Source organism: Scardinius erythrophthalmus (assembly GCF_964197995.2).
Source record: "Scardinius erythrophthalmus genome assembly, chromosome: 12".
Classification (NCBI taxonomy): Eukaryota; Metazoa; Chordata; class Actinopteri; order Cypriniformes; family Leuciscidae; genus Scardinius; species Scardinius erythrophthalmus.
The window spans coordinates 8,075,255-8,197,150 of record NC_138232.1 but is presented as its reverse complement, the minus strand read 5'-3'; the positions used below and the strand labels follow the sequence as shown (position 1 = coordinate 8,197,150).

Here is a 121,896-nt window from a genome sequence, read left to right as displayed (position 1 = left end):
TGGAAAAGTTCCTAATAAGTTGCGTGTGTTTCCATTTTTTTTTTTTTTTTATGGGGACATGAATATGTACTGCATAGTAGGAATAATACTTATACAACATTCTTTTCTTTTTTTTCCATTTGTGATTGTTAAAAGCAAAACATTAATGAGTTGAAATATGTGTTAATTCATGCTGGTTAATGGCCAAAGCAACACTAACTTCCATCTGTGTATCAGGTGATTATCTTCATCCGAGTTGTTCCATTGTCTATACATGAGAATTTTAATGGGAATGGGAAAAAAACCTTCTCCGAATGTAGATCCTCTAATCGTTCAACGATAACATCCATCTGTGTATCAGGTGAGTATCTTCACTGGTGTCATTTCATTGACTATACATGAGAATTTTATATTTAAAAAAGTATCTAGTAGTTTTAAGTGGAGTACTTTTACTTCAGTATTACAACCCTTCCTCAAACGAATTCTCAGTTTTATGTCCTAATCTGTTATGCTATCATTTAATCAGATTTTTTTTTTTTTTTTGGAAATAGCAGAGGGCCTAACACAGATCCCTGTGGCACTCCATAATTTACTGACGTTAGGCCTATCTAGATTTTTCCCCGTTTAAAAAGACAAAATAGTAATGGTCTGATTGGTACGATCAAAACCACCTGTCCCTGTCCCTGAATACCAGTGTAAACAGAACAGTCACAGTCATCTTTTTTTCAGGAAAATACCTGTTGGAGGAAGTACTGAGCATGCCCACTGAAAACATGACAACTGAAATGAAGGAAACGAGATAAAGATTTTTTGATCAATATCTTTATATATTACAAAACCATAGAAATGCTACTGATAACAATATATGTTCACAGTTGCTGTTATGATACCACACTGAAATAATGTATATAAGTTAGACATAAAATGGCATATCTTAATAAATAAAAAAAAATAACATTAATCTAACAAGTCACAATGCTTGACGGTTAAAAGTCGCATCATGATGAGCATTAAGTTGGAGCTTTTCTGTGTACAGTTTTCATGGGTATGAGGCTGATGTGTGTGTTAATGTGCTGTCGCTGATCACCCTCACATGTCTGTAGACTTTATCGTCAAGAATAAAGTGATACTCGGAAACGGTTTCAACACAATTATCAATAATCAGCTAGGCATCAAGTAGTAACACTGACAGTGTAGTGCAAAGTAGACGGTGTGTGTGTGTGTCTGTGTGCACGTGTTTTGGAGAGCAGTTTGTGGCGCTCAGCAGGATAACAAAAAGCAGCAAAAATAAATATCAAAAGAATTTATTTTTATCAGTATATAAAAGCTCTTTTTTTTCGTTTTTTTTTTCCTTTTCATTTCACCAAGAGTCTGTGGAAAAAGGCCTCATGGAAAGTTCAAGGAACTACTTTGTTCCATTTCATTTTCTGGAAACATCACACTAAGGACTCCATGCTCTCAGCCTGGTTGGATTCATCCATTACCACTATCCCAGTATCCATGTAGCTGAAGCCAAGTCTGCAGTCCTTACTGCTAACCAGGCTGAGCATAGCCTTGTAAAGGTAGTGATAGTGCTCCTAAAAGAAGTAGACAGAAATAGAGAAAAAAAAGGACATTTTTAAATGGTTTTGGAACTCGAATCAGACTGCGTCAAACGTCTACACGAGACCCCAATGACCTCTCGAAATTTATCATCAGGCAGACTTTTGTGATGAGGTTACATTTTGTTAACTCACAATTTCAGTGAAGACACCAGGCCTCATTAGGTTAATCATTTTGGCCACTTGATAGACATCCACAGCACTCTCGTTCTCCAGCTGCTGGGAGAGTGTGGTCAGAGCACAGAACATCCCGGCAGAAACTGCCCCGAACCTGTAACACACAATCCATGAGGCTCTGCTTTTGGTTACATAAGCTGCTTTCCCACCGTCAGGCTGAACGGTAAGGAAGGGATACAGTTGTATTACCACTTGAGCTTGGTTCGGCAGGCACGGTTACAAACCGTTATCGGGCGGAATTCTAACCATGCTGGTAGAATGCGTGGTGATGTCGCCACTCGGGATTGGCCACTTCTGTGTAGGTGGCGAAGCGCGTTATAAGTTTCACTTATAACAGAGTAATATTTGACCAGAAGTCTCTATACTTTCGCACAAGTAATGGAGTTGTGTACTTTGTCCACCTCTGGCAACGACTGAGGCATTTGTATTACATTCCAGCTCGGTTTTCAGCCCCACAGTGGAAAATGAAACCGTATCCGTGCCGGCTGGGCCGGATCGGCACAGAATGGAAAGGTTAAGCATTGAGAATGGTTTGGCCTGACGGTGGAAAAGCGTCTCCACGCCACTACTCATGTTCTATGCACACACAGGACACTCACTCATCATGCACAATGGTGGGACCGTCCCTCGTCATGGCCTCTTCTTTGATGATGTTGATAAGCTCAAACGTGCTGCTGATGGATGCATCAGGATCTGGCCAATTCGGACATTGGAAATGTCGGACTTCTAGCACATAGTCGTCCTGCACAGCAAAGATAAACCTGTTATATAAGCATGTTATACTTATGCAGAAATTAATATGTCCACATTAAGTTCGTCTAATCAAGCAAACTAACTTCATGCAAATTTCCTTTTTAAGAGTCATGATTGTTTAGTGCGTGAGACACCTGTGTGGCTTCCAGGATAAAGTCGTGGATGACGAGTTGTTCCTCATTAGATAAACAGAGTCTGTCAGTATTAATGAGGGTGACAGTAAAGGCTACGCAGTTCATGGGCTCCTCTCTGCTGGGCCAGTACACAAATTCATCCTCAGTCTATAAAAAGAAGAGCAGGGCATATCATATCATATCATATAGATTTTTATAAGGCTAACAGATTCAGGTGATTTATTATTGAACTTGTTTCCACATTAAATATTTATCACAAGCAAATACAAATGATTTTATAACGAGACAGAGGGTGCTCTTTAGATGTAGTTTCTCCAAAAAGTTAACAGTATTATAGAAGGCAATAATTAAATTGGAATTGAAGTGTAAGTGCTACGATAACCCGCTGGTATGAAATGTTTTAGAGTGCATTAACAGAACTTTATGAATATGTATTAAAAGAAGTCAAGTCAAGTATATTTGTATAGCGCTTTTCACAATACAGATTGTATCAAAGCAGCTTCACAGTATTAAATTAAAATAATACAACAAGGTTTGTTATACAACAAGGTTTGTTGAACATAAGTTACATAACGCAGCAAGCATCCACTTAGAAACTCATGTTCACAAGTAGCTCTTTACGCTGTACTCACGAGGCCGAGGTTGTCTGGCAACATCACAATAACTTGAGCGTTATGATCCCAGATCATCCTCCAGAAGTCTGTGGTCGTGTGGGGAAGAGGATGCTGGGTAATGACAAACTCATTGCTCCTGTAATAGCCCTGTGAGTGGATAAACATTGATTTCATTCTACAAGAAAATCACAGCAAATGATGAGACAAGCAGATGAAGAGATAAAACACCGGTACGCAAATTATTCATGTTCCATGCATTATTAAATATAATCCAAAATGATGTATAATGTTCCAGTAAAGGCTTATTGCTGTACCATAATGTAGGAGGCGTTGATGTAGTCTGTTCCCTTTACTCCTGGGAGGGGAGCTAGTGCCACTCGCGCACGCTCCGCTGTGGGGAAAAACAACTCACTATAACCTTCACAACCAAACAAACCTTGTATTGTATCATTCATTCAATGTGTTTTAAAATATTATTGTTTGCAATTCTTAATGACCTTTCTTATGTTATATTTTATGTTAAACAATACACACCCAGACACATGCATACAACTCTAAAACCAATTTGTAGTTGTGATTAAATGATTAAAATGATTTTCTGTAACTATATATATATATATATATATATATCAAATATGAGAATCTAAATAAATTAAAGCTACACAGAAATATTTTTTTTAGAAGCAAAAACTTATAAAAATGACACATAACACATAAAACCCCTAAAACAAATTAAAATGTAAACTGAAAATGTATCTAAGAAAGCTAATTCAAAATATTAATGAATACTATAGTATATAAATAATAGTAAAATAACACTAGGCATTCGTTACTATAGTTCAAAATCCTTGGTGCATCTATTTAATGCATGAAATTAAATACTAATGTTAAATGAACATTAAATACAACTTATAAATGCACTGTAAATATATATATATATACACACACATTTTTTGGGGGTATTTTAAATAGTATTTATTGTTAAAGTAAATTGTGCTACTACACTGCGCACTACACTGTATATTGAGAATACAGCAAAGTCTATATTGCCAAGAAGCTGGGGTGTTGATTTTGATATATGGGTTTAGAAGGTTTAGCGACTCACTTGGCAAGACAGTCGAGGTGCGGTTCTTCTCTTTGTTGCAGTCCTTCTGGGCACTGAAACACTCCGTGAGGTGAGAATTGCATTGCGTCAACAACTGGAGGAACAGTAACAAGAGCGTCCACAAGGAGGAGCAGGTTAGTCGTCTAACTGAGAAAAACATCTTTACACAATTGCATAGAGACACAACAGAGTCATCCAGACCTTAAACTGTTTGTCCATGCGCGTTAGTCCCGTTGGGCTCGGGGTGAGAATGCTGTTAACATAATTATGGAGTTGCCAAGCAGGAACCTCAGTCTCTTTACTAAGCACAGCTTCCATTAGTGCATCATGGATAAAGATAAACTGCTCCTGTAGGTCACACATATAGTCATTAAGACAAACCATTTTGCATTAGGAATGTGACATCTGAACACTATATTTATGAATAAATATGGATTTATGTTCAGAATGGCATACTACAAATACATTTTTTGAGTTTGAACAGCATGTACATTTTCTGTATGTATGTAACACCCAGACAACGTACTACATGCCAAAATGTGCAGTGTGCAATCATAAAACACTGCAAACTGTATCCCACAATGCAATGCACTTCAAAGTGATTTGACTGGACAAACACAAAATGGAATTTAAAAAATGCAAAATAGCCTTTTTTATTCTTAAATATGTAACAGTGTAATTTAAGTACTAATACTTATTTATATACTATTCAATTTTGGTATTAATATTATGAATTTGCCTTTATTTCTACATGTTCAGTATTAATTTTAATTCTAGTTTAATTTCTAGTAATTTTGTTATGTGCTTTTTTAAATATTACTATTACAGATTAATTTATGTTTTCATGTTTTTTTAATTTGTTAAAAATTTATATTTCAGTTTTAATTTTTCATTATTTCCAATGAGTAATTTAAGTGCTTCAACCTAAATCAGCAGCTATAAATTAACGTTTTATAAAACAGTAAAATAGTTTTAGTTAACAGTAATCACCCTGATATGCAACATGTAAAAATAATGAGGTCATGTGATGAAATTTTGTGCATTTTAAAATGTTTGTAATTGCATACAACAGTAATTCCACACAGTGGCGTTTTCTTGCGGAGGCCAAGGGAAGCCAGGCTTCCTCGCTTTTTCAGAATATAATCGTCATTTAATAAACACTTTTGTTTTCACAGTTTACGTAATCCTTCTGTCATCCCCTCATCGTCTCTCTTCATTCATTACTGAGCGTTTTATGATGTGTAAAACAGCGCCCCTATAAAAGTGACATGGTGAATGAGCGTTGAAAACATGGTACTGCACCCTGTGTCTGTGAGGAGGCCAGGCTGAGTTGGCGTCCCTTGATAGAAAAAAAAAAGAATGATTAACCAATCAGGTGACGCTATTGTCACGACACTGCTCCCCTGTGATTGGTCAGGACAGTGTCAAGGGAAGCCATGAACTTGTTGGCATCAGGCCAATCACATCACGTTATCATCGTCAATGAATGAAATAGCGGAAGATTTGTTGATTTGTGTTGACATCTTGTTTAGCTAGTTAGCTAAAATTATTAATTGTAATTATGGAGGGTGGAGATTTGGAGTATTTGATAAAAAAATCTTTTACTAAACTGCCTCTACAGCAGCAGTGTGTGAGAGAGAGCGAGAGAGAGAGAGCGCGTCTGGTCTGAACTGCCCATTTAGCGATGTGTTATTTTTTTAATGTGATTATAGTTCTTACTGTTTCTTGCGTGCTTTGATTAAGCAGCATGTGAGTGCACTTTGTTGTTCATTGTTGTGATTGTTTGTGAATAACCGCTATTGTCCTTACATGAGCGTCACACCGATTTAAGGGTGTATTAAATGAAAAAGGTTATCTTCTTGTTGCTTACCGTTGGCGTTTCCTATCTGCGAATGTTTTAATAAAAACACCATGTTTTTTAGAGGACTGTGTGTGTGTGTGTGTGTGTGTGTGTGTGTGTGTGTGTGTGTGTGTGAGAGAGAGAGAGAGAGAGAGAGAGAGAGAGAGAGAGAGCGTCCGTGCTCAAAGTGTTGGATTGTAACAACGTAAGTCCCGGTAAGATGATGCTGGGCGCTCTAATAGTTCATCCAAATAGCAACATATAAATGGTAACGTATGATTTTCTGCCCCTACCCCTTAAAACACACAGCTTAGAGGTTGTGTCTTATTGGCTTCCTCAGAAATTTTCCCCACGCCACGCCACTGATTCCACATACAATTTTTAACAACAAGTCTGCAGTAAACAGTATATGCTGCGCAGTATGTAGTAAGAAGTACACAAATATTCCCTTCCGAAAGTGATTCAAGAGTTCATTTTGAGTCTGTGTAAATCTAGTGTATTAAATCAAACAGGTAATAACCTCAGTCTGGACCAAGTAGTTACGCTGAGCTCGGATGTGCTTGAGGTATCCCAGGACGTTGACTGTGCCTTTGTCCTTTATCTGCTGCAGCATGCTGTCTATGACTATGTATGTGCCTGTTCTGCCCACTCCAGCACTGCAGGACACAGAGAGAGTGATGGTTTGATAAAAATGACATTGCAAGCAAAGAGTCTCTCACTTCCAAACACCCTGCTGAAATGATGTAGGAATGGGAAACCCTGCACAACTAGAAAGTACATCACTGAAACCAGCAATTCACACGCTAGTGGGCGGAGCTTATACTTCCATAGCTGTATACTTCCGTACCTGCAGTGAACTAGAACGGGGCCTGTGCCCGGCGTGCGTGCCACTGTAGACCGAGAGATGAATTTGAGGACTGGAAGTGCATACTCAGGTACGCCCATGTCTGGCCACTGCGTGTAATGGTACTGGACCACCAGCCGCTCATTCTGCCTCCCCTTCTGACCCTGAGAGAGACAATTCAGAGGTCAAAATGCAGGGTCTGATACAATGCTCTGTAAATGCTCTATGAATGCTCAAATGCACCTTTTTCAGTTTAGTGTTACGTATGATGAAATGCCGGAGTGTGTAGTAAGCATGCACTTTAGTACTCTTCAGAGTGACCATTATGCTCCCATAAACCTCGCAGTTGTCTGACGGCCAATACTGATCACATTTCCTCTGTAAACACAACAAATACATCTTCTGTTTTGCATTTCAAAACACCAAAATCTGCATTAACAGAATAGTTCACCAAAAACTTGCCCTATTCAGCCATGTGGAAAATGTGGACAGAATCGCAGAACACAAGTCATAAAAATGGAATTTATAGTATAACATGAAATATCATGGGATTTGGCAAATTTTGGATTGATAAATCCAAAGTAGAATGAGTTAATCAAAACGTGATATGGAGTAGTGTCTGTGAATATTAAAGGACAAAAAAATAAGCTTGTCTAAAAAAAAAATAAAAATGAATGAAATTTGAAAATAAAAAAGGGCGCTATTCTTGACCTCCAGCATAGCGAGTGAGACCGAATCCTTTATCGAACCGTTTCAGACACTGTGAGAAAAGAGGTGATGCTGCAATGTGTATTATGAGAAAATTCAAGTGTTTTTTTTTTTACCTGTAAATTTATTATAGGAGACATATGCATAAAATAGCATAATTGGGGCACTTTAAATAAACTTTGTGGAATTAGTTACTTACCCTGCCTTTCTCCACCAAGTTAGTGATCATGACAATCACAGTGGTGTTCTGTTCCCAAATCATTCTCCAAAAGTCCTCAAATGTGGACTTCAGAGGGCCCTGAGCGGCTATATAAGCCCTGGATCTGTTATAACTCTGAGAGGGAGAATATTTCATTATAAAACACACATTAAAGCAACAAGCACACATATGCACTCGTAATAAAATGCGTACGTCTACATAGTTGGCATTGATGTAGTCACTGTGCTTGGAGTCTTTCCCAGACTGTTGCTGCAACTTCACTCTGCTGTGATCATCTGGGTATTAAAAAGCAATAAATGATGTATTATTCGAATCACTGTTTGAGCTATGTAATCTATTTAGAAATACTAGCAATGCATGCAAGTTTGAGAGATGGATATTAATAGCTTTTATCTTCATCTTGCATGCACCGCTAGCACTTCACAGATGAATTCACAGTATGTTGAAGAAGGTGAATGTTCATGTTTGCCACATAATAATCGACAACTCACAGGCGACAATGTTGATGTATCTGTTTTTGTGCTTGTTGTCTGGGTGATTTGAATGCTCTGCCGTAATCTTCATTTCAGACGTGCAGTGTTGAACCTCCTGCGGGGAAGGTATTTCAAATTAGTTATAACTTACTTACAGTCTACGCTAGATCTACAATTGAGTTATGCATGATTTCTGTGTGCATTGACTACCTGGATCTAAAGCGTGGCAAGTAAACAACCCAGCAACTCACACATTTTCATCTTCCATTTCCCATGTGACAAATTAAAATGGAAATAAGAGCAGCCATTTTAAAAAATCTCCTCGACTCAATGTTTAATTCGACTGTCAAAAGGTTATACTTTTACACCAACTTGGATTGAAATTAAAATATTTATCCCTAATATGATTAACTGGATGCCACTTGATGGTTTAAACACGAGAACAATTGTTGCTTACCATTTTTTTTTTCATTCTGATTACAGTCCTATCAGAATTTCTTTCTGTTGACCACATTACTGGTAAATTATTTAAGACTCATTTACAAAATAATTAGTTAATTATTCCAGTAATTAGCCACACTTTGATTAGAATTTACATATATTGCCCCATTTGTCCAAGTCATTTAATTATTGTCACATCAATGCAATTTGAAATAAATTTTATACTGCAGCATAATAATTAGCTCCCCAGTGAGTGAGCCGTAATGAAGCAGATATTAATCTACCGTGCAGATTTCGTTTTCCTATATCTGTAAAACAAAGCACCTCTGTAACGAATCGATACCTACCGTGTCGCAGATACTGGTAATTGTCAAAGTTTTTAAGTAAATCTTTTCTGTTTTTGAACGTGTCCATACCGGATTGTGATCTTGTAAATGTTTGCTGTGGGCATGAACCAGACTCAAGCTTTCCTGCATTCCTGCATAGATTCCTCCAGCAAGAGGAGTGATTTTAATGAGGCTCTCCTCTTTAATTAGTCCTTTTCCCACAGCCATCTGTGCCTATGTGCCACTGGGAGCACCGGTACATGTACAGAACACATACACACATTCTCACATGCTCCAACTACAAAGGCCATGCTCACATCGAACTCCTGAGAAAAGCCATGCTGGTTGTTGGAGTACAGCTCCATGATGTGTTTGATGAACTGCCTGACTGGCACAGACTCCAGGTCATCTGAAACACAAACCATACATACTATCATACCACTGCCAATGTGAACACAAACATTTTCATTGAAATTGATGACAACTGCATTAATACCTATTATATAAATATTTATGATTAAAAAAAAAAATTCTTATTAAAATGTTACTAAAATATTGTTTTATTATTTGGGGTTTTACAATAAATAAATAAAAATTAGTATTAAATTATAATATTAAATTCAATTATACCCAAATACACTATTGTATTATGTAATTATTTTTTACAAAATCTTTAAAAATATACCTGAAACATCAGATAAATAGAATTGACATACACCACAGTTAAAAAGTTTGGAGTCAGTATATTACTCCAATCTTCAGTGTCACGTGATCCTTCAGAAATCATTCTAATATGCTGATTTGCTGCTTAAGAAATATTATTATTATCATTACAGTTGTACTGATTAATATTTTTTAGGACATGAATATAAAGTTCTAAACAGCATGTATTTGTAATATAAATCTTTTGTAAAAGTATAAATGTCTTTACTGTCACTACTGATCAATTTAATGTGTCCTTGCTGAGAAAAATCTTACTTTTGAACAGTACTACATATTTTTAATAAATACACTGAAATACCATATTTCACTAAATATTTAATAATATACCTAAAAAGATCGGATTAATGGAACCGACATACATTTCGCAACACATATATTGTTTAGTGACTGCATATAATAATGTATGCTGTTTTTTCCAATAATTAGTTCAAGTATTAATTCAGATAAATTAATATTTTAATTAAAACTTATTATAAAATGTCTAAACATGTCACTTTTAAGGAACAAACCTCTCTGAAAAATAAAAGTTCAAATAAAGAAATAAAGGAAAAACCACCCTTGTTCCAAATGACAAAATACTTTGAAGCAAAATCCATACGCCCTACTTTTGTGGCCTCACTTCCTGAGTGATGATATTTGGTCACATCTGTGTCATATAAAGCTCATCAGTTATCTATCAAAGAAAGGGTCTGGACTTGATGGTCTTATTGTCACGTAGAATGGCCATACAAAGGTATGGTTCATTACTGCCCATGGAAGCACACAGCTGGGACCGTATTTAAAAAAGACCAGAATCCCCTGGAGCATTTACTGCTTCACCATTGTGAAGGATGATCACACACACATCAACTCAACCCCCATTCTGTATTCAGTGTGTATACCATTAACAGAAGAGATTCTATCGGTCTTATTAAATCACTGAGACATGCACACACAGACTTCTTCTATTTAACGGGGATTGTTGATGAGTTCTCTATTACGACAGAGACATTAAACTATCACCTCAAACGGAGTTCTCGTAAACATTAATGGCTACGTTTTACTTCTTTTGGCTTACAGTTATATAGACCTGTCAGTCAAGAGCTGGACTGCGTCGTACGAGGAGAAGGAAAGACAGGAAAGTAACTGAGAGAGAGCAAGAGAGAAAAGAATGGCAATACTGACAGCAGTTCATGCAATTTTAGAAAATCATGCACTACCCAAATTGAGCAATCAGACTTTCCATTCGTTCACTGAGAAACAGTAACACACAGAACATAAAATATGCATCCACTCATCATCCGAGAAAACGGCAAGATAGGAATTCTGATCATAAAAAGCTTGAATCAACACTGAACTGATCTCAACTGAATAATTATTGTTTACTATTGTCTTTTTAGAGCTGCTTTACAGCCGAATTGAATCGTTATTTTCCTGTTTATTACTGTAAAGCTGCTTTGAAACAATCTTGTATAAAGCGATATATAAATAACGGTGACTGACTTGACTAGTGAAATTACTCAAAGGTTTGGAGATTTGTAAATGTTTTTGAAAGAAGTCTCTTATGCTCACCAAAGCTGCTTTTATTTGAAATGACTAAATAACAATAGTAATATTGTGAAATATTATTTAAATTTAAAATAACTGTTTTAATATATTTTAAAACTGAATTTATTCCTGTGATTGCAACGCTGAATTTTCAGCATCATTACTCCAGTCTTCACTGTCACACAATCATCATAAAATGCTGATTTGGTGCACAAGATACATTTCTTTTTATTATCAATGTTGAAAGTAGAAAGTAAAAAAGCAGCATTTATATGAAAGAAATCTTTTGAAACATTATACTGTTATTTACTATCATTTTTGACCGGTAGTGAAAGTCATACAGGTTTGGACTGCAATACGTTTCATTAAAAAGCAACATTTTAAGCAAAAAGCTGTGAAAATAACGTTTTTGCCAAAGACTGCATCCAGATCGGATCGGAGTAGATCAAGCCCATCAACACCCCTAAAGTTTCACAGTCCCATAGCTCGTCCACCGTCGACATTTTATTCGGTAACATTTGGTAGTTTTGTTTAACATGCTGTTTAATGTTGATGATCACGTTATTTTACATATGCATCTGCTTACATATGCTATCGCTTGTTTCTGCTTCTTTTTTGCCTGTGTTTTGATCCGGAGATTCAGTAATCTTTCAGAAGATATCAGAAGATGCGCCCTCTACCGTATAACAGTGAAAACACAGAAAGCCGGAAATTTCCGTCAATGGCGGGGAAGCGTTGTCTCATAAATTACAGAAGTGTATGAGACAAAAATAAATAAATCATGCACATTAAACAACGTCCTGTAATAACTATTTGTCAGCTGGTCAGGTATATTTATAAAGCGTCACTTCACTCTGCTGCAATGTTTGCTTATATCTTATTGATCTATTTCAGAATATAGCTGTTACCTAGTTAGGAGCTTTGCTCCCAAAATAGACAACCAACTCCCATCCTGGCAATGCGTTCTCCACACAAGGGTACATGTGATGAAATCAAAACTAAAGAACTCTGTATTCTGACTATGCACCAAATTCTGAAGCCACTTTTTTGCTGGATAATGATGTCATGAAATAAAAGTACTTGCATTATGAAACCTCGTGTTATGTTTGTTTAGACTCACCCGCAGTAGATATGATGGGAAAACTGTCATCGCGGATTACTCTGGGGGAGTTCCTGTCGTCAATATAGAAATGTGCAGTCTGGAAGAATCTCCTATGAACAGAAACCGTCCCGGTTAGTAGAAAGCAGGTAATCGGGATGATTATTTAAAAAGCTTCTTAATTCTGAGGAAGCCTCATGTACTTTAATATCAAAGTACAATTTAGTACAATCTTGTTAGCAAAGGGTGTTTTGACCTGTGTTTCTGTTCAATACAATTTTAGTCACAACTCTGATATCAGTCCATTACTAAAAGAAGAATGAGTATACAGAGCATTCTCTCTAAATATACTGTACTTACACATGACGTAATACAACTTAATTAAAATATTCTTACACAAAAACATTTGATTATTTATATTATTATTGTTATTATAAAGTATTTATTTTCACAAAATAACTTAAAATTCACTCTAAAAATATTTGAAAACAGAAAATCCTTGTATAAGTCTGTCTGTAGATTTTAATATTTAAATATATTGTTTAAACAAAATGTACTATTTATGTTATTATTATTAATATTAATACATTTTATTTATTAAGTACTTATTTTCACAAAATGACATTAACTTAAATTTACTCAGAAACTTGAATTTGAAAACAGAAGTCGATAAACAGACTTCTGTTAATTGTCCGAGTGGTCATGGTTATGTGCTGATGCAGAGAATCACAATATAGGCCAAATATCAGATGAATCAGCTTGACCGAATTGTATTGACTCAGACCAACTCATAATGCAAAATAAAGACTATCATTGGCACATTTCCATAATTAAAATGCATTAGCCACTACACACACACAAACGTCTAGTTCTCATATAATACACTTTAAGACAAAGCGATGATACCAAATATCCAGCCAAACGCTGCACATGCAACTCTTTCTGCCTTGGGAAAATCGTAAAAAATTTTTTATTTTTTTTGCTTTCATTGCACAAAGACATGGTATAAACCCTCCCAGCCCCTTATTGAAGACTTGCTTCATGTAAATCCCAGTAAAGCATTTGTATAAGCATGCCCCTACCTGTACTTTAAGCAGAGCAATGAGCAGATGCTAGTCATCCTTGAGAGGTGAGATAAAAAGAAAGAAAAGAGGGGTTGAACGCTCGTAGAGCTCCAATGAGGGAGGGAGGGCTGGGGGGATTGAGGAGAGACGATGACTGGGGGACAGGAACCTCACACTAATGACCTTTTTATGATGGCCGATCTCTCGTGTGTTTAGAGACGTTAGACTAATGGTGTAGAAGGGTCCTTCAGAGAAGTTTTGGACCCTGCGGTCTAATCCTTGAGAATCCAAAATAGGCAAATGGTAAAAAGATAAATATAACCTCTTATCATTCCCCATCTGCGTCTTTGCGTCGAGTCTGGAATTGCTCTAACTCATAGGCGATCGCATGCGTACGTGTAGAAATGAGTGTGGCATCTTTGATCTTTAATGGGCATCTGTGAGTCTGAGGAGACTGAAAGCCTCTGAGCCATCCAGATGGAACCCTGCCTACATAAACCTCTCATTAGCCTATCGCCTTGGCAACATCATAACTTCATTTTAAGCAAATAATATCATACTTTCTGGTAACTTGCATGAACCCCAGTTATGAAAAAAGCGAGAATGGAATATCTTTTGAATGGCTTTTGTTCACTCGGTAGCTTTGTTCTTGACGTTCTTGAAATTTGACAGTCTTGACGAAGACGTTTGCCGTCACATTCTCGGGGGAGAAGTTGCGTCTTGTACTTGTCTTTCGTCCGCTCTCTTAACAGATTATCGTGCAAACTCAGTCTTTCATTCACTTTAACTGTCACTGATCAACCTCTTATAAACCCATCAAATGATCAAATCAAACGACTGTTATTTTTTCCTCTCAATCTTTTCCTGACTTGTTGGCTGACGTAATTGCTTTGCAATTGGTACAGTAACTTGCAGGCAAAAATTCTTGACATTTGTGGTGCTTGTTAAGGCCATGTAAGACCAGTGTTGTTATAGTCAACTGAAACTAAAACCATTAAAAGTTTTCGCTAAACACAATAAAGCTGAAAAACAATAAAATATGAATAGTAGATGGACTGCCTTGGCAAATAACTGAAATAAATATGATTAAATTGTAGCACTAAAACTGCTAAAACCTTTTTTTTTTACACTGAAAATACACTGAAATAAATAGGAATAATAATTATTATTATTTTTACGAAAACCAGATTTTTTTTCCGGTAATTGACATAAAGCTGAAATAAAAATAACATAGGAATATAACATGAAAAACGTAAACTTCAAAAACTTAAAATGATAAATATTGCCTTGGCAAATAACTGAAATAGGTTTAAGTGGAAGTACTAAAATAACTAAAACTAAAATGAATAAAATAAAAGCTAATTTAAAATATTAATAAATACTATAATAGTATATCAATTAAACTAAAATAACATACAAGCAGTACAATAATATAAATAAAAATCATGATATCATACATTTAAAATATAAAACGTTTTAATATTTATCTTTTGATGTAATGTTACTATTGTGTGCTCACATTTTAAATGATATGCTCAAACCAGTCAGCATCACAGATTGGAGCACAGCTGGGTCCCTCCACACAAGACTCATGGTCCCCAGGGGGCCCGCAACCTCTTAGCTCACATACAGATACAAGACTGAACAGGAGGATGGTGGTATTTGGCAGGAAGCTCCATAGGAGGATTTTAATTCGGTTACCATGGGGCTGAGACCAGTCCGGGAGAGGGCAGATGGGGCACGGACTCTCCAGGGAGCTGAGCCAGGGTTATAAAGGCCAGTAGATGGAGTAGAAATAGTTAGATGAAGTGTGGATTCAGGGGACAGAGCGACCTTACTCTGTTTACAAACCAGGCACAACCATGACCAGACAAATCTACTATACATAAAACATGTTGTCATGAATATTAATTAGGTGATGCATTCGTTCAGAAGAAAACCAAAGCTAAAAAAAATGAGATAGACAAATGGAGAAGTTAAGGAATGCAGATGAAGAGACCTGATCTTTTCCCATGCATGTATCCCATACAGTAAAGGCCCAAGATGATCTAAGACCAATGTGCTGGACAATATCTAATTCAATCTTACCTCCAGTAGACCAGGACAGCCAGCAGCATGATCAGACAGAGCAGAGTGAGGGCAGAGACCACCATCAGGGGGATGATCCACTCCACCCGGCTGGAGGATGACACCGGGTCTCGGGTGACGGTGGAGATGCTGTTCCTCTCTGCATGGTGATCAAAGGGGACCAGAGCAAAAGGCAGAGTTTTTGAAAACCCTTCAATAATAGATGGAAAGAGTCTATTCTGGTATAAATGCTTGAAAAATGTGATTCATGCGTATTTAACACGTATCATCTTCCTTTACAAAGTTTATTACAAATATCAGTTAGTATTTATTACATATATTACAATATTCCATATACCGTCTTTAGTTTGTATTTAATTTATTTTTTAAATATATATTTAATAAATATTAATTCATATTTTATATATTTTCTAATAATGTTTAACTACTGTTCAATAGTTTGTAGTCAGCAAGAATAATTTTTTTTTTAAAAAAAGTCTCTTGTGCTTAAAAAAGACAGCATTTATTTGATCAAAAATACAGTAAATAGAGTAATATTGTGAAACATTATTACTATTTGAAATAAATGTTCTATTTTAATATATTTTGAAATTGTTCATGTATTGGCAAAGCTGAATTTTCAGCATCATTACTCCAGTCTTCAATGTCACACGATCCTTCAGAAATCATTTTAATATGCTAATTTGGAGCTCAAGAAACATTTATAATGGAAAATATGATGGAAAAAGTTGTGGAGCATAATGTTTTTGTGGAAACCACAGAACATCTCTTCAGGATTCCTTTTCAAACAAAGATTTATTTGAAATATGTTTTTTGTAACAACTTTTGATCAGTTGATTGAATCATGTGTCTTTACTGAATTAAACTTTTGTTTTTAAACTTGTATCCCATATTTTTTAACAGAATTGTATCTAATATATTTTAATAAAAAAATTTTTTTTTGATACATATACATTTTATTATATTTATTTTGTGTATACATTTTAATAATGTTTAATAATACATACACATTATACAGACACATAAGATAATATCTCATGCAGATAACGTATTTTACATTTTTTACTCATTAAATATTAGTGCTGTCAAATAGAATAATCGCGATTGTTAAATATATTTATACATATTAATATACTCTTAATAATATATTTTAAGGTAATGTAAATTAAAATTTTTTGGACAAGATTTGGCAGTGGCACGACTGACTAATTTTAAAGGTACTGTCTTTTTGACCATGTGTACTTTATTGCCGTTTCATCGTTTGCACAGCGCTTTAGACTGTAAGTCTGCAGCTCACCTACCAGTGTGAATGTAGTATGGCCAGTGCGCCTTCTCCTCATTGGTGAGTTTGGTGTTCTCCGTCGAGCCTGAGGGAAGCTGCATGTCTGCAGTGTCATTATCCTCCAGCCATGTTGGTTTTGATGAACCCTCTCCAGAAGGCCCTGAAGTGGAACGGGGTCCCTGCTCTTCCCCTATTCTAGGGGCCGATGTAGAGTTCTCAGTGTTAGCATCCGCCCTCTCTCCTTCCCGCTCCCTGTGTTTTGAAGTTGGGATGGGGGCAGTTGGTTTTTGGGGCACCGTCTTGGCCTGCTTTTTGTCCTTGACTGTCACATCTTTCCCCCTTTTTTTCTTCTCCTCTTCTTCCTGTTCCTCTTCCTCCTCCTCTTCCTCTTTTTCCTCCTTCTCCTCTCTTTGACTGTCTTCTTCTTGTTTGTTATTAGCTTCAGTACTGTCCTCTGAGATGAGGACGTTGCTCTCAGACGGGGTGCTTTCAGCAGTGGGAGTGGGTGGATGCTGAGTGGGCGTGGGGCCTGAGTTTGTAGAGTGGGTTGGCCAAAAGGATCCTGGGAGGGAAGAAATCACACTGCCACTGAAGCCCAGTCCTGCCAACAGAGTGCTGGTCACCACAGATGCTACAGTGGCTTGTCCTCCGCTGGATGGGGGCCCCATTCCCGTTGCCATGGAGACGAATGAAAAGGGGAGGCCGGCGGACGTCCAGGTAGAGGAGCCTGAGCTTATAGGGGCCATGTCTGCCGAAGAGGCGGGGGACAACGTCGGCTACAACCAGGGCAGAAGAGGAAAAGAAAAATTACAACGTGTGTAGAGAAGCAAATACACAGATTTAGAAATGATTAAACCAGTTACCCACCATTCCGGTTTTCACAATCCTTGTCCCCTCAAATATCCTTGTGGTGTTTGCTTGAAGAATAAATCACACAGTGTGACAATCAATATAAGTGTTGCCATGAAATCAAAATGGGCAATTCTTGTTGTTTTTTTAAGGAATAGTGCAGTATTCATTATTAATTATTTATCTGTGCACATCATTAGGCCTTGTCCACATTAATACGTTTTCATTTGAAAAAGCATCTATTTCTCTCTGTTTTGGCTTTCCATCCACACTGAGACAGCGTTTTTGTCCTGTGAAAACTGAGCTGTTCCATCTGTACCATCTCAGTGAGCTTTTATGAGGATTTACGCATGCGCAGTAAGGGGAATTTAGCGGTTTCCGACGTTTCAATGTGGATAAGAAACCTTTGAAAAAACGCTTGAAAACCTAGTGTGGACGGAGAGCGTTTTGAAACGAAAATGCCTTTTTCAAATGTATAAGGATTTATGTAGACGTAGCCTTATTCTTTTAAAGTTCACATGCTTTCATAATCTTTAATCAAATAAATAACATCCCCTCCTCTTGCAGCGACAACTCTTCTTTTCTCTGAAGTTTACTGGCCCGAGGGCGGAGCAACCTGTCACTCACATGAGATCGACCAATAGAGCTGGTAAGTCCCGCCCCTTCCGCTAACCCCACTGGACCTCTAGGTTGAAAAATCGTCAATGCAAGTGAATGGGAGAAAATAATTATTTTCTCCCATTCACAATTATTTTCTCCCATCCGATTAAAAATCGTCAATGCAAGTGAATGGGAGAAAATAATTATTTTCTCCCATTCACTTGCATTGACGATTTTTCAACCTAGAGGTCCACTTGGGGTTTTACGGATGGGCGGGACCAGCTCTATAGCAAACCACAACTGTCTTATCTATTCCCGATGGCTGGACAAAATGAAGTCCTTCCCTACCTTTTTGTCTAGTTCGAGAAGCCGTTTCACTCAGAGATATGTCACAAAACGTTTCAACTTTAAGGCTTGGTTAGCAGCAGTAATTAGTAAGAACAGAAAGCCATATAAAATCAGACAAACCTCTGAATAAAAGTGTTTGGCTGAAGTCACTGCGCTGGTCTCTCTGACATACAGCTTGCACTCTGAAGAGATACAGGACATCTGGAGACACAAGTGAGATGACTGCCCTCTGCAGGAGACATACGACACACCATACATTTTAATAACAGTACAACTCATATAGATTATTGGATAGAAATTGGATAGCTCAGAATCTCCTTCTACTAATACAATGTTTGCAATATGTATAATGTGTGCAGATATGAATGGAATACCCAGATAAACAATACACATTTTTTTATACTTTTATGCATTAAATTGATTAAAAGTGACATTTTAAATTGTTAAAAAAAATTTGAATCTAATATATTAGTCAGCACAACTATTTGCAGCATTGGTAATAATTAGGTATTATTAAGCATCAAATCAGCATATTAGAATGATTTCTCAACGATCATGTGACACTGAAGACTGAAATGTAATTGTGAATGTTGGACACAACCAGAGTGTCCCTTCAACAACTACACACAAATCCAAAAACCTCATTACACAACACACAGTAAATACGACAAGATGTTATTTTCCACAACCGAAATGTCAAAGCAAATTAAACATTTGCCATCATTATTTGTATAAATTGACACTTATTTATTGCAATGTCCTGCTCCATCTTTCAGAGATCCACAGTCTCCCAGAAATAAACTCAGATAGATATTCATTTGAATTTCATATACCCAAAGTTGGTCTAGATTCGCTGGCACAACCTGTGCTGTGACTGGGCTCAGAATTGAAATAAAAATGTAAATGTAGAGGCAAAAAGATTGAGGGAGTCATGATGGGATGCAGAGTGAAAGAAAGTAATTGGACTTTAACCGTGGCAGTTATATCCCTTAACTAAATCCAAATCTAATTTGACCAAGGCTAAAAAAGACTGACAGCACTCATCAGAAAAAAATCCTTCAACTGGATGGACACTGTCTTGTTGTTATGCAAACTGTGTGTGTAAGGCTGCTCCAATAAGGTGACTGACAGACATGGGTGTAAGTCATTCATTAGACTTGAGGGAAGAAAGACAAAATACTGTCCAAGTCCATCAAATCGATGAGAGCAGCCCATCCATCAGAATTATGCTGGGAACCAGAAGACAAGACCCTGGCTACAGGCAGTGACATCATGCTTCAATTTTTGTATCAAGGGTGAAATTACACAAATATACATATATAATTTTTCCAATTAACTGAACTGGCACATCACGCCAATTGGGCCCCCTGCCCAGGAGCCACTGTCTGCAATAGTGTCTTAATCGGGGGAAGTTCTAGGATTTGATGTTCAGGGGGGCTTATATCCCTCAGTGAGGATGTGTAGCAAGAGACTATTGCCTAAATGGTGCCTCTGTATATTGGCACCACTATATTACTATATAGTGACTCAAACAGTACTTAAATTGGTAACAAGTCTATACAAAAACCAGTCTTTCTGCAGTACAGTTCAAATTGGTACATGTTTAGGCTACTCTTTGACTAACAGAAAATTGTCATCATATCATTATTATTAACATTAACAAGTATTACTGTTAACTAACTAAAAAAACTAAAATATGGACTCGGGACTCGACACTAAGGATTTTTTCTTCTGGCCTGGTCGGATCACAGCAAAAACGAATTCTAGCCTAACTAATATAATGTTCAAACATAAAGGGATGGTTCACCCAAAAATGAAAATTCTGTCATTAATTACTCATGTCGTTCCAAACCCGTAAGACTTTCGTTCATCTTTGGAACACAAATGAAGATCTTTTTGATGAAATCTGGGAGCTTTCTGTCCCTCTATTGACAGCTACGCAACTACCACACTGACGCTGCGAAAAGTTCATAAAGAGATTGTAAAACAAATCCAAATGAATTATACGGTTTAGTCCACATTTTCTGAAGAGACATGATCGCTTTATATGATGAACAGACTGAATTTAGGCTTTTATTCACATATGAACATTGATTTAACTGCTATAACCCTGGTTTTAATCTTATTAATCTTTTTCGTTGTAGATAACTACCGACAAGTCTGGGCACTACAACACATCTCGAGATCCCGGAGATGTAGTGACAGAGGTGTTCCATTACATCGCGTTCTGTCTAACTCATGAATCTTCAGCAGGGGGTCTGTAACCCCCTAAGGGGTCCATAATGGTACTGCAATTATTATTTAAACTTATCTGGGAAGCCAATACATGTATGAAACAACCAAAATATGACGCTTATTTCAACTAAAACTAAAGACTTCAGTCAAAGAACTCATTGTTAATCCCATATTAAAATATAGTAAATAAAATGCATCATATACTTCAAATGCATAACCATTTTAATAATAATTATCAATAATGATCATATCATTAGTCAGTATGAGTAAAAAAAAAAAAAAAAAAGTCTATGCTCACCAAGGCTGTATATATTTGATACAAAAATTATATAAATATTATTTTAAAATAACTGCTCCTATTTTAATATATTTTTAAAATGTAATTTATTCCTGTAATGGCAAAATTTTCAGCAGCTGGTCTTCAGTGTCACATGATTCTTCAGAAATCATTCTAATATACAGATTTGGTGCTCAAGAAGCATTTCTTCTTCTTATTATTATTAATGCTCAAAAGAGTTTAATTTTTTTTCCTGGAAACTATGATACAATTTTTTACAGGATTCTTTGATTATTTTCAGGATTTATTTGAAATAGAAATCTTTTGTAACATTATAAAAGTCTTTACTGTCACTACTGATCAATTAAATTGATCAATGAAAAAATATCTTACTGACCACAAACACATTAATAAGGACTATGTGCATGTTGTTAAACACACAAGTTTATATAATATTTAACAGGGGCTTCTTGAAGGTCTAGTTGTGTGTGTCACTTAACATCTTCAGTCAAATGTAACCTCAACACAGTGATTGGATAACCGGTTGAGCTAGAGTGTTTGCGGTGGTCGACACAATGATCAGTAATGATCAAACAGCTTGCCCTTTCATTGTTGGGAAGCTTACCGTGCTGTGTTCACTGCTCTGCGTGAAGGTCTTCTCAAAAGGCATTTCATCCTTTACCCAGCTGTACGAGACAAGGAAGTCCAGTATAGGCGGGTGGTAGACAGCTGACGGTCTGTCCCAGGTCAACACAAGTGCAGTTCTGTTCAGTGGATGAACCTTCATGTTGTCAGGGATGCTGCTGCAGACTGGATAGAGAGAGGAGAAGCAGAGCGATGAGATAAGGCTGGTAAAAACAAGGAGGAAGAAGGTACAGTTGTTCTCATTTGATTAGGGATGTGTGATTGGAGATAAACAGGCGGAATTACGGCTGTTCGGCAGCGGGAGCGGAGCCAGATCTCTGCCGTGCAGGTCCACGACTGCAGCCCCCAGGTGAAAATAAATCTTTTATTGCTGTCTGAGTCACCAAAGCGTTCTCACTAGAAACTGCTTCAAAGTGGAAAATAATACAAGAGTTCATCTCAATCTGCCTCCAGGCTTTTCAAACAGCCTTGCGTGGCTGTGGCCGTGTGCACTACTGTGTGTGTATGTGCTATACCCAGTGGTGGATGAAGTACATGCTAGTTAAAATATACTGATGAAATATTACTGCAGTAAAAATACACTACCTCTTAAAAGTTTGGGGTGTTTTTGAAGGAAGTCTCTTATGCTTACAATGGCAGAATTATTTGATGAAAAGTACAGTAAAAACAGATATATTGTGAAATATTATTAAAATTTAAAATAATTGTTATCTATTTTAATATAATGGGCCCTATTGTAACGATCTGAAACGCAAGTGTCAAGCGCAAAGCGCAAGTAACTTTGAGGGCAGGTCTTGGGCGCTGTTGCTATTTTCCCGGCGGGATAAATGACACTTGCGCCCGGCGCAAATCTAAAAGGGGTTGGTCTGAAGTAGCTTCATTATTCATAGGTGTGGTTTGGGCGTAACGTGAAATAAACCAATCAGAAAGTCATCTCACATTCCCTTTAAGAGCAGACGCGCTTTTTCCATAGCGGATTGCTATTGTAACGGCGGATTTGCCAGGCGCGCGCCAGGAGCAGTTCACAGCCGAGGAGAGCAACACTCTCGTCACGGCCATAAAAGAGAGAAGTTACATTGAAATGGAGAAACCCACCCAAATTAACTTCAGTTAAACAGGCGTATGATAATTTGGGTAAATGTGTAAGCTAGATGTATGCTTTTATAATAAATTGTCTATCTATCTATCTATCTATCTATCTATCTATCTATCTATCTATCTATCTATCTATCTATCTATCTATCTATCTATCTATCTATCTATCTATCTATCTATCTATCTATCTATCTATCTATCTATCTATCTATCTATCTATCTATCTATCTACCTATCTATCTATCTATTGTAATAATGTATGATTTGCAAAAATGAAAACTGCTGCTTCTGTGTAGATGAGAGAATCAAAGTGTATGTGCGTTGTGCACACGCTACATTGATTATGGCCAAGCATGCGCCCTTAAAATAGCATGCGCAACGCGCCTCTGACTTTAAGCTATTTTTTCCTGGTTAGTGGCGCAATTGTTTTCTAAACCTGCAAAATAGCATGAAGGAACGTTTGCGCCGGAACACGCCTCCTCTTTGCACTGAACCGCCCTGGGGAGCGCAAGTGTATTTCCTAGCTTACCGACGTGCTTCTGTGGAGGGAAAAGTCCGCTTTGCGCGGGTGCAAAATAGGAATGATACATGCGTCAGTGTACAAAGTCAATTGCGCTGGGTGCAAGATTTCATTCCTGTGATGCAGAGCTGAATTTTCAGCAGACAGTCTTCAATGTCACATTATCCTTCAGAAATCATTCAAATTTTCTGAACTGGTGCGCAAGAAACATGTTTTGCCGCTTAATATTTTTGTGGAAACTAACATTTTCAGGATTCTCTAATGAACAGAGAGTTCAAATAAACAGCATTTATTTGAAATAGAAATCTTTTGTAACATCATTGTTACTGTCACTTTTGATGGCATCCTTGCTGAATAAAAGTAAAAAAAAAAGAAATTTCTAACTTTTAAACGGTAGTGTATCAAATAAATCACAATTAACCACATATACACTAACAATTTTTGCAAAGAAAAGCCTTCAAATGAATATAATATACACATATTGTAGCAGACAAGTCTAATGTGTGTTTGAATTCATTTTAACATAGCAGTACTGAAAGTGACAATGGATAACACCTCAGATCTTGAAAATAAAGGAAACAAGAACATTCAAACTGTCAACACAGTGTGTATTTTTAATAATGTTAAAATGGTGTAATATTTTATTATGTACTTAGCAGTTTCATTGCGAGTGCTGTGCGCTTGCAGAGAGACTCCGCCCACACGCTCTTCTGATTGGCTGTGATTTTGATTCAGTCATGTCGCATCTGGTGTGGACAGACAAATTGCTTGTCGCTGTAATCTTATCATGTTGTGTCGGGTTTGGACGTGCTGTTAAGAGCGTTATCATGCACACAAAAACACGTCTCACTATGTTGCTATTTTTATTACAGTGACCTCATTGTTGGTGCTTTTATGATGTCAAAGCCATTATAAACATGAACTCTAGGTTTGTTTTGCAGCAAAAAAGAAAATCCTAATCAAATCTACCCTAACCATGCTTTCTAGCAGGTATTTAGCTATTCATCCTCACAAAATCTGAATCTGCTGTGTGATGTGACAATCACGACCAATCAGAAAATATTCGAAATGTTGCAGGCCAGATCTGAACCACATGAGCAGCTCAATGTCACCTGGAGTGCATGCATTAACTGCTGCATGGATTTAACTTTAGGTGTTCCTATTAAATTCATACCTTTTTAACCTGAGTAAATGTAAAAAATAAAAAATAAAAGTGTTTTCAATTATGACTACAGAGCCACTGAAAAGACGAACAGATTGCACAATTGACGTCACTTATCACACAAATCATTTGGTGGGATGTGTTCTTGTCAAGTTGGGCGGACCGCATAAGTGGCGCTTGATAAGGTCATTATGCCAAAAGCCTCTACTCTTAATGTGTGTATATCAGCATTAGCGACCTGTCAACAAGCCTGTGATAAACATGTCTGTGAAACGAGAGGCAGATCGCAAGAACACAAGAAGTGAAACGAGGACGAGGGGGTGATTAGTGAAAGGGCATCTGCTGTGGAAGTCGGCCTCGAGAGCTCTGTTAGCACGGGTGACTCAGCGAGAGCCCATTATTTTCATCAGTTCAATCATCAGCATGCTAATGACTACCGCCATTACTGTCCGGCAGAGATAACGCTGATGATTCAAATTGACTCTATTCTCATGGCGGTTTTTGGGTTATGTAGTAAACAAGCTAAGATATCAGCACTGGATGTGCTGAGGGACAATAACGCTGTGTGCTTCACAGGTACGTATAGTACATAGAACTTTCCACAATTAGGGTACATAATAGGACTTGAAATAGTTTCACTTGTTGTATTTAGATCCTGTGCTTGCCTTGTTTCCTTTCTCCAAACCATAGTTGACGATATTGTGTGCATTCATTCAATCCCACAACACACTGCAATAACGAGTGTACAACCGATGTACGCTCAACGACTAGAGAATACCCATAATGAACTGTGTATATATAATTTTCTTTTTAATTATTTATACATGTATATATGTAAAATATATATTTTAATAATATATATAAAATATATATTTATATATATATAAGATCAAAAGGATAAACAATGCAGAATTATTTTCAAAGGTGCCAATATTAGTGGTGTACCAAAGGTGCCAATATTAGTGGAGGGCACTGTAAGGAAAGCGCCACAAAGGAAAGAACAAAAAACAATGCTAAAAAGATGTATTATTGCAAAGGGTTTTCAAAATTGCTTGCTTCAAAAACACCAGAATTGCTATTTGGCCACACAGTATTCATTTGTACGGGTTTATTTTTAGAGGGAATATTAATGACGATTATTCCGCCTTTCCGCTGTGTTGCATCACTCCAGACTTCATCACAACCAATAGCAATCAATTCCCTCAGCCGGAGAGGAAAACAACGCTATCATTAACGCACACAGTACACCGTCCCCCAGTTACTGGGCTTGGCTCAGAGCGCTGCACTGCTGTAGTCACTGCATTAATAAATCCTATTTATTCAGTCTGTCTCAAGAGAAATGGATATCCTAAAAACAACTAGCTTTGCACTTTATTCATGAGATGAATGAGAAGAAACCCAAACATGACGTCTATGAAGAAAAAACTGAACTCTAGTTTTGGATAAGAGAAATAATCACAGTCCCAGTTGGAAATTTACTGATGTTACATCATAAAACTTTGCTGAAATGATCATGGACATTGTTATAAGTAAAGCGAATTCACTATTTCCTAATGACAGGATTCTCTTATCAAATAATGGTTAGAATTAACAGAAAAAAATAAAATAAAAGTGTCTTCCTCCTTGATGGGTCAGGCCGATTTTGGTAAGAAAAGCAGCATACCTCTTGAGGATTCTGAGTCTGCAGCGCTGGCCATGCTGTCTGTCATGACGTCGGGCATCCAAGCATCCATCAGAGCTGATTTGGAGATTTGACGGCTGTCGAGATCTTGAGTGGGCCGATGGTTATTCCTCAGGTAATCCACGGACTTCACATGATCCTGCTGCTCTGTGGTGAAGATGGAGTAGAACGCCTCTAGCTACAGCAAGAGAAAGGCAGAAAAGAGACAGAAAAAAATATCCAAAAGTTTAAATGTGATTTTTCCATTTCATTTATTCACTTCTATCAAGGGAATATATAAAGTCAATTTATTTTGGCCATGAAGGTGTAGAAAGGAGATAGATACGAGCATGCTGTGTATGATTTAGTGGCTTTACTCTGTGTGATGCTGAATAAAGCAGGAAGCAAAAATGGATCATTTAACCCATGTTAGCATTAAAAGCTGTGTGCATAACCAGAGAAAGTATTGGGAGTGAACCAATCAGTCATTCATCAATATAAAAATCTATAAATCTTTATACACTTTTACAATGATTTTTTTTTTAGAGCGTAGCTAAGTGGTTGCTAGGGTGTTTTGGTGGCTTGCTAGGGCCTAGATGTGTTTAAAAGTGCAGTAAGCAATTTCTGAGAAACGCTATTGGAAACGAATCAGACCGAGCACCACAAAACACTTGTAGCCAATCAGCAGTAGGGGGCGTGTCCACTCATGATGGGGGAGGAGAGAGAGTGAGCAAGAGGGAGATTTAAAGGAGAACTTGGTAACTTTTTTAACTTAATAAAACTGTCTAGAAATCATTTGGATGGTTAAACAACCTGTTCTGGTGATATTGGTGACTTTCCCCGCTCCCCCCAGCGTTCCCAGGCGGAAAACCAACCTTGCAACTTGGGGACTACCGTCCCGGTAAGATAGAAATTGGAAGTCTTGTGAGAAGCGAGAACTAGAACGAGAACGAGCGCGAAACACAAATTGCTTTACGGCAATTCGACATAAACACACGCATGTATGATGTATTACCAGATTACCCACCTCGGTAGCTCCACGCGATACAGTTGGCTTGCTCTGATCAAAACAAACGCACATGAGCAGCGGTAGAGAGGGGGAGGAGGCCGCCGCAAGTGAGTTTTTTACGACTGTGTTGTGAAATATACGCCCCCCCACAGCTGTAGGGGGAGCTCGTGGGGAAAACATGCGACAATAAAAGGGAAAATCAGCGAAAAAGTGACTAGAGTTCGCTAGAGTTGCCGAGTTCTCCTTTAAAGATAGACTGTAGAAAGAGAGATGGCTGAGAGACATTACAAAAGAGAAATGGTCAGAGGAATATCTCTGGAAAAAAGGGTTATAATCAGGCAAGAGCTTTAGGACCCGCGTTAATATTAGACAAGCCCTCCTTGCTGCACCTTTAAGAGGATTTTGTTAGTCATATTATCATTCAACAAAGTAAAAAAAACTTGTATAATTTGTATAAAACAAATAAAGAATATTATAATTCTTATTTGTAGTACAATTATTATTATTACAAACAAACAAACAAATAACACTAATATTGGCTAATGTAGATATGGTCACAGATATACTTTGCATCCCTAGAATAGAAATAGAATAGAATAGAAATCCATTTAGATTTTTTTTTTTTCATTTATACAGTGTAACATGCTTTATATCTATAACACATATATACATAGATGAATGCATTCATTTGTTTAGTAAATCTTCTGCACTGTCTCATTTCCAGAAACATTTGAACACACAGCAGATGAGACACATTGCTAGTGTAATATTGTCTATTCGTGTTTGTCTGCATATTTGCAGATGGTACAAATATGATACAGGAGAAAAAAAACACGAGCCAATTTCAAGCATAGTGCACACAGCTGGATGTGATATATGATCAAATGAATGTGATGTGCATGTATGCATGATTATGTGTGTGTGTGTGTGTGTGTTCGCCAACCTGGTGGTAGGACAGGTGAACGGGCCGACTGAAGATGATCCACTCCACGACCTTACTGCAGGGAGGTGTCGTGAGCGAGCCAGTGTAGCGGTAATAACTTCCCAAGGATGATGGCAATAGATCCTTCAGTATGAACGAACCAAGGTTTGTTTCCTTCTCTGTTTAATAAAAGACACAGAATACTCGCTCAAAGACTGGACGAGATCTCAAGAAACCTAAATTGAAGTACTATGAGGCAAAAAGATTTAGTGGATTTTTTTTATCTTATTGTTAATTCTTCAGGTATTTAGAAATAAAAACGTCTGTTCTCCTTTCTCTTTATTTCCATTGTAACTGGGAGGGCCAAGTTTCTGAACAACAGATGTGAATATGTGTTAAACTTATAGGAACTGAGAGGGAGTTTTAATAGTATTTTCAGGTACACTACCATTCAAAAGTTTGGGGTCAGTAAGATTTTGTTTACATTTTTTTCATATTTTGATTTAGTAAAGACACCGAAGGCAAAAGTAATGATGCTGAAAATTCAGCTTTGCCATCACAAGAATAAATTAAATTTTAAAATAGACAACAGCTATATTTTAAATTGTAATAAAATTTCACAATATTACTGTTTTACTGTATTTTTGAGCAAATAAATGAGCATAAGACACTTCTTTTTACAAACCGACCCCAAACTTTTGAACGGTAGTGTTTTCATAGCACACTTCTCTTGAACTTGATCCTTGATCCTGAAAAGATCATTCTAAATTTCTCATGATATGAACACCAAGAGAACCTTTTGGAATTCATGGTTCTTTTACAAAACCGTCTATGCGCTTCAAATAACCTAAAAAATATATTCACTTTTCCTCTATTAGAACTAATATGTTGTTCTGAAGAAGCTATAATGCAACAATATGACAATTTCCAAAGAGCCATACAACCAACACAAGAACTATACAGCAAAAAAAGGTTATTGATAAAAAAACATGTTTTTCGCTGAAGCTAAAGTGCTCAATTTGTATTATTTATTTATTTATTTTATTATAGGTGTGCACACTGCAAGCTGTTCATATGGTTACATTTACCGTGATGGACCACTCGTTTAAGACCTGAGATGATGGGCTCAGCTGCAATGTTGTCTTTCTTCGACACCTATGAGAAACAGACAAACGCAACATGAAATTAGCAATTATTCCGTTTCCCTCTCTATGTTCAAGAAACACCAAAAATAGACGGGAAGCATTTAAATCCTACTATTATCGAACACAAGTTTCCTGTTTTCGCTGCTTATGCAACATTAAAAACTAGAGCATGCTGACATAAGCACCTTTTATTCAGGTTGATGGAGAAGCTCATTCAGGTCAGAGATGAAATATACTCACTTGTGCTCTCTGAGGATTCATTTGGTTGAACTAGGTGGGAATAAAAGAGCCCAAGGGAACCACCAATACCGGAGCTCCACATCGATTAACTATATAAAACCCCCAGGAACGGACATGTCACACTCCATATGACACCATTCGTCTAAGCACTAATAGCGGTAAGCCATAACGCTGTCACATGTGGGCGAAGATGTTTAAGTCCATCGACGTAGGTTATTCTTTCACCGTTTGGCAATGGATAAACATAGGACACACCTGCGTTCTACTTTCAGCGTGAGGAATAGCTCTGTCACATTAGTTAAGGTGTGTGAAAACATTATGTATGAGAGCGTGCGAAGCATGTTAGTGAATGAATGTGGCGCTGCGTGGCAAAAAAGCTTATATTATTTTCACGGATCCTCACGCTGACCCGCTAAGCCTGTTTTTCTCTATATATTCATATGGCATCCCTGAATACTAAGGCTATGGCACCACAAATCTTCTTTTTTTTTGGCTTGACTCATTAGGAAAACCGTGAAATTTGTGACATTTTCACCCTTGATAAGAACATTCGTCACAGTTGAAAGAGAAGGAAAAGGAAAAATAAACCAATATAGGAGACACGGTGCTGGTAAGAGCTCTATTGTATGTTTATTTGCTCTGTGATGTCACTTCCTTCAACTCGTCCCTCAGTTTGTAAAAGCAAACAAACAACAAAAAAATAAGCTTGTATTTGTATTAAAGCACTTAAATGAATTCTTCTACACTACCGTTCAAAAGTCAGTAAGACTTTTCGTTGATAGAAATGAATCTTTTTTATTTGCGTTAAATTGATCAAAAGTGACAGTAAAGACATTTGTAATGTTACAAAAGATTTCTTTTTCAAATAAATGCTGTTATTTTCAACTTTCAATTTATCAAATAAATATGAAAAAAAAAAACTATCACGGTTTCCGTTAAAAAACAAATCGTATGCCTGGTTCAGATTACACGATTTTAGCCCGATTTTGGCACGATCCGTTTGACGTAGGGTGTCGTGGGGATTCGTAAACGACAACGGGGCGTCGAGACGCAAGATTCGATCGTTTCATCTCGTATAGTGTGTCATAGTGGCCGACAACCTACGTCGCGTCTGCGATGCTTCACGACATCACGACAAAAAGACTAGCATGTTTAATTTTTTTTCGGTCCTCCACGATGGGTTCGTCAAGAGTGAGTGAGTGTGTGTGTGTGCGCGAGTGAGTGAGTGAGTGAGCGAGTGTGTATGTGTGCGATTGAATGTGTGTGTGTGTGTGAGAGACGGCTCGCGATGGCTGGTCGGAAAGCAACGTGTAGTCTGACATGTTTTTTGTCCACGACACGACAAGATTTTTAGGAGTCAAAATCGTGTAATCTGACACAGTGACTATCGTAACAGACAAAAAAAATCGTGTAATCTGAACCAGGCATTGCAAACCCCAAAGTCTTGAATGACAGTTTAAACAAAAGCTTGATTTTCACCACATGGAGACCTTAATAAAATGTCATGCTAACAAAAAGCCTGTGCTAACCAGCCAAATATTGACCTCTTGGTTGTCATTTAATGGTTTATGAGAATTAGAAAGAGCTTTATTGCAAAGTATGTTAACAACACGCACAAGGAATTTGTCTTGGTGACAGGAGTTTCCAGTGCAGAAAAAAGTATAGACAGTGCTGACAGAATGGATGAAAGACTGCATGAACTTTTGTAAAGACAAGGTTTGTAGGCCACTCTTGTGCTAGTCGCTTACAGTCTCACAGCTACACTTCTGAAGAAGTTCAGTCCTACTTATTTGATGTATATCCTTTTGCAATGCCTTGCCCCTTAGACTGTCATTATTCTTTTAGAAACTAAAGGAAGGAGCAAGTTTATTCTATTATGAAGCTAGACTTTACTGTGAGAAAAAAAGAGAAAGATGGCTAGAGGGCAGCAGAGAATGTCTGTGCTTTCTTCTACCTGTTGCTGACGATGAAAATAGGCCCTGAGGCTACATAGGTCCAAACCAATTTTAGTCTCTTTCTCCCTTTCTTTGAGAAGGTATCATGAGCTATAAAGCTCCATTTTACAGGCTGGTAAACATTCGAAAATTGCAAAAATCAAAGAAGATCTTCACCTGAAAGAAGACAGCCATGGCGGCGATGATTCGTCTCTCCTTTATCGCAGTGCTCAGACTGTCAAAGTCATCTGAATTGTAGAAATAAATCTGCATCTATGAGGCAAAAAGAAAGAAACAGGGTTTTATAACAGAATTCTTATTTGACAAGGTATGAAACGGCTCATACTAATGTTCTGCTTTGACTTTCCTGTTTAGTAAACACAATGCATTGTGGTATCAAAATTGGTACAGTACGCTGTCAAATCCTCACAAATTGATATTCCTCTCATCTTCTCACACACACACACACACACACACACAATAATGGAATATCTGTCATATCCTACTTCTCTCATCACTCCACATTTTGACATCGGAGACAACTAAGGATTATACGCTCTCTCTCTCTGAGGACGGATTTAGGAAGAAAGCGAACCTCAGATCCAAATCCCCTCAGCGCGCCGCAATAAACAACATGTCTTTGTTGCCTTAAACATTGTCTCTGAACAAACGCACAAAGTGTCAAATAAATGCTAAATCTACTGTTACAGAAAAAACAGGGACGATCGTACAAAGAGAGAGAGGGAGAGAAATGGAAGCGGGATGAATGGCGTGTCAAAGCTTGCAGCAGCTGAGCAATCGTGAAAGAGAGCGTTGAAATGCAGGGAATAAGATTAAACCTCGCTATGACAATCACGTTCCAATTGAGCTTATTTCCTGACAGCCTCTCTATTTGCCTGTCGATGTTGTTCTTTCTACATTTTATATTGTAGACTTTGCTTTAGCACATGTCCCTGGTCATTTAATGGTGCATGTAGGAAAAAAAGCAAGCTTTCAACTAATGGGGCGGCAGTCTCTTTTGATAAGGTTGCGGACGGGAGAGGAGAAAACAACGCTAAATGCCAATAACAAAACGCAGATAGCCATTTAATAGTACATTTAGGATAGGAAAATAGATGTTGTGTCCAGTCAATATTCGCCTCTTAGAAACTAGCCAAATTAGCTATGCATGGTAAAAAAATATGCCTCAAACTGCATTAAGAACAGGTTACAGGTTTAGTATTGGCCCTGTAAAAGACGCTATAACGTTGTTATGTGGTTACTAAAACATTCTTTTTTTTTAACACATGCTGTGTGGTTGCATACTGACACTCTGGTCCCTAGATAGGATTTTTTTATCACTCGTTTTATCATCAACAAGATGAAAAACGCAAGTCTGATCACTTAAAAAGCCATAGCACATCCCTCTATAAAAAGCTGCACGATTTGAGATATGATTATCCCTACAAAGCCTACTGTATCATATTTGAAACAATTTCTAAGGCCTCTAAATTATCAACATGATCAAAACTTTGATAAAACACCTGTTGTAATCTTCTACAGGCCCTTTGATTGACAATTCTTTTTTTAGCAGGTAAAACCTTTAATGAGTAAAAGGTCTTTAAAGATTTTTATAAACTTATGAAAACCTTTTATATTGTTAGTGATATTTCAAGATGAACACTTTCTGGACTGAAGCAACTTATTTCTTTTGAAAAATCATTCTAAAATGTGAGTATTAAATATGATACATCAGGCTTTTGAGGAGCATTTATTTGTACATCTGTCAATCATCATTGTATTGCACTGCATTATATGTTTTGGCCCCCACAATTAAAACTACAGAGCTTTGATGAAGCATTTGAATATAATCTTAAGACATATTTTGGGAGATACAGAGTGACAACTGATATTTATATGCATTATTTCTCTTTAACAACATCTGCACCAAATATTTTTTTTTCTCACTTTGAGCCTCTGAATAAAATCGAGGTGTTTTTTTCCTCACTGAACAGTGAAAGTAAAAGCAGCTACTACAATACATTTTAACAAGCATAATTAGAAATTTTTGTTCTGACTCGGTCTGGAAAAAGTGGTATCAGTGCATCCCTAATATATATATTATATTATTTCATATTTCAGGCTTTACAGGGTAAACATCTGTAATGAAAACTGTGTGTGCTAAAGTTGAATTCTTAGGGTTAAGAGTTCATTCAAATACTAATGGTGATGCTTGCTTTGGCAAGCAACACTAATAAAAGTGGCAAAAAGGGCAAAAAATTACATTAACACTATTGCCGTCATAGTTTAATTTACTGTGCTAGACTTGAGCCAGAGGTCAACAGAAGTCGTCGAAAGATAATTGGATGCATCTCCAGTCTCTGGCTTCAGTGTGTTTGGGTTTTAAATCGCTAGATAATGCTTAGTGGCTATCCAGCGGCGTAGATACACATCAATTGTATTTCTGTGTAAAAATGGGATTTATGGAGGGAAGTCGATTCGTCTAATGAGAAAGTGCTGCCAGAGAGGTGGATCCAGCCCAGGTCGTCTGACTTCTGTGCCAGCTAATTTCGAACAAACTTAGACTGATGAATACAAATGATTTCGCCTTCCCATCCTCTAAATTGTTGTTGTGTAGACACTGTAATGATAGATAAGAAATACTGCTAGATCTTGGATAAAAGCCAGTAGAGTTTGGCTCAGAATTTAGTATTTGTTTCTACTTTGAACACATTCTGACCTTGTTCGAACATTGAAATAAAAAATGAAATAAAATAAAGGGCTTTTTTTGTAATGGAGAGAGGTACAATGTCCTTGGCGAAGCAACTGACATGTCGAAAGAATTGCAGGCAAAAGTAAGGCAACAGAAAACTAACCACCAAACAAAGTAATTAAGGCCAGACAATGTCAGAAGGGGTGGACAATGAATTAATTCGCTAATAAAGAGAAGAAAGAACAAAGTTAAAGTCTTTAATGAAAACCAATCAGTCTCCTTCAGGCCTCTTTTAAATCACAGACTTTAATGGTGTCCATTTATTGTGTCTTCACAGGGGGAAATATATTACTCATTAATCACTAAACCTCATTAGCCAATTAGCTTCCTCCAAGAGCCAATACAGAGTTTATGGTGACCAAGAGTAACGCACAGCACAAACACGTTTAGTTAATGTATCAAAATGGGACAGAAACCATGTGCGGGGAAAAAAGGCCAGCAAACAGCACACACTCGACTTAACGTTCCAGTGTATAATGTGTGATTGCATAACGATATTAAACTTGAATGCAGTGGTGCGTCCAGTCTCAGGCTATGCACCATTTTCACTGAAATCTCAAAAAACAAAAAAACAAAGTGTTGCTTTTTTTCGATGTGAGGAATTCAATGTGAATGAACTTCAATGTGCATGCAGTGTTTAAGGCCAAATGGACGAGGTTTACAATGAAGAGCTAATACTAATCTTGTGCAAAATAATATCTGCCAGGCAAATGAGACACTTTTTGAACAGGAAGGTTGTTTTAAAACAAGTAGCAGTACCCTGCAAGGCATGCAAAAGGAATTATACTTTATTAAACATTTATGGCATTTCATCATTGTTGACTGAGATTAGCACTTTTCTCACATCCACACAATTCATTCATTAAAAAAATAATACTACTACTACAACTAATAATAAGAATAAATAAATAAAATTTGATAATTAATTTTATTCATATTTATATACACTATATTACAATACAATTAATAATAATAATACAATGGTGGTTAAAAGTTTGGAATAATTAAGTAAAAAAAAAAAAAAAAATTTGAAAGAAGTCTCTTATGCTCACCAAGGCTGAATTTATTTGAAACGGTTAAAGAGTAATATTGTGAAATATTATTACATTCTAAAATTAGTTTTTGTTGCTTAACATTTTTGTGGAAACTTTGATACCAATTTTTCAGGATTCTTTGATGAATAGAAAGTTCAAAAACTTTTAATTGGCATTGGAAAACCAAGTGTATGAAGTAGTTATCCTGTTTCTGCAGAGTCTACCCAGCAGAAGCAATGGAAGATATTTCAATTTGTTTACCAATCCAGGAAAGTTTTTTTTTTTTTTTTACATTATAAAATGTCACTTGAATCAATTTAATGTCTCCTTGTTGAATAAAAGTTATTTTAATCAGCATATTATAATGATTTCTTAAAAATCATGTGACACTAAAGACTGGAGTAATGATGCTGAAAATTCAGCTTTGCCATCACAGGAATACATTGTATTTATTTATTTTAAATTTGAATGATATTTCACAATATTACTGTTTTTACTGTATGGTTCATCAAATAAATGCAGCCTTGGTAAACATGAGGCTTTAAAAAAAAAAAAAAAAACATTAAAAAAACGAATTATTCTAAACTTTTAACCACCAGTGTATATATTCATCTATTATGCTTTATTATTACAATAATTGTTACAAATTTAAATAAACCTGAATAGAAACATTCGGTCCATTTACGCACCAAGATCAACTGGTGAAGGAAACCAGGCAGGGGCCAGTTGCATAAACTTTGCTAGGACTTTGTCTTCAGAACTAGTTTGGCTACTAGTAGTTAACCAAGAGGTAATCAGTCTTACTTTTCTAATTCCAAATAGACCAATCTACCATTTTATGTAACTGACTTTAAAAAGTTAGGAGTAAAAAGAGCAAAAAATGTAGATGACTACTTTAAGACTAGTCTAAGCAGTTTATGCAACCGGCCACAGAACTCAAATCATTTTAAAGATGAGATTAGAAGGAAGCAGAATATCTTTGCTCTTTTGTGAAATGTATCAAGTCAATAAAACACATCGATCCCTCCCGGCTTCATTGAGAGGCTCTTCAATTAGTGCAGATTAGAGCACCACTTTCAACCTACTCAAATCAAGGTGGAATCATTTTTTAAGGAAAAACTTTAAACTTTTTTAAAGAAACACATTTAGTAAAGTTGTCCTACTCATCTAAAAATCCATTCTAATAAGATTTTTTAAATGTGAAAGTGAGTGGTTTAAGGGCTATTCACAAAGACTGTGTTTTGTAAAGAAACAATGGATTACTTAAAGAAAATTGTTCGCCAAAAGGTCTTGACTATGAGAGATTTGAGCTTTTGCTCAGGTTTCGTTATAGCTGTATTGATTTTACTACAGAACATACTGAAAGAATCCGAAATCTGGATTCTTTCAGATGGAAGTGGAAGTGGAAATGATTGTTTTTTTGAGTACAATTGTAGTTTGTAGAGCTGGGTGATGAAACGATAATGATAATTACCGCAATATAATTTTTCTTGATATAATTATATATTAGTGTTTGAAATAATGTTTGTGCATTAAATAATGCTGAGCATGCATATTGCAGACTGTCGAGCTGGTATGAGAAACATTAAACGGCAAACTCAAAAAAAAGAAAAAAAAGAAAAAAGAAGCAGAGCTGCTCGTTTGAACTGCGCGTCACCCTGAACATTCATCAGCTCGGCTCAAAACGCACCGCAACACGAGCTTAAAGCAATGCATTTTCTTGCTGACCATCTCGATCTCGCACCCACTAAACATCACTGTGAGATCCAGTAAGAAGTGTTCCATTTCATGCAGAGTTTTCCCATACAAACAACAAATCAAATGCCTTGCGATTTAAACTAGTTTAAAGCCAGACGAAACGGCGCTGACATTCTCAACAACACTTACGCAGAAAACAGGAAAAACATTTTGCCACAACGATACAGTTAGAAGGCTTTTTCCTTACCATGGATTTACTGTAGTAGCACTAACTGAAACCATTGGATTGTGGCAGAAATGTGGGATATTCATATTGAATTGTTTTATACTTTTACCTTATACATTTAATGTATGAGGAAATTTGAAATTTGTTCTAAGATGTAATGTAAACTCACAATTGCGAGAAAAATTTTGAGACAAAAAGTCGCAATTACCTTTTTTATTTTTTATTCTGTGGCGGAAACAAGCTTCCATTGGTTTCTACAACTTTCACTCAGGAGACAAAAATCTGCCTTTAAACTTGAAAGAAATAAAAATTTGACATTTATTGTGATAATTATCAATATCGACTGATATGAAACATTTTATTGTGATAATTTTTTGGCCCATATCACCTAGCCCTAGTTCATGAACTCTGTATTCTAGACATAATGTGACTTACTCACCTCTACTGGAAACTTCTTTCCATTGATACTGTGTTCAGAACCAGCCGACCCATTGGTGCTTCCCCAGTGAAACTCCACCTTCTCTGCTTTGAAGCGTCCAGGTAGGCCGGCCCCTCTCACAAAATAATCATTCCTCAGAGCTATAGACACTGTGATGAAGAAAACAAGACAAGATGAGGGAGTTAAACACTCTTAAAATAAATATTTACTTCAAATTCAATGAGCCATAGTATGTAAAACTAAGGCAACCAAGTATATGTACAGCTTTTTAAGCTGTGTCATTCAACAACAAATAATGCATTCAGATATATATACACATTGTAATACCCTGCTTTTCTTCAGACTGTAAAAATGCTCTAGGGGAATTTTGTCTTTTTTATGTTGACAAAGGACCTTTAAAACAAATAATGATGCAAAAGAAACTGAGTGTGCACTTTGAAGGCCAGAGCGGACAAATCAAAATGAGCTCCATAGGCTCTCCTGGCACACACCGTCACATTATACCGCATTAAGAGTCGACCTCTTGACCTTTTAAAGCCTGGATTGGTAAACAAATTGAAATATCTTCCATTGCTTCTGCTGGGTAGACTCTGCAGAAACAGGATAACTACTTCATACACTTGGTTTTCCAATGCCAATTAATAAACTTGGTCAAACTCGGTGACGTTTTAAAACATTCTGAACATTTGAATGAATCCATTCAACTGTAAGTAGAGACAGTAAATTGATGGAATCAAATAGGAGCACTGTCTGCAGCAAATAAACCCTATGAATTGAATCATGCAAGGTGATTTCCTATGGTTTGCACCAGTCAATTTACTGGTGTTTGCTCCATTATTTATCACCCAAACCAGACGTTAATTTGACCGGCTCTTGGTAGATTGCGTTGGTCATTATGAAATGATCCGGCTGCGTCTGTGTTCTTAAATTTGCGCGTCGTCAGTAGATCACGAGCAGAACTTTTCACCCCCATCTGCACTTTTATGGGATTGCGCTCTCACGCTAATTTGCCCTGTTAGGTAAATCTGGGCCTTAATCACATCGTACCATGTTAAACTGGACGAAAAGTTTTGCAGCTCTGCCACATACTCCATTAGAACGAGAAGCGTAATCAAAAGAAACTAGGCTGAACTGCAAGGAACTACGTGAAGACATCTCACGTCACAGAAGCTCTCGTGTGGAGATCTGTGTTTAATTCTTAAGTAAACTGAAGTGTTGGGATGTGAGTAAACAAACTGATTCAGTGGGATGTGATAAATGTTTGTGGAGAGATAGGATCTTTTGGTGAATACACAAACATCGCTGTATGCACACACTGGGCTAAAGACCCGTGGTACTCAGGAGGGTTTCCTCGCAAAGCCATTGTTAGCGGGGTGAAAGGTGGTGACGGTTCTAGGGGCCTCCAGCCTTAGGGGGGCCCCGCAATTTCATCCGAGGGTGATTGCAATAAACGTGTTTTCAACCGAGGGGGACCCCACCCCACACCCCCAACCCTCCAACGCGATTTCAATCCCGTGATGCTGGGGTTTTAAAGGATCTAATGCTGTGCTCTGTAAACAGTAGGTCTATGGTAATTATGCCACAACGAGTTGATGGTCTTGGCGAGCATTCCCAAAAACCTTCTCAAGAGTAAATATAGCGCTCTTAGAGTGTGCCATTCTCAAAATCACTACTAATTAAAACCAGCAGAATGCATTATTTGAAAAGTATGCTGTTTCATCAGCCATCCTTGTTTAGTTTTAGATTTGTAGGCCAAAGTGGGTGATTTGATTTCCCTACAAACTAGTGCAAAAATGCTAAATGTAAATGGTGGTAGATAAGTTGTGGGGGACTTAATAAGAATATTTATGGCCACTAAGAATTCTTAGGAAAATGGAGAACATTTAGAAATAATCAATATTTTGAAAATAAATATTTCAGATTTTTTTATTTATATTTTGGTCATATTAGTGATACACCACTGTTCAAACGTTTGGGGATTTGAATTTTTTTTTAAATTCATATTTTATTCAGCAAGGATGCATGATCAACTGATCAAAAGTGACAGTAAAGACGTTTACATTGTTACAAAAAATCTATTTCAAATAAATGCAATTCTTTTGAACTTTCGATTCACCAAAGAATCCTAAAAAGTGTATCACGGTTTCCACAAAAATATTAAGCAGCACAACCATGATAATAATAAGAAATCAAATCAACATATTACAATGATTTCTGAAGGATCATGTGACACTGAAAAACTGGAGTATTGATGCTGAAAATTCAGTTTTATATCAAAATATAAAACAGTTGTTTAAAATTGTAATATTAATTCAGAAAACTTGTTTTTACTGTATATTTGATCAAATAAATGCAGCCATGGTGAGCATAAGAGACTTCTTTCAAAAAACAAAAATAATCTTAGCAACCTCAAACTTTTGAATGGTAGTTCAAGTATGTAAATTGCTGTAAATAATGCTGCTCAGATTTCCACATCCACAACAGATGTACAAGCATCATAACACAATTCAGGGTGATCTTATAGGAACTTACTGAGGGTGGCGTTAGACTGTGTACAGCATTTGCTTGGTCTATGACTTTCAAACTCCCTAAAACCTGATGCAACGGAGTGTCATGATGGAAACCTTTCAACATCTACATGTTTCTTACAGTGCAATTATTTGGAAACATTTTAAAAATTTAACTGGCCTTAAGCTAAGAGTGCAATGATGGTCAACGTTCTGAAATGAGAGCAGATGAGGATTGTTAAAAGTTTAATTCGTTGACTAACCTGTTTTGCCCGTGTTCTTCATGGTAGTCCTGTTTGATGACTTGGTTTCAAAGCCATCCAAGGTAAGCTCCTGGCACTCCTGAGAGACTCGGGTGTCTTGATCTAGGATGTCCACTGGAGACTGATTCCTTTGCCCACATTCTGGATAAGCGGAGGCCCATCTCCGTGGTCCATATGTGCCTGCGAAAGGATATGGAACAATGAACAAGAAACTCTTCAGTACATTTGCATTATATTTATTCATTGGCAAATGCTTAAAAGCAACCTCAAATGCGCTCAAATTACATACCATCAGTATGCAAATTAACCTTAAGTGCATTTTTTGACCTTTTTAAATCACATTTTTCCTTCACTAGTTCATTTTAAAAGGTCCTGTGGTGTGGCAAATTAATTTTTAAAAGCACAAATATTTCATGTAGTCTCTCAGTTAGCATGAGGCTTCTCAATCAATAAAAATAGCATGCATAATGATTTAAAATAAAAAACATTTATTTTTTGTGTAAAAATGAATGTGCAAAATGCTGTTTAAAATAGTTTTAGACAGAGTGGATCATGTCATGCATCAGGACAGAATAAAATTCCTCTGTTGACTAAACATTGACTCATCTCTGTCTACCAGTTGAGGAAAAGTACACATTTGCAATGTAAATCAGAATTAGCAAAACACAAATGCAATGCAAACTTTTTCTCATAATGTTGTTGAGCTATCATTTGCTGCTCATCAGCCATCTGTGTTGGCCTAAGACAGAGAAATATGAGCATGCATGTTCTGCAAACATGCACTGCTAAACTGATGAATGGTTTCATTACCAGTGGTGGCAGACATATCAGAGTCCATGTCAAAGTGGTGTATTTAAATTGCCTCCTAATGGTTAATGCTTTGCGCTTCAAATTAAGTCTCCCACACAGTATATGAATAATAATCTGTGACATTTAGAGGGTTGTGGTAAACAGCTATATGTATGGATGGCTTTGCTCTTTAACAAAAGCAAACTATCTTAAGGAAGTAATGGGAAACTCCTAAGGAAAACTGTAATTTTAATCACAATTTTTCAGGTTCCTGCAAGGACAAATGTACACGACAGTATGTTATTATAATTTCTGAAGACCAGTGTGGAGCCTGAAGCTAATCACTCCAAATTTTGGACTGGCTTCTCCAGAGTCAGATTAAATAGACTTTGCTATGGCAACCTGAATACATAACAAAAAGGTACGAAATTTAACTAACCACTATCATTTCCTCATCAGGACTGCTCTTGCTGAGATTCTTACCAGCCTAGATAGTGGAAAGTGGGAGGAGAGGTGAAAAGCCTCACTGGATTGGTCTAAAAGGTGCATGGTTGCCACCACAACACTATCTCGTGTACACAATGACCCGTGTCAATCCATGATGATAAATCAAATGCACAGTCAAAAAATTTTAGTAACCAAAGTATTTTATGTCATAGGTTCAAAGACAGCAGCACATCAGATTTGCCCTCGGGCTTGAGGGTCTGATCGTGGTGTCAAGAATAATGTTCTCTCTAATGTTCTGTGCTAAAAGTCTGTCGACTCCCAACTGAGCTCAGTCATGCTTAATTTCCTTGTCTATATACTGTATAAAATCCCAATGATATTCTGAGGGCGCTTTCACTCTAGGATTTTGCTGTGGACACGAGTCAGTTTGACAAAGTTTGACTGGTGTGGGTTGTTGGTGCAAAGTAGAGTACGGAAATCCGCTTTCACACCAACCAAACACACCAAACGCTGTCAAATTGACTCATGTCCACAGAAAAAGCTCTAGTTGTCCACTTTACTGCTTTTCTACAAACAGAAACCATAAAAAAGAAGTTAATATCGAGTACCTTACATTTTAGATACCAATATTGCCAGTTGATGGTAATTTACACATAGCCTTTGTAAAAATATAAAGCAAATGTTAAATGTGCAAAGTCGACTAGCAGCAGCAGTATCGTTTAATCGACTAGTCGGCTAGTTTCACACATCCCTAATTCAGTGACTCACTCATTGACAGTCACTTGTTGCATTCCTGAATGAATCTGTGCTTTTGAACAAATCAAAATGGTTGACTGAATGACTCAATGATTCACTCATAAAAATTCACTTGTCAACACCTACTGGTGTATAGCTGTGACCTGTAGAAAGAGTCACTGAATTATGCCTAAATGTACAGATATGCAAATGTACCTAATGTACAGATTAATTTAATTTTATCTAATCTAATCTAATCTAATTTAATATAATGAAACACCCAATATTGCTGGATGCTACTGGACCAAGCAATCGAAGACAGAAAACTGAGATGCCCTGACCAATTTCAACCCAACACCTAGGTCTCTGAAACAGGAACACTGAGACCACGAGAGAATGGCGGAGCTCTCTTTTCCATCTGACAGATTAAGGTCAGATCACTTTCCATTGGGACAGAAGAAGTCACGGTTCTCCTCTTTAAAGGAAAGGTTACTCCTCTTACCCAATTAATGAGGGGACAAGTAGGTCATTCCAAAGTTCTTGGCCCACCGCTACAGCGCGGAACTCTCCTCGGATCTCTGCTAATTGACATAAATTTTCAAGTGACGGCAAAGCAACTGGTTTCTCAGTTGTGAATATTTTTGCATTCTGACAACACGGCTGTCCATGTCCAAAACAATGAATTGATGCTACAATTTGATGCTGTTTTTTCCCCAATGTCACAGGCCAATTAAACGCATTCTGAGGGTTATCTTGGCTTTCAATGTATCTCCTCAGGGTTCTGCGTCTATGCTTTCAGGCAGGCAGCTCAGATCACAGTCAGCCACTTGCATTTTCCACCCATTTTCTTGGTGCTAATAGGAATCTTAGATGAATGCTGGATTACCCCTTTCCACCTCCCCATTGATTTCTCCGTGGGCCAGACTCCTCTATTCTGATTTGTTAAGTGCTAGCACGGCGTGTCCCAAACCAGCTGTCGGTTTCTGTCCCAGCAGGGGTTGGATATCTACACAAAGACACTTCACCTGGAATACTCATTTTCCAGTCCAGATTCAGGCTTCTTTGACATAAGCCCCCCACAGCAATGCAGGACACCATCTTCGCTAAAATAGATTTAAAACACCTGTGCAAAGCCGAGACGAATTCCCTCCGCTCTCTGATCTCCTAATTAATTAGTCATCTGGGTTCCTTTGTGAAAAGACCAAGACGCTGTTCTCATCCTAAGCGATCGGTCTACGGTATTTCCTGCACGCCGTCCCCTTCCATCTAACTGACAGTCCACAAATCTTCATTGAACCATTTAATCTCTCTGTGTCACAGACTAAACAATTGGCTTTCTCTGCACCTTCAATTGTGTCAGTGACACTACATCCACCCTGCCAGGGTGATCGACGGATCACACTCTTTTAAAAGTCACTCAGCGTCTCCTTCGTTTCAACACTTTGTTCATCCGTAAGGACCATATACATATCTGACGTCCGGTCACCACAGACAACGTGCCTCACGAGTTGCAAGATGCAACAGCTTTCATCACATCACACTGAGAGATGTGTTGAAGGAAGGTGATAGTTGACAGTTTTGTAGTGTCTTCCTGTGTCTTGCTCTTGCAAACGCAACAAATTTTCACCGACAAAAAGACGAAACCTATCAACTCTTCTTCAAAGACTGAGAAAAAATGTCAGAGGAGATAATTAATAGGACTTACAGGGATAGATCACCTAAGAAATTGAAAATTCTGTCATCATTTACTCACCCTCATGTCTTTATAATACTTGTTATATGGACGAATACAGTTGAAAAATTCTTCAAAATATCTACTTTTGTTCTCCACAGAAGAAAGTCATACAAGTTTGGAACAACATGAGGGTGAGTGAATAATGACAGAACATTCGAATTTGGCTCGAACTATTCCTTTTAAGGAAGTATGCCATTATTTACTCTTATATTGTTGCAAACCGAGTCTCAGCCTCTGACGTAAAGCCCACAGACCGCTGGCTGAACGTCTGATGCATATGACACATTTAACTGGAAACACTTCAGGATTTTCAAAGACGTTATCTGATTGGTTGAATTCTACAGGATTTCCGGGAGACGTTCGTGTTGCGTTGTTTAACGGTCCGATACAAAGATGTCGTGATGCCAAACCCCCTCATGGAAGAAGAAAGCTGTCATGTTTACTACTGTGACAAAGAGCGCTTATCAGGATCAATTAAATGCTGGATATTCAAAAGTATGTGAAGTATGTAAAGTTTGCGCCATAGACTCTTTGAAATACGTACAAGAGTTTTACACACCGGTTTGTTATTTTAGGGACATTGATGTTACATTTTCACACCCCTAAGCATGATATGGAACAACATGTACTGTGATTGGCTGCTTTACATGTCAGTCAGACGGCCTCTGGGCAGTCCTTGGCCAATGAAAGCTGCTGAAGACCTTCTGCCGTCAGTCTGTTCCAAACCCATATAATTGAATAAAAGCGTGAATTACATTTGAGAGCTACAGAAGAGACTTTATGGTGCTTTTTCACTCACTCTCAGAGTAAATTAATGAATTATGGTCTAATGGTTTCATTGCCATTCATTGATTGTTGAGAATTTCTGTTGGAATACATTTCAAAGCATTAAGGGCATCAGTATGGATCATAAGAAGATATTATATGCCTCAAAGCCCTTTTGAATTTTTCATTGACACTCCAACATCAAGGCAGTGTGAGGCGCCATGCACTACATATGTGTATTTTCAAACAGATGCCTGAGAGATGCAATTACGCTGCAATACTTTCGCTCTGATTGGTGCTCCACCTGCTTAAGATTTGGCTGAATTTAAATGTGATTTTGCATCAAATAAGCCATGACATATACAGGTGTGGCTAGTCCATACAGTTCACCTCATGTAGAAAGTCTTTGTTGACGCCTTTTACTCTAACAAATGCATGGATTTCCTTTATAACACAATTTTATGCAGCAATATATAAATATAATAGCAGAATGAATTGACTTGGATAATTACATCTTGTACGACACATCATCCTTTCCAGATATATTACCGTTTATCAGCCATTACACTCATCATGGCCTTTCTGTATATAACAGAAATATCAATAAACCTATAACAGCCTCATCTACATGAAAGACTGCTGCAGATTCGCTGGGCGACTTGAACTACTTGAAATCATGTAGCTGTGTGCTAAATCTGACGGCTTTCCTAACTTCCTTCTTTCTTTCCGCCAAGAAATAACTCATCTTTTATGTCCTGCCAATTCATATAATTCACACTGCATTTTAATTAGTGTTCAGAACAATCTCACCAAACAATTTGAAAGCTCTAATTTATATATCAGTCTTGGAATAGCAGGCTAATTAACAGAGACACTAATTGGATTAATTCTGCGTGATCTGATTTCCAGAAAGAGACAGGAGGAGCGAGATAATGATAATGAGAACGATACAGCATTTTCTCCCTTCCATCTCAAGCCTGGCAATGCAGAGATACACAACTATATCATCATCTGAATTTTTTTCAATTAAACTTTAATGGTAAACAATGGGGGATTGAAACATGAAGTGGTTATGTGTAACTTATTTTATTGATGACAGAAGCTGGCATAAAAACACATCTATGATTATTATGCTGTTTGTGTTGCCATAAGGCCTACATTTACTGTATGAATGAATGCAGGGCATGTGGGATTGCATAGTGTAAAAATACTAATGATGCAATACAGGGCCCTAAATGCAAATTCAACATTGACAACACATTTACAAATGGAAGAAAATTTAAACCCTCTTTGGAACTGATCTGAATTTATTCATTAATATAAAATTACATCTGATCATCATCTATTTAACATAAATAATGTCTTATTTAACAAGCAACACCATTAAATAAATCACATAACTAGATTAGAAGAAAAATGCTTGACCCTGCAAAACTCACCGCCACAAAGTTGTTTGCTATAAGATTGCTAAGGTATTCTGAGCGGTTGTTAGCATGTTACTATGCGGTTGCTAGGGTGGTAAAAAAAAACACTCTATAATAGTCTGGCCTTCAGACCTTTACAATACTATTGCTTGCCTTAGCAAACGCCTCTAAATATCAAATCGCTGATGAAAAAAAGTAAGTGCATTTCTGAGATAATGGTCTCATGAAAAGATGGCAATTGGAATTCAGGTGGGTTTGATTTGACCTGCCATATTCATTTACTTTTTTATTTTTTTTTCTATTTTACATTTTGGTTAGATGCTCTTTGCTCTAGCAGAATTACGCTCAATTTCAGGAGACATTTAGCATCTTTTTTTAGGAGTGGGCTCCCTGTAAAGATGGGCTCCCTAAAAAGTGATCTAACTTTACAAAAAACATGAAGCTGAAACTGTATAAAATTAGACAAATATGTACAGGTGTGCTATATACAGCAGAGTCGAGAATTTATCGGGAATGGAATAAAAAGAAAAATAAATATAAGTGGTATTGCACATATTTATCATTGAACAGTGGGTAGAACATTTAACTGGTCATGATGTAGATTGCCTGGGGGAAGAAACTGGCTGGCTTTTCTGGTGCTCAGAGAAAGTGACTTGGATGTGAGGGATCCAGAGTGATTTTCTGAGCCCTGTTCCTCACTCTGGATGTAAACAGTTCTTGGAGGGTTGGCAGGGGAGCACCAATAATCATCTCAGCAGTCCGAACCATCCTCTATAGTCATCTGATGTCTGATTTTGTAGCTGAGAGAAACCAGAGAGTTATGGAAGTGCAGAGGAAAGATTCAGTGACTGTAGAGTAGAACTGCATCAGCAACTCCTGTGGCAGGTTGAACTTCTTCAGCTGGCAAAGTAAGTACAACCTCTGCTGGGCCTTTTTTCGCAATAGAGCAAATATGACTGTCTCACTTTAGGTCCTGAGAGATGGTGGTGCCCAGGAACCTGAATGACTCCACTGCTGCCACAGTGCTGTTCCTGATAGGGAGCCGGGGGAGTGCTGGGGTGTTTCTTCAAAAGTCCACAATCATCTCCACTGTTTTGAGCGTGTTCAGCTACAGGTTGTTATGGATGCATCAGACAACCAGCTGTTCACCTCCTGCCTATAAGTATTATTGTGTATGAGGCCGTTGATAGTAGTGCCGTCTGCCAACTTCAGAAGGTTGACAGAAGGGTCTTTGGCAGTGCAGTCGTTCGTGTACAGGGAGAAGAGCAGTGGGGAGAGCGCATTTCCCTGAGGGGCGCCAGAGCTGATGGTGCAGGTGCTGGATTTAAATTTCCTCATTATCACTAGCTGTTGCCTATGTGTCAGAAAGCTGGTGTAGGAATAGAGCTAGGAACAGAGAGCTGAGTAAACTTAGTCTGGAGGAGTGCTTACATAAGTTTCAGCCCACGACAAAGTAAAACTGTGAAAGATATTAAGACTTATTTTCAAAAAATATATCGTTCACAAAATTTTGTTAATAAACCTAGCTAAATGTAAATAGATTCCCCTAGTGAAAAACAAAAACCTATACCAAAATGTATTAAAAATACGTTTATTTCATACTAAGAATAGTACAAATCCATAAACATAATTACTGACATATCACTTGAGTATATTGTTACATCATGTATGATCTGTGTTTCCCCCTTCATTGTGTTTTTGGTTCAGTCCTGTTTCCTGGTGTTCCATGATTGTTCTAATTAGTCATGTTTATCACCGGTGCCTTGTCAATCACCTCATTAGTTATTTTGTTAGTCCCTGTGTATTTATACCTAGTGTTCTCCTTTAGTCTTGGTCTGATATCGTCAATGTAAGCGTGAGTGTTTGGTATTTCCCCTGAGAGTTTAGTTATTAAATGTTATTTCTACGTATTCCTTGTCTTCATGAGCTTTGACCTACATGCTGTTACGTGACATGTATATGTGTATATATATATATATGTGTGTGTGTGTGTGTGTGTGTGTGTGTATTAGTATATTAATTTAGTACACCAAAAGGTGCAGGGTATTTATATTAAGTATATAAATATGTAAATGTATTTGTAGTACTGTATACTTAGCAGAAAATAAATGTATTTAAAATACATGCTGGTATATATTGATTTTTCACTAAAGTCATAGTTAAAATGAGAGGAAAAAAACATTGCAGATGCCTTAATGTCTTCTGCCAATTAATTTTATATTTTATATATTGTTTACTGAAAGAGTGCCTCAACTTGCTAATGAATACCCAGATGCACTGAACAATATTCTATGTATAAATGAGACAAAAATGGAACTTTCTGGCAAAAAAGCATTACGTAACAGAAGTAGAACAAAGACTCCAAAATCAAAAGTGAGTAAAACATGCACAGGCAAGATGATGCAAATGCTTCCAAATATGCGGTGCCACATTCAGATCTCTTTTGGAGGGAAAAACCAGGAACGCCAGCCATAAAACTGTTTTATGACTCGTGTATGTATTGAGCGCCATCTGTTTGGGCTAGCTGAGTCATTTAGCTCAACAGCTACCACTCTGTCACATTCCCTTCAGTCCAACGGGCACATGTTTGTCTCAATCCACTATCTTTGTTACCAGCCGTAATCCCATTAACCTTGCAGATAAATAACCCAATCGTTGTTGCCACGGGAACGCTGACTGTGTGGAGATTGCCTTGTCATGTCTGTTTTGTCCCCCCTGAGAAAATGGGACACGTAGCGCAGACTTTGGCAGCCGTCACACTTTTTGGCACAGCTCCGCTCACCAGTCGTGTTCAATCTAACCCTCGGTGGTCCGTGGACCGCGCACGGTCGACAGGAAACAAACATGCGACGCTGATGCGATTGATAGTGACAGTGGAGCTGGTTGGGGTTTGGGCGGGAGGCCTACGGTTATTGCCACTTTTCCAGGGTCATTGATAGCTTCAAGTGATGACTAAAACAGACTAGATCAGATCTAAATCTGGATAAATATGCCTACAACTTAGTTACAAATCAATGAGATGCTAATTATGCAGATTATGATTCGTTCACCAGAACTATTGCATTATTTGTCGAAAGAGGCTTGTTGTTCGAAAGACTTACTATGAGCTTCACTGCAGGAGTGACTCGTAAATGAACGACCGAATGATTGTTACGCTTCAAAAAGAATTAAACATCTTAGTCATAGTAAATGAGGAATTCGGAGAGTGTTCTTGTGAGCAGATTATAGATATGCATATTCAAATGGATGACTAGATCTAGTATAAATATTCATGGCAAAATATGCTACATGTCCCTAATTCAAAGAGAAATGAGAAGCAATAAACAATCGGTCTTAAATGATTAGTTCACACAAAAAATTAAAATGCTATGCTACCATTATTTAGACAATCTCAGTTCAAGCATGTAAAACACAAAAAGAAAAAAATATTCTGAATATTATTAAAAGTATCAATAAAACAGGCAATACGACTCAAAAGCTATAAGTCTTTTGAAGCCATGTGATATGATTCCTTCATGAATTGGACTGATTCAATTCAGTGACTTAGCAGCTTAGCCTATTTACACAAGCTGCACAAAATGCTTTGGAAGTCTTGAAATGTAACATAAAAATGGTACTTTATGATACTTTAATGCTGCTTTTTGCATCCTTTTTTAGACTAAACTGCCTGGAAAATAGACTAATACAATTCTTCAAAACTTCTCTGTTTGTGTTCCCTGGAAGCGAGAATAAAGTGAGTAAAGTATTCCATTAATGATTCAATTAAAATGTACTGATCAATTTGATCGACTTAAAAAGTAAGATAAGTTTAGTTATTCTCAACACAATTCTGTTACACTTTATTTTAATGTGTCAGTATTACAGTGTAATTATACATTTAAGACTATATGTAATTATTATAATACTAAAATTACTATATTAACTTACTATAGGGTTAGGATGAAGGTTTGGTTTAGGGTTAATTGCATGTAATTAAGCAAAATTTATAGTTATTACTACAGTAACTAATGTAACGTGTATCAATGGCACTGTAAAATAAAGTGTTACCAACAATTCATACGGATATCATTTATCTTGCATCTTAAAAAGTTAAATTATGCTGTTAAAAGTTAATAATGCTGCTTGAATGCATTATGACAGCTTTTGCAACCAAGTCAATTTTCTTTCATTTTCTCACATTTATCTCAAAACATTTTCAATAATACCAAAAAAAAAATGGAAAATGCAAAATAATTCCTCTTTTCTTGCTGTAATTTTTTGAAAAGGCATTGTAGTTTTAACTACTCTGAGCTGTTCAGTCACAGAGAATTGTTAAAGTTTTGAATCTGTTTGGAATGAAAAACACTTTCATTTAGAGCATCACCAGCATTGAATGCAAGCAGCCAAATTACATTTCACATTAGAGGCCTATAATTAATTCAATCTTAGGGCAATAAAATGAATGAATGAAAGATACCTGAAAACCTGTGGATTATTAAGGAAAATTACTTTTCTAAGTAATCAGACTTACGATTTTCACCTAGTAAACAATGAAAGAGGGACCTGAGCCAGATCTAGAGACCAGAATATCACACGTATGACTTGGTTGAGAAAGCATCCACCAAGCAACCATCCAAAACACCCTACTAGCTGCATTGAAACATCAGCAATTTAGGCCAAACATTATCCTGGACTAGTCACATCATCAGCATCCAATATTAACCCTCTGGAGTCTGGGCTGTTTTTGGGGCCCTTGAGATGTTCTGACATGCCCTGACATTTGTGCTTTTTTCAGTTGCTTATAAACATATTAATGGCAAAGGTGTAAATTCACTCTATAAAGCACAAACAGGGCTACAATAATATGTGAGCCACGTGAATGTACATGTTTTCATTTTTGAGAGAATAATGTTTATGCATGGATATTGAAAAAACTAAAAACTAAAATTTCTGAAATAAGGCCTCAAAACACATAGTAAATATGTGTCAATAAGACTTTTGACTAATGGATGTCCTAGCCTATAATTTTTTCTTCAAAATTATGTGAAAATAGTCTTGCTTTATTGTTCACATAAAGCCATACATTGATTTAAATTGATGTAAAACAGGTTTTGCTTGGAAAGCCAATATGCGAGGGGGCGTGAACGAGGAGTGGTTTACACCTGAAATTACAATGTCCCATCCCACTCTGCATAATTAGCCATTCACACAGGTGTGAAACTGGCTGAGCCACAATGCAAGGACAAAGGATCTTTTGAAGAAGACTTATATTGACCATTTAAGATTTTGCTTACATTTATCTTGTAAATATGTTTTGCTATTTTATTAAAAAGGTTACAATTACAACAATAATTAGCCTACAATTTCAACAATATTTCAAGTGTACTCTTTCTTTGTAAAAAAAAAAAAAAAAAGATTATAGGCCTACATTTTATCTATGTATTCATTACAGCTAACATCTTAGTTGATGACTTTATTTTTGACAAAAATAGTAGGCTATTTTATATATAGAAATTGCTAAACAAAAGCTTATTTGACGAGGCAGTATATTCTACAGTAAAAACTGTACCCAAATCTACTAAACAAAATGTTGTCTTTCGTATTTCGCCTGAATGTAACGTTGTTTTCATGAAATATTAGGGCATATAAATGTTAATTTGCAGTTTACGTTGCTTATACAAATAGCCTACATTTTATTTCAACATATTTCAGTCGATTTTTACCCATCTCCGTATAGCAATACGGTTTGCTAAAAAAATCATCATTCGTTGACGATAGGCTTTTGACTCGCGATCTTTGCAGTAGGCTAGTGAACGCACCGGATAAATGCACATTTATTAGGCTATAGTTTTTTTGTTTTGGATGGTTTTGTTTAGAAACAGCTTTCTGTAAATATATTTCACATTTTTTAGACATGTGAGGCGAGTAGGCTCATGATTCATGATGATCTCCAGTTCAAGCACCTTATGTTGTGATTGCCTATAGGCCTATTTACTTTAAATCCAGGAAATTTGTTAATGAAAAAATTATTAAAATTAAGATACAATTGATACAAAACGAAATTCGTTTTAAAGAAAGGATTTGTACTTTCTGTTTTGAGGTCTCTGTGAAAGTTTTAGAGCGCTCGCATCCATAATGGAGAACTGTCAGGTAATATTGTTTTTTGCCAGCTGTGGTAAACAGCGCGCATCTATGCCGTTCATTCATTCATAAACAGAAACCCGAGAAGGAAAAACTTACTAGTATTCCTCAGCTCGTATTCCTCGTATTCCTCATTATTCCTCACAGCGCTGTGTTGTAAACAAGTAATGTTCTGAATAAACTTGTGTTTTGGTTGTCTCGAGCTGATACAGGGGGCGTTCACAGGATTGCGCGGATTACCTCAGCCATTGCGTTTGAATAGCACGGGCTCTCCGTGGGCGGAGTCACATTACATTTGAATTAGCTCTAATGAGGTCGACTGGAATCGCTCTCTTTTAATACAGATTTCACAAGATGAGAATATTTGTTTTTTATATAAATTACTTCAGTAAAAAGAAGAGAATTCAAGGTTCATGCCTGTGTGTCTGAATGCCTGTTTGACTGAGTATTCACTGAGCTACAGCTCATTTTCGGACGCGTTTTAGAATGGACTACACGGACACAGAGAAGGCAGAACTCGCTTCGTGTTTATTTTTCTTCATTTGGCAAAAAGCACAACACTTTGTTTTTATTGTGAGTATACACAAAAATAATACACATTTAACAGAATCGATTGATGTATGAAACTTGTTTTGTAAAATCAAAGTCAAAAGAGAATTTCGGGTCTCAATCAACTCATAAGGAAAAAAATCGAGCAGATCACGCCGGCGTGATCTCCGACCTCTGAGGGTTAACTTGAAGCTTCTGCATTCAAAGCCGGTTCTTTGTGACTGAATCATTTTTTGGACATTATGTAACCTTCATTAGAGTAAAAATAAATGTGTAACAGGAAAATGGGCTTTGCTACTGCTGGGTGAGATAAAACAACTCATTAATTGATACCTTTCAGACTGAATTATAACCTCTCACTGTCTCCACCCACTTCCTTTGGAATGTGTACTAGGATTAACCATATTTTGATGACGATAATGAGTCTAGAACACATACGCACACCCCAAACTACACCTTAAGTCTCCTCAAATTACTCTTAATAGCTGTTAGATAAAATAAAACATCCTCTCAAAAATAAATGCCATTAACGACACGAATTGCACTTTCAATACCATTCAATTCTATTCAAAGAATCCAGAAAAATGTGTCACGGTTTCCCAAAAAATATTTTTCAACATTGACGATAATAAGAAATGTTTCTTTGATCACCAGATCAGCATACTAGAATGATTTCTGAAGGATCAGACTGAAGACTGCAGTAATGATGCTGACAATTCAGCGTTGACTTCACAGGAATAAATTCTGTTTTAAAATAATATTTACTGTTTTACAGGATTTTTGAATATATAAATGCAGCCTCTGTGAGCATAAAAGACTTCTTTCAAAAACATTAAACCACCCCCAAACTTAGGCGTAATATATATTTATACATAATTGGTCTAAAATCTTCCTTTATATCAAGAATGACATGTTCTGGAACACTAATCTTTGACCCATTCTTCTAAAGCATCTCGGATGCGTTCCACTCGCGTGGTGAAACGGACCAAGTAAGGAAATGATAAATCAAATGTCTATTTGTGTCTAATTAGCTGGCGAGTGGCGTTCCAGACAAAACAAGGTTCGCCTCCGGTATTATCAACTTCCATCTTAAGGTACTTTGCTGCGTAAAAAAAGTCATTTCCTGTTCTGAGTAGTTATACGGAGAGTTCAAGTGAACTGGATGTTGTTCCACACCCTGTGAAACTTATATAGGAGACTGAAAAAAAGAAACTTTGGGGTTTTTGGGCCAAGATGTTTAATGGTTTGGAACATTCCGTTTTAATTTCATTTACATTTCTGTTCCGATTTTACAATTCCAAAGAGCTTAACAGTATTCTATAAATCTTGCGCAAATTTTCACGTCACATACATTTTACACAAAGCATACTTGTTTACACCAAAAAGCATAAAAAAGTATTTGGAAGTAAACAGGAGCAGTGAGTTTTCAGGGCGTCTATAATAAAATTATATTCTTGTGTGTTCTTCAGTTATTCCGGCGAGCATGAATTATGAATAGCTGAGGATATGGCTGTAGCCGCAGGCGCTGTGAGAACGTTTCACACGGAAGAAACAACAACTACAACAAGAAACTTAACTATGAATTAAAATTAAAAGGTCAATAATTATTATCTGGTATTTTCTGGTAGATAACTATCTATCATGTAGCTGCATGTTTTACAGTCCACCCACCAATGTGTTCATTTCCTCTCCTCCTGTTCAGACAGAGAGATATGATCACTTCCATTGTATGCAGAGACGATGTTATGGGTGGGGAGGAAAGCTTCACCAAACAAACCCCTCCTCAGACAAGGACACAGTTACAAAACCCTCTGTTGCCAGAAAGGGTAACCTTATATTCCTCTTAGCCTGCCAGGCTGCACGTAACTGCCTAAATTCAAATGCTAATATGAGCTTTTTTTGTTTTGAAGAGGATTTGTTTCCTGCCAAAACAAAACAAAACAGCAAATTCAGACCAGTTCCAGAAGAGATCTCAACAAATGACTCAAACTTTGCTCAGATTTGACAGAACTTCCAGACAGATATAACTGAAAGAGGTGTCCTAAGAAATCCACTTGTCCCTGTGATAGTCCCAGGTTCTGTAAATAACCAAAAACAGTCAAGGTGCTGGCCTGAACTCTTTTATTCACATTTGCTCTGATTGAATAGTGCTTGTATCTATTGCTCTGCTCTCTTAAAGCCACCTTTCAAACATCTCGCGAGTACCAAATTGACTTCTTTTTCAGGGCTTATTGCACTTAAAGGGATAGTTCACCCAAAAATGAAATTAGCCCATGATTTACTCACCCTCAAGCCATCCTAAGTGTATATGACATTCTTCTTTCAGACAAATACAATCGGAGCTTCCAAGCTTTATAATGATACAGTGTAATGATTCAATACAGTGAATGGTCTATCCTCTGCGGTTCCGCGTTCGTCATTACGTTGTGCGTCAAGGGTTACTCTTCCACCGTAAATCGATGCGTATGGCCGTCTGCCGGAAGCTAGTAATTTTAGTCGATAAAGTTTTAAATATAGATATTTTTCTTACACTAACGCATTGCTTCGCTTCAGAAAGCCTTTATTAACCCCCCAGAGCCATGTGGAGCACTTTTATCATGAATGGATGTGCTTTGATGGACTTGAGGGAATATTTTTTTAATATAACTCCTATTGTATTCGTCTGAAAGAAGAATGTCATATACACCAAGGATGACTTAAGGGTGAGTAAATCATGGGCTAATTTTCATTTTTGGGTGAACTATCCCTCGAAACGGTCAAATAAATACAAAATTATGTCAAAATGCCAGTCTTGCCGAGTATTCAGGTAAATACAGTCAGTTTTGAAATGTACTGTAAATAGTTGACAGAAAATGCATGTTGTGTAACAGTATATTGGATCCGTGCATAAGCTCTTAAAGTGACAGCAGCCTAATAAACCTGCTGCCAAAGACAGAGAAAATCACTCGCTGCTATCTATCTATCTATCTATCTATCTATCTATCTATCTATCTATCTATCTATCTATCTATCTATCTAATAAACATGAAATGGAGGAAATCTTCATTTTGCCTGTATTTGTGTGTGTGTGTGTGTGTGTGTGTGTGTGTGTGTGTGTGTGTGTGTGTGTGTGTTACATATAATATATACTTGTAGTATATAGTGGATATTTGCTAATATAGCAAGAGGAAATCCCAGACTTTAATTTCATCCATTTAATTTATTTTGTGTACATATGATACAGCATCTTCAAAATCACTGCATCAGTTCTGCGACTGCATAATTTCTCCAAACATTCATTCACTTCCCTCCACATAGCCCAGAAGACAAATCCTCTTTTGGATGCTCTATATGCTCCTTTCTCTGAGTAACCAGAGAACATGTGAGATCATTCTAAGCATCTCCTTCTGTTGCGCTATATTGCATTATGTTAAACAGATCCTATCTAATTTGAATTCTTAATAAAACTTGTTTTCCCAGCGAGGACAGGCACTTTGCCACAAAAAGATTTGAGGATGATATAGGAGCTGGATTTCTCAAACAAATTGGTTCCCGTCTTAGCGATTTATCATTGCAAATTATGAGGGCTCGTCTTGCATTACCATCTAGGTTGGCCATCTTGACCCATCAATCACAGGAGGTTGCCAGGGACACAGAAAAATTATGCTGGGGAACGTAGAGCTGACTTTTTTTTTAGCACCCAACCACAACAGGCTGTCATGGTGCTACAAACGACTAGGAATGACCACTGAAATCCTTAGCTGGCTCATAACCCTACATTAAGACTAAGAGTACATGTTTTATGAAGCATAATTTCACAAAGCTAAAGTTAGACCATTCTGTTTTTGCTTTAAATCCTGAAATTATAAAAATCAAAAACGACTGCTTATGCTACATGTGTGTAGCACCTTTGTTTGGATCATGATTAAAGTGCATTGGTTGCCTCTAATTTTAAAATGGCAACATATATATTTTATGTTTCATGCCCAGTTTGGCCAGTAAGAGCAAACAAGCAGCAAAAAATGTGATAAAAAAAAAGAAAAAAAGGCAACCGTTCTAACTTGTAAAAAAAAAGAGAAAAAAAAAAGACAATCGGATTCAGCCATGCAAAATCGTGATTGAAGCATCACTAGTTATGAACTATTATGCAGTTAAAAATGGAACTGAAATGACCCAGAATTCACTCTAAAATGTTGAACTGCTCAAGTAAACAAAATACGCAAACTGCACCTGTAATAATAGCATGCTGGGACAACAGTGAGCTGTCAAACACAAATACTCTCTTTTTAGCACAAAGTGGATATTTGCTCAGATATAGCAAGAGGAAAGAGGAGGGAAAGAGATAGACAGGGGGAGAGAGAGAGGGGGAGAGGGAACGAGAGAATACTGGCAGAAGAAAATGAAATCCTGGAAGAATATGAGAGGAAAAATATGAGTAATGATGCGTGCCCGTACCTCCTGGGGGAGACCCTGCAGTGTGGCATATTATCTGTCCCTTTTGAAAAATACATCCACACACACACGCACATTTTAAATAAACCATAATCAAATCTCACCTTGCAAGCTGTACAGTCAGTTCCTAGGCTCTTTCCCTAGCTGAATCCACACCTAGCAGTGCATACTGACTGAGTCTTTTTGGCTCATAAATAAATCTAACTACATTTAAAAACTACCTTTACATATTTATTTGAATTTATAAATGGAATGAAGAGAGTTTAATTATGAAGTAATTTACAAATGCAGCTGGAAAGGTGGGTCATATTATGTTGACAGGCAATTAGCGGTAATGTCTCAGCTATTGAACAGACCTGACAATTAGCACTTTGTTATGTCATTTATATAAAGCAACACGTGGTACTGAACCGAGTTCCAAAAAAGATCATATTGCCAGTGCCAGAATTGCAGGCGCATCAGTCACGACAATGTGACTGTCTGATGCAACTTTATTTGTTGTCACATGAGACAGAGTAGAAAATTATAACAGCATATGTCAGGCATGGACAAACTGCATCAGTAAAAGGGTGAAAGTGTTAGCAATCTCGCACATACACTCTTAGAAAAAAGGTTTAATAGGGTTCTGTATAGATGGTCTTGACTCCATTTTAAAGATGCCAAAAAGGAGAACTAAATTAAGCAAAAATATTATATCTTGATCCTACCTGCCTTCGCTGCACAACTCAACTAACTACAATACTGCACTCTTTCTGGTCGTGTCCCAAACTGTCTGATTTCTGGGGGAAAGTCTTCAGGTGTTTTTCTGTTATTTTTTCTTTTCCAATAGACCCCAACTCTTTTAACAGCATTGTTTGGTAACTCTGTAAGAATCTGTCAAATTAAACACATTACTGGCCGACATTGCAGCCTTTGCAACTTTACTGGCTAGACGAGTATTTCTTATGAAATGAAAGTGATGGAAAAGACTCGGTTCGCAATGAGACAAAAGCCAAAACTCTTTTTGAAAGTCGGGAGTATTCCTTTTCTGGAATATTTTGAGAAAACAAATACATCTTAGTTCCTCCCCCTTTATTTTTTATTTATTTCTCTTCAATGCTTTTATTGTATATATGCTTGCCTGATATTCCTTTTTTTGTTTGAATTATTGTTTTTATTGTTTATATATGTTTAGTGCTGTCAAAAGACTAAAAAATGTATATCACGATTAATCATAAACTTTAGTATGATTAATCGCACACTTATAAAATTAAGCATATACACCATTTATTTTGTTTAACACGTTCATTTAGTCATCATTTGCTATATATACACTCACCTAAAGGATTATTAGGAACACCATACTAATACTGTGTTTGACCCCCTTTCGCCTTCAGAACTGCCTTAATTCTACGTGGCATTGATTCAACAAGGTGCTGACAGCATTCTTTAGAAATGTTGGCCCATATTGATAGGATTGCAATCTTGCAGTTGATGGAGATTTGTGGGATGCACATCCAGGACACGAAGCTCCCGTTCCACCACATCCCAAAGATGCTCTATTGGGTTGAGATCTGGTGACTGTGGGGGCCATTTTAGTACCGTGAACTCATTGTCATGTTCAAGAAACCAATTTGAAATGATTCGAGCTTTGTGACATGGTGCATTATCCTACTGGAAGTAGCCATCAGAGGATGGGTACATGGTGGTCATAAAGGGATGGACATGGTCAGAAACAATGCTCAGGTAGGCCGTGGCATTTAAACGATGCCCAATTGGCACTAAGGGGCCTAAAGTGTGCCAAGAAAACATCCCCCACACCATTACACCACCACCACCAGCCTGCACAGTGGTAACAAGGCATGATGGATCCATGTTCTCATTCTGTTAACGCCAAATTCTGACTCTACCATCTGAATGTCTCAACAGAAATCGAGACTCATCAGACCAGGCAACATTTTTCCAGTCTTCAACTGTCCAATTTTGGTGAGCTCGTGCAGATTGTAGCCTCTTTTTCCTATTTGTAGTGGAGATGAGTGGTACCCGGTGGGGTCTTCTGCTGTTGTAGCCCATCCGCCTTAAGGTTGTGCGTGTTGTGGCTTCACAAATGCTTTGCTGCATACCTCGGTTGTAACGAGTGGTTATTTCAGTCAAAGTTGCTCTTCTATCAGCTTGAATCAGTCAGCCCATTCTCCTCTGACCTCTAGCATCAACAAGGCATTTTCGCCCACAGGACTGTCGCATACTGGATGTTTTTCCCTTTTCACACCATTCTTTGTAAACCCTAGAAATGGTTGTGCGTGAAAATCCCAGTAACTGAGCAGATTGTGAAATACTCAGACCGGCCTATATATATATACATATATACTATATACATATATATATATACATATATACTATATACATATATATACATATATATATATATATATATATATATATATATATATATATATATATATATATATATATATATATATATACTCCATTATATACTGGGATTCTACACGTGTTACATCAGAGTGGTTTTGTGGACACTCACAGAAGGGATGTGCTTGCATGCCTGCCTGCAGTCCAGATCGGTCCTATAGAAAATCTATGGCCTATCATGAAAACTAGAATCAGACATGGACTGTTGAGCTGTCTTGTAACTGCAAAAATGTATATCCTCAATTCCCAAAAGATTAAAAAGTGTAATTACAAGGAAAGGTGATGCAACACAGTAGTAAACATGCCTCGGTCCCAACTTTTTTGCAGTGCTTTGCAGCCATCAAAATCAAAATTGGTTTATATTTACAAAAAGCAATTAAGTTGTTCAGTAAAAACATTGAAAATCTTTTCTTTGTACTTTTGCCAGTTAAATAAAGGTTATAGAGAATTAACAAATCACAGATCCTTGATATTATTGTATTGTTACAAAATAAAAAAAAGGGTCACACTTTCATGTTTTCCTAGTAATAAAGTATGTTTACAAGCTGAATTGGATTGAGTTAAAACTAAATACATAAAATGATCCCATGACCAAAGGTTCTATATGAATGCCTGACAGAACCCTTCAAGGGTTCTACAGTATATAGAACTTGAGAGTAGATAGACTGATTAGTCGCTAAATGTAAAAAAATAAATAAAAAAATAATAATAATAATACAAATTTACCCTCATCTAAACCATAGTTTATGTTGATTTATAGAGCTTATGTGGGGAATGCACGTTTAGATTCGGCTCAAACCATCGAACAGGGAAGGAAAATGAGCACGCTTTTACCTCAATTGTTTCTTCTGGACAGCAGTGAGACTAAATAGTAAGCAAATGGAGACATTTGCATACTATTCCTGCTTTTTAGATGTTTCTCCAGTGGAAAAAAAGCCTTTATTGTGCCTTCAAAAAAGATCTTTTTCAATTTAAACAATTTTCATCAAATCATTTTATGATCTAATTATATTTGTCGTCAAAGGGATTTCAGGAGAAACATCTGAGAAAAAGCAGACACTAATATCCTCCTCCTCATCACTTCCTGCCCTTTCTATATTATCTCAGTGGCAAAAGGCCACAATGAAAGCTAAAAAAAAGTACAGTCTCAGAGAATTTTTCTGCACCTTAATGAAAAAACTCAACAAAAACTTCATATTAAAAGTTTCACAAAGCTGAAATTTATTACAGTACTGCTATATGGATACTGTCTTTATCCAAGGCCAACATAAAGACACATAACCTGTCGTAAGAGTAAATGCTAGACTCCTGAGCTAAGAGAAAAAGTATAAAATACATCTAATAAATCTGTTTCTCTCTGTCTGAACTGATTGCAGTTAAACCAAAAATGGTTGAATAAGGCTGCGTTCACACTGCAGGGCTTAATGCTCAATTCCGATTTTTTTGGAAAAATTAGATTTTTTTGCAAGGCCGTTCACATTTCCAATTAAATGCGACCTTTTGTGATCTCCTGTGTGAACGTGAAATGACCCAGAAGTGACCCGCATGCGCAGAAGAGTACTCAGCGGTCAACGACGTCACTTGTTGTTTGCGGAAGTAGCTAAACTTCAACTAACTGTGATTCACTCATCACACACACACACACACAACACATGAGCGCGCGCAGCGACCGTTACACAAGAGCCAGACAGCAGCCGCTGACCTATCTAATATCAGCACAAATAAGTTAACATAACGTTAGTCTACTCTTATTCACATTGGATATATCATGATGGTGGCCGTGGGCTTTTATTTATTTTTTTAATTAACGGGCTCGTCGAGGTCGACCCGTTCGGCAGATTTACCTTAGCTCGACGAATATGCAGTCCGTTTTCAAACCGACGACTACTTCAACGCAGAATTATGACGTTTGTCGCGTATCAACGCAGAATTATGACGTTTGTCGCGTATCAATGACGTGCGGGTCGGATACATGCGACCTGGCCGTTCAGACTGAAGTCGCATTTCAAAAGATCGGATACGTATCGGATTTGGACCACATACCCAAGTGGCCTGGGTCGCATTTGAAAAGATCGGATCTGTGTCGTTCAGACTGTCATGAAAAGATCAAATACAGGTCGCATAGGGGCAAAAAAATCGGAATTCGGTCGTTTCAGCCTGCAGTGTGAACGTAGTAGCGTCACATTATATAATTACTAGTGCTGTCAATCGATAAAAAAAAAAAAAAACTTGATTAATCACATTTTTTCTGCGATTAATCCCAATTAAAAACTCTTACGTTTTTATAGGTTAATATTTTGTTTAAATATTTTATAATGTAATAATTTCACAGTAAATCTCCAAATTAATGTAGAGACAACATAAAGACAATATATTTTAAATACTTGTTTAATGGCATCTTTTTATGAATGAAAGTCAGTATCACTGATACTAATACAGCTATTAATGTCTGGATAAAAAGGATTTTAAACATTAATTATAGCCATTCAAGATTACAGTGTAATTGAAAGCTAGATATTTTTTAACATTTATTAGGCTTAAAAAAAATATAACAACTTTAAATTTTAGGGGACTTCAAACAATCCTCACATAAACCCATAATAAATGCCATATTTACCTGTGCCCTTGCTATCTGTCTAACATATACAGAACAATATATAGAAATTGAATAAAGTTATCAAACAGTCTGCACTGCATAAATTATAGATTAAATATAGACTAATCCTTACTAAAGCTACAAAAGTTCTTTAGTCAAGAGCAGTGAGTAATTTTATCTGTTCCCTTTGTTCTTTAACTTTACAGACAGAGCATTATTGGCTGCTGTCCCTTTAAGACCAGCCGCCTCATTCTCTCACAACTCTTTACGTTCATTTAAGACTTTATTTAACTCATTTAAGACTGCTCTTATGTTATGAAGATACTCGACAAAACGGACATTTTGGCATAATTGTGTGTGTTATTGTTCGTTCAAGTGCGAAAGAGATCTGTATTCTGGTGTGCGTCTTCATGTGCGTCGTGTGTGTGTCACATAGACAGGACATTCACAGGCAGCACATTCTCTTTTGTCTTGTCACGCTTGAATGGCGTTAATGTAAAGCTAGCCATGAATAAAGGTCAGTATTACTGATACTAATACATTAATGTCTGGATAAAAATGTTTTTTTCGCCCAATTTTAAACATTAATTATAGCCATTCAACATTACAGTGTAATTGAAACACAATTACACATAGCCAAAGGATGACAAAAATTAACAGATGCTGCGTTAATTGTGTTAAATATTTTAACGCATTAAACTGGACAAAAATTAATCGCATGCGTTAATGTTGACAGCCCTAATAATTACTCCTAGACTTTGGTGCTGCTAGCGATGCTGAATAATACACACTGAATATAACATATTACATACTTAGGGCCCTATCTTGCACCCAGCGCAATTGACTTTGTACACCGACGCATGTATCATTCCTATTTTGCACCCGACGCACAGCGGACTTTTCCCTCCACAGTTGGTAAATTAGGAAATAAACTTGCGCTCCCGGGGGCGGTTCAGCGAAAAGAGGAGGCGTGTTCCGGCGCAAACGTTGCCTGGTGCTATTTTGCAGTTTCAGAAAACAGTTCTGCCACAGACCAGTAAAAACCTAGTCTAAAGTCAGTGGCGCGTTTTTAGTGGCGCGTTCAGATGCTATTTTAAGGGCGCATGCTTGGCCATAATGAAGTGTGTGCACAACGCGCCTACACTTTGCTTCTCTCATCTACACATATACGCAGCAGTTGCCATTTTTGCAAACCATACATATTTAAAAGGAAAAATATTCCACATGAGGGAAATCATTGTTGTGTCCATGAAGTGTGAAACAATAGGCATAAATCTAGCTTACACATTTACCAAAATGATTATACGTCTGTTTAATACCGAAGCTAATTTGGGTGGGTTTCTCCCATTCCCATACAATGTCACTTCTCTCTCTTTTACGGCCCTGACGAGAACGTCGGTCTCCTCGGCTGTGAACCGCTCCTGGCGTGCGCCTGGCAAATCCGTTGTTATAATAGCAATCCGCCATGGAACATCTGATTGGTTTATTTCACGTTACGCCCAAACCACACCTATGATTGGTTTATTTCACGCTCTGATTGGTTTATTGCACGTTACGCCCAAACCACACCTATGAGTAAAGTATGAGTAAAGTAGCTACTTCAGACCAACCCATTTTAGATTTGCGTCGGGCGCAAGAGTCATTTATCCCTCCGGTATAATAGCAACAGCGCCTGAGATCCGCCCACAAAGTTACTTGTGTTTCGCGTTTGATACTTGCGTTTCAGATCATTAAAATAGGGCAATTAATCTTTAAATTAAAAAAAGTAACATGCATTATGTGCATTTGAAAAAAGTGTGAAAGTACACTACCATTCAAAAGTTGGGGGTTGGTATGATTTTATGTATTTGAAAGAAGTCTCTTAAGCTCAATGTTGAAAACAGTTGTAGTACTTAATATTTTTGTGGAAAGTGTGTGAAGTGTTTTTATGATTTTTTTGTTGAATAAAAAGTAAAAAAAAAATGTATTTGAAATAGAAGTTTTTGTAACATTAGAAAAGTACTTGTCAATTTTGGTAAATTTAATGCATCCATGCTCAATAAAAGTATTAATATATTTAAAAATATATATTATTGACCCCAAACGTTTGGATGGTAGAGCTCGAAACTTTAAGTAAACTATAAGATAAAGCGATGCCAATATTGCGATTAAACTTTGCCTCATGTAAACACAATACTTAGATTAAACTAATGTGATTATGCTCATAATCATAGTAACCATAATCGCATTAAGCTATGTGACGTATGTCGATTGTACGTCGCAATAAACAGGCATGTAAACACCTTAATCGCATTATTATTACCGCTCTGACCAAAGTATGCATGTGCTCGGATGCGAAGAACATGACTGCAGCGTAGGCAACCCCAGTTACAGCAGTATTGTTATGTTCATTACAGCTCAGAATTTCTAATACGTCCATAGAAAGGTGTTTTGCATTTGACGTAAGTGGATCAAAAGAGTGGCCAGTAACACACAGTATGTGAGTTCATCATTTGTGCTGTGCATTGGGTTATGTGAAGAATGGCGGTAAAAATACCCACGAATAATGGTTTAATAGCGAATAATGTAAACATGTAAACAGGAGCAAAGTTTTGCTCGATTTTTGTTGTTGAAAAATCACATTATTGGTGCACATGTAAACGTCTCATCATGTCATATACTTTAGAGCTTTATATTGAGAATCACCTCCTGGAATGCAGTTCTGGAGCTCAAAGCGAGAAATAAACTCCTACTTTCTTCATCCCTCACAGAACTGGAGGCTTTTCTACTTTAAAGGATTGTGCAATATTTCACTCAAGATTGTTGGAAGCTGTTCTGAAGGCAAAAGTTGGGCCTGCTCTTTATTAGGTTCTTGAGATCAATATATTGTTAGGTGAAGTTCTGTTATTTTATCCACCCTCCGATAAAGTTAGCCGGATCCTTTATAGGTCATTGGCATGTACATAAACAATGCTGATTTGCACATTACATGCCTAAATTGGGAAAATTACCAACAAAGACCGACTTATCATCAGTTTCCAAACTGAATAATGTCAAGCTAGAAAATGTGAACTAGAGAATAAAATTAGGCAGACCATCCTTTTGCTAAGCAGAAAGCAATCCATAGCATGCATAATGTCTCCTACACATTTTTTAACACTTATTTTTCATACTTAAAGCATTAACTTATTTCACATAAAAGCAAATGTGTCAGTCCTCAAATAGATTTTAAATGGGCTTTTTGGGCAATCTGTAATTGTTCCAGCAGCTGCCAAGCTTTGATTTGCTTTTACTATGAAAATGGGTTTAAAAGAGGGAAAAGGTAAAGAGGTAAAGCCTGCAGAATACTTCTGGCATAGAAATTATTGTGAGAGCATGAAAGGTTCGAGTGCATTCTGGCTCGGCTCAAAAAACACGCAGACTAAAATCACTTACGATGCTTCACAAATTTTAAAAGGACATTAAAGCCTTAGCTAAGAAAAGCTACTGAACTGCTTTCATGGACACAACCTGTTAGCAGTGCTTGCTGATATTGGTGGGATTGTCCTAAAGATCACTTGAAAGTTAACAGCTCCAATTGAGGAACTGTTAAAGAAGATGACTTGTGCTTTTTACATTATCAACTTTTTTAGTGTGTAATGTTGCTGTTTGAGCATGAAAAAGGTTTGCAAAGTTAGAAACCACAAAGTCACTCCAAAGGGAGTTATTCTCTATATCAGTTTCTGAACTCCCTGAAATGCCTTTATTGTAGACTTGAGTTTTCTTCTAGGAATGAACACGTCACAATATTCCACATAAAAATTGCATACGCAAAATAAAAAGGGGGACGAGGCCTGGTTGAGTTGTGTTAGTAGTGTGTTGAAACTCGCGGTTGTTATGAGGCGCATGAAATTTATGAAACATGCTCAAAGAGTTTGACCAATCACAACTCACTGGTCCAGCCGACCAATCAGAGCACATTGCGCTTTTCGGAAGGAGGGGCTTCATAGAGAAAGGAACTAAACAGAGTTACTGACAGACAGGGAAGAGAGGTGCTGCAACAATGTAAAATATGTGAACAAATAATGTGTTTTTTTAACATTCAAGCATGAAAACCTATTCTAGTCGACTCCAAAAACAAAAACAAGACTTAAAAGGGGATAACAGGTCCTCAGAAAACATTACAAGGCACAGATTCAGGTCCAGAAGTCTGAGAGTCTGCAGTGTTTTGCTTTCTTTTCTAAATGAATACAGTTCATTTCAAATTATACTATCAGCATAAATATTTGAGTGAAAATCATGAATATGTACATGAGAATGTCTCTGTATTTTTGTCTCTTTTTGCTTTAATATTTTATATTATATTATTTATTTAATAAAACAAAAATTGTATAATCCCATAGCATTACAATTTTCAAAATCCTAAAAAAGCTAATTTTTACATTTTTATTTTGAACCCCACGTTTTCAATAGGGACTAAGGCTTTTTAATGACACTGTATGTTGATGAAATAATCAAATTTTATATTTTAGTAGTAAAATATAATGGTGTAAATAACAAATCATAATATTGAATGACACCATATTCATGAGGCATAGTATTTACATAATCCTCCAGAGTGTTTTAAAGAATGTCCAAAAAGCATGGTATTACCAAAGTACCATTCACAGCAGTACCATGGTACTTTGTACAGTGTTGTTAGTGGTTTAAGAGCTCCTCATCACGTTAAATAAACTTTTTACTGTAAAAACAACACTGGTTGCTGAAGACAGAGATCCATAAAATGAAATATTTTTATCAGTAACATCTGTAATATGATTTTTTTATATGCCTCATAAAACTCCTTTATGAAAAACTGGATGCAACCTTTTCGAAAAAAGAAAAAGCTTTGAGCCCCAGATCAGTTCCTAAATTCCACAAAACCACATCAGCTATTGTGGTGTCAAAACACCTAGTGACACTGGCATGGGTTTTACTTGACAGTGAATGCACAACACAGTGCTCTGACACGGACAAGCTGCAAAACAATGAAATTGATTCAAAAAGGGAAAAAAATGACAGTTAAAGTGTCTGGTGAGAAGATAAAACCTTTGTATGAGGGAAAAATGTGCGAAAGACAAGCAAAAATGCACAAACAAGTGCCGCAGACAGATATTGCCTGTGAATTGAATCATAAAGCCTTCATGCTGACTAGCCTCATTAATGCTTTCAGTGAAACTGCCATGGAACCACAGCTATACCTGAGAAACAACAACATCTGTTCAAAACACTCATGGAAACTTGTGCAAGGTCTACAGAAAGTCTAACACTTTAAAGTCTGCTTCACTCGTCGGAAACCAAACCTAGAGGAAAACTGTATTGCTTATAGGTTGCTCTCTCATATCTCAGGACTTATGAGTCTGAGTTCCGATTTAGTCTCAGATGTTTCTCTACAAGGAGGTCTAAAAACTGAAACAAATTAAAGAAGTGTTGACATACTAAATTTATGTGAATGGCAGAACAGATTTGAGTTCGTGTTGAGTTCTCTGACTTTTAATAAACATTAACAGATTTGTGTATCTTGCAAGGTTACCAGCCATTCCAGTCTATTAAAATCCAATTCAATCCCTGGATTTGACATAACTAAACATGAGAAAGACATGAATGTAAGAATGTAGAATTAATTAAATTAGATGATAGATAGATAGATCTCCATTCACTTTCCACACAAACCAGATTTGGAGATATCATTTGGGTTTCTTTTTTCCTACAGAGAGATATGAAAAGCAACCCACAAAAAAATCTGTATCTCAGAAAACCGTATCCTCTGAAACAGATCATTAGATCATGGAAACGACATTTGGAAAACGCTGCATCGTCTATTAGAGCGGGCACACTGAGGGGGAAAGCCTTGCAGGGCTTATCGCACGACTTCACATGGTAAATACACATATACGGCTGCCAGCAAGCGCCAAAGAAAGGAAAGAGCACCATTTAAAGATCATTCCATGCTAGAGGGCAGCTGAAACTACAGGCATAAATGTTCCTCATCTCTCTGAGCACAGACACAAGTCAGAATGCTGGCAAAGAACAAGCCGGCACTGGTCTGTCAGAGCTGATGAAGCGAACCGTTCAGACGCCCAGAGGAACGAGAGAAATCAGAAATAAAAAGATAAAAGATCAGCTGGAAATACGAGCAGAGAAAAAAGAAAGAGTTTGAAATGAGATCAGAGCAGTTTATGTTCATGCCTATTGATCGTATGTCCGCCAGAGGCCATTGATTGATTCATTTTCATAACTCTCAATAAGAGCCCTTCAAGTACGGAACAAAAACAATCCAGCAATTGCTCGCAGATTCTGCTGAGTTAGAGGAGATATAGATTATGTAAAACTTCCCTCTCTGAGACAAAGCATTTCCAATTGATTTCGCCCAGTCTTTTTCTGCTGTAAAACATGTAAAACTAATAGACCAAACCCACCTGCCGCTTTTCAAAGGGAAATATACTCATTAAATTTCCCCATAGGGTTGATTCCCCGCAGACACACAGGCTTATGCTGAGTAAACATTGTTGCTATTGCTTACCGATGCTGCGCACACATTTTCATTGTTTATTGGTCGAAGGAGAGAATGACTCACCTGAATACGCCCAATAGGGTTCCCCAGACGCCCTCCGCTCTCTTCGAGTGGCTGAGCTCCCACGATGCTCTGTTTCCACATGTGAAGCTGTCAGAGAAAAATCAGATGATGCTATAATGACTTTCCATTGACAATCAATGCATAACGTTATCAATGCTGCAATATTGTCCACCTTATAAAATGCAACTCATTATGCCTATATTTCTCTCAGATGTGTATTCAATGCAGGCTTAATCCTGAAGTAGAGGAAGAAAATCTTAACCTTCATAGCCTGCTTCACTAGAACTTCTTACACGCTGTGTCTCTTGACAAAGTAATCAAAAGTAATAATACCACTAATAAATACTCAGCGGGGCCTCCAAACCTGTGAAAAACCTGGCACTTCGCTCCTCTTATTAGAAACACTCACATCAGCTAAAGTTCTGGTCGACATAATTACTAAAGAACGGCATGATTTGTAATTCTGAATAAGTAGTAGTAGGAGGAGGTAATGCTTAACAAACAGACTGTTTATTTTTGATTATCAGGCTTCTTTTACTCTCACTTGTCGAGTGAAAGTTCATGAATTGAATGACTAAGAAATGGAACCAACAGAATGTGAGTTATAATTGGCATGCATTTGTGCTTATACCCTGCAGTCCTTTGGAAAAGTATAATTCGTTTTTTTTTTACTGAAATTGTGTTCTACAGTGGTCTGAAAAATGACCTGGACACTTAATTCACACTTAAAATCGCTATGTAACATTTGGCAAGCAGAAAGTGTTCAAATACGTTTGGTCTTACTTTTTAACAGCATATACTTCCGATCAAAAGTTTGGGGTCAGTAATTTTAATTAATACTAAATGAATGCATTTATTCATCAAGGGTGCATTGTTAAAAAAATGAAAATTTTTATTTTAAATATGCTTTTCTTCAGAACATACCAATCAAATAATCCTGAAGAATTCCACCAAAATATATATAGTATAAATAAAAAATAAAAAATATATATGTATATATATAGAAAACTTTTTTAGATTGTAATAATATTTCACAATATTACTGTTGGCCTTTCAAAATTATTAAAAAAAAATATTACCAACCCCAAACATTTGATTTAGATTTTTTGTGTTTTAAAAAAAATGCTTTTGTGAAATGATTTGCTTGAAAAATATGCTTACATTATTTCTTTAAAAGTTAATTGACACTTTTAGATGTTTATATTTTTGCTATAAAATGCAATTAGATTAAACTTAATTGTTACACACATTATTTATGCGTTCATAAATAAATACTAAATATGGGCTGCTGTACAGGATATGAGATTTTTTAATATTTGAAAGCACTGAAGTTTAAAAATGTAAAAAGCACTCCATTTTATAACGTTTGGTCACTGTTGTTATTAAGAATATTTCTGCAATTACATATATCCATTTATGCAGGGTTTTCATCCAAAACTAAGCTGTTAGGTCATAATGACCAATATTTGCAAAGCCAATCTATAAGCATTCATTATCAGCATTCTAATTTTCATCATCAATGACAGCTTTTCATCTTTTGGGGCAAATATATGCAAGTTACACATCTTGCTCCAGGTTGTTATTCAGATTTCAATGCTTTCAAAATAGTTTATTCATATTTATTAATTTACTTATTAATAACCCTAATACTGGATATCACTATACTGCTTAAAGATGAATGATTTTAGAGCAAACTTGAACAACTTTCCTTGCAGTATTTTGAACCAACCATTCATCCATCTGTGCCAACATCCCAATAAAGGCCATGCTCTACAGAGCTCTTTATATGGTTGACTAGTGCACCTTTATTCTGTTCCCAGCTCCTGAGCTCTGTGGCTGCTTCAAAGTGATTATTGGGCTCTTTGTGGCTTCTTTCATAAGTCTCCATCTGCATGCAGGGTTTTGAGGGACAGTCTTTTCACCGCAGCAGTAGCTGACTTTCTGATAACTGAACAAAACGTGCTCTCTGGGGCATCTAATCCACATGGAGATTGATGGAGATTTTCTTTTCTCATATATGCCTTTGTTTATCTGGAACTTTTCCTCAATAGTCTTTCGTCTTCATTTTCACAGCTGTCTTACAAATTCACACCCTGAGTAATGATTGCTTAACTGTGGGTGTCTGTCTAAAGCACAGTCATTTTAATGATGCACAGGTTGTTGGGACTATTCTGTTTCAAGTAAAATCAGCTATAACAAAAGAACAAAATAATTGTACACACACACACACACACACACACACACATATATATATATATATATATATATATATACACACACACACACACACACACACACACACATATATATATATATATATATATATATATATATATATATATATATATATATATATACACACACACACACACACACACACACACACATATATATATATATATATATGAACAATCAGATACTGTCTTTGGTGACACATGATACTTTAGAAATTATTCTAAAATGCAAGATGTGTAACTTGCATATATTTGCCCCAAAAGATGAAAAGCTGTCATTGATGATGAAAATTAGAATGCTGATAATGAATGCTTATAGATTGTCTTTGCAAATATTGGTCATTATGACCTAACAGCTTAGTTTTGGATGAAAGCCCTGCATAAATGAATATATGTAATTGCAGAAATATTCAGACAACAGTGACCAAACGTTATAAAAATGCAGTGCTTTTTACATTTTTAAACTTCAGTGCTTTCAAATATTAACAGCAGCCCATATTTAGTATTTATTTATGAATGCATAAATAATGTGTGCAACAATTAAGTGTAATCTAATTGCATTTTATAACAAAAATATAAACATATAAAAGTGTCAATTAACTTTTAAAGAAACAATATAAGCATATTTTTCAAGCAAATCATTTCACAAAATAATTTTTTTAAAGCACCGCTTTTCAAAAGTTTGGGGTTGGTAATATGTTTTTAATAATTTTTGAAAGGCCAACAGTAATATTGTGAAATATTATTACAATCTAAAAAATAGGGCTGTCAAAAGATTAATCACGATTAATCGCATCCAAAATTAAAGTTTGTGTTTACATAATATATGTGTGTGTACTCTGTATAATTATTTTGTATATATAAATACACACACATGCATGTATATATTTAAGAAATATTTGCATACACATACTGTATATATTTATATATAATTTATATTATATATAAATATAATTTTTTTAAATATAAATTACACATTTTTCTTAAATATATACAAGCATGTGTGTGTATTTATATATACAAATTTAATTATACAGAGTACACACACATATATTATTTAAAAACAAACTTTTATTTTGGATGCGATTAATCGCGATTAATCTTTTAACAGTCCTACTAAAAAAAGTTTTCTATATGAATATATTATAATAAATAAATAAATAAATATTTATTTATTTATATATACTGTATATATTTTGGTGGAAGCCTTCAGGATTATTTGATTAGTATGTTCTGAAGAAAAGCATATTTAAAATAGAATTTTAATTTTTTTTTTACGATGTAAAAGTCTGTCACTTTTGATCAATTTATGCTGAACAAATGCATTCATTTAGTATTAATTAAAATTAGAATACATTTAATTAATTAAATTAAAATTAGAATACGTTAGAATACAATTAAAATATTACATTCTTATTACTGTCAATGTTTAAAACAGTTGTGCTGCTAAATATTTTTGTGGAAAAAGTGATACACTGCTATTAAAAATTTCGGTGTAATTAAGATCATGTAATTAAGGATCATGTGACACTGAAAACTGGAGTAATGGGTGAGAGAGAGAGAAAATGCCTTTAACAGTGCACTATGGGCCTTGTCCATGGAATCCTGCAGAGATCAGATTCCAATAGATTAATTCGATTAGATTATGGAAATAAGGACAATGAACTGTACCTTACTGTAAAGAATGAAATGAAATATATACGCATTTCCACTTCTTATGATGAAACATGTTGGAGAGGTGGGCAGAGTTCACTGTACCAGGAACTGCTGAGGATGATGGGATGGAATCAGAAGTATTGAAGTGTACACCTCCTGGTGTGCATCAGAAAGATAGATTCTGAGGCTTACAGGATAGGACTTCTTCTAGACATTAATATTTCAAGCAGCAGTACCCTAAAAGTACACGTTTCTGTTTCTGGTATACCCCACTATCCTCCCTTTGGCTTTGCAAAGACATTGCTTATCTTGCTCTGTGTGTTTCAAATGCCTCCTGGTGAGAGACCCCTATGTCTCTTCAAGACAATTAAAGAAACTCTGAACCATAAAGAGCTTCTTTTCCTGCTTTATTCAACCATATGGCAGATCATATGTCAGGAAGTGACTATATTAGTGCATTTATAAGTGCATCTAGTAATGGTCTCTGAAGAAAAATAAATAAATATGAACCTAAAAATGCATTATAAATTTACAGTTACTGTCTTAAGGAGCTATTTATACCTCACTTGATTAAAAAAATATTTTAGTTTATGCAATCTATAATGTAGTCAAATTTATCATTTTTGACTTGAATAAAACAAGTTAATTTAGATTTATAAAATGAAGCTTAGTGATTGTTCTTAAAGCAACAACATGGAACTTTTCCTCTGCGGTCGCCCTACAGGTTGGAAGCGGAATTGTCCATTACCGCTGTCGTAAAATGATTTACGGTTACTGTATATGAAGCATGCAGGTTTTTTTCAAATGGGCAATGATAATATTATTAATCTTCCCTCTTTCATAATTTATACATGTTTAGTAGACTAAACATTTTAACTCAAACATTTGCGATTTGCATGTCGATTGCAATGCTCAAATCTGAACGAGAATGATAGCGATAGCATCCTAACCATCTAAAACTACCATGTTAGTGTTTACTAGCTACCAGATTGATAATTCGCTCATCTACTAGCTGATTCATGAAGATAAATAAATGGAGGACCAGATAGTTTCCGTAACGTAGCCAGGCAGACAACAGATTAGAAAAAATAAAGATAGTATGCAAGCAATTTACAGTTACTTACTAATTCAACAGCATGACGGCCAAGTCAGCATCGGTCTGGTAACTCTCCTCCTCCATAAGCTAACGCCAGCGAGCAAACGCTCGACCAATATTGATCCTCGTCCTGCCTTTCAGTTTATCACTCTCCCTTTTCCTCTTCCGACTCTACTCCGACAAAACCTTGGACTTCTTACGTTTCGCTGCTGCTTCAGCCATGACGAAAACAGACGTACGAAAACAAACGCGCTGGTTGGCCACATTTGAGGAAGTGGTGGGCAAAGTGACGTATGCCGTAAAGCAGTCGAATTTTGTAGTTCTTTTTGAGCGCTGGTTACTACCCGCACCCCGAAGTTACATAGTGCCAGTAAAAGCGATACAGACCCCGTCAGGCTCTGGCAGACGTCTCATTCAACCTATTGTAAGTCGATGTACTATCACAAGGGTCTTGGAAATATATTATGAAGGTTGAAAAGTTACATGTTGTTACTTTAAGATGTGCTGCCCACTTCATTCCCATATCTTTAGCTTAAAAGCATTTATTATCACAATCATTAAAAACAATCCTTATTTGGCTGCCTGTGATTGAAACGTGACACTTTTTTTGTATATATAAAAGAAAATGGTATGTGGCAGGTGAAATAAAGTTTGTGTCAATTCTCCAGGACTAACAATACAAACCATCTAATTTGGCTAAAGATTCGACATGAAATATTAAATGACGCATTTGACGAAAATGGTAGCAAGCGTGTCGATGGCTCAACTAATAGACACAGTTCCCTGCAGGAAATACTATTTAAAATACTATGAATATTACAAATAATATTATAAAATGTTGAAAACTAAAACCTTCAGAAGTCATTCTGTTATGCTGATGTGGTGCTTAAGAAATGTTTCTTATTTTCAATGTTGAAAACAGTTTTTAATATTTAAAACATTTGAATATTTTAACATTATAAAAACTGCTTAATATTTTTGTGGAAACTGATACATTTTTTAAGGATTCTGAATAGAACGTTTAGTAGAACAGCATTTTTTGCTTAAATATATTTTACTGAATAAAAGCATTCATTTCTTCATACATTTTTTTTTCAGATCTCAGAACTGAAGTGCAATTCCTCATTTTATCTCACTTCAAAGTGTCTTAAAGTGACTGGGTCTCTGGGGCGAAGACACCCTGGTGCTGCTACTCTTGCATAAACAGATTTTCCAATCCTTCGCTCTGCTCTTGCCCTCACTTGCATCATTACTTTGGAGATTAATTAGTGGCTGCACTAAGTCGATTCCCTCCATTGCAGCAATTACGTCCACTCTTATTGGTTAGTAAGCAATTAGAGCTGCTCTCATTGGTTAGCGACCTGTCTGGCTTTGTTTATTGTTTAATCCCTGATGGACAGCAACAGACTACGTAGAGCGTTGTACTGGCATGGCAGACAATTAGCATGTGTGAAAGCTATCAGAAAGCATTCAAAGGTTATGAATAGGAAACACTAACCTGTAATGATTTTCTCATGGCTCGTTACAAAGGGTAAACATTAGGTTCCGACCTAAAATAATGGACTCGATACCTTAGTGCTAACGCAAGGCTTGTTTGAAGTCTTTTCCCATGGGCCTTTAAAACAGTAGCTACCAGCCGGCAGGCGCCACCTCAGCAAACCAGTCCTCTGAGGGGACATGTTTGCATGTCTGGCGTAAGGAGATCGCAAATAAAGTGGATGAAAGATGGCTTGCTAAAGGTGAGCTGTGTGTGTGTGTATGTGTGCCTGCGGTGGGCTTGTTGTTATGAGGCAGGAGGGATACAAGAGACAGGCAATATGTGCACTGGCAGATTGGGATGCCAGGTGCGTTTATGCAGTTCAGTGCCACTAAACATGACATTAAAGAGGAACTGCTCCCTCTGAACTCACAAACATCAACATAACGGGTAACCTGGGCAACCTACACATGGGTAAAAGCGAACACGCAAGGACACGCAGGTGTTAGCAGATGTGAGATGTCCTCTTACACACAACTGAACTGTTACAACTACTATGTTTAACTATACAATATCATTTTTTACTATAATTTTTTACATTTTATGAAGAAAATGTAGTTGCTAAGGTGTTGTTGGGCGGCACATTAGACACTCTAATGGTTATTTTGCTAAGATTTCACTTATATAATTTTTTGCTGTACCATCTGACATTTTTTGGGTGGTAGGTGGAAGTCAATTTTTTTTATTTAAACACTTTCCTGACTCAAGCTCAGGTGTTCTGAGTGGTTACATACTAGAAAAGTATGCATGCTGATTTGGTGATTTCTTGTTATTATCAATTTTAAACACAGTTGTGCTTAATATTCTGTGTAAACCTTTTTTTGGGGATTCTTTGATGAATATAAAGTTTAAAAGAACAGCATTTTTGTAGCATTGTAGATGTCTATACTGTCACATTTGATCCAATTTAATGCGTCCATCCTGAATAAAAGTGGTAACACTTTACAGTCGTTCATTGGTTAACATTAGTTAACTATCTGAGTTAACATGAACTAAGAATGAACAACACTTAATTATTAAGTTAATCTAAGTTAATAATAATTTCAACATTTACTATTACGTTATTAAAATCAAAGGTTGTATTTGTTAACATTCGTTAATGCACTGTGAACTAACATAAAGTAACAATGAACAGTTGTATTTCTATTAACATTAATAAAGAATAATAAATACTGTAACAAATGTATTGCTCATTGTTAGTTCATGTTAGTTAATACATTAACTAATGTTAACTAATGAACAGTATTGTAAAGTGTTACCATAAAAGTATTAATTTCTTTCTTTCTTTCAAAAATAAAATAAAATAAAAATATCCTGCATGCCAGAGTGTCCTGAATTTCTTTTCTGTGAAAGAAAAAAAAAACCTCCTTATAATCCATTTAAATATCCAATCAGAACTAAATATTGCAGTTAGTTTTGGTAATTTGTTAACCCACATACTGTATAAAGGACAGTATAATGCTACTGTTACCATGCACACATAAGCTTCTCGGCGGACTTCTCAGCATAATACATAAACAACCCATACTCCCACTAGGTGTGCTGAAAATAGCCCGTCACACTTTAACATGAGAACTCAGAGGTTTAATTAAGCCGAAACACCCACCATGGCCCTTTTTTTAACAAATAAACACGGTTAAAATAAATACAAGCTAAAATGCTGATGCAGTCGTGACACGGTTCTCATCAACCATAATGTATTGCAATGGCTAATTGATATTTAATTTTAAAGGGTCATGAAACCATAAACCAAATTTTCTGAGATTTTAACAGAGGTATGTGTGTTGAATACCATTGAAGACAATGTTAGCATCTGTTAGATTTAATAGTAGGGGGAAAATGGTAAAAAATATATATATATTTTTCCGCTATTTTCATCTTCCGGGTTTAAAAACTTCATCGTGTCCACGTCGCAGAGCACTATAGTACTTTGATGACTCATCGGTGTCTCATAATTATTCATGAGACTGAGATTTCTTATGCAATGAGAAGACACTAGCTCTTAATTATTCATGACACCATGTGGAACTTTCCAATGACAGACATGTCAAACTATGATATCACGTAGTAGATGAGAGAGGGAATGATGGGACGCGCGTTTGTTTTCGTGATGCAAAAGTTCCAGTGCATCTTTCCCTGCGATGCTGCCAGGGCTAGACTCTGACTGCAGGCGGTTGGTTGGCCATCAACCACAGACACATCTAGACTATGTGTGTGTAGCAACCAATACAACGAGAGAATAGTGGACTTCGGCCTTGTACAGCAATGCAGGTTTTCGTCTTGCGTGTAATGTGGTCCAGAGGACTTTTCTATCGCTTCAGAGGTGTGTGTGTCTAAAATGTAACCCTGACCGTTTTACTTGCCTTTTGTTAAATAATCACTCGTTATTAAAATTGAGATATTTCGATAATACCTCAATTGTATCGTATGCTTATTGTGTGCAAATTTCTATGTCACTGTCCATGTTTATTATGTGGGTTTAGGGGTCGCGTAGATCTAGGCTTTTTTTTTTGCGGAAAATGTATTATTTTCAAATATATGCATTTATAGTTTGTATATAAACAAATATATATTTTATAATGACATAATTATACATATGCATGTACATTTATATGTTTTAAATACAATTATGATTACTGTAGGCTAATATATATATGTAGCAGTGCATTCAGTTACTTTTGAAAGGACAAAAATAAGGTGTCAGTGTATTTCATTAGACTTTAGCTTTGCCAGCTATAAAAAATATAGCATTTCCTCATGTTTTACCACTGATTTTTAGTGACAGTCGATATGCATGAGCCAGTGGCGATGACAGTTACCCCCCCCCCCCTCCCCTGCCGTGCCATACCACACCCAATCCCCTCCCTTCTTATCACAGCCATCCACGCCCATTTAAGTTGCATTTTTCAAAAAGATTGTGAGCTAGACTTGAGCTGAAAGAGGGGGGTTTCATGACCCTTTAAGAATTTTTTTCCATCAGGCTGTGCATTTTTAAATAGCCGCAATAATAACTACAGCAAAACATGCAGCCTTTACAACACCCATACAGAAAAAAATGATGTTCACATGATTTAGTGTTTATTATCATTGCTGGTCAAACTCTTTAGTTCTATACTAAAATACAAAAATATGTTGTGGCATTTGTTTATAAGTTTATGTTTATACAAAGTAGGCTATATAATTTTTGTTTTAAGTGAAATGGACTTTCAGTTAGAAGCAATCATGCGCTTTCAGGTGCAAACCATTTTCAAGAGGTTAAAAAAAGGTAAAACAAGAAAATAAAATGCACAAAGAGTGTTTTTTCAACATCCTAATTCAACACGCAAGGTCACAGCAGGTGAGTCCATCATTTGCACTACTCAACTTACTTAACAATCCCTCTCTTTGTCGACCTTTACTGATCAAGCTCTAAATCCGTGGCACAAACATCCTTAAATGGCACAGTGGACATTTACACTGTGTTCTAAAGCAATTCTTTAAAGGGCAAACATGGCACGCACAGACCTAGAAGCGGAAAAGGTCAGAAAAGTATAATGGATGCACGGCTCCTCCCCCCTACCTAAAGCACCTGACGTGCATGGCAAATAAACGGCAGCGATAACCCTTGGTTGGTGGTTTGTTCTGTGCAGACAATCCTTTGATAAACGATTCGGCATGTGAGTGATTTTTCTTTGTGTCCACAAAGAAATATAATCTACTTTTGTTACAGCGGCTTTTCAAAGAGAGAATCTAGAGCCGACCGTGAAGCTCTCTTGAGTTATATTTAACTGGGCCTCCGCTTCCGCGCTCTGGCTTCATAATCTATTTTTGCGGTTAGTGTTTACATTTGCCAGTTGTTGACCCAGTGGAGATCATCTAAAAAAAGCTGTCAGGTTAAAGAGCTGACCCGAGATTATGTGTCATTGTGTGTGAAACCAGCTTACAAACTGTGAAATCGCTATAATAGGAAGAGCTTAATTACTAAACCATTTTCGAACTGCGGTCGAGAGCTTTGTATGGCAGAGCAGGGCATATAAGTTGCATCAGAAATGTGCATATTTCCTAAAAATACAATAAAAACTAAATTTTATAAGAAAATGTGAGTGGTGATTGCCTATTGCAAAAACATCGCCACAATCACTGACAACTTTCCCACTGTTTGCTAAGCAAATGCTAAGATGTTCTGAATGGTTTTGAAGGTGTTGCTAGTGGCTGCTAGGTGTTCTGAATGATTGCTAGGCGTTGGCTTATTGTCTTCAAATCAAAAGAGCTCCCAAGACTACATGATATTCTGATCCCTCTGTCAGCTTAAGTCTATGTTTTTTTTTCTGCCAGACACAAAAAATTGTCAAAATAGTGAAAATATCGGTGCAAAAAATATAGAAATTATGCAAAGGCATTACAAATATAGCTTTCTGAGTGGTTTCTATTGCATAGCTAAAATATTACAGGTGGTTGCTAGAATGTTGCTGGGTAGTTTCTGAGATGTATTGACTGTTTACCAAAGTTCTGAGCAGGAAGTTATAGACCTTATGCGTCAGAGAAACGAGGGCGCCGCCATCTTTAGAACATTGTCTTTGAACTTCCGTTTTTGCGGTCGCTCTGTATATTTCTGTGGCATTGCTGTCCAGGAGTAATTAGCTATTGAACTGGATTTAATTAATGTAAAGTTAACGAAAGTTATCATGAGGATTGTAATGTTTAAAGCAGATGTCTTAACAAATGTCAGTAGACTGGGAAGATTTTAAAACGAGCCGTTCATTCATAAATACGCAAGATCGCTGTGAAAATACAGACCGGAAGTCAAAAGACAACGAGCGTGGCGCTGAAAAGGGGCGGGGCTACATAATGTCTATAGGCTACATTATGCAAAGCACTTGGTAAGGTGTTCTGAATGGTTTCAAGGGACTTAATTTCTAGGTGGTTTATAACAGCCCCAGTTCAAAAGAGTCTTAACCCAAGTCTATGATATTCTGATTCCCTAGATATGGCTGAAAGCCCTGCATCAGTCAATGAGGGATTTTTATTTTTTTTTTCAGATAAAATTAACACATAAAAAAAAACAAAAATATGAGTGTAAAATTAACATGCAAAGTCATTGCAAAAATGTTACAAATAGTTTCTAGCCGATTACCAAAGTTCTGAGCAAAGAATATACAGCAAGTATGCTAAAGGCCCCAATATACTTCAAGCCAAATCGAAGAACAAACTGATGTGACATAATTTAGAAGAAAATAAGGCCAAAATGAACTTCGTTTGGAGATCGAAACAGGAAAAGTTCGCTACGGCTGGCAAACATCTTTGTACTACCATTGGTCCGTGGCGATTATGTAACAGGTAGGTTCATTTCTCCTGTTCAGTTCGTCAAGATCAGACGTCACACTGACATGAACATGAACACACTGGAGAGACGCTTTATAGTAGAAAATGAAGTTGAACTTAGGATGAAACATGACACTGACACTGTTTTTCATGTTTAATACGGTAAAACTGCTTGATTTTAAGCAATCTAAATAAAGTGCTATATAGAAATAAACGTGATGTGACTATACTAGTGTGCCGAATTGCAGAGCTTGTGCCAACATATTGTTGCTATGATCAGATGCTTTTCGTATGCCTTATTTAAAAAAATTCTTGCTGTTTTCTCATTTTTTCTGTTTACATGTTCATAACCGTTGCTCGGATGTATAACAGTATATCGCTGCTCAAATATTTCGAACTTCGTTTTACCCCTAAGCGAAAAACGAAAAGAACTTCGCCGCGAGTAAATCAGGGCCTTGCACTGTTGTTGTTTTCTGAGCAGTTTCAGTGGCATTTCTAGTGTGTTATGGGTGGTTGTTAAGGTGTTCAGAAATTATTCAAAACAAAATATGATACATTTGTAGTCATTGCTAAAGTGATCTAAATAGGGTATTCATAGGGTGTTGTGAAGAGTTTTGTGTAACAGTATTGCATGAGTTCTGACCAGTTGCCAAAGTTCAGAGGTAAAAAAATATATATATATATACAGTATACAAAGATGTGGTTTCTAGGGAGTTTCTAGGCTAATAGAGTGTTGCTAGGTTATTGCTAAGGTGTTCAGAAATTGGCGGTTTTGTGTAATTCAAAAGATCCCAAACCCAAGTCTAACCATCATTTTCACATAGGAGCAAGCATAGCCTTTTGTAAATTTGTCATTCGCTTCCAATTTTATTGTTATACTGCAAGTCTATGGGACTTTTTTAATTATTTGTCAGCCAGATGAAAATGATCAATTTGATCACTTAAATAGCACACCTGTTTAAAAAAAAAAAAAAAAAAAAGAGAAGGTGGGAATGGCTTCCTTTGCCTCACCATTCAAAGAGATGGCCTATTGTAACTCAATCTGTAAAATCTCAGATATAAGTACTAAACCTTTGTCCTTCCTTATTCACTCAATCGAGGATAAATCAATGCCCAAAAGGAAGAAAAGATCCTATCTATAGTATTAAAGCAAAAGGCAGGGGACAAGGTGGACCCTGCACCAAGAAAGTCTGGAGTCAAAGCAAGCCAGCCCACATTGTGTTCGCAAACCACCAACATCCTGGCTTTATCCTGTATTTATGGAACAAGTGATGGCCTATTGTTTCATTGTTTAGTAGAAGACTGACCTATTTTAAACAGCAATACAGTATAACTTCCTGTGTAGAAAAGCCAACGTTTAAACAGACACCGCAGACAGAGAAAGCGCCGATTTATAGACTTCTTCGTAGGGTTCCACTAGAGAATTACGTGATCCTTCATGAATAAAATGAAAATGGCAAAGTAGACTGCATAATGTAAAATTCCATTGAGGCTATTAAGAGCAGAGAATGCCTTAACATCTACCCGGTGTGAAAGATAATTACGGTGTAATTAAGATCCCTATAGACGGAGTCTCTCAGACCGGTAACCATCACTAAAGCTGCCAAAAGCTAACACTGAGGACTTACCAGCTATAGTAGCTAAACGCTCCGCTGACTGAGTCTATCAAAAGCTTGGGCAAATCCATTAGGTGGATTAATCATATGTTATAGGTTTGAGGTAAGGGCAAACACATTTTCGCCATTAATTATCAAGCAATTGAGTGAGTGTGTAACAACCTTTACAAGGACACACATAATCACAGAACCATAAAGGTTCCATCTACTGATTTTCATCTAGGTTTCTAACGGAAACTAAATCCAAGAAATTTGCTTAGGCACCCTGATGCGCCCCGACCCCCCTCCTGGTTGAGAAACACTGGTCTAAAGTGTTATTTTTTTAGTAAGAAAAATTATTTTAATTTGTACATGCAAGTCTGTGTTTTTCTATGAATATCTCAAATGTTTTAAAGTAACCTCAAACTAAGGAATATGCATATTTGAGGGGATTTTAAAAGTGCGGGAAAGTCACAGAAATTAATAAAATCTGATGTCATTAAAATTTCTATACATTAATAATATAATATCATAAATAAAATAAAATCATAAACACTAAAGAACATAAAGCTATTGGAACATCTGGAACACATTGAGCTACGTGTTAATGTGGGAAACATGGTCAGACTTGCAGAATCTTCACTATAAACCACAAAAGTGAAGAACAGTTTAAGTATTCTGTTTATTTTATTGTTTTAAACTTATTCATTGTGGTTTGTTGTGGTTTGACAAAAAAATGTCAATGTAATGTGATGCTTGTTGAGACTGATTGTGTTTTATCCCCTTAGAGAAGCTGTAATCTTATAATGTTTTCTAAAGACTCTTAATCAAGTTTAAAGGCTACTCAAAAAGCAGCTCTTAAATCACGTTTTGCCTGCTGTAAAGCGCTAAATATAACGGGCAGGCAAAACAATCTCAGATTAGCAGGTTTAAGATGATGTTATGATATCACAAAACACAGTTTCGCAATAATCAAGGCTCAACAATAAATAAATAAATAAATAGATATAATCCTTATTGTTAAGCCCTGAGCATGTCTATATAGCCTATTACAAAATATATTATATAACAACATATACATATATACATGTACATATATATTATATATATATATATATATATATATATATATATGAGCACTGATCATGACTGCACTTCATACTGTGTCTTCATGGGCTCACAATCATGTAATCACAATCAGTTTTTTCACCTCATGGCTTTCAAAATAAACTACAAAAGGGTTTTTCTGTGGATGTGAACAGGCAGGACACTGGGAACAAAGTGTGTGTGTTTTGTGCACGTCCATCCACCTCAGCACTGTCTGTAATACCGAGGAAAGGAAATTACCACTTCACGGAGCACTCTGGATGGGCTTCCAACAAGTCGAGGGGCGAGATAAATCTCTCATACTTTTATATCTTAAAAGTATTACGGTCAGGAAAGAGAGTGAGTGAGAAGGAAAAAGAAGGACAAAGTGAATGTGTGACAGAGAGTGAGAAAAAGATCCACTCCAAGGCTTCAGAAGCTGTCAGGCTATTAAGGCCACTAATCAATCATCATATTAAAATAATATAACCTCTCTCTTAAAATAACGTATAATTAACCGAATCATTGGCGAGAGGCTACATGGACTGACATCCAATTACTGCCATCAGATTGTTATCTCTGAAAATCACAGTCCTTACAAAACACAGCTATATTACGCATATTACGAGTTTTATCATGTCTGCACAGAACTGAATATACATGCAATTAGATTCTATACAAGTACCACTCACATAAAATGATACATTTGAGACCGCCTTCCAGCTAAGTAGCTCGCTCATGCGCAACAGTATCATCAAAGGCGCCTATGAACCAGCAGAACCAAATCACAGTCTTTCATTCCTAACATCCTAAGCCTATTTAACATGGTTCGCGGTGTCATCGGTGCGGGTGATTGGACAGTCGGGCTGAGAATCGATATAAGGATGTGGGCAGGTCAAGGCCCTTCATCAACCACACAGGAGATCCAAAGCGCAGCATGAGGCAATTGGAAACATATGATAAAAGACTCACAGAGAGCTTGTGGCTAAAGAATCTCTGACCCGAGCCCTGGCCTCCAGTTGTGTGCTGCACCTCAATAAAAATGTAAATATCTCATCTGCTCTGGGCGTCAACTCACTCAAGAAGTAGGTCTCGAATAGGGAGCGGGTTACACAAATGCTCATTTCCTTGTCTTTTAAAGCACTAATTAGAATAGATTTCGGTGGAGAACAGAAAACAGAAGACACTTTATGAGAAAAAGCAGTACATCTACAAAAACCACTGCACTCATTAAGAAGAAATATCTTCAAAACAAAGATCACTGCACTGATTTACGCACTGGAAGTTTCGGATTATTAGAAAATGTGAGTGCGGAACCTATGAAATTAGGCTTTTTTGAGCAATGCCGTGACTTGTTAACACTGTAAAATGGTGATCAGTTAACTTAACTTAAAAAAGTGAGGAAACCCGTTGCCTTTAAATTATTAAGAAAATAAACTAAATGTGCAATTGAAAAAATGAAGTTCTTGACAATTCCAAGTTACTCTGAAAAGTAAAAGTTATTAAAACATAAGAAAATGTGTTGTGATAACTTTTTATTTGAAGTTAAACTAACTTAATTTTATTAAAATTGCAATTAATTAATGTCAATCTACTTAAAAAAAAAAAAAAAAATCTGAGTCCTGTCAACTTACTTAATTTGAGGAAACCCATTGCCTTGAAAAAATTAAGTAACCACAACTTGTATATGTGTGTTATGGGTGGTTGCTACTGTAGGTGGTCACTTATTAGCCGTAGTAAAGGTCTCTATGACATTCTGGTCACTATAGTAACCCTCCTTCAATGCCAAAGGGATTGTATAATCTGCCAGGTGAAATTCATCTAGTTTATAAAAGTGATAGCACTTAATACATAGAAAACCCCTATATGAATATGAGTTATATAAAACAAATAATCACACTAAGTCATTTTTAAATGTTCTTTAATAAGCAATTTTTTGTGTTTTTTAAAGTCTCAAGTCAAAAACAAAGAAGTCTCACCAAGGATAATTTAATTGATCAGAAATACAGTAAAAACAATAATATTATGAATTACTCTTACTATTTAAATAACTGTTGTCTATTGTAATATATTTTAAAATGTATTTAATAAAAGCTGAATTTTCAGGATCATTACTCCAGTCTTCAGTCTCACGTGATCATTCATATATCATTCATGCTTTGTTAAAGAAACATTGCTTAATATTATCAATTTTGAAAACAGCTGCTACATTTTTTTGTGGAAACAGTGATATATTTTTTCAGGACTCTTTGACACAAAGAAAGTTTATTTGAAATGGAATTAGTTGTACAACATTATATTTAGATATGTGTTTACTGTCACTTTTGTTCAATTTAATGTTACCTTGCTGAATATGTATTAATTTCTTTAAAAAAAAAGAATACTAACCCCAAACTTTGTGAATTGATAAGCCGTTATAACACGATAACAATATTTATCTACTTTGTATATTGTGCATATCTACTACAAATATGTAAAATATATCATGTAGAGCTTTAATAGTTGTTTATATTTTAGTGCCAGATGTGATGGTCATGATCAAATAGACATGAATGCCAAAAATTACTATGCAAAATGAGTAAAAGAAGGACTAAAATGGGAGGAGGGGTGACGTCCCTCCTGAATCTTTCCCCTGCTGACAACATACTGCTGACAAAGCAGATACAAGCACACACACCGACCGCAGAATTCTATAATAAAAGACAACAGATGCAGAATCATACCGTATCCATATCTAAAGGTGTCTAGTAAAATCATCACGGCTTTATATTTGAATTCCAACCACGGAAAGGAATTACAAACTGTGGGGAGAGATGCCAGTGTTTTATTAGCCATATCTGGGTCTAAAAGGTGTGTTACAACAGAAGTGATCTTCCTGGGAACTAAAACTTTAAAACACTCTATTAAAGCGCTTGCCCACAGTCAAAACTCCAGTTCAGTTTAAAAAGACTGTAAAATGCACGCTTAAGTGAGCCAGTGACATATGTAAAAGTCACACCCATCTATGGATATGAAATATTGATCTGGATCACTGCTTCCCATTATTTTTAATGCTTCCTGCGTATTGATTTTTTACTCTCTGCTTTAAATTAAATGCTTTACAGACTCTTTGTATGCAGGTCAGGGATTTGGTGATGGGTGGGTAAGAATGGCAGAGGAGTAGAGGGCTTCTTTTCTGATTTTATTGTGCCGACTGCCTTTCAATCAGACAGGAAAGGACTCCTCATTAGAGAGAGCGAGAGTGTGGCAACAAAGACTGAAGGGCAAGGTAGAGCATTGGAAATCCAGTGTCTTTTGACAAGAGGCCCTTGATGGATACTGGTGTCGAGCAGAAGCTTCCTGTGGTGTCAGCCAGAAGAGATGATAGACACTACCCACAGGGGTTGTGGATCTTTGACCTTTTGCACGTGCCCAGTGGTGCACACACTCGCAAAGTTACCACTTCACATCTGATATAGTTTTAACACATCAACAAACGCCCAGGAGCGTGTAGCTCAAGGGTGTGCATTAAATTTGACTCAAAACCTGCTCAGACGTGAACTGTCGACATGCGACTGACTGTGGTAATGCCCCTTGCATAAACACAAACACACACGTCTTCAGAGAAGGGTAGATACTGACAAATTGTAATTTGCAGTTAGTAACCTACTACATGACAAAACAAAATAGTATAATGTATTACAGTACATATTTGAGATAATATACTGTAATCTGGCCACTTTTTGACTATTTTTAGATTACTTTTGACCTAACTTATCTTGTAAAATCTTGTACCATATCGATTTAAAAATGCAAAGAGAAATTAGAGCTGCGCGATTAATCGTTAAAAATAAAAATAGCGATCTTGAATTCAAATACCCACACAAACTCATTCTTAAATGACAATGATACGCTAGTGTCTATTAAACATTAACAAAATCACACTGGAACATTCAAATTTGCGTTTGTGCTGCCATTGACCTAGAGAAAGCAGTATTTCTATCAAGGTATGATACCGTCTTTTCATCCATTGTTATTTCCGTGTTACAAATATTCAAATGATCAGTACTGACATAAAAGTATGTAGTTTTGATATAAACACTACGTAAGCGATCAAAATAGAGCAAACGATCAAACGATAGTATCGATTACATTGTTACGCCAGTAGGTGGCGACACATGACTGTTAAAACATTTATTCAAATTTATCAAACATTTCAGATAGACTGCAGCAATTAACATTTTGTCAGAACCTCTAGTAAATAACATGTTATTTTGTTTAGTTGTCTATTCAGAATCGTGATCTCTATTTGAAATTTCTGTAAATGCATTGGTCAAATCATCTCCATTTTCAATGTAATTACAGCTACTTGACTATAGTGGCTGGTCTGTGTGTACAATTCCACAAATCTAAAAGAATTTCCAAACATACAGGGGTTGGAGAATGAAACCTAGTTTCAGACCACAATAATTTATTAGTCTGGTGTAGGGCCTTCTTTTGGGGCCAATACAGCATCAATTCATCTTGGGAATGACAGATACAAGTTCTTCACAGTGGCCAGAGGGATTTTGATCCATTCTTCTTGAAGAACAGTGGCCAGGTCACTATGTGATGCTGGTGGAGGGAAACATTTTCTGATTTGCTGCTCCAAAATATCCCAAAGTGCCAAACAGCCGGGTGTTAAGCCTCTTTAGGGCTTCTCCACACAGGAACGTCCAATGGATGTGGGAAAGACAGTGAAGTTGGACTAATCAGAGAACAGTACATGTTTCACATTGTCCACAGACCAAGATTTGCACTGTTGGTACCATTGAAAAATCTGGCATTGGCACAAGTGACCAAAGGTTTTGCTTAAGTAGCCCGACCACGAAGATTGACTCTTGTGCTCTCGATGAACAGTTTTGGTGGAAACAGGAGAGTCGAAGAGTGCGTTCAATTCTGCAGCTGGGCAGCTGTGGTTTTATGTTTTTTAGATACAACCTGGGTTAGTACCTGGACAGACAGCTTTCTCTTGCATCAACAGTTACCCCTGTTGGATGAGGTTCATGCCAACATTGCCCATAGCTCTCGGTACACCACAGAGACTTGCTGTCTTGGTTACAGATGAGCCAGTGAGACGTGCACCAACAATTTGTCCTCTTTTGAGCTCTGATATTTCACCCATTATGCTGTGTGGATTTCAATATTTTATGTGCAGCTGTGCTATTGCTCTGCTAATTCAACCTTCACACTCTGGTCTATACTGATGGAATGTAAAATCAATGAAGATCGGCCAAGAGGTCGCACATATATAGGCGTGAAACCTCCAACACTATATTGGCCAGTGTTTCAGTTTCATTGTCCAAACCCTGTATGTAAGCTTTAAGCATAGGCTTTTTAAGAATGGAAAACTTAAAAGATAAATAAAGAATTATGCATTATACAATTAAGCATTATACAACATATTTTAATACAATTACAAGTACACAATTTTTGGAACCTGATAACCTATTCCAGATTACATAAAATCAGTTACTACTACCCAGCAGTGTTTGTGGGGACTGGGAGTGGGGACCTTCAATGATATTCTGCATTTTTACATTTTCATCAAGACATTATATAGAATGTTTTAAGCTGTTATATATATTTGGTCTCCACAATGCAAGCAAAATCAGAGCCACACAAACAATATATAATTCAAATGGAATTCAAAAACAAAAATAATTATATAATCGGAAATCCCAACCCTTCCTGAAACAAATAATGAAGTGCCCTTTCATTTCTTGAGAAGCTTGGGAGAAGACAATGGGGAACGGCCTTGGGTCAGAAGTGCCCAGTGGCCAGCCTGTCTTCAATAAGAATAAAACATCTGTTCTGATTTTGATGTCAAATGTAACTTCTCATAAAACATTACGCAAGCTGATGTAAAAGGCTGTTACCATTAGAGGTTATCTAAACTTGCAATTTAACCATTGCCCTACATAGAGACCATCTCAGCTTCTATAGAAATATGATACCGCTAATAGAAGTACAAGGACAGGATCATTGAGTGTACAAAAGTGAGTGTCTGTATAACAAAAGCTAATGAGGGCTGGGACAGGAAAAGGAAACACTGAATTGCGATGTCCGCCATGTTCCGTTCATCTGCTCACCCACACAGGCTATTATCTATGAGTAATAAAGGATCAACACATTTTCAAGCCTATATTTCAGTGCTGTTACGGCAGTGGCGAAAAAGTCTGTTTGTTCAATTTGTTATGTTCCATTATTCCAGCCAGACTTATTGCTTGGGATGCCTTTTGATATCAAAAGTGTCCAAGAGCAACAGATTAAAAGGGAAATTTGGCACATGTGAAGTTCAAAAAGAATTGCCTTTATAACTTCTCTCTTGGCTGTAATAGCTGACATGATTCATTATGATTCAGTACAATGGTAATGTGATGATAATGCAATTAAAATCATATTCTCACATCATATCCAGATAATTATGAAATATAGGCCAATTATGAAATTATAGATAAATATGAAATATATTCATGGGCATCAAATAAATGTAATATGGTCAACTACTAATCTAAATATTCAATAGTCCCCTAAATGTCTAAGATGGTTACAGCCCTGGGGTGCGTTTCCCGTAGAACTATATAGCTCGCTGCTTAACTACCATAGTACGATGCATCGTTGGAGAAATCAAGTAGCTAGTCACGACTGTTTCCCGAAACCGTATGCCGCAAAGTATCGTTCAACCACGTTGGTTTATGACGTCTCGCACGTGGTGGACTAATAACTTATTTTAATGAATCTGTTTGAGATCGAATTTACGCTAGATCTTTGTCATTTACAGACATGGCATTCAAGACCATTTCTAATTTTTCTCAGTTATTTTGCTTTATTACCAGACTCAATATTTGGCTCGTTCTTACATAGTAGAGCACGTTGGCACATGCGCAGTCTTCAAAAACGTTGCTTTAAATCTCTTGACAAACTAAAAGATGTAAATTACATTTGTATGTATTCTAAATAAATAATACGGGTTGTACTGAATGTCAGCTTGCTTATTTTGCTCAAGTTAAGGATTTATTCAGTCTACATCTCATGTAAACTACAAACTATGCTTCTAACCACAGCTCGAGAGCTGACGTTCCAACCAAGTTTGCGATGCTGTTTGCGAATGTTCGTTCGAACACCAAATCGTTGAACTTGGGACCATAGTTGGCTAACGATGCTTTCGGGAAACGCACCCAAGCATCGTTGGCCAACTATGGTCGCAAGTTCATCGCAATGTCCATTGAACTCCATTGGTAACGACGGAACTTGCGACCATAGTTGGCCAACGATGCTTTCGGGAAACGCACCCCTGCTAGGAAAACCAGTTGATACAACTTGGTAACTGAATCAGATTTACACTAGCTGGTCTTCCCATCTGGTCAAGATGGTCTATTGGCTGGTATTTTTCACATGGTCAGACTGGCAGCTAAAAACCAACTTAGCCTTCTATGCTATATATATATATATATATATATATATATATATATATATATATATATATATATATATATATATATACTCAACTGACTAAAATGGAAGACTTAATTTAAGGCAGCAAACAAGTTAAATCTAAGTGCTACTAAATATAAAATGAGAGAATTTGCAGGTGATGGAATGGATAGAAAACAAAGATCCATCTGTTCAGAAACTGGATGAACTTCTTAAAAACTTCACACAAAAAAGGCACTTTTCTAAAATTCAGATTAATTTCATATGCACAAGAATACAAGACATGCACGCGAATTACTGAACGCTAATCTTTCAGCCTGATATAAAAAGCCAGAAATAAAATATAATTTCAGATTCAATTAATTAAACGAATCTAAATAAATGGAATAAATTAAATTAAATTGTTAAATAAAATAAAAAAGAATGCAAACAAATTGCATAAATTAAAAATAAAATAAAAAAGGAAATAAAAAATTATATTGATAGAAGTCAATTCTATGAGTTTCTGGATACCATTCATCATAGCCTGGATGACATCACCTTGGTAACAATCAAGTCCGTGAGACCAGGCGAGCTCTTACTAAAGCCTTTACTTTTGTAACAAAGCACTAAACTGACCTTCAATAATATGTTTAAAAACAGTGAATTATAGCAGCAACAGTTATGATCATTTTGCTTTGCAATGCACATATTTGCCCTACACATACATAATCACTCTTCTTAATGCCTTATGATCTCCGACGCTGATCGACACGAATGCACCTGCCCATTGAACAGAACTTTTTGCAGAGAAATCTCCCACAATCACCGATCCGATAATAAAATATTAACCACAAAGGCCTCTCTTACCGGGATGACAGCTGATGGGTTGGATGAGAAGCGCTGATAAAGTCAAACACAACATCCCTAAACGACACGATCCTCGCAGTCTCCACATGTCCAAATGCGCAATTAGAGCAACACGGAATGGCGGATCAAATTGAGCGTCAAGGAAGGAAACACACTAACTTGACTAACCAAAATAATTAAGAGTGACCAAGGCGATTTTAATGACCGGCGACAGATCTTGTGCCTGTTTCGTGGGACATTTCGGACAGCCCACAATCCGCGCACACTTCTGCTCTCTGTGGCGTCCTTTACATTCTCTTTACATTCTCAAGTTAATCCCAACCGGAGGCACTTTCAGTGGCTCGTGCTCGTTCGGTTCCTTTGCTGTACAGCGGCTCTCTCTCGCGCGCGCTCGCATCTACAAAGTCACTCGCTTGCTTCAATCACATTCAGCGCGGTCCGCTTCTCTATCCAGGAAGTTGTGCATAAGAGCGTTTCGTGTTTGGCCAGGGGAATTAGTTGAGAAATCAAAGCCCTGCCCTCTGGATCCTAGCGCCGAAGGCTGAGGTTCTGTACGACTGCCGAAGAAAGACGAGGATTGGTTACTGGAAGCTGAAGCACAAGACTGTTCTTCTCAGTGTGTCTTTCTAAAACAGTTAGTTCCGGTCCTGTAATCTGATTGGTCAAAGCGGCGTTCCAAGCATGCATATTTAGTAGGGTCGATGACGTGACGGTTTTTTTTTTTTTTTGTCTGGATTAATGATAAAAAAAAATAAAAAATAAAAAAAACTTTTCTATAATGAAAATTAAGTAATTTAGATTTTTTTTTTGTGGGGCTTAATGTAAAAAAAAGAAGCATAATCAATATCAATTATATTTATATTTTATTAATATATATAAATAAAAATATCAAAAGATTTGATTAATTTATATACACACACACACACACACACACACACACACACACACACACACACACACACACACACACACACAAATATTTTGATCTTTTTATGAAAAGGCTTGTTTTTCCAGGTCAAATTGAGTAACTAAAAACGTCTTGATAAATGTCTTTACTCAAAATTCATGATAAGATATATATTTGTTTACCATTGTTCATTATTCTATTGCTAGTTACAGCACTTCATATTTTTAGTCATTCAACCAACTTATTTGTTTAAAATGGTACAAAAAGGTACGAAAGCAGTATGAATATAGATCTATAAGAAATTATAAGGGTTTAAGAATTTCACATTCTCTGGTTAGTAATTTTGGAAATGAAAATTCCAGACTGGAGCTGGAGAAGTGATTGCAGTATCCTTTAAGTGGGAAATTTTTGTCGCTCCACTCCACTCATATCTACTGTTCCAGACCGGCTTTCAGTCTGTGTGTTGTTAACCACGGTCGCCATACCATTTCAGTGCAAAAGCACTGTGAGATATTGCTTAATTGTACGCTTCTGTACTGTTGGGACAGCTCTTTATTTGTATACTGACATATCATATCAACTATATTTATTTCCATCTAATTTCGTGAACCAAAGAATTTCGGGACATCGTTTTATATTATGTCACCGTCAGCAGAACTCAACAGACATTGCACTGTCATTCAGCCATACACTCTTCACTGGGAGACGGGAGAGTCAAAATTGCCCTGCAATGTAGACAGGGGGTTTACACGGCATATTCTGTGCTTCTCAGATTTCACCAGTCCTCAAATGTCCCACTTGACGACAGTTCAGTTAAAACACTGTGCAGCTATATTCAGTTATCCTGTCAGAAAAGCCATAGCTTCTATCCCTGCTCCACAGTCCGGCCTCAGACGCGGTCGCTCTCCAAGGTGCTGAAAGTTTGCCAAGCTGTCATGCATTATCCATGGTGCTGGTGACTCCCCTTTTACGACAGTGTCACTTATTAGGAGACTGTATGTATCATCTTTTGTAAATCACTGTGCAGTTGTTACCTTACACAGATATTTTTACTCGAGCTGACCTTTCTTTCACTGGTATAGCCTAATGTTTATTATTTTTCATTTAACAATTTTTATTGATTTTCTATTAGACCATGTAACATTTTATACAACACATATTGGACCAAATGTATACAACCAAATGTTGCTGTGTTATACAAATATTAATTCCTATAAAGATACCCCCCACCCCAACCCACCCAACCATCCCAACCATCCCAGTTTGTCCCTATAAATCCAGATCTCCCCAAGAATGATTGTCCTTTGAAGTGCTGATCCAACTAAGGATTGCAGGAGCATATACAATACATAATAACCTTTCCAGTACAGTAAGGAATGAGTGGAAAAAATAGGAGGGGAATAGAATAATAATAATACAAATAAAATATCTAAATAAGTCCAGTCAAATACGTAATAAATAAATAGTAATAACAGAAAGAAAAAAAAAAAAAAAAAAAAAAGGAAAGAAAGAAAAAAAAAAAAAAAAAAAAAAAAAAAAAAAAAAAAAAAGGGGGGGGGGAGGGGACATGTTGCCGCTTCACTCTGAAGATAACTTCTTATTCATCCGTATTTAAGGGTGTTTGTAAGCTCTCATAGTATTCTAAGAAGGGGCTCCAAACCTTCCTGAATGTTTGCACGGAGCCTTTAAGGGTATACCTGATCTTCTCCAGCTTTAGGAAATGCATTACATCCTTAACCCATCTAGTGAAGCTGGGGGGTGTTTGCTCCTTCCAGGAGAGCAGAATGAGACGTCTGGCAATCAGAGAAGTGAATGCTGTAATGGGGCATGTTTGGGGGCAATTTTCAGAGATAAATCCAAATAGGGCACATACTGGGTTGGGGGTAATGTTTTTTTGAAGTATCCTAGAGTAAGCGCTAAAGATGTTGGCCCAGAATGTATAAAGTTTGGGGCAGGACCAGAACATGTGTATATAATCCGCTGGTTGGCCTTTACAGCGAGGGCAAGTGGGGTCTATATCAGGGAAGATTTTCACCAGCCTCGTCTTGGTCAAGTGTGCTCTTAGAACTATTTTAAGTTGTATCACATTATGTCTGGCGCACGGAGAAGATTTATAAACTGAATCAAGTACAGCCTTCCAATGATCATCTGTAAATTCCTCCCCAAGATCATCCTCCCAAAGTCTCCTGACCTCCTGCAAAGAATGCGGGGAGACATTGCCTATACTATTATAGAGATTTGAGATTAAACCTTTGTGTGATGGGGATAGTGAAAGGATATAGTCAACTATATTGCTCGCTGGAAAATCTGGAAAGGAGGTTATACTTTTCTGGACAAAGTGTTTAATTTGGAGAAATCTAAAGAAGTGAGACATGGGTAAATCGAATAATTGAGAGAGTTGGGCAAATGATCCAAACTTGCCATCTACATAAAGATTGGAAATAGACTTAATACCCTTCGAGGACCAAGTTCCAAAGGTAGAGTCTGAGAGGGAAGGTGGAAAATTATAATTATTCTTTATGGGAGAATGCACCGACATTGTCTGCAACTTAAAATGTCTTCTGAATTGAGACCAAATTCTAATAGAGTGATAGACCACTGGGTTAGCGCAGAATTGGCTTCGAGGGGGGGGAGAAGGGGCACAAAGTATGGAACCTAGATCAAATGAACTAGAGGCAAACTCCATTTGCATCCAGGCCTCACTCCCACTGGAGCCCCCTCTTCCCATCCAGTGTAACATTGTCTTTATATTACATGCCCAATAATAGTAAATAAAATTAGGCAGAGCTAGGCCAGCTAGCTTTTTAGGTCTTTGGAGGGAGCTTCTTTTGATTCTGGGTGGTTTACCGTTCCAGATAAAGGAAGATATACTACTCTCTAATGAGCTGAAAAACGATTTTTTTATCAGGATGGGGATATTTTGGAAGAAGTAAAGAAATTTTGGTAACACAACCATTTTGATAAGATTAACTCGGCCTGCTAGGGACAGCGGAAGATTCATCCATCTAGCCATGTCTTTTTTACATTTTTCAAACAAAATATTAAAATTCTTAGTGAAGAGGGACAAAAAAGCAGGAGTAATCTCTACCCCAAGATATTTAAAGCCCTTGTTGACAATTCTAAATGGGAAATGAGATGCAGAGATTGAAGTGGCTGCTTGATTGAGAGGAAACATCTCGCTTTTTTCAAAATTGATTTTATAACCAGAGAGGCTTCCGAATTGTTTTAGGATATTGAGAATGGAGGGAACAGAACTTAGTGGGTTTAAGACATATAAAAGAATGTCGTCTGCATATAGGGATAATTTGTGTGTGAGGCCCCAACGCTCTATGCCCTGGAAATTCTCTGATTGTCTAAGGGCAATGGCTAGCGGTTCAATGGCGATAGCGAAAAGCAGTGGAGACAGACTGCAGCCTTGACGTGTGCCTCTGCCAAGAGAGAAATACTCTGATTGCTGTCCATTAGTAATTACTGTGGCTGTAGGATGAGAGTAGAGGAGTTTTATCCAGGAGATGAAGGTATCTCCAAATCCGAATTTTTTTAAGGTTGCAAACAAATATTGCCATTCAACTCGGTCGAACGCTTTTTCAGCGTCAAGAGATATAACCATTTCCGGGGAGCAGGATGAAGGGGAATAAACAATATTGAAAAGTTTTCTAAAATTTGAACTAGAGTGCCTATTTAGGATAAAGCCTGTTTGGTCTGCTGCAATAATTTGTGGGATAACGGTCTCCAATCTAGCCGCCAGAACCTTGGATAAAATTTTATAATCCACATTCAGCAGGGAGATTGGGCGGTAGGAGGAGCAGTGAAGTGGATCCCTACCACCTTTTGGTAGAAGCGTAACCGCGGCTTGTCGTAAGGTTGGTGGGAGCTGACCGGATGACAGGGATTCATTAAACATAGCTTGGAGCAGCGGGCATAACGTAGGTGCAAATTTTTTATAAAATTCGGAAGAATACCCATCTGGACCAGGAGTCTTGTTGCCTTTCAAGGAATTGATAGCTTTTAGAATCTCTGACTTAGAGATCGCATCTCCCAGTAATGAATTTTGTTCAACTGGAATAGAAGGGAATTGAAGGTTATCAAAGAAGAGGTTGAGCTGTGGAAAGTTACCATCACATTCAGAGCTGTATAATTTACTGTAGTATTGTTTAAAGGTATCATTAATTTCCAAATAGTCTGTCACAATCTCCCCTGTTTGATTATAAATCTTAGGTATAAGGCGAGATGATTGGGCTTGGCGAGCTTGTTGGGCAAGTAGCTTGCCAGCCTTATCACCTGAATCGTAAACTCTAGATTGTGCTTTATTGAGTAAATAAATGGCCTTATCTGTGGAGAATAAGTCGTATTCTGTCTGTAATCGCAGTCTCTCTTTGAAAAGCGTTGGAGATGGAGAAGAGGAATAGTGGTTATCAATCTCTGCAATGGCTCACGAAATGTCCTTGAGTTTTGAGTCTCTTGCTTTTTTTGTCCTAGAGGAGTATTCAATTATTTGCCCCCGAAGATAGGCCTTGAGAGTCTCCCAAAAGGTTGAGTGGGAAACTTCTGGCGAGGTGTTCGTTTCAATAAAAAAGTTAATTTGAGAAGAGACGTGATTTACAAATTGTTCATCAGCAATGAGGAGGGGATTAAGCCTCCAATTGCGAGAGGGTCTATAGCAGTTGGGTAGAGCTATGTAAAATGAGACCGCACCGTGATCCGAGATAGTAATACTATGATACGTGCAAGAGCTAACATGTCCCAGCAGTCTATTGTCTAGGAGAAAATAGTCGATGCGAGTGTAAGTGTGATGGACATTCGAGAAAAAGGAGAATATTTTTTTATTATTAAATTTGAATCGCCAAATGTCTGAAACACCATTGTGAGCTATGAACTCATTGACAACTTTTGCAGATTTGGTGAGGGGTTGGGGCTTGTTAGATGATCTGTCTAACACAGTGCTGAGTACACAATTAAAGTCACCGCCTATTATCAACTTATAATTGTTATCACCGGGAATGGCAGAGAACAGTTTGTTAAAAAAGTTGTAATCATCATAGTTAGGAGCATAGACATTGATCAAAATGACAAGACTGGTGAACAATCTGCCTGCTACAATGACAAATCTCCCATTTTGATCAGAAATCACTTCCTCAGCTTGAAAGGGAATGTCCTTATGTACGAGAATTGCTGTCCCTCTGGCCTTAGCATTGAACCGCGAGTGGAACACTTGACCAACCCAGCCTTTTTTAAGATAGTTGACATGGTCATTCTTAAGATGGGTTTCCTGCAAAAAGGCTATGTCCGAATTTAATTGTTGTAGATAAGATGTTATTTTTTGTCTTTTCACCCAGGTATTCATACCCTTGGTATTAAGAGAGACAAAGTGAATGGGCCGACTTTGATTACAAATGGTTTTAGATGTCATAATTTAGAAGATAATGGGGATGTGAATAGTGAGTGGCGGCATGGGCGGGGATAGGGAAGAGAAAAAAAAAAAAAAAAGAAGAAAAAAAAGAGAAAAAAAAAAAAAGAAAAAAAAAAGGGGGAAAAAGGGGCAAATTGAACAGAAATATCTGGAAAGGGACAGGGATTTCTAACAAAACTCAGAGCTGTCAGCTTAGAGAACATCAATCTGACACTTGAACTCTGTTTTACAAAGGAACAAAACAATCACATTATTACAGCTTTTAACGTGTAACTGTGCAAGCAAAGGCACTGTGTTTCAGGTAAAAACAAATTAAACAATTGTACATTAATAGTCATGCTGTATGTAGCATGTGTAAATGTGTGAAGTGTAGTCAGAGCAGCTACAGCAGAGGGAATTCTAGAATGCAAAGAAGGGTTTACTCATTTCCATCTGCCAGTGCTCTATGGGCTTATGATTGTGTATGTGTGTACGTACGTGCGAAGGTGTATGTGCATGCAAGGGTGTATGTAAATTATACTGTGTGTAAAGGGAAGCGCTTCTATCTTGGTGGGCGACAATGTGATTTTAATACCAGAAGACTCACGGAAGTGAGTTTCCATAAGAAACTGAACTTAAAGCAGTATTGTAAATGAGGTGTTTTTCAAATTAGACCGTGTATTCAACTAATGATAAAAGTATAAGCAAAAAGCAGATATGCACGTTTGAAAAAGAAATAATAATAATAATCATAATAACACCGATAATAATAAAAATAATTATTAACCAAATTAAATAAATAATAATAATAAAGTAAAACACAAACCATAAAGGCAACTGCTGTATTGTTATATGAAAGAGAGAGAGAGAGAGAAAAAAAGAAGAAAAAAAGAAAAAAAAAAAAAACAACACCAAGAGTAACGTTAAGCTAACAGAGCTTATAAAGTTTGCAACACTGTCCAACCGGAGGCTACACGGCAGTCAACAGACTTAAACATCGCGGAGCAATGAAACACAAAGCTCACCAGGATGGCTGCCTCCGACTTTAGAGTAGTTTTAACGCCGTCAAAATCAATGACTCATGAAGTAGAGGGAGTGAGAGGAATACTTTGGCGGTTGTTTTGAAGAAAGGCTGAAACTTCTTCAGGAGAGAGAAAAAGTAGTTTCTGCCCGTTTTTATCCGTGACTTGAAGTTTGGCTGGAAAGAACATCCGATATCCGAATCCGGCGTTTCTCAACTGAGACTTCACTGTGTAGTACGCTGCTCTTTTCTTGGAAACCTCCGCGCTGTAGTCGGGGTAGATGTGTATCTCGGACCCGCGAAAAGAGAGGGACCCTGCCTCTCTGGCCAATTTCAGGATGCGCTCCTTGTCTTGATAACGGTGGATCCGTGCAATGAATGGACGCGGAGGGTCATCTTGTTTTCTACGTGAGATGGCTACTCTGTGTGCCCTGTCGATGGAAGGAGGTGAAGGAAAAGCCTCTGCGCCAAAGGTTTCTTCCAGAAATACCTCCATGAAAGCAGTTGGGTGTGAACCTTCAACTTTTTCAGGTAGGCCAGTAATACGGATATTGTTGCGCCTCGACCTGTTTTCAAGATCATCCGTCTTAAGTTTAAGGGCCTCGTTTTCTCTAGACAGGGTCTTACAGGTTGATTCGAGGGTTAGTAGCCTGGCCTCCATATCATTTAGCGAAGTTTCCATCTGCTGGATGGTCTGGTCATGTCTGTCAATCGTTGCTCGGTCAGCAGAAAGTTGGACAGATAGTTTGGCAATAATGCGGTCTTCCATCGAGTTGAGAAGTTTCTCCATATCTGCCAAGGTTAGCGGCGCGTTGCTAGCAGCATGCTGTTCATTTTGGTTAGCCTGGGTACCCAAACTTTGGTTCTCCTCAGGCGTGCCCTCCGTAGGTTGATTTAGCTTTTTGGTCGGTTTCCCCATATTTAGTGCACTTCCACGCAGCTTGCTCAAGTTAACTGAGTTAAATAAATGTGTAATAATCGAATTTGGATAGGATTTCAACAGAGCTCTCCCAGTTTGCGACCTACTCCGTCATCGCACAAACCGGAAGTCTATGTTTATTATTTTTGACTAAAAAAAAGTGTTTATTTGTATGTTACCACAGGAAACACATTTAAAGGTTGCCTTAAATAGTGTAGCTCTACATTTGAGTATTAGATGAAGACTTCTTTATTCACTTTACCACTTTACAATAAGATGTGTTAGATTTGTTAAAGCTCCCCTATTATGCTACTTGAACCTTTCCTAATTTTGTTTTGGAGGTCTCCTAAAATAGGTTAACATGCATCAAAGGTAAAAAAAATAAAAACACTTTAATTTTCTCATAATATACATTGCACATCAGTCTCAAACCGATTTATTCGAAGATTCAGTCTCTCTAAAACCCTCCTTACCGAGAGCTTACTCTGCTCTGATTGGTCAGACGGCCCAGTCTGTTGTGATTGGTCTACCGCTTACAGCACGTGATGGAACTGAAACGCCCATTACCATAACTGAATTTCAGCTCTGAAGGCTTCCTCTGGGCTTGATACACAGTGATATGAACAATGCCTTTGGTTTTACCGTATCAATTCGAGCGTGAGTCCTCGTCCTTTTAAAGTGCACGTGAAGTGGATTCGCAGGGCAAAAAACAGCGTCTTCTCGACATGTCGACCACACGAACCAAACTCTTCCAGGCCTCAGCTACAACTAAGTTTGGCGGTCAATCATTCACAGGCAGCCAATTAAGACCATAGGTTGGCATTATGCAAACTTGTTACAAAGTATGTAACAGGAAGTGAGACTGGAATTGTTTACGAGTTACGACTCGTTTCAGCAGTTCAGAATTGATTCTTTCTTTTAGAAGACAATTACTTTATTTGTTGTGCACTTTGATCTTAAAACTTCCCAAACAGCTATATTACACTATATTATATTACTGCATGAAAGGTAATATTCAAAAAAGCATATAGGGACTTTAACATTACTTCAAGTATTAACTTACATAAACTAACGGTAAAAAATTGTCTGTATTAGTAAATGTTATTAAATAAATAAATGTTGTAGATTTATTGTTCATTCTTAGTTCAATTTAACTAATGTAGTTCATTAGTGAAGCCTTATTCTAAAGTGTTATCTCGTATTTTTTTTTTTTTTATTATTTTTTTTTTATCCAGAAAAACATAAAATTTCACATGAGAATGAATTAATTTTGTCATCTTTGTTGTGCGGTCAAGATCTGAGAAAGCTCTCATGGGCCAATGGTTCTCCATCACCCTGTCAGAGCTGTGAGTTGAATACATTATCAATAATTATCACTCCAAGGTTTTCTCACCAGTGCTCAAAGCCCATGTGTTTTTGTGAGTCTCTGGTTTTCTCCTAAGACAGTCACAAAAACGGCTACGGGACAGGGAACAGCAGGGGAGTTTGGGAGAACTGCCCAGCTGGACTTTAATTTGAAGAATCTGATTAAATTCGGTATTTAATTACCCTTCTCTCAGAGGAGCTGTTGGGGATTGTCACAGTGTTTTGAGCGTGTAGGGTGTGAGCCATCTGCCTGTATCTCTGGAGCACTCTCTGGTGACCCCTGCAAAAATAGGAAGAAATCATTTTCTCTTTCAATTCTCGGCTCTCTCTCACACACTCACCCCCCCGTCCTTTATATATAGCAACTCTTTATAATTTTTTTCAGTTGATTTCACATGTTGACAGTTGCTGCATAATATATGGTGGAGTGCATCAATTATGTACTGTAGCATTTATTCAGGCAACAACTATACAGTATGTGAAATTCATTGAATCAGTGCAACCCTGCACATTGTAAATCTCAGACATAGTCATAACTCACTGTTATGTACGCCAAATAATTCTTCCCAAAGGGGTCCTGCGCACATAGTTTATGGCACAGAGTGTGAAAAACATATAAAAGGATATAGAAAGTGCATGACTGGATTTGGTGGCATTCATAAAAGTTTAAATACTCGGGTCAAAAAGGAAGTGCTAAAAAAAATCAAGGGCCCACTTGAATCCAATGATACTTCATCGCATCATGCATTTTATATAATGGCATTTACTGATGAAAACTTCTCGTAGCCACTTTTCTTTGCGGCATGGCGCAAAGAAAACCACGCGCAGAAATGGCTTCGAGAAAGAAAGAAAAAAGAGCTTGGCCATAAAAAGAAGAAGTGATTGCCTATTCACCTTGACATCAATGTGGCCTGCAATTAAAATATGAAAAAGCTTTAAAAAGACAGAGAGAACCTTTTGAAGATGAGCATTCGATGAGGATCAGCACAGCGATTCAACACTAAGGTCATTATACAATTGGGAAAGGCTCAAGTCAACGTAACAGAAAGGCATGTTAGAAAATTCTTAATGATGTTCGAATGATTCCGAAACCAAAGGGGGGCGGCTTGTTTTTTTTTTCTTTCCATGAATTATTATCTTGCCTTTCCCTTAGTGCTGATACTAATCAAAAACAGACGTGAAACCCTTATTAAGGACTTATCTGAATGTATCTTGGCAATCAGTCTGCCTCAACTCCGAGAGGGATATTTATGCAAATTGGATGCTTTGTCACCACGGTTTGTCATACATTATTTGTGAACTTCATAAAGAGCGCGGTTGCGGATGAAAATGTCTATAGCTTCTGGACGGCTGCATAATAACGCAGCCTATTTGTGAAGCCTAAGGTATCACGGCCAAAATATGCATTTCTTCTGGTCTGAGATATGCACACACATCAGCTTAAACGGAAAATGCTCCATTTGCATATATATGCAATTTAACATATTACATCATCACACCAGTGCATTCAATCCGCAGGAAAATCTACTTATCAGAACAGCATCCACATTCCGAGACACTAACCTGAGGAGGCTTGTCAAAATAAGTAGGAGATAAGAATAGGAGCTTTTCCTCTGCTTTCACAAGCCATAGCCCTTAATTAGGCCATTTTGGGATTAGGGAATTTGAATTTCAGCAAAAATCTGCTGTGCCACTGCTGTTCCAAGACTGTTTTACATTTCTGCTTCAATGTGCCAATAGCCCTAGGCAATGTGAGTTAAACATTTAGAAGGTACTGACTCCCAGACTTAGTCGTGATATGATATAGAGAGAGGTTAACCCAAAGAAGAAAGTATGAGGGCCAAGAAAGATGTCTTGTGAATTGAAGCTGTGTTGGCATGGTATTACTTTTTTACATTAAAAAAGGCATTTGTCATCCAGTAGCTCTAGCAATTCCAAGGTCATGGGCTTGAATTCCAGTGAATGGATGAACTGATACAACGTCTACCTATCCATCCATGCTTTTTCTGAAGTCTGAACTTTTGTTGCCAGGTGACTGCATAATTGAGTTGACCCTATTTTCCAATTGAGTTTGTGCTTAACTGATTTGATGAGCACTAGCCAATGGGATTAACGCTTGCGCCGTAGTCCCGCCCACTGCTCAAATAGCCAGCTTTCAGATGCAAAATAAACTTCTTAATTTATAATCATTTTTCCAAAGAATTAATTATTATGGTTCCTGCGCACAAGATGTGCATGTAAGTATCATGCAATGCGCAAAGAGGTAGTTTGGAAGAACCGCCCACCTGATTCATTTGAATGAGTGAGTCGTTTACGCTGACATGATAACCTGTATGTCGATGATTCAGACTAGTTTAATTGAATCACTGCTTTAGATCGGATTTGACTTCATTTCATAATTGACGAATTTTGCAACTTCAACACTTTTACTGAAACAACATTAAACCAACACAAAATTAATAACGACGCTATTGTCTTCTGTAGAGCTGCTTATAGCTGAATCACACACTTTTCATAACTAATGAACTGTACACAGTTATTGAACTGAACTGAAATGATTAAACACCGAACTGTCTTTTTTAGAGCTGTTTTAAAGCAGAATTTGAATGTCTCAAGTTTGATAAGGTTTGCATCATTGATCGTTATATATATGTTCATCACTGTAAAGCCGCTTTGAAACAATCTCTATTGAATAAAGTGCTATAAAAATAAAGGTGACTTGACTAAAAGAATCAATACAAATTATGATTCTAGACACCCAACAGAGAATGCTGTATGTGCATCTTCATTGCTTAAATATTATGCTTCGTTGATTAAACATTGAAGCTTTTCATAACACTATTCTGCTACTTAATCAATACAGTAGCTTGTATCCTAAAAAGATACATGATTTAAAAAGTAGCGATGGTAGGCTACAGCAGATCACATAAGTGCTGCCACATGCATAAATGTACAATGTACAATACAATAAATGTACAAAGCATTTGGCAATGCACCACGGATCATTTAAAATTGCTACAGTAAATAGCCAAGTGTGATAAAGCGAGAAACTAAAAATAGGACTATATGGACTATGAATGCTTTGCTCACACAGAACAACTTTAGCCGGCTAAAGGTCAGAGGTTTCATGAATGGTGGAACATCAATGAATCTATAAGCTCTGTTAGTGTCATCTCTTCCGAACACCCTTTCCTCTCTTTTCCCACCCCTCGCCACCCCTTAAGCAATCACTCTGTTTGTCAATATCTGTAACCATCAGTTCTCCCAAGGACATGCGAATAGGAGGGTCAAATGCTGCCGCTCAACCTAATTATGCTGATGGCGGCAGGCAGCTAAAAGCCGGAAGGTTGTTAGCTTCCAGAAAAGTCCCTTTACTGTCCTCTGAACGGACACTGAGCATTGAGGTTTCAATATGTTTGCTGTGCCAAATGAGCCCGCTGGGGCTGATATACAGTTTGAGACAACATCAGAATCATCAAAGGAAATGTCTGTCGAATGCGCAATCAAAAATGCTGAGCTGATTTAATTTTATTAACTCGAAATGCTGTGATACACATATGAATAAATCAATATGCATGTAAATGGAGCTATGAATATATATATAAAAAAAAACACAGTTGCATTTGCACATTTTGAAAGCTGTGGCTCATACTTTCTGATGAAAAACGGCCCATTTAAAAGAATCAGAGGCATTTGATAGAACTCCACTATAAATCAGTTTAATAGCATGTGACTGCTTGACCAAACCTTTGATATATGACTACAGGACCTTTAGCCACAACTCCTCCCTGTCTACAATGGGTTCAGTTTTCTGGATCTGTAGAACCGCACCATGACACGTACATTGCGTTCTGAAATGAGAAAAATTATTCAGTGAAATTACAGTGAGTCTAAAATTGAAATGAGGACAAAATGTTACAAAAAAAGACTCTTGAGTGGTAGTCTTTAGTTTATATATCTATATATAAATCATGACAGACATTACTTGGTAATGTCAACCCCCATATACCATATCTTGAACAGATTCATAACATCATTTATGTAAAAATGAATAATGAAGACGAATCATTCATTTGAATAATTCACTTTTCATTAACTGAACTCAATGTCTGCAATGATGTGATGTGATTTGCCTGAGAGAATTGGATCTTGTCTCTGCAAAACCATTCTATTTTACCCAGCCTTTTCCACTTTATCAGTGTATTAAGCAGAACTGATTGGAACACCTGCTTGGAGGTTGCCATTGTCACCCTGACCCGGCCAACAAGGTCAGATGAAACCTTCTGTTCTTTCCCCTCCAAATACAACTAAAAGAGAGTTGAGGAAAGCCATGTTTATGATTTTTTCGAATCTAGGACATTATGCATTGTTAATGTGCAATCTATATTTGTTTATGACTGCACTTGGAGGAAATGAATAATGGATGTTGTACTTGTATTCCCTATTGAAAATAAACAGCTCTAAAAACAATTAGCACCTCAAGTAGAGATGAGAATAAAATAGCCTGAGGGACAGTCATCGCTGATTTTTATAAATACTTCTTCACTTGAGTTTAGCTGATACTGTATATTCCTGTACTCTTACCTTTATTTTAACTAGTAGCATGTGATCAGCATCCATGTTTCCTAAAAGACATTAAACAATACGATTTTATGGTTAGGGATAGGCTTAAATTATTGAACAACCCATCTTAACAACCATTTCCCTCCCTATTTTCCAGTGTAATAGTCGCCACACCGTATTTATGACAATTCAATGGGATTTGTTCCTGCAGGCTAAAATAACTAATACTATACTTACATAATTCCCATATACAATTGCATTTGTAAGTGGCCAAAATTGAAGAACTTTGCTCTTCTTGGTTTAATTTGTTACTTTCTAGCATCATTCAGCATCCCTACGAGCAGTATGAAAAAGGGATGGACTTTAAACACCCAGTTTATCAGCAGAACTGAGCTTTTTGGCCCCATTATGACACTCAGCAATAACCATTTTCTACCCATCATCCACTTTATTAATTATAAAACTCGATGACTGTATACTTTGAGAAAAAGCACCACCTGCTCTGATAGGATTTTTTTTTTGGGGCCAACACATTCTAAGACAAACTGTTCATCTCTGAACATTAGCCATGGCAGTTCTTCAATAAGCTTATAATTGTAATAGATGGTGTTTGTCTGTTCTGAATCAATTGATTAGTGAATTGTGGTGTATTGTATTAACGCAGGAGTGTGGCAGATTATAAATCACTGAAACAAGATCACATTTCAGGTTTTGCTGCCATATTTCCTCTGCTGCAAAACCTAGCCAGTGCTTAACTGAAAATTCAGCTATTTAATATCAGTGCTGCATGGGTAAATATGAATTATTACATCTAGCATTTTAATATTGCTGTTATAAAAGCAAACTGTAACATTATCCTGTCATTAAGAAGATGAAATTTAGGATCTTTACTTCTGATGCAGTGCAAGTACACCGTTTAATTTCTGATCTGACATTTTGCTTTTGTTGTAAAGCAGATGCTAAAATTTAGCCACTTATAAATGAAGAATGAAGCACCTGGGTGAGAAAGAAAAGAAAACCTATACATTTCCTTCTAGCTTTATACTGACAGAAGAGCACTTCCCCTCTACCCCCATCTTTTAATCATCTAATTTCTGCCAGACTCTCAATTACATGTGACAGTTGGCTTTCTGTTTGAACGAGGGCCACTTTATCTTTGTATGTCATGGTTTGTTAATCACATCTTTCTTCTATTCATGTCCAACCAGTTGAACAAAATCAAGAGGGAGGTCTACACAATCAAGAAAGCTATTTCAATATTTAAATGAATTGTTAAACTGAATTTTTCTGGCTGCTACTTTTGCCCCTTTTGCACAGGTGTCCATCACACCACTAAAAGCAATAGAGCATTCAAATTTCTTGCACATTTTAAAGGGGTGGTATAATGCCCCTTTTTACAAGATGTAAAACAAGTCTCTGATGTCCCAAGAGTGTGTATGTGAAGTTTTACCACAAAATACCCCACATATCATTTTAATAGCATGTTAAAATTGTCCCTTTTTGAGGGTGAGCAAAAACGCGTCGTTTTGTGTGTCCCTTTAAATGCAAATGAGCTGCTGCTCCCGGCACAGAGGACGGAGCTTCAAGAGCTTGTGTCCTTCCTTAGCAGCTTGCAGACACACACTAAAATATCCGAAACTGTTCTGCCTTTTATGTTCAAACTGGAGTCGGACAAAGAAGGAGAGACTCAAGAAGATGTGACTAACATCTAGAATGCAACAGGAAGTTTCTGAATGGTTAGTTGATGAATTTATGTGATGTTGAGTTAACTATCTCCAAGTCATTGATTAGCATATTCTGTCATGATAACCTATAAATCGCTTGTTTGGGAACTGTTGTACGATGCCAACAGAGCGACATGCTAGTGCATTTGAGTCTGTATTGCAATAAATGTGAAAAGACGGATGCGACAGCTTGAGCAGACTCCCAAATGTGCTCTACTACAACAACTCTTCCTCTTCTCATGGACTCAACCCCTTTGTTGCGTGTTCCCGGGGGCGGGGTTTATGTAAATTTTAGGGTTGGTGATGTCACTAACCCAGAAGGAAGCTTGTGTAATCCCTATCAGCCGTTTGTTGTAGTCCTTAAAAAGCCATTTCTGTAAAAGAAAATATCTCCCTTTGCTTTGAACTTTGAGCGTTGTAACTTTGCAGATGTTGTATATGCTCAAACAGCAACATTACACAATAACTAAAGTTAGAAAAGTGAAATCATAATCAACCACCGCTTTAAGTTTAGCAACAACAAATACATTGTGAATTTATATTGCTTTTATACAACAGTTCAATAAACAAAAAGGTAATACTAAGAGACATACATTTTAGAAACCAATATTACATTTGCTTTGTCTAGTTTTTGCTCCATCAATGAAAAAATGACCAAACAAAGCCACAACAGAATTAACCATTTCTGTATTTGCATATGCATGTTAAACGAAAATAATCAAATAAAATGTCCTAGACATGTTTTAAAATGTGCCTTTGGCAGTATATTTTCAGCAGCCCATTGCTAAAACTTCAGTTCCCTTTTTGAGTCACTTCATCAAATTTATGATAGTAATGTAAAATCTTATTTTAGGCTATTTCTGTTGCAATATATTTCTAACAACACACACAGTAGTGGTGTTCTTAAATTAATGTGTTTGAACAAATCATTTAATGATTCAATGACTCGCTCATGAAAACAGTTGATTGTTTCCTTCCTGAATAAATCTTTTTTTTTTTTTTTATCAGTTGAGTATATGATTAAATGACTTAATCAAACTAAACACTAAACAGTCATTTGTTTCATAATAAATTGGAATCAATTGAGTTATTCACTGACTCATTCGTAATGTTTAATTCTTGAATGAATCAGCATGTTTAAACACATTGACTCAATGGCTCACTTATTAAGATGTCACTGGTTACCACCTACTGCATAACAATAACCAGCTTAAGAGTCACTAAAAAAAATCACGAGGCCGTTCACTGCAAAGCATATGGATGGAGCTTGACACCCAACTTCCCCTCCCTGGATATAATGGGTGGAGCTTGAAGGTCCAGCCACACCCTATTCCTATCATAATGCTATCCCTACACGTAATTAGGTCAAGCTCCACCCATTACATCCAGAAAGGTAGAGCTGAACGTCATTTGGCTCTTCAGTGTCACCACATGGAAAAATCACCAGCTCTAATGAACAGACTGACAGACAGCCTGTCTTTTTACTTACAGTACTCTCCCAAGAAAAGAGCCCACCCAAGCCTCTAGCTCAAGAACCACTATACATTCAAGACTTTATTCTTGAGTAGAAATGATATAAAACTGCCACAAAAGAGCATTGCTTAATTATTGTAGTGCTAAGAAAACATATATCTTGGAAGAGGTAAAAGTGTCACAATAGACATTAATTCTTTACAAGGAAGCCTGCACTCATGGGAAGCTGTATTGGAGCTGAGCAAGTCAGCTGGATACTGGTCCATAGACCTCTGTATCTAATATCTCCTCAAAGCTTTTTTAAATGTCCTTGCTCCGCAGTCACCAGCTCATGCTAATCTAATTCTACAAGCTCAATGTCTTCACTGAAGTTTGTGATATGCTGACATGGCATGCTGGTAATGATTTATGAACATGCCTTAATTGGAACCTTTGCTTACTCTGGATGTGCCAGAAATTCTGCTGGCATAAGCACATTTTAATCACCAAAACATGTATAAGTTGTCTGGGAAATTTGATTGAATTGTTAAAGCTGCATATACTGTACATGTAAATACACTGTATATTACAAATGACTTGTGATATATCAAAAATTGTATCACTGTGGTTTAGAAAACGTTTTTACTTGACATGAAAACCGTTGAGTTTTGCCATGACTATGTGGTGCATTCGTTAACTCCAGCATAAAATGAATATTTATGGCTGATCTTATATATACTTTGTATTTTGAAACACCTGACCTTTGGGCTTATGAAAGATCTAAGACATAAGAGAGTTCTTTGCCTGAACAGGAGACTGAGGCAGGACACATTTATGGTTTGTCTTAAACACATGACATGATTGATGGGCAATGGTTCTGTTCACTTTTTAGTCACTTAAATTCATCAGATTTATGATATCATTATAAAATCGTAATTTAGTCTATATTTCTCACCATTGCAATACATGACTAACTTTTAACTTTAACTTTTCTAACTAAAACCCCATTCGTGTTTATTACCATGGTCGAAACGCTGGGCATCTTCTCCAGTTCTGATAATGATTGATGGCATTCAAAGTTATTTGCCAGTAAAATTGGTTTCCAAGATTACATCATCATTCTTAATTACACAGAGTCGTTCATGTGAGGTGGCAACAGTTAATTGAAAACTAATTCCCTTAAGTGGACAAGACTGATTGCTGCCGAAAGTGTAGGTCAGCAGAACTTCTAAAACCCTCACTAAGAACAGTTGCCTTTGCCTTATAAATCACTTTTTAAACCACATACCTGAAATATAAGAGCTTTTGGGCGAATCTAGATTCTGTGTTGTGATGTTTTGTTGCATAGCAACCCTTAAACAACAAAAGCAAAGTTTGTCAAGACTAACATGTTTAGTATGGGAAAGCTTAAAAAGATTTTAAAGTGTTGAATTACAGGAGTTAGGGACGTCACTAAGTGGTTGCTAAAGTGCTCTAAAGGCCCGAAAACGCTTCAAGTGGAATGTTTGTGAAATAATTTCAAAAGCCTCAGCCTTCTTTGACATTGAAATCTTCTCTGGTTCATTTCCTCTGTTTAGTCCGTCAATGTCAGACGCGAGTAAAAACATTGACACACTGGAGAGTTGCTTTATAGTTGAAACTGAAGTTATAATTCTAATAAAAAAAGTGATGCAGACACTTTCTCTTTCATGTTTAATACAGCAATTTATTGTATAAAGTGCTAAAAAATTAACATGACTTAACTTGACAGGATTGCCGAATTGCAGAGCTTGTGCAAACATATCCACATTGCTATGATCAGATGCTTTCTTAACTGCGGTTTTTACGCAGCACGTTTGAGCTTCAGCAAGAACCAATGAGGATCATTCTCGTGTTACGCAGCACGTTTGAGCTTCAGCAAGAACCAATGAGGATCATTCTCGTGTTACGCAGCACATTTGAGCTTCAGCAAGAACCAATGAGGATCATTCTCGTGTTACGCAGCACGTTTGAGCTTCAGCAAGAACCAATGAGGTTCATTGTCGTGTTACGCAGCACGTTTGAGCTTCAGCAAGAACCAATGAGGATCATTCTCGTGTTACGCAACACGTTTGAGCTTCAGCAAGAACCAATGAGGTTCATTCTCGTGTTACGCAGCACGTTTGAGCTTCAGCAAGAACCAATGAGGATCATTCTCGTGTTACGCAGCACGTTTGAGCTTCAGCAAGAACCAATGAGGATCATTCTCGTGTTACGCAGCACGTTTGAGCTTCAGTAAGAACCAATGAGGATCATTCTCGTGTTACGCAGCACGTTTGAGCTTCAGCAAGAACCAATGAGGTTCATTGTCGTGTTACGCAGCACGTTTGAGCTTCAGCAAGAACCAATGAGGATCATTCTCGTGTTACGCAGCACATTTGAGCTTCAGCAAGAACCAATGAGGATCATTCTCGTGTTACGCAGCACGTTTGAGCTTCAGCAAGAACCAATGAGGATCATTCTCGTGTTACGCAACACGTTTGAGCTTCAGCAAGAACCAATGAGGATCATTCTCGTGTTACGCAGCACGTTTGAGCTTCAGCAAGAACCAATGAGGATCATTCTCGTGTTACGCAGCACGTTTGAGCTTCAGCAAGAACCAATGAGGTTCATTCTCGTGTTACGCAGCACGTTTGAGCTTCAGCAAGAACCAATGAGGATCATTCTCGTGTTACGCAGCACGTTTGAGCTTCAGCAAGAACCAATGAGGATCATTCTCGTGTTACGCAGCACGTTTGAGCTTCAGCAAGAACCAATGAGGATCATTCTCGTGTTACGCAACACGTTTGAGCTTCAGCAAGAACCAATGAGGATCATTCTCGTGTTACGCAGCACGTTTGAGCTTCAGCAAGAACCAATGAGGATCATTCTCGTGTTACGCAGCACGTTTGAGCTTCAGCAAGAACCAATGAGGTTCATTCTCGTGTTACGCAACACGTTTGAGCTTCAGCAAAAACCAATGAGGATCATTCTCGTGTTACGCAGCACGTTTGAGCTTCAGCAAGAACCAATGAGGATCATTCTCGTGTTACGCAGCACGTTTGAGCTTCAGCAAGAACCAATGAGGATCATTCTCGTGTTACTCAATACGTTTGAGCTTCAGCAAGAACCAATGAGGATCATTCTCGTGTTACGCAGCACGTTTGAGCTTCAGCAAGAACCAATGAGGATCATTCTCGTGTTACTCAACACGTTTGAGCTTCAGCAAGAACCAATGAGGATCATTCTCGTGTTACGCAGCACGTTTGAGCTTCAGCAAGAACCAATGAGGATCATTCTTGTGTTACGCAGCACGTTTGAGCTTCAGCAAGAACCAATGAGGATCATTCTCGTGTTACTCAACACGTTTGAGCTTCAGCAAGAACCAATGAGGATCATTCTCGTGTTACGCAGCACGTTTGAGCTTCAGCAAGAACCAATGAGGTTCATTCTCGTGTTACGCAGCACGTTTGAGCTTCAGCAAGAACCAATGAGGATCATTCTCGTGTTACGCAGCACGTTTGAGCTTCAGCAAGAACCAATGAGGATCATTCTCGTGTTACGCAGCACGTTTGAGCTTCAGCAAGAACCAATGAGGTTCATTCTCGTGTTACTCAACACGTTTGAGCTTCAGCAAGAACCAATGAGGATCATTCTCGTGTTACGCAGCACGTTTGAGCTTCAGCAAGAACCAATGAGGATCATTCTCGTGTTACTCAACACGTTTGAGCTTCAGCAAGAACCAATGAGGATCATTCTCGTGTTACGCAGCACGTTTGAGCTTCAGCAAGAACCAATGAGGATCATTCTCGTGTTAAGCAGCACGTTTGAGCTTCAGCAAGAACCAATGAGGTTCATTCTCGTGTTACGCAGCACGTTTGAGCTTCAGCAAGAACCAATGAGGATCATTCTCGTGTTACGCAGCACGTTTGAGCTTCAGCAAGAGGTTTGTTCTCGCAAATCAAGCAGGTTCCATTGAGCTTTTGTTTGTGTTTGCTGATTAATGATTAATGTTCATCATATAAGGCAGTCGTGTCTCTTCAGAAAATTTGGATTAAACCGTCCAAACCAATTCGTATGGATTCGTTTTACAATCTCTTCATGAACTTTTTGAAGCGTCAAAGTGTCAGTTGCGTAGCTGTCAACGGAGGGACAGAAAGATTTCAGATTTGATCAAAAAGATTGGAACGACATGAGAGTAATTAATGACAGAATTTTCAAATGTGCTGCATATATTTACATATTCAGCTAATAGTATACAGATGTCCGCTAACAGTATACCACTGCTTGTGGATGTCAAACTTCTTAACCCTAAGCGAAGAACAAATACGAATTTCACAGAGAGTATATCGAGGCCATCAAGTGGTTTCTTGGAGTTGCTAAGTGGAGTTGCTGGGAGGTTGGCACACTGATAGGGTGTGGAGGGGTCGAGGGATGTGGGTTTGGGTTTGGGTCATAATGGTCATGAACAGAGGTGATCTATAGTCCTGCCTTTTTGAATTTATGAGCATTATGTATGAAACCATCATACTTGAAATTTTAAATTCCGCAAGACATATGCACAGAGCTATAATCCTGCACTAAGTGATGGAACCAATTTTCAAGGATATGAATAACACAAATGTTCACCAATAGAGAGGCAGTAAGACATAATTGCAGTCTTGTTTTCACGGCTAAGCTTGTGAACGACCAAAGCTGAGCTTGAGGACATAAGACACGGCCAGGAAGGGTAATAAATGAGACCATCTTACAAATGCACAGGTACATTTTTATGCTTTATCGACAATTTGACTCGGAGGCATCCCTTACACGAGGCGGAATTAATTGCATGGATTATATTGAGACCAAAGTTAATTGAGGACGTATGAATGTGACATATCTTTTTTTTATCCAGAGGAAACAAAACCCTCTATCTGCAAACAAGTCATGAATTGTTTGATTAAAAAAACAACTGCATGGATTTAGGGCAAAAGCAGCACAGATCGCTCTCCCAGAGTACATAATAATAATAAAATAAGATAAACAGAAAGAAATGCATGAGTATCTAAGTGTGTAATTAGACAATTCTTAAAATAACAAAGAGACAGTCCATCATCTTTGTCTTCAGCCTCTCCTCCGTTCTGCATCGGCAAGACAGCTTATGTGGGAGTATTTGTTCTGTTGTCCATTCAGAATTTCACAGTGAGCACTTGGTGATGATGAGATGTTTGCTCTGCCTTAAGTCAGTGTGGCAATTATGAGGTTGTCACGCAGAAAAATTGAAGGCGGTTATGAGAAGAAACTTTCGTAGATATGGAGCCGCAGTGAAAAAGCCTGAGAAGATTGTTTTCCAGCTCTTCTGTCACATTTATGTCAACCAAGTGGAAATGTCATTGCGATATGGTTATTTAATGCCTCATTGTGCCTTTTTTTAAGCTGTGCATTTTTCTTCACATTGGATGCTAATATATGATGACTGATTTCAGACCATATGTCTCAGCTCTTAACGATCTGTAAATTGAAGGCAGAATATTATGACATAATGTCTAGATCTGTTAATTGTGGCATTGTAATTGGGATTGTCTAAGGAAAGGTTGTGCTTCCCAGTGGCCGTATTAACACGTAGAGTATAAATTACTTTAACAATCTTCACAAATAACTACCATTTTAAAATGGGTTAAAGAACGATTTGTTTGATGTAAAAATAACTGTTTGGGATGAGGAGCTCATTAAAACAGGTGTGCTGATAATTTACAGTTATGCCTTTTCTGTTATCCAGCACATTAAGCAAAGTAATGCACAAGCACCTTTTACCAACTTGGGTTTATTCCCAAAAGTACTAAAAGCGCGAAGGTAATATAAGAAGTTAAATAATTGGTGTGCAAACATTGGTAAATTTTACCCATTATTAATCCTGTTAGGGTTATGACAAATCCACTGTTGTGTGGTCTTTTCTCAAAAAGAACTGAATTAGAACAGTGCAGTTAATTCTCCTTATTATAGCAGCAAATGACACAACGCATCTTACTCCTACATATACATATGAAGAGTTCAGATGCAAAAGCCTCTAAGTGCCATCTGAAATTTTCTTCTAGAATGATCATTTTTATCAAGCTTGTATACTTAAGTTCAGTAATTTCACTTAATTAGCAATGAAAATGACCTATTAATTGTCATTTAAGTGAAATTACAAGCTTGTTAAAATTATCATTCAAGAAGAAAATTTCAGATGGCACTTAGAGGCTTTTGCATCTGAACTCTTCATATATATGTGTGTGTGTGTGTGTGTGTGTGTGTGTGTGTGTGTGTGTGTGTGTGTGTGTGTGTGTGTGTGTGTGTGTGTGTGTGTGTGTGTGTGTGTGTGTGTGTGTGTGTGTGTGTGTGTGTGTGATTTTTTTATTTTATCCTTCAAGCCACAGAAAAACTACACATCTTCCACCTTGAAGAATATCCTGGTTGTGTAATGCAAAGGGGACTGGGGCTGTCAAGCTCCAAAAATGACAAAGAATGCAAAATACCAATAAAAACACCATAAAATAGTCCATACAATAGCTTTGTATGATACTTCTATAGTTCCTTTGTTGTCACTTGCGAGCTTGACAGCCCTAGTCCCAATTTGCTTACATTATATTGAAAGGAGCAGCCAGAGTGTTTACATTTTTTTTTCACAGTGCCAAGATAGCCAATGATGGATAAAGTCTCTCAAAAATGATGTGCTTTTTAGGTTACCTTTTTAAGATCATATATTAGAAAAGGCTATGAAACGATGTGCTTATAGATTAAGTTCTCTAATCAAAGATCATACATAAATCATACAAAATGGGGTATACGCTGTATGAAGCTGCATACTAATTGTGAAAGCACATGTATTTTAACACATTGATGGAGTCCTGCTGCAAAGAAAACCAGAAAATATTGTTATCATAGTAAAACTATTTCAACTGAGTAATCTAAAAAGAAAGGACAGGTTGACAAAAATGCAGCCAGTAGAGTATTTTTGTATTTCTTTCTTTAAAAATATATGTATATTCTATACCTATCAATAAAATGCATTTATCTTGCTTTGAAGTTTTCAATAAAAGCAAACATTTTTCTGAAAAACATCATTAAATGTAAGACTCAGGGTTTAACATGCATGTATTTTTGCTAGTGTACAGCTGGGGAAAAAAAAGAAGCACTCTCATTACCAGAATGACCATGAGCTGTGTGAGCTTTGTGTTAAAGCCGATCAAATGCTTTGGTGAAGAAATCCAAAGGCAGTATATGGGTCATCAGCAAAGTAATTAGAGTGTGAAACAGTCCCTGAAAACAAATAAGGACTCTTGATCCTGTTCTCGCAGAGCTGCATTCCCAAACCAAGGTCTTTCATAACTGTGTTCTCATGAAAGGAACGTCAAGTTATTGTTGATTGAAAACCAGCAACAACATCTTTTTTTATAAACTAGAATTTAATGACTTGCTTTCATATATCAGGTTGCAAAAAACAAGATATTGAAAACTTAGTTGTAGTCAATTAAATTGTCCCAAAATTGTAACATGAACAAAAGTACAGTAGTTCACCGAAAAATGAAAATTCTGTCATGATTTACTCACCCTAATGTTGTTTCAAACTTACTTTCTTCTGTGAAACACAAAAGGATTTTCCCACACAATTACAATGATTGAGGACTAAGGCTTTCAAGCTTCAAAAAGGGAGCACTGTAAAACTATAAGTGGTCCATTTCATACAATAACTTCATACATTTCATTCAATGTGAGAAACAGACCGAACTTTGTGAAAAAAGACCTGAAATGCCACATACTTAAATTGGTGAATCTTCTGGAATTTGTCATTTAAAAGAATTGTCTGAACAAACCAATTTAATAGAACTAATACGACTTTCCAAAGTTACTTTTGAGAGAGAGAGAGAGAGAGAGAGAGAGAGAGAGAGAGAGAGAGAGAGGACCGTTTAGGACAAAGCGCTACAATGAATTAGGTTTTCCAGAGCAACATATGAGAGTGAAGTTGCATGTGCAAAACCCTTTTCTCATTTCAGTCTGGACCACTTTTGTCAAATGTATATTTATTATAATGATAATGCATACAGTTAGTGTTATTATTCTGTTCTGGGCAAACTCCACGCGCCTGTCCATGCAGCCATGCCTGGACAGAACGGGGAGAGCAGCAAATCAGATCCCACTTGGGGTAACAGACCAGATCCAGTTATCATGCATACATAATTGCAATTCACAAATTTAACATGAGTTGTTGTAAACAAGCCAAAATACAAGAGGGAGGATGATTACATTGAAATTTACTTTATGCTGAAGACAATCATGAAACAGATTTCCAATTAGACTACAGATTTCCGGCTAGGTGGATTTGGGGATGGAGGGGGGAGTTAGATGTAGCGTGCAGTCAAGCAATGGAAGAGAGGCTGAATGAATGGGGATTTAAAAGAACCGCTGTGATAAGTGTTGAAACTGGATTGGTAAACGTCAGAAACAGCTGACTATCGGCTGATGCGAGCTTGACTGACATGGCTCAGAGCGGGATTCAAACCGGGGTCTCCAAAGTGGGAGGCGGGCACGCTAACAAGGATGCTAAAGACCGCAGCTGCTACGTCAGTTGCTAGCGCACCTCTTGAGATCAGGGGAGTTAGGTTTACATGCACAGCTCTTAATGACCTAGGTCCGTTACACTCACCCCCCTAAACCTTACTCACATCCGGGTCACGGCACCAAATGTCACCGGTCCTACTCAACCTGCTCGCAGCGGGATTTAAACTGAAGTCTCCGGCCAGGGAGTCGGGTGCGCTAACAAGGACGCTAAAGACCACAGCAACTAGCGTCAGTCGCTAGCACGCCTCTTGAAGCCAGGGGAGTGAGGTTTACACGCACAGCTGGCCTACGTCCGTTACACATGATTTTCAGGGTTATAAGAAGCGAAAGTCGTCATATTTGGGTAAACTTCTATAGTGGTGAACAGGAGACGACAGCAAATATAATTTGTGAATTCCCATTAGCTCCAATAGCAAACGAAAAAAATCACTACACTGCTAATAGTTGGAAAAAGTTGTTTGTTACTGAAAAAGCTATTGTTCTGAAAGTGTAACTCTGATGCGCCATTGGAGTGCCACTATCAGTGTTGATAAGCAAAGTTAGCCTAGTAGTACTTTGCCAGTTTGATTTGAAAGTTTTGATTGTGTGCATTTACATCAATCCGGTTGGTACTTTTATAGTGCTTTTAAAGCTTGAAAGCTTCAATTTCTATTCATTGTTTGTATACAAAAGACCTGCAAAGTCTTCAGAATTCCTCTTTTAATGTTCTGCGAAAAGTCATATGGTTTTGGAAAGAGTACAAAATCAAAAGAATTATCATTTTGAGATGAACTACTCTATTGATCTATGAATTTAAAGTGACTAAAAGTACACCGTACACAGCATACAGTGCTCATCTTTCCTGGATACAGCTCTGATCCAAAGATCTGATCCAGATTTTGCAATAATCCTCAGAAAGAGGTGGTCAGATGCGGCAGAAGCTACTCTCAAACCACTCTAGCTTACAGTCATCTAAATATTATTCTCAAATAAAGCAATTCCATATACACTGAGCTGCATTTACGTCTTTGTTCAAGTACTTTAGTTCTTTTAGTTCTTACTTTAGTTCTTCAACGCTTTATACCCAGCCGAATGTACTGTTAATTGTTCGTTAATCTTGTTCAGTCTGCTTCCATATTCCAGTCTCAGTTATTTTCTGAAATTAATCATAATCTTATGCAAGTCTGGCAAAGAGTGTTAGGCCTTGAATTTAAGAGCATTATCTCCTTAGGTGCATACAAATTGCGAGGAAATATTTAAATGTTCTACAAGACAAAACATTGCCATTATAAATCATAGGTTAAATGAGATCCACATACCGCTCAAAATAAAGCAAATGAGTGACATAATGAGACCATCAATAATAGGCTATATCTGGCAGCAGTAAACACACTGACCTATTTATCACATATTGAAAAGTGATAAGGCAGAGATGGAAATAACAGACCATGAACATCTCATGAGAACCTGGAACCCCATGAGATTGAATTTGCAGTTCAAAATGTCATTTTATAAAAACGATCACACCTCAGCAGCAAGGCTGCAATAAGCCATTGGCAACAAGACTACATTCACAGAAATATAGGCTATATATATAATCATTTCTTCGCTTCTTGGTTGTTTATTTTGAGGTAATGCTAAACTGATATTTATGCATTTTTTTTATTATTTCTTATGTTTATTCTGATGTTTGACTCCTGTTATGTTTCTCTATTAGCTATTCCTACCTTTTTAAATACACCGGTTTATACAGGTTGAGATCAGTTCAGATAAGAGTAAGAGAAAAAGTTATCTTACCGTCTTCCATCTGACTTTAGGATTGAACTTTTGTTTAAGGTGTGCAAGTAAAAAATATCAGGTCTATATTAGCATAGTTTTTTTTTTTTTTTTTTTGTATGTTGTGGTTTTGTTTTGGATTAAAGTAGAACTCGTTCACTGGCTTCTGGCGAGTTTTGACGAGTAAGAATTTTTTCTCCTGCCTCATTTGGACTTTTGATTTTAAAATATACATGGCACCAAATGTAAGGTTATACTGGGCATTGTCTGCAAAGGATAAACAGAAATCATTAAGGAACAAATTTTCCCTAATGGGCGCCTGAGGCCGCCAGAGGTCAAATGGAAAGAAATGTTGCCGTGTTGCCTGTGCTGTAGTGAAGAAACTAACTGGAACAGAAGGTAACTGAGGTCAAAAACATTCTGTTCTTGTGTTTCTGCTTAAACAAAGTCACAGTACACTTTGAAGGGTTTGAAAACAGGCTAGGACATAAATTCCTAGAATGCATGGGGCCAGCATTATCCATATTCACAATGGAATAGTTTTATATTATTAATTTTTTTGTATAGCATTATTCATGTCATGTTTTTGTTAATCTTGATTTCTCACAAATTGTGTGATTTTTCTGGGCAAGACAGAGTGAACTGCAGCACCTACAGAGTCACACCGCCGTGCAGAGAGGACCAACATCCATGGTCAAATATTTAGTTAAATAATACATTTAATTTCAGTTTGTTTACCGTCTTATCCCCCAGAGCACTTGGAATATACAGCACGTGTCGCATGAGATTATTTTGTGATACTTTTGTGTCTTTTTTAAAAAGCTTGTTGCTGGTTTCTATTCACTGCCATTATATGGACGAGCATGAGTATTTTTTTTGTGGTCCATAAAAGAAAAAAGGGCATACGGCATTAGAACACAGTAAATTATGACTTAATTTTCATTTTAGCAACTAAACCATTACAGATGTTCCTTCTGCTAAACACAAAAGAAGATAGTTTCAAGAATGTCGGTAACCAAACAGTGTATTTTTTTTCCTACTACGGAAGTCAATGGGGTACATCAACTGTCTGGTTACCGGCATTCTTCAAAATATCTTCTTTTGTGTTCAGCAGAAGAAATAAATTAATACAGGTTTGAAACAACTTGAGGGTGAGTAAATGATGACAGAATTTTCATTTTTAAGTGAACTATTCCTTTCTACTGTATAGAACCTTTTCTTCTAAGAGTATTAGCTGGATTATTGGTAGGAACGTGTCCCTAGCGCCCCTATAAATTCTACGCCCTTGCATATTCAGATTTAATTAGAACAGCCCCCCTCACTGTGGTGTAGAAATTTATTATTGGCTGTTGACTGATGTAATCAGCCCAGTTGAATGTGCTTTTGCTGAATTCTACACATTCTGCACCATCTCAAATGGACTGATGGGACATTTTAGAGCCTGAAGGGATAGTTCATGAAATCCAATTAAGGCCATGCCTTAAGGAGGCGGGCCGGGGGAGTGGTGGACACGCTTCAATCTTAATGTGCGTTTTTCTCGAATAAATGTCTGCAAGTGGTGAGACAAGACTTCTCTTGTGTTTAGTGGAAATGCCGTGGTTGGTTCAATCACGCCCATGGGCAAAAATGCAAGAGTTGATTTAAAAGCCAAGCAAAAAATTCCTGCCAATCCCAACAGCATAGAGACTTGATCTACATTTGTTGTTTGTTGTATTTCCAAATGTTCACCTGTTGCCTTAGAATCAACATATTCAAATTAGCTGCCTCGCTTCTAGCAACGAAGCTTTTTAAAAGCTGCATACTGATTGGCTCCCTGCACTGCGATTACCTTAGGTGAGTGTATATTTGAGAGGCTTCGTGGGATGCGATTTGCAAGTGCGGGCCATCCTCAGCTGGACTCTAAAGACAGGTGTTCCACTGGCTGCTATTCAATTACTACAACAATATAGCACTCCCCCATGGTGTCAGCTTCTGAAGACTATTCATCTGCGCCTTAGAACCCTGCATTTTGTCAACAACACTTAGCAGTCAGCTCCCAAAGGGCTTTCTTGCATCAAGCTATTATTAATCTTGTTTGTTCCATTCTTTCTTTTTCTTTTTTCACTCCCTTCCCAGTACCACTGACGCTAAATTCCCAGAGGTCCCAGCGATCCATGGATCAGTGTAATCAATGATTTATCTGCATGCAGATGGTGACTGTGACGGATGTAGGCCATGCAATAGAGGGTTACGCTGCTGTCCTTCAGTTCTAATGGATTCCTTGTTGTCTGTGATCCTTGTATC

The 121,896-nt window shown here is 37.1% G+C and overlaps 1 protein-coding gene across 3 annotated transcripts; it reads right to left on the bottom strand.

Annotated features, from left to right (window-relative positions):
• Positions 1-790: 790 nt before the first annotated feature.
• ca16b (carbonic anhydrase XVI b) lies at positions 791-92,574 on the bottom strand. 3 transcript variants are annotated; one of them, XR_014031280.1, is made up of 29 exons: positions 91,942-92,574; positions 69,133-69,219; positions 40,559-40,738; positions 37,789-37,937; positions 31,817-31,912; positions 29,409-29,475; positions 28,342-28,499; positions 26,393-26,588; positions 21,933-22,117; positions 18,916-19,024; positions 17,866-17,915; positions 17,018-17,774; positions 15,717-15,855; positions 12,586-12,677; positions 9,533-9,624; positions 8,467-8,563; positions 8,168-8,250; positions 7,955-8,089; positions 7,291-7,425; positions 7,051-7,211; positions 6,724-6,859; positions 4,565-4,711; positions 4,364-4,457; positions 3,573-3,649; positions 3,277-3,405; positions 2,594-2,791; positions 2,357-2,499; positions 1,716-1,851; positions 791-1,556 (listed from the first exon to the last, which is right to left on the bottom strand). XR_014031280.1 is itself a non-coding variant. In XM_081381639.1 (29 exons), the coding sequence occupies exons 1-29, from the start codon at positions 92,027-92,029 to the stop codon at positions 1,416-1,418; spliced, it is 4,206 nt and encodes a 1,401-aa protein (XP_081237765.1). In that variant the 5' UTR covers positions 92,030-92,574; the 3' UTR covers positions 792-1,415. The 3 variants fall into 3 exon arrangements, 2 of the variants coding, with proteins under 2 accessions (XP_081237765.1, XP_081237766.1); XM_081381639.1 differs by having other exon boundaries at positions 792-1,556; positions 2,645-2,791; XM_081381640.1 differs by lacking the exon at positions 7,291-7,425 and having other exon boundaries at positions 792-1,556; positions 2,645-2,791.
• Between the last annotated feature and the right edge of the window lie 29,322 nt (positions 92,575-121,896).

Excerpts from the sequence above, each read along its gene's own strand:
- ca16b (XM_081381639.1), bottom strand. The coding sequence starts at position 92,029 with ATGTGGAGACTGCGAGGATCGTGTCGTTTAGGGATGTTGTGTTTGACT. Across the intron at positions 17,775-17,865 it reads GGATTGTGAAAACCGGAATG|CCGACGTTGTCCCCCGCCTC; the intron begins GTGGGTAACTGG and ends CCCTGGTTGTAG. Across the intron at positions 1,557-1,715 it reads CTGGTGTCTTCACTGAAATT|GAGCACTATCACTACCTTTA; the intron begins GTGAGTTAACAA and ends TACTTCTTTTAG.